This window comes from Lolium rigidum, chromosome 6 (assembly GCF_022539505.1).
Source record: "Lolium rigidum isolate FL_2022 chromosome 6, APGP_CSIRO_Lrig_0.1, whole genome shotgun sequence".
In the NCBI taxonomy this organism is placed as follows: Eukaryota; Viridiplantae; Streptophyta; class Magnoliopsida; order Poales; family Poaceae; genus Lolium; species Lolium rigidum.
This window is the reverse complement of record NC_061513.1, coordinates 5,155,183-5,299,361: the sequence shown is the minus strand read 5'-3', so window position 1 is coordinate 5,299,361 and position 144,179 is coordinate 5,155,183. Positions and strand designations below refer to the sequence as shown.

The window sequence follows — 144,179 nt, the reverse complement described above, 5'->3', positions numbered from 1 at the left end:
GGCTTAGTGAGCAGGGATGAAGGTTCTGAAGGAAAATTCGAGATGTTTACCAAATTGTACACGAAAAGTTGCATATGTAATTCTGTTCTGTATAGTAGGATTTGTTATGTGTATAAGAAAATGTGTGTACGTCTTGTACTACATAATTTGAGCTAGCTTAGGTGTGCCTTGGTTTAGCCCACCATAGACCAAGTTCATGTGGACTCTAAGCCAAGAAATAAAGAACGGAAATGGTCTCCTTATCATGAAAACCTTGCCTGCCAAGGAAGCTTACTTCTGGGCCGAGTCTCCTGTCAGCGATATCTGACTGTCACTATCACCAAGACTCCAAGAGTAAGAAAATTCAAAGCATCTGCCACGCAACACACTGCATGGACTAACAACACCTTCAGCCGGAAGTTTGGATCCTGCTCTCCAGCCCTATAAAAGAGGTCGCCATGAGCCTCTGCTTTTGCCAACAGAAACACAGACACGCACAAACGGAGAATAGTACTCCCCAAGAACAGCTGAGGTTCCCATAAGCTCTGAAGAACAGAGTCATAGAGAGCACGGAGAGAAAGGAACAAGGCAGAAACGATAGTGCAGAAGTAACCTAGCAGGGCAGGCATGGGATTCTGCTGTGGGCCTTCGGATGTCAAGGTGCTCCCCAAGAACACCGCCTCCTCGTATGTTAATTGTTCGGGCGATGGTGGCGAGAAAAGGAAGCAACCGGAGGTAAAGAGGAGGCAGGAGGGTATGAAGGAGGAGAAGAAGAAGAGGAGCAACCTTGACCGGGCTGCGCTGACCACACCCCATTTCCCCTTTCATTCTCGTCCCGGTCTCATGTAATAGCTGAGGAGCCTGAGGAGAATGGTACTAGATACAGTGTTGTAGGATTCTCCTTCTTGTGGTCCGTGTTAGGAATTGTTGGTTCTGTTGAAGTTTTGAGATATGTACGGTCACTATTATATTGTTCCATTCATTCATTGGCTTGGTTGCACTTGATGACGATCAAACTGAAGGTTATGCTGATTTGTTGCACTTGTTCATTGGGGCAGTGGATAGTTCTCGTCAAGTAATTAAGTATGTGCATTGAGATTCTTGGGTCCAGCTGATCCGCTTGGATTCAACCTCCATCAACCAAAAAGGTGAGGGAAGAATCATATGGTCAGAACTGAATTCTCCCACGCAGTTTCAGTCAGTCCAGGGAGAGATGATTGCCAGGCCTTCATTGTAATCCATACGGACAAATCGTTTTCCGTAGAGAACAGACAAAACAAACTCCCAGCTCGCAAAAAAACTGACGGCTGTGGAGCTCATCAAGATGGTTGCCTCCTTCAACCTGTTCAAAAATGCATGACACCTACCCATAATGTAGTCACACCCTAAAAATAGTCGCACGTCCTCCCCAAAAAAATCACTTTAGAGCTTGGACTACAGGTAGCCCTTTATTTCAAAGTTTTTAAAAAATCTAAACAAAAATCCCAGATGCAGATATTGATGTAATGTTCAACCATGCGAAATCTGGACCCTGAAATACCTTTCATTATAGGATTAATAAAAAAGATAAAAATCTGACATCTAAAGTCAGATTTTATCTTTTTTGTGCAGCCAAAAATACTGGGGTATTTCGATAAGATTTCAAAACATTGGTAGAGTACATTATTTCCTACATCTAAATTTTTTTCTCTGATTTTTTTAAAATTTCAAAGCGCAGTTTTTGAACTGTTCAAAAAATAAGCTACATGTAGCCTGAGACCCAACGTTCGCACTCCACATCCTCCCTTATTCTCCTCCTCTTTCTCATCTAAACGAGAGGCTGTGTTGCTGCCGTGCCTGGCACCGTCGCTGGCCCTCATGGAGTTCTGCCTCGAGGCCACGTGCTGCGGAAGAAGCCGTTGGGCGCCATCCTGCAGGCCACAATTTCAGGTGGAGCAAGGTGAGTTCCAAGTGGATCACTACGAGCAAGGATATTTCTTCTGAAGCAAATCGTTCAGTTCAACAATGCAAAGAACATGAACGTGAAGGTGTGCTGCATTTTCTTATCAATCCAGGTACATATAGGGATAATCCCATGAACATGAGAAGTTTGATGGCCCCAGTTATTGCGGTCAACGGTTAAGATGAAAACAAGTTAAATGTTTAGTACTACTTCCACTGATCTTGGAAATGTTTTCGAGAAAAGCCTATCAAACTGCAGAACTGATGTGCATGATATTGAAGTTTGAAAAGGCTATTATTTTCCCATTTTGAAGAAGTATCATAGATGGCAAACGGACAGTGTACGTATATGGTTATCATATTAAACTGGTAAATCAAACTGCTTACGAGTCAGGCAACCTAGAGATCATGATTTTACCATAATAGACACAAAATATGCTAGCAAAAGTTCAGAGAATGGTAAAATCATGCATATTGTACTAGCACTAGTTGTTTTTATCCACTCTTCAAAAATGGTACTCCCTCCAACCCATATTACTTCTTGCAGATTTAGTACAGCTTTGTACTAAATCCGCAACAATTAAAATGGGCCGGAGGGAATACAGACTTTGGAGTGGATTTGTTCTCACGCATGAAAATACCCTGGGTTAATTCTATCTGTATTTGGCACAATTACTTCTATATTATATTCAGTTGCAGTGTCAAACGTACATATCCTCTAGAGACAAGAGAGGACTCCATTTAACTTGCAGCACAGTGAAGTCAGCATGCCACAGTCAAGTTGCCAATCAAGTCTTTACACGCTACAAATCACCAACTACTTTGTTGCTAAAGACAGGGGTTAGTCTCTAGTATGATTATATAACCATTCATCTTCTCTGTGGAAAAAAACATCAGTCTTTACTCTTTTCTTTTCTTGCGCCCGTTGACATTGAATTAGTAATTTTCTTATCTTTGGCATTTACATGTGGCAAATGTTGTACAGTGGTATTTTGAAGCTGATTGACATGAAAATATCTTGGATTTACTTCCTATAAGAGTTTCTGAACTCATCAAAGGTATCATCTTAGGTGCAAATAAGCTGCCATTTTCCTCATGTTTTCCAAGTAATTTTTCTCATTTGAAATTTCACAGCCTTGAGAGAAGTAGAAGAAAAGAGAAGACATTAGTCCACTAGCTTATTATAAAGTAAAATGGAGTACAGTTGTTGCACTATGTAAAGCATAGCAAACATGAAAGAGCACACAGAGGGTGTTGCTAGATGATTTATAAGTTACAAACCTTGCTAGTGAAGAAAGTTCTCCATAATCTTCATTCACGTCCATTAGTTTTCCGAGAGTGAAAACTGCAAACAGTATTCAAATGAGAAATCTTAGGCTATAAAATTGGTTTATAAAATCAAGAACATGCCTAGAATGTTTATGAGCAAAATAATGCAAGTAATAGCAAACACTCATTTGTCTTGGATAGCACTATCAAACTAATGATAATGAAGTAGCCAACATTTCAAACAAAATAAGCATGCTGAACAGTGTTAGTCAATCTCAATCAGGCAAAGAAGACTCAGGTCCAGATCTTAGCAATACTATCATGGAACATGTTAAGATGAGCCATTTCTTCAAGCCTAGCAGAGTTATTGCAAAGAACAACCAGCAGTCCAGCACAGAGAAAAAATATTTTCTACCTATCATTTTCTGATGCCACTGGATATAACCAAATAAAAATACAAACTGCAGATAAGTAAAATGCCTTAACAATGGGATTCGGGCGTATTTTAGGTGACAGTTTAATGAACAGAATATTGCTCTTTTATTATATGTGGGAAATGAAGGTGTATGGGAACCAGCAAGCTATATGGTTATAATTTATACAAGATCTTGTGAATGTAATTAAATCTGGATTTTCTGGAGCTAGCAGAAGTTGTTTCTTGATTAACTAACACTAGTATTAAGTATCAACATGCAAGCCATGCCCTCGTCATAAAATTAATGAGTAAAAATACTAACACTACAATGTACACTGACTATATCCTTTCATGGCTAACTGTTCAGTTTTCCTGCAGTAGTAGTAGTCTGCAGATGCATGGTTACAACTTACTAGTATTTGAAATATGTTTCTGCCGAGACTTCAAATGAAATTGAAAAAGCCAATCAAAATGAAACAGGCATACCGTAATACTAAAATACATACAATAATCCTAGGGAAGTTGCAGATATTAGCTAATCGAGAAAAAAACATACTTACTATAGAAGTACTAATACGAATCTTCTTCAGATTCATCGTTGTCTTCATAATATCTGACAGTATTGCACAATGAAAGGCAGTCAACAAGAGTGTGTGGCTGCACCGCCAAGCCATCCAGGTTGCAGATGGCAGCAGGTGAGATAGTTTTATCTGCGAGATGGTAAGCCTCGATCTCGGTCCTCTCCTCGACGTCAAAGCTCGGGTAGATAGTGTCGCCGCTAATGGAGCCAGAGGGAAAACCCTCGATGGGCACCGAGAGAGAGCAATACATGCCCATGAACAATGCACATCCTCCGCCGAGGCTATTGGCAGGGAATAGGGTCTTGGTGCCCAAATCAACCCGATACACGTCATAGCCCCTCTTGTATCCAGTCAAGCGCTTGCGGTGAACCAGCATCAACTCCCCACCATTGTCCACGAGGTGCGCGCTACCGTCTAAGGAAATCCACATATGCCGCTTGGCAGCTAACACCAGCCGCGGTGGATCCATCTCTAGCACCATGACACCATCCAGGGTAATGCAGTAGAAGCGGCCAGCAAACATCACGGGTGCCGTTCTCAGCAGGTCATTGAACTTGAGCAACGTCCATGACTGATCGCTGGGCTTGGCCACGCCTAGCATGCGGAGGGTGTAGAAGCAGAGCACGACTGTTGAATCATCGTCAGCAATGCCCGAGCCATACGCTGTGAAGTCGGTGTCGAAATGGTCATTATGAGCCGAAAGCCAGTGGTGGTACATTCTGGGCAGCATTGTGGTGAGCGGCGGGAGCTCTACGAGCTGTCCGGTCAGTGGGTTGAGCAGGCGGACGTTCTTGCGGGCGTGGAGCAGGAGGAGCAGGCCCTCGGCGGTGGGGGCGAGCAGCTCGTGGTCACGGAGCTCCGGGATGTCCACCTGGACGCACTCGCCGGTGGAGGAGTTGAGGAAGCGATGGCGGTGGCAGTTGCAGTTGAGAGCGGCGACCGGTTCCCGCAGCATGACCCACCGCCGGGGATGGAACCGGCGGTCGAGGACGCCGTACGCGCCAGGTTCCGCGGAGCACCGCCGCCACGAACGGCACACGGCGCGGAAGCGGATGTATCCGGCGACGTCGTAGGCGAGGACGCGGTCGGCGATGAGCCCCGCCGGCCCGTCACCGAGATCCAACCAATTCCTCTTCACGGCACGAATGGAGCAGGGAGCCATGGAGCGAGCTGACCCGCTGAGAAAGAGACGTCGTCGTACAGGTGCCTTGGACCTCTGGCGTTCACCGGCCGGGAGGAGCGTTGATGGGACCCTCCGGCGGCGGCGGCGGCACGTTCTCCTCCTCGGTGGAACTGGAACTGGGAGTGATAGATGGAAGGGAACGATCAGTTGTTGGGCTTCAAGCTGTTTGAGCCCACAGTAACTGGCCCAGTTTGGCCTTCTTGTCTTTTTTATTTTATTTTCAATCGATGTGCTTTTCTCCAACCTATTACTAGTTGAAAACAAAAATAAAAAAATTCTGGCTGGTCTTGTTTTTGTTTGATTTTTTTTTGTTGAAGATGAAGCCATAATTAAATTCAGAATTGAATTATTTAACAAGTGATCATAATTGTATATCTTGTTTTTTTTTACTTCCACGCAATTGTCAACAATTTAATAGGCACCGCATTATATATTGGGCACCAAATGAAATACGCAACTGGTTTGATTCTGGTAAAATTGTTTTTAAAATATTATGGATTTCTCTCCAAAAAGGAGAAAAAGGTATCAGCAGGTAAATTTGCTGTCGAATGCGTTGATTTTATGCTACTAACTCTACGTAAATAAAAAAGGGGCGGAATATAGTTTAGATTTCTTTTTCTTTTACGAAAATGTGGTTGAAAGTCCGGCCTCTGCATAGGAAGTTCGTATATATTGTTTTTTCTTGTAAAATCAACTCCTAAACTTGAAGGAAGTTTTATTCTGGATGCCAAATTTGGTCCTTGGCATGCAGAAGCAAAAAAAGCATGTTGTGATAAGCTATTTGAACAAAAGCATTTTAAATTGGAACTGGATCCAACTAGTATAGTTAGTTAGCAAACAAGATTTATACTACTCTCCGGACATAAGAACCAACTAGGAATTCATCAGTTAGCTTGCTTGGTAAGATACGCAATAACAGATGATTTTGGTTCCAAATCAAATACAGCAAACCCAGCTGTTTTGAATTCAGAAAACAAAAGCTAACAAGGACCCTTCAAGCTGCTTAGAATTGAAAGATTCAGGGATGATGATCGATCTCAGTACATCAGTATCAGATCGTCTAGGAGCAGAGCATAGACAAATATTACGAGCACAATTTGGGTTCGCGTTCAGAAAAGGCGCTGAAATAAAACACAGCAAAGCTAGCAGTTCAGAATTAAGTAACACCACGACACTTGACATGCAGAAACAAAGAAGCACACCCTCGGTTGTGAGATAAGCAATTTGAACAAAAGCATTGTAGTGAGCAAACAAGTTTTTTTAGAAAGAAGTCCAAATAGCCCCCATAAGTTTGAGGATCCGGACGCTAACCCCCCCTAACTTTAAACTGGAGCAAATTACCCCCCTAACTACACAAAACCGGGCAAATTACCCCCCCAGACGCTAATTGGCTGTTTTGACTCTGGTTTTGGACACGTCGGACACTGGTTTTGGTCCACGTCGGATACTGGTCGAGCCGAACCAGGTCGAGGCGAACTCCCCTTCCAGACGCGCGCCTGGTCAAGCGATTGAATCGATCAGCACCTGATCGGCACCTTCACGCAGCCCTGCCCCGCGCAAAGATTGCGGAACTGCCATCGCGAAGCGCCGCCGCCGCGCGAGGTGGACGGCAAGGAGGTGAAGTCTGCGCCCAGCACGTTCGTCCGCCCTATCCTCTGTAGGCTGCATCTCTAACTCTGGCTGGTTTCGACAGCAGCTGCGCTTGGACGGCGGCGACGGTAACTTCTCGACGACGGCGACGGGGACGATCGGCGGCATGATCTGCTGATTACAGTGTGGCACCAAGGACAAGCAGGTATTCACTTCCCCAATCCTGTGGCACAAATGTTTCAGCATGCCAAACCATTGCATTAGGCGGGCACTTCTGGTTTGTGATTCGGTTTTTATTCTGTATACACGTATGGTTACAGCTTGTGTCTCCTAAACATAGGCAGGCCATACATCTTCACCAATTTTAATGGAGGATATGTAGTTCCCTAACGTGGAGATGAGATGAACAGCTAACTGAACTTTAATCTCTGTATAAACTTTGCATCTCTGAACCTGGTTGTCTTCGTCAGGAAAATCAAGGTCTAGCGAATCCGGTCCAGCAAGGAGAGTAAAGGTCCACCGGCCCACTCAGCCTTCTCCTACTTGTCGCAGAACAAAACCTCCGCCGCCGCTCCTCAACTCGCCGGCATAGTAGTAATACTGTCAGTAGATGTGCAAATTCATTAGAAGTGATATGTTGACAGTAAAAGTGAGTGTTTTTGAAGTGACAAAATTTGATCTTTTTGTAGGATGGGGACGCTTTCTGTTCGATTCCATTATCGTGGGAGAATGGAACATGATGGGAAGGAGTGGCAATACATAGGGGGAAGGACAGGCTGTTCAACCGTGCCCGTTTCAGGCCTGTCACTACGAGAGTTGAAGAGGCATTTGAGCGATCATATGAAAATTACAGTTGAAGAGTTGGAGAAGGTCAATCTATCTTGGAGGCTAATTGAGAAGAAGAAAAATTTGAAATTCATGTGCAGTATTGATGACAACACATCTGTCAACAGTATGGCTCGATATGTGATAAGAGAAGCAGATGGTTTTGTTGAAATATTTGCAAAAATGCCTGAGAAATCCATGTTTGATAGCTGTGACATATATTCACACCAAAAGGTGACAACATTACATTGCTTGTCCGATTACAGAGTACAACTTTGGTTCATTTACAAAAGAAAGATGAGCATTGCTACTAACTACACTACTGGTGGTCATCTGCTAATCTACTCCAACCATCTCCAAAAGCTGATCATTGGATAGTACCAACTGCACATAGCTACCAACTGCAGTACTCCTACTCACTCCAACCATCACCAAAAGCTGATCACTGGAAACTACTTTTCCTTGCCATTTACTTGTCCTTGCATCCAGGCAGTTGCTCTTGGACTACTGGAGACCATGCCTTCGGTACCCCAAGCATTGCAGCTGGGTACTCCAACGATTTCAGCAACAGCTGAGCCACTTCCACCTTTCAAAGGAACTTCACTCCCACCCAGCCACTCCAGCCACCTCGGTTCCCCTGCGCCTGGACTCCACACCGAAGGCATATCAAAAAGTTAAAAAAAAAACAGAACATCAGACTATGCAAAATATTGGTGTTGTGCAACTTGTATGGTGACATCGTGGAGATAAAACAGTAACTATGCCAAAAACAATAAGCACAACACCTAAAGAAACTGGCAGACTATTCAGAGAATTATAAACATCCCAACAAGTCACGAGGCTTCCTGGGAGGCTATGGTAAAGCAACATGAATTACCATGCTGCATACAACGATGTGCTATTGGCTAATATTTGTAGCCGGCATGTTCTTTTTCCAGAATTTGGGCTGATAACAGTTTCACGGATCAATGTTTATGTACGAAGATTTGGTTGCAAAAACTATACAGGCACTGCATTATTTCAACACGACACTGAATCTAGAACTGCATTCATCACTAATGAAGGCTTTAGTATTTGCAGGGCATAAATCTTTTAACCATTATGTATGGAGTATTCATTCAATTTGGCAACTTAGGAAGGAATAAAAGAGCAGGAAAGTGTGCCCCTACCTAAGTAAGAATTTAAGATTATGGAGTATGAATTCGCAACTGTGCATTTGTACTACTTATATATTTAAATGTCTAACACAATTCAGCACTGAATTTCCGATGAATCACTGGTTACATTTCAGCAGGTTACTCGCTATCATGAGGAGAAGAAAAGAAGGGGGGACAACTTACAGGCCCATCCCAGCGGCGAGCCAGTTGTCGAGGAACATGAGGAGCCGGATTTGGGGACGAGGGAGGGCGCTCGCGGCCGGACTTGGGGATGAGGTGGAGGACGGCGGCGGGATTTGGGGACGAGGGAGGGCGCTCGCGGCCAGACTTGGGGATGAGGTGGAGGACGGCGGCGGGATTTGAGGAGGAGGGAGGGCGCTCGCGGCCGGACTTGGGGATGAGGTGGAGGACGGCGGCGGGATTTGGGGACGAGGTCGACGACGGCGACGGGATTTGGGGACGAGGTGGAGGACGGTTTGGGGACGAACTCGACCAGGCGCGCGTCTGGAAGGGGAGTTCGCCTCGACCTGGTTCGGCTCGACCAGTATCCGACGTGGACCAAAACCAGTGTCCGACGTGTCCAAAACCAGAGTCAAAACAGCCAATTAGCGTCTGGGGGTAATTTGCCCGGTTTTGTGTAGTTAGGGGGGTAATTTGCTCCAGTTTAAAGTTAGGGGGGGTTAGCGTCCGGATCCTCAAACTTATGGGGGCTATTTGGACTTCTTTCGTTTTTTTACACGTATATTACTGAAACAACTAGAAATTTATTCATGTGATGATGCGTCATTGCGTCAACTCTGCTCAGTACATTGGATAAGCTAGCTTCAAGTTCTAACGACACTTCAAGCTGCTGAGAATTGCACAACCAACTAAGATATTCAGGGAGGTTGATCGATCTCAGTACATTCAGTATTAGATCGTCCAGAGCAGAGCAACTGATCAAGCTATAGTTTGGTAAAGACAATATTACGAGCACAATTTTGGTTCAAGTTCAGAAAGGCACTGAAATCAAACACAGCAAGCAAAACTAGCTGTTCAGAATTCAGAAAACAAGTAACACCACGAGACTTTTAGACGCAGCTGACAACTGAACAAAAGGACCGTGGATCTAATCGAAGATGGCCAGCTTCTGGTACTCGTCGCCGGCGATGGCCTCCTTCATGATGGCCTCCGGGCTCACCACGCCGTCGTTCTGCAGGAAGATCTTGAGGAAGTTCTTGGAGAAGCCACTCACCATGGCGCATCCCGGCTGGGTGGACGTGACCGGCGTTGACTTGGAGTCGCTCAGGTTCCAGAAGACGACCTGCGGCACGACGTCGCCGTAGCCGGCGTCGGTGAACTTGCGGCAGATGACCTTGTAGTCAGTGTCCCACGAGCCGGAGCCGTAGGCCTCGCCGTTGTAGTAGCCCCTCCCGGACGCCTGGTCGAACTCCATGTCGCTGTAGACGAACACGGTCCTGATCATCTTCTCCGGCGCCAGTTGGGCCTCAGTCGCCGTGCGGAGGATCTGGTCGAACACCCCCTGGAAGTTGGTGCTCCCGTGCCACTCGAGCTTCTCGACGAACTTGAACTTCTGGCGGAGGGTCGTGCCCTTGATCACGTGGATGGAGGGCCTCGAGTGGAAGGTGATCACCTTGCCCGCCCAGGGCTCGTCGCTGAGCTCCGAGGTGAGCACGCCCAGCGCGATGCACACCTCCATCGGAGTGCCCGCCATGCTCCCGGACACGTCGCAGACCGAGATGCAGTTGCGCAGCGACCCCTTGGCGCGGAGGTCGTCCACCATGCGGCGCCACTGCAGCTCCGAGACCTGGTCGTCCTCGCCGCGGTAGGCGGGCGCGGCGATCTCGTGCGGCAGCAGCGCGCCCGCCGAGATCTTGGCCTTGCCGGACTCCACGTCCTCCAGGTACTTGGCGAAGCGCTCCTCGTCGTGCTTCTCGAAGAGGGACTTGTAGCGCCTCATGGCGACCGAGGCGACGCGGGTGTAGGGGAGCTCGTCCCACTTGCCGGCGCTCATGTACACCTCGGGGAGCTCCAGGACCTTGCGCAGCGGCACGAGCACCTCGCGGCGGAGGCGGTAGAGGGCGCGGTAGGTGTAGTGCTCCTCGCTCAGGTCCTCCGCGAGCTCGGAGTCGGAGCCGCGCGGGAAGAGGCGGCGGGCGATGGCCTCGCAGAGCAGCGTGGTGCGGTCGAAGGACTTGCCCGGCGTGGGGCACCACTTGGCGGCGAGCCCGATCTTCCGCTTCTTCTTGTTGCCCAGCTGCTCCACGTCGGAGGCGAGGAGGTCGGCGAAGAACTCCGAGACGGCGTCGAACAGGAAGCGGTAGGCGCGGTCGCCGTAGTACGTCTCCAGCGACTGCACGGCGAGCTTGGCCACCTTCCGGGTCTTCTTCGACATGACCCTCGGCGGCTTCCTCTTAGGAGTCGCCGCCTTCTTCTGATCCACCTCCATCGCGTCTGGCTCCGCGGCAGGGAGGGTCTCGACCTCCATCGTAGTAACATGCTTGGTGGACTTGGACTTGGAGAGCGCGGCGGAGAGGTAGTCGCCGAAGGTGGCCTTGGCCGTCGGCACAGGAGTCGCAGCCACCACCTCGCGGGCGCGCTTCCTGCCAGCGAGCCTGGCGCGGAGGCCCTCCCTCTTCTTCCCGAACTCCTTCTCCTTCCTGCGGGCCTTGTCGGCGGCGGCGGCCTCCTTGGCGGCCTTGCGCACGTCGGGGCCGTGGATGAGGCGGAAGAGCAGCTCGGGGAAGTCCTTGAGGTACCCGAACTCGGCGAGCGCGGCGACGTTGCAGGCGAGCGTCCTGGGGTGCTCGGCGTGCATCCAGAGCGCGGCGGCGTAGAAGCCCTCCTTGTCGGACTTGCCGGTGCCGCGGACGCCGCGGAGGTTGCAGGCGAGCTTGAGGGCGGTGAGCGGGTCGTGCGCCCAGGCGACGGCGAGCAGCTCGCGCACGCGCTCGGGCGGCGTGCTGGGGACCACCTGGAAGAAGAAGTCCAGGCAGGGGTTGCCGGAGCCAGAGTACGTGGCGGAGCAGTTCGCCGTGAGCGCCCGCTGCGGCTTGAGCGCGGCCTTCATCGCCGCGGCGGAGGGCGCGTTGAAGGCGGCGTCGAGGAGGTCGAGGAACGGGTGCGACGCCGGGGCGGCGTCGGCGGCGGCGGCGGCCGACGACGGGCGCGCGCCGCGGATCACGGGAGGGCCGAGGAGGAGGCGCGCCGCGGCGGAGGATTCCGTGTCCATCGCCATGGCTGCCGCTGCGCTAGGGTTTTGGGTTTGGAAATCGAGGTGGGGATTTGGTTTCGGCTGGATGGGATTCGATCTGATTTGGAGAGGCTCGCGTGGTTCGTACGCTCGGTTATATTGGTTGGGAGGAAGGAGGAGCTGCGGCGTGGCGTGCGTTCATCGCGACCCTTGTTTGAACCGACATGGCAGATCGACGGCACAGATTCGTTTTCTTCTTCTCGTGTGGGCCTCCGATGATCTTTTTTTTGAACCGACATTGCTTCTTTCACATTAGTTTTTCTTAATTATTACTACTTCCATTGAAACGTTGCTTAATTGATTGACGTGTTTAATTCTCTCTAGTCGATTACATTCGAGTCGCCTTTAGTCAAAATTAACCGAAGTGATGAATCTCAGCATGAAAACAATAGAAGCAGAGATCTTCTGTCAAACAAGTTTCGTTACAATTACTCTGTTGAAAGTAAGTGTTGTTTAAATTTTACGAGTTTCATACGGAATAATTCTGAAACAATTTAAGAAATTTAAGACAACTCAAAATTTCCTCAATCCAAAATTCAAAATCAACAATAGTTTCTCTCCAGCTCCAAACTACAAGGTACATCACTTTTTGTTTCCCATGGCCACGTTGAGTGTCTCGGTGGAATCAAATCATCGATTCTCTGGGTCGTCAAGATAAAGCCGTCCGATACGACCAAACAAGGAGTCAATGCTCAATGACAAAAAAATGAAACCAAAAAAATCCCATCCTCTCGACTCACATTGCACGAGGGTGCTTGCTCCGACGTAACGCACCCTGGTGATTCTCTGCTTGCAGCACCACCATTTACACCTTCAGTCAGCCTTGTAGTACCACCGCCGACGCTTGCTGCACTGACATCTCATCCCTGGCAGCATCGGTTTCCTCTACTTGTAGCATTAGGATCAATGTTGTGAATAAGCTGTTGGTCCCAATTGCCGATGCCCCTGTGTAATAATGCATCAGAAGATATTCTTCATTTGATTTTTAAGTGTGATCTTGCTGCCAATATATGGTCGGAACTGGGAATTGCAGACTATATTCATGAAGCAATGGAGGATGGCCGTTCAGGGTCCCAAGTTCTTGAAGCCCTCCTCAAGATAGATTCAAGTTTGCTCCCAGGTTATAGTTCTATTAAAGTACATGAGGTGATTGCAATTTCTGCATGGTACATCTGGTGGTTGCGAAGGAAAATTTCTCACGGAGAACAGATACCCCCATCCATAAATGTGTTATTCCATCCAAGCTATAGCTTCAAATTCAGAAAGGTCTAGTCGTCCAATTTCTGAGATGAAAAAGGTATGGATGAAACCAAGTGCAAATTTTGTAAAGTTAAATGTGGATGCAGCCTTCTCTTTGGAAGACCAAGTTGGGGCTTCAGGAGCAATCATACGGGATTCACACGGAGGTTTTCTTGCGGCAAACTCAATTTTTATACCGCATGTTACATCCGCAGCTATGGCAGAGGCGCTAGCTATGCGTAATGGGCTTTTGCTTGCTAATACTAGGGGGTTCAGCGCTGTTGAAGCAGAATCAGATTCAAGTGAAGTTATACAATACTACTCAGGAAATGAAAGATTTTGGAATGAGGCAACGGCTATATACGCGGACATAGTCACACAGGCAGGGTATATTGGAAATGTCGAGTTCAAGAAGTGTGGGAGGGATATGAACAAAGTTGCACATGAAATTGCTAGGGAGTGTTTCTCTACTCGTTTATCTTGTAATTGGGTCGATGAGCCCCCTAGTTTCTTAGCTCAAACCCTCCTAGATGATGTAACAATTGTGTGATTTTTTGCAGCAGCAAGTTTCAGACGCACTCTTTTCCTTACCAGGGTACCTAAGGGGACTGGAAGGTTTTTAATGAGGCGGCTTGCTAGCTTAATATATTGTGTTTTTACCTCAAAAAAAAAGGATCAATGCCTCACGCCCGCAGGACTGCCCGTTGGCCCTTCAATTTGTAGCTCCAGGGCCTTGTAACTACAGCCCCAACCCTTTGCAGCTCCAGCGGCGGGGCTTGCACTACCGTCACGAGTTCGCAGCTCCAGCACCCAACCTTTCCAGCTTTGGTTGTGGAGGCGTGTGACAACACCTCCCGCCGCTGGTACCAACACCTCGTGCTGCTGGAAGCATCAACATGTGTCGCCTACAACAACGACGGTCTCGATTGAACGCAACATCGCCCGCCGCAGTTTCACTAGTAGCTCCGTCCTCGGCATCATGGAGGCGGATGACATCAGGAGAGAAGGGGACGTGAGGGATTTGGGCGACGACGTGTGGCTAGCGCGTGGTGGCGCTTGGCCGAAAAAGCGGCGGCACATGGTAGGAAGATTGTTGTGTCGGTGGGGTCTCCATCTCCATGACACCCGATGTGTTTGCTGAGAAGAAATGACGCGTACAAAGGAAGAAGATGGGGGGGAGAGATGCATGTGGAAGGGAGTGCCGATGAGGAGATAACAAAGTGGTGCGGCGGTGGTGAGTGAGTCCCTTGGAATACAGGAGTCAAGAGTTAGAGGCGGAGGACGAAGCCTGTTCCGTCCTCCGGTGTTATTGAATCGTTTTCCAAAAAGTAATGAAATAAAGATTGCATTATAACTCGAGTAACCGTTTAAATGTGCATGTATACATAGTACTCGCAAAATTGAAGATGCCATTCACTTTCGCTAGTAATTTTTTTTACAACTTCGAATATAATTTGTATTCATAGTATATTCATGAAAATTGTATAAATAAATGAAATAAAAGATACTGTGAATTAATACATTGTGAATTAATATAACTTGCTTCATATTAGTGATCAAAATTATGCATTACCGTGCAAAAAAAATCGGTGCGTTATATTTAGAATGGGGCAAGTAGAGGGGAACGTATTTTGTGTTTTGCTTTTCCAAACGGTAGGAGGAAATCGTAATTTTCCTCGCTATCGGTCTAACGGGCTCCGTTTCTCCTGCTCCGTTCCGCGCTTCTGTTCCCCTGAACAGCAGGAGACAGCTGGCTCCGTCGCTAAGATCGCGGTAGGTGGGCCCAACCGACGTGTCTTGGTCAATCGTCCGCCGTGCGTTTGAACCGACGTAAATACTGGACGGACGAGATGGAAGCCTGCAGCTGCGCGTCAGCCGTGCATGCGGGTACCGTGGAAACAGCTTTCGTCCTAGGATCGGTTGCGCATTGCTTGTTGAGCCACACTTTGCATGGTCAGGGCATCTCCAACGCTCCGACCCAAACGGACGCATTGAACCGTCCGTTTTTTGCTGTTTGGGTCGGCCTCTCGAGAGGCGGATAGACGAGGACATCCGCGATTTTTTTCGTTGCCCAACGCGCAGAGACCCAAATACTATTCCTCTTCTCCGCATGTAGTACTAGTTGAACCGGAGCACATATCGCCGCAGCACACATCGCTCGCCCTCGCCCCCGGTACTCGGCCGGCACGGCGGGCCCGAGCGGCTTCGGCTCGCGCACCACCGCCGAGGAGGCCACGGACGGCGCCGGCGACCCGAGCCACGTCGGGGATCCGGGCGGAGACGGCGCGGGTGCCGGCCAATCGCGGCGCCAGGCTGGTGCTCCCGGCAAGAAACCCAAGGCGGCCGAGGACGCCCGCGCGCGCCTCCTCGCCGAGCTCGGCCCCGCCACGGACGCCGGCCGCGTCGTGGTGCTGCCGCTCGACCTCTCCTCCCTCGGCTCCGCCCGTAGCGCGTCCCCGCCCGTGCCCGCCCGTGGTCGGGCCCACCTCCGCCCGTAGCGCGCCCCCGCCTGTGCAAGCTCTGCCGGCGCGAGCGCCTCGCGCACGCGATGCACGGCGAGCTCGGCCGAGACGAGCGCCTCGCGCGGGTGCACATCGCCGCGCGCACGACGACCAGGGGCGGCGGCTTCTCGGCGAGCGGCATGGTGGCCGGCATGCGCGACGCGGCGAGTCGTGGCGCGGGCACGAGCACGCCCGTGGCCGACGCGCGCCGCCCCCGCCCGTGCAAGCTCTATGGCCGATGCGGCCGGCGCCGCGCCGCCCGCCCGCCCGTGCCCGTCCCCGTCCGTGGCCGACGCGGCCGACCGGATGGAGGCGCGGCCCCGTGCCTCGCCGCGTGCACGGCCCCGTCCGCCGCCGCGGCCCCGTTCGACGCCGCCGGCGTCGCTGCAAGCTCGTAGCGGGCGCTGCCCCGTTCGACATCGCCGGCGCGGCTCCAAGCTCGCCGGGGGCACGGAGCTTGTTTGCGCCTCCGGCGACTTCCGACAGGTGTGAAAAAAAGGGAGGCGGCGGCGACGGGTGCCTCCATGAGTAGGCGACGGCGGCAGTCCACGAGGCGAGCCAAACTCCGACGGCTCCACCAACGATTTTCATGGAGAAAGGAGGACAGAGGAGAGAGAATGCTGCGGGGTCTATCGGCTTGCTTTTGTCTCCCCGTCAAATGGGCCGAACGCTTGTCCGGCCGGACAGAACGACCACGGATGGACGCGCGCTCGCGTCCGCCTCGACCCAAAGCGCTCCCAGCATTTGCGTCAGTTTTGGGTCAAACCGGACGCTGAGAGTATCCGCTTTTAAGATGGGTTGCCCCGCTGGGTGCAGTTTTGACCCATCCGGACCAATTCGGAGTCCGTTTTTGGGTTTGGGTACCCGCGTTGGAGATGCCCTCAGATCAGATCCTCAGGGTATGGTTCGCGGTTCGTTTAGCAAACCAGAACAAACAGGAACACGATGATAAATTTGAAGACTTGTTCATTTAAGAGCAACTTCGGTCAGGTACTTCCTGACTAAGGAAAACCTCAAGAGGGTTCTTCCTCATTCCCTCAAACAAAAAGAAAGGGTTCTTACTCCCTTGGTCTGGGAAAAAGCACTCTCAAAGGATTTCTAATTAGCAGAAAATTTTGTCATAGAACAACTTTAAGCAAACAAGCTTGTTTGCTACTAGTACCAAAAGAGGAGGTTCGTATTATTTTTTTTTTGTAGAAAAGACCTAAGGTTTGAGACCAGCCCTTACAAGAACAGGAAATAAAACATAGGTTCTTGAAAAGTTCGGCACCCCTCGACAGCGCACCATGAACAGACCTCGATGCCGCCTCTGGGCCTCTGGTGTACCAAAGTTCGTGCCGGAGAAACTGAGAAAGCTTGAAAAAACCTGGACACTTGTAGACGCAACAGCTGGGAAAATCGTCGACGTAGACTAGAAGATGCCAGCAACCACGATCTTGAGAAATCACAGTCCCGGTGAAGCTAGTATAAGGTGGGGCGGTAGATCCCTTCTATGGCTAGACAGAGATTGGAGACACAAAACTCGCAAGTTCCCTGATGGAGTCAATCCGGATTGAGCTTTATCAAGCGAATGCAGAACTTGAGGACACCAATATGATGTGACATCATCCCTTCCACGGAACACCACCGTCGTAGACAAACGTTTATCAACCTAGACATAATTTTCGACGATTGACTCCAAACTTCAGCTCGTTGATGCTCCTTCGGAGAAGAACACCGACCTAGGCAGGCTAAAGGACATTTATTCTCATCATCGCAGGAACCCCTACATTGGTAACGAAGAACTCGAATACCCTCCAAGGTCATTCGGTGCAAGGTTCCCCTACCCTCCAACCACTATAGCGGCCAACGGAGGGCAGGGGAACCAGCGGCGGTAGCACCGACGGCCAAGGGGTTAAACCAGATCGCCTCTAATTGCCCTTGTAAGGGAGTCGTGAAAAATCACTTCGCATTAGAGAAAGAGGAGGTTTATATAATTATATTGAATTGTGAAGAGAACAAGGAAATGATGAGAGCATGCACTAGATTTATGGTTAGATTGTTCTACTTGCCTTTGTCTATAAAAGAATGTCGTAAGTTTATTTAAATAAAGTTAAATATTCTTTTTATGGTTGGAGGGAGTATCGTGTGTGTTTACAAAGTAGAAGAAAAATCTTCAAAATTGTTTGCACTAAATTTAATCTCGAATGCCTCGTGTCATAAACCCATGATCAACACGAATATTTGTTGTCCATTGGCTAAACGTGACCGACATGGAGGATTAATCGATGAATGTTTTTTATTTGGGAGTGCCTGGGTCACAGTCGACTGAGAAACTCTTAAGTCTCAGTCGACGCCCAGAAACCGTCGATCTCTTGATCGTTTTCTTCTGTCTCGTGTCACCTGATAGCTTTCTGCTGTGTCACCTGATTGCTTTCTGGGCCCTGCTGTGCCTTTATGTGGGCTTTTGTCTGATTTTGACCAAGTCACAGCTGGACTCCTGCTGCTGTGCAATTATGTCGCTGGCTGGACTCCTGTGGGCTGACCAAGTCACAGCTGAACCCCTTGCGCAAGAAAAAGACAGAACAGGCAGAGATCAGATCGTAGCATCGTCTTCTTCCTCCCGTCGAGACGTTGCTGGCCATGGGGAGAAGAGATCCCAGTAAGGCTTAGCAAAATTCTTCCCCCAAAACCTCCAAATTGAAAAGGATCTCAAGTAGATGGAGAATGGATCAGGATCTTACCCAGGTATGATCTGCTCTAAATCCATCAATTTTTCCTCCTCAATTTCTGTCGAAAAATTTGTCCCAGATCTGTACTGTAACTTGTGCGTCAGAAAAGATCATGTCCTCTTCTCAATTCTTGATTCCTGTGTTGAAAAAATTGATTCCAGTTGAGTAGCAGTTCAAGATTACAAAAAATAGAAGTTACTATAGGTTGAATTCTTTGAACATCAACAGCATGTACAATGTACACAGGTAAGAATGCAGTATAAACACAAAAAGGAAAACTTCCGATTTGCATGAACAGTCTACACAGGTGGTTTGCACTTAAAAAAGTGAACAAATAGTCAGTATGGAAGAATTTTCATTTTATATGATTATAGGGACTACACTTCTATTCCTGTTGCAGTTCAAAGAAATAGACATATGACAGATTGAGAGTTATCAGTAAGAAATAACAATTGCATGGAAGATTATAAGACAATTGCTTAAACATATATAATGCTATGATGAAACAGCTAGCACAAGGCAAAAACAGCGATATCGGCATGCACCACAACCCTGAATTTAGTCTACAACTCTAACTTCTCTTGTGAGTGCTAGTGTAGTACAGTTAGCATAACATTTCTTATGACTATAAAGTGTACTTACTTAGCAGAGCAGCAGCTGCAAAAAAATTGACATGCTGCTGCATAAGAAGCTTGAGTTGCGGTAATTGGATGGCCATCGTGCCAGTGCTTGTGTGGGAAATGAATGCAGTTTGAATAGGCAAGAAATATATGCATCATATACAAACACGAAAAAAATTACAGATTTACACAAATTTTGAAGGAGCAAGTTCGGTTCTTACGATGACTTTGTAACTGTAGTTTGGTGTAATAATCTGATAATTATGGGTAATTAGCTATTGCTGAATTAACCTACTCCTAGAATATGTGTGACTAATTTAATCAGGTAGCTTTGATGTGATTATCTGATAGCTGTGACTAATTTAATCGGTAGCTCCCCTCGAATAACCTCGTTATTACAACTTATATAGCTACTGGTAAGATAACAGATTATTACACCAAACTCCTAGAAATAGCGGTAATTGGATGGTCATCAGGCCAGTGCTTGTGTGCGTAATGCTTGCAGTTTGAATAGGCAAGAATATATGCATCATATACAAACACGAAAAAAATAACAGATTTTCACAAATTTGCAGGAAATGCAAGAGCATTTAAAGAGGCAAGTATATATGCATCATATGGTTCATTCCTCAAAGGCAAAAGTCAGGTAATCCTTTGTTCACATATGGCAGAACTTGCAATTTTCTATAAGTATGCTGTACAAACAAATTGACAATTTAAAAATGATCTTCAAAATGTAGGTTTCATCTTACACACCTTTGCATGGGCAACCTCGAAATTTCGACCAATCATCGAGATATTCAGAGCAGCTTCTCTTTAGCAATTCTACTGTATCGTCTTCATCCGGTCCACGAGTAACAAGATAAGTCAAACTTTTAGTTCTCTCGACTAGTTTCGGTAACACTTTTACAATGTTGAATCTATTTGTCCGAATCTATTTCTTGAAACAATACAACATGTTTTGCTTTTTATTCAGGTTGAATTCTTTGAAGATCAACAAGCATGTAGAGTGCACACAGGTAAATGCACTATAAAAAACAAAAGGAAAACTTTCGATTTGCATGTACAAGTCTACACAGGTGGTTTGCACTTAAATAGTAAACACATAGGCAGTATTGAAGAATTTTCATTTCATATGATCATAGGGACTACACTATAGTTAACTTAACTTCTATTCCTGTAGCTGACATTTTAAATGACAAATGTTTGTCCTTTCTACAGGTTCCTCCGCCCTGCCACTTAGACCTACAGCCTGCAAGAATAGATATCCAAGAAAATGCAGTGAGTGTAGAACCTAAAAATATGAAGAAGTGAAAGTAGTATATATCTGATTGTATATATCTGATATTAACATGAAAAATGCAGCTGAACCTATCACAAGGCAGTGGTATGACATACTCTCAAATGATGCAGAGCATTGAATCGATGCAACTTTCTCAGGTTAAATGCACAAACAAAAAGTTCTATATGTTCTGCCATTATTGAAAAAAATAATGCAAAAATTGATTGAACTGATGTTTTCATATTTTCAGCAAGGTGAAGGTAGTTTCATGGATTTGCTTACTGGACCAATGGGTAGTGAGGTAATAAAAATGTTGATCAATTTTTGACAAGACCTACAAAAACATTTCATGTTTAACATGTATTATAATTCTCTAATTGTCCTTCACTGTTTAATTCCAGAATCAAATGTTCATGATAACTGGGCGAAGTGAATATGTTCATAACAGTGATGAAGATTATGCTCATGGAGGTAATGCCTGCAGTTTGAATGACACATACTTGAGAAATGGCCAACCAGATGAGTATTCAGATGCTCAAGGGGATAGTGCATACAAATACAATGATACATGGGTTAATCCCCCGCAGTCAGGTCAGAACTCGGACAACAGTGATGGTGCGGAACAAGAATGCTCTCAGCCTGACATTCCTGATAATCGAGAGGAACCGAATGTTGCTAGCACAGTTGATTTAGAAGGAGAAGAAAGTGATGGTGAAGTAAGGTCAGTGGGAGAAGATACTGTACAAGAATTGTCTCAAGAAGATATCGAAATATTTCTTGAGAATGAAAGTCTAAAGGCCGCTCAAACATGCAGTCAGGAAGTGCGGAGCCACCATGTACCACATATTGACCAGGTTTTTGATACACATGAGGCTGCTTTTGAGTTCTACAACACTTACTCAGAGATAATTGGGTTTTCAGCTAAAATAGCAGGAAACTATCATTGCAGAAAGAATAATAAAGAAACTAGGTATACTTTTAAATGCAACCGCTCTGGGAAAGTTTTGGATGAAGAAACAAAATCAGAAAGGAAGAGAAAAAGAGATCTGAAGAGGCAAGAAACTAGAAGGAAGAAAATGCAAGAGAAAGGAGAGACTGAACCTTTGAAGCCTTCACCACCGCCGTGCATTCCACCTAAAGATCAACCTAAGAAGAGAAAAAGAAACAATGTGGAAATTACAGGTTGTCTTGCTGAAATGATTGTGACTCTCAAAGGAGATAAATGGGTGATAACTAGTCTGAATATGGAACACAACCATGAGTTGAGCCCGTCCGAAGAATCTAGATTTTTGAGGTCACATAAACACATGACAAATGAAGAGAAGCTTTTCATAAGGACATTTAATTCAGTGAAGCTTCCGACTAGGAAAATCATGGCAATACTAACTTACTTGAGAGGTGGTTGTTCCAGTGGCTGTTCCATATACCAAAAAATTTGTGAGCAACTTAAGAACCGCAATGAGAAAAGAGAGCAGTGCTTAATGACATGATGCAATCTCTTGAATATTTTAAGAAGAAACAATCCGATGATCCAAGGTTCTACTATGATTTCAAAGTGGACAAGAAAACAAATACAGTGGAGAACATTTTCTGGTGTGATGCTACATCTAGAAGAATGTACGAGCTATATGGTGATTGTATCAGTTTTGACACCACATTCAAGACCAACAGATACAATATGCCGTTTGCTCCTTTTGTTGGAGTAACGGGACATGGCGACAACTGGCCTTTTCGGTTGTGCCATCCTTCGAATGAAAGTGCAGAGACATTTGAGTGGTTATTCATAACTTTCTTGAAATGCATGGGAGGAAAGTCTCCAAAGACAATTATAACAGATCAAGATGCAGCTATGGCAAAAGCAATTCCTGCGGTTTTCATACACACTGTATACGTAAATTGCCTTTTCCATGTTGTAAAGAAAGTCGAAGAGAAGCATCCAAGAAGTTTTGGAAAAATACCTAATCTACACAATGAATTCAAAGACACTATCCATTTCTCATTGACAAGTGGCAGAGTTTGAAGCATCATGGCAAGAAATGATACGAAATATGAAGTCGGCAACCTTAAGTACTTGAAAACAATGTGGGAGAATAGAAAGAAGTTTATACTCGTATACTTCAAGAATGACTTCTTCCCGTTCATTCACAAGTACAACAAGGAGCGAAGGCACCAATGCTCGTTTTCAAAGATAATGTTGGATCAACATACAGATGTCGCAGCTTTTCGACCGAATACGATAAGATAGCGAGAAAATATTGAACAAAATGAGATACATGAAGATTCCATCACAAGGACAACAACACCTACATATTGGTGTGGAAATGATATGGAAGTGCATGCTGGAAAGATATACAATAGGAAGATATTTTATAGGTTTCAGTAAGCAGCTGAAATTTACTTCCTATCTCGCATGTACAAGAGGTTGAGACAAACAAGAAATATGAAGTGTACAAATCTGGCCCGGCTGCAACAAGAGATTACAGGACAAGAAAATACCTTGTTATTGTTGATTTATCATGTGAAGATTTCAGTTGCATTTGTTCCAAGTTCAACAAGGATGGAATTTTGTGCTCTCATGTTCTTAAAGTTCTTATCCATCTAAACTTCGTATAAATTCCGTAAAAATATTTTATTGCTAGATGGAAGCCAAGAGAGAAGAAAGATATAAGAGATTTGAGGTACAATGTACCTTTGGAGATGACAGGAGATTGCAGCCAACTGAGATTTAATGTTCTATCCAAGGTTTGCATCAATGTAGCATCTGATGGCTCAAAAAGTAATGAGAAATACCTGTTTGTCACACAAGAAGTCAAGAAGATTGCAGAGAAATTAGATGCAATGACATTGGCTGAGGACAAAGCAAAAGAAGTAGATCCCAACGATAAAAGTAATGAGCAAGTTGGTGATCTTGCTGATATTCAAAGTGAATATGGTTACTTAAATGATCCCAAGGTTGTGAAGTCTAAGGGAAGGCCAACTATTTCAGCAAAGCAAAAGCCAGATGGGAGGTACAGGACATTTGCAGAGCAGTTTTTGGGGAAACAACAGATTACATGCAGCCACTGCGGGTCACATTACCATAATATTCAAACATGTCAAAGTTTACACTTGGATGCATCATTGTTTCCAAACAACAAGAAGTCGAAAACTAACCGTGGAGGTATAAACTACGTGCATAAAGAATCTGGTTTAATTTTATCATATTTATTTTTGTCATCTAACAAGTTTGGTATTAAATGTATTTCAGCGAAGAAAAATGATACAAATGCAAATAGCAAGAAGGCAAGAAAGACAAAAGAGAAGTAATACAAGACTTACAACATACGGACAGCATGATTCGTCTTCATGGTTGAGTGTGATGCTTCAGATTTAGAAAGTGACAAAAGGAACAGTTAGAAAGAACTGATATAAGTTGTAGTAAAAAAGAGATTCAAACTATGATTGAGTATGAATTGTAATTCTTAATATTTACCTTTGTGTGCATGAACTATTCTTTTTTTATTATAAGTGATGTCCGTATGAAAACATCAGTTCAATCAATTTTTGGCAGAAAACATTTATGTAGCAAAGATGACAGCCTTTTTGAAATCTCACTAGATAAGTACTCTAAGTGAGGAGCTAAGTATTTTTTGCAAGAAGCACAAGACAAACGACATGCATAAAAGGTGTTTCCTAGCGCGTACGTTATTTGCCTTAGAAAATAGCTTGCGTAAAACAGTATTTTGAACGCTTAAAATGTCTTTGACAAACAAGCTCCAACTACATGTAGCCATTTCCTCAAAGAAGTTATATCAAGAAATATCACCACAAAAGGAACAGATTTGCTAAAGATCACCATGTATTTGGGAATAAAAATGTGACAGTAAGTAGATAATGGAGGACAAAAACAAACCTGGAAGTTTTGACAGTAAGTACATAATGCAGCGTCCGATATGCTTAAAATGCGGCACAACGCTGGAACTCAGCGCTGAAACTGAGCATATCTTTTTTGAATAGTACAAAATCAAAAACTACATTGGCAAAAGTGCAAAGGAAAATGATTGCAGAAAAAATAAAAAATAAACTCTATAGTTTTTGAATAGTTACCAGATAAAAGATAGGAGATAATATGATGTGCCAAATTTACTTAGACTTATAGAAAAGATAACGGAACTCTATATATATATATTATGAACATATATGAACACACATAGATGTAGGTTGCAACAGATATAACTGAAAGAACGATTGTATGTTGCCCAAAACATAACATCAGCAGATGGGGGTGAATCAACTCATAAACCTTGAAACTATAGCACATAGTGGTTGTGCATTTAGCCAAAAACTATATCTTCGATTTGGCCCTCAAAATCTATCAGTGAGCTCTACACAAAAACTCTTTTTACATAAAAATAAAATAAACTTGGAACTACTAATGCCAAATACACATGAGAACTTGATTTCTTTTTACATCATCCTTGCATACGTTCCATGAACCTCGGAAAAAACAAACGAAAAAAGCAAGTCAGCTCATGCAAAGATGTGAGTTAACAATCCTAGTGAAGAAACATGACTCGGAAAAAGTAAATCTTGAATCACAAATTGCTACAGATAGTTATTTATTATTATCAACGAGTTTCAAAGAATGACAACCTTTCTTTCACTGAGTCACTCACAGATTGAATGCATCTAGTTGTTGAACCCAAACACAAGTCAATAGCTGTTTAAAAGTTAAACTAGGATTGTGTCTACAAGTCAGCAGAAGTACTTCATAACTGAAGTAAAGAATAGGTAGTAAAAAACAGAGAGGGTGTGAAAATAAGCTAGGAGCCATTCAGACAAGCACATACACGCTTAGCTGCAGTGGCGTATGGCTACTGAGTTTGTCATCAAAATGGGTAATATAGTTATCTCTTGCACATCAGCAGAACAAAATCCTTAGAGCTGCAGCACATTATTAAAATACTTTAACTAGCCTTAAATAACATCCAGTTATATCACAAAAATTCAACAATTTTTCATATTAGTGATTGCCAGGTTGAAAATATGGAAGGAGAGAGGTCACGGCATATACTTTGAACAAGAAAAATACCATCATCATCAAAATAATGAGGGTGTCACTCCATTTGATTAGGCGAGACTTAACAAGAGATACATAATTTGAAACACCTTCTGAAATTAATGACTACCAATAGGGTTCGTACTATGTGTGATTCTGATTATGTGAATACTGATCATACCAGAAGATTATGAACCTGGAGTGTAATAGAAGATAGTAGAAAGACTTATGACTTAACAGCTGACAGCTCATGATCATAATCTATCCACTTTATATTAATTATAGCCATTGTATGTACACATATGCATAAACTATTACAAGTTGAAAGCATGAACATGTCTACTGATCTTAAATTCATACTGGGAATCAGAAAATTAACAAAATTAGAAAATGCATGGACTCAAAAAGGCAGAGCCTGCCATACTACTAATAAATTAGTTGCATATTGGATTAATATTTAATTCAGATGATTAGGAAACAAAACAAATAATTACATACGTAAAAATCTTACATGAGGTTTAAATGTCATCACAGCCTTCCTGGATTCCATGCATCTCGTTGTGTTCGTGAACATCATCTCATTTGCCATCCGAATTCGAAAATCTGGAATATCTTTGTGTGAGAATTTTCCCATCAAACTAGTTCTTGGCTTAAATAGTTCGATACTTTTCATCAAGTGTATTCCACAGTCTTTCCCGATATTGATAAAATAGAGAAAGACCAGATTCCAGTCATATAAACAAAACAGTAATGAAGACAAGTAGAAATGGTTTAAGACTGTAAAAACATGAACATACCCATTTTTTTGCTTTGGAACAGGTGGGTAGATGACTTCAAATTCTTGGAAGTTAATGTCTTTCAAGTGGCATTCACTCCAAGTTCTTCCAAAGTTCATAATCTTCCACATAACACAAGGTAAATGTATTACACATAATCATTAGATATAAAATCATTTATGTTTACTGAAAAAAAGTAAGAAAGAAACCATGATAGAAAAAGTACCATTCGATTATCAACTTCTTGGTGTAAATCTGAATTCTTGTCAAAAAGGGAGTCCATAAAGATGAACTTTTTGTCCCTAATGTCAACAGTGAATAGGAACCAGTGGTAGTTGTACAGGGATGGGAAGTGCAACTGTCCAAAACAAGGAAAAGTGGTTTGGTTAAACTTATAAACGAAAAAGATTTATGAAAAAGCAAACGAAAACAATGAAAAGATTAAAATAAAAAATACCGAATCTGTCAAGTGTAGTTTCCTTGCTTTTCCAAAGACCTTCAAAAGCTTTTATTGCTTGATCTTTCATGTACAATCTTCTTGATTCATTCTCCCATTTTTCAAGAAAATATTCCTATTTCAGTCAATGTTAAGGAAATCGGTAATCGTTAACTGCTCGGCCGGCTTGGGAGTAGCGATTAATCGGAATTCGGACGATTAACTGATTTAATCGGTCGGCTATTAATCGGTGCAACCTACACAAATTAGCACTTAAAACAATTTATATAAGAAAAATAATAGTATATGAGCCTCTATATGTCTCTCCCTACTTCTCTAAAGCCTAAAATCCTAGAAAAACTTGTACGCTTCTCCTCCATGACCTAATCTTTAAGGTCAGGAGAGAATCAGGATCCACTAGCCGAAGCCGCGTTCCTTCCTTCCACTTCTTCTCCTCTCACCTCTGAAGTTTATATTCTCCCACCACCTACCTAGGGTACGCCCCCTCTTACACCTCAACCACCTAACCTATTGAAGGCGTTCTCTAGTTCCTGGACAAGCTCCTCATGGTGATCGAGCTCCTGTAATCTGAGGTCTGGGAAACTATGAGTAACTGGTCTGGGAGACAAGAAACTATTTGGCAACAGTGGAAATGAAGCTACTGGAGGCTACAATCAGGCGGGAGCTTCGCAAAATCTACTTTATTGGGGAGGGGTAGCGCCTGTATTAGCGATATGCATTGAAAATATTGTAACTTTTTTGACCATGTGTGGTAGTTAATCGGGAAAATACCTAGTAATCGGACTTTCGGATTGATTAATCGGGCTAAAGGATTAACACAAGAGATTAATGGTAATCAACACGGTCAAGCCCCTAGTAGCGATTAATCGTCCTAGTAATCGTTGAATCGGCCTAGTTTTTGAACAGTGATTTCAGTTAGTTATTGCAAGATGACAAAAAAAATCAGACAGTACTATATAGAAGATAAATTAGATTGCTATGCAGTAACTATTAAAGAGGACATAAATTAAATATATAGAGAGTAATAACTTACACTTGATGTATGGAAAAATGTGTGTCTGTTTGAGGACTTTGGGTGGTTAGACAAGAATAGGATACGACAATACAAGTTTATGACCCAAGCTTCAACAGTTCCTCCTGGTTTGAAAGAATTCCCAAAAGTATCTAGACTGACTTTACAGTTACCAATTTGTATAGCCATCTTACTGTTTTAGATAGTATAAGAAAAACATGTAAGGAAAAATAGAATGTTCAACAAAATAAATAATAAGTGAAAAAAAGACAGAAATGTTATATTGGTCTCTACTTACTGCTTGTAACCATCCATATTTGCGAGACGGATAATTGCTTGATAGTGCTTTTTTTGATCTTGATCTTGTTCATAACTAGATATGTTTTCATCGTAAGGAGATGAAACATATCTGCTTGGCATTACTATACGCCTTAGTGGCAATATTGATGAGGAGCTTGCTTGGGATTTCTGGTTAGATAGGTTTTCTTTGTCATACATTGCATCAATGGCCTCAGATGTATGCCTCCGGACTGGGCTTAGCCGATGTTTTCCGATGTAAACATCATCATAACTGTCATGCGAGTTGTCAATTTCGCTGCCTCTGATTTCCTTCAGAAAAACAACCTCTGGAGATTCTTGCGAGCTCTGGTTTTTTGAAAAAATCAATATTAGTACAGCATAAATATCTATAAATTTTAATTCTAAAGGAAGATAGCCATGCAGAATTAAAAAATATATGAAACCCAAATTTATCATAATATCTGTAGATGCATATATTACAAACTTAAGATACACCATATATATAAAAATTAAGATAAACAGAGAATTTGTTATATGCACACATACTATTGATATTATGTCATTTCCTCCGTTTCTTGCAGGTGAATTGGGGCTGGGAACTGAATTTGTCCTTTGTGGAGATGTTCTTGTTCCAAATGAATCAACCTTTCGAGCAGAAGGTACATGAACAGCGATGGAAAGTGGATTGAGGATTTTGGAATCCTTCTTCATTTATACTTACGAACTCGCCTTTGTGCTAACTTTCTCATATATTCATGTCTAAGCACCTAAAAAAACCAAAATACATGTTATGTAAGTGTGATATAAAGAGAAAAGAAAATCATACTTGATTGTATTAAAAACAAAAATTTAGAAAAACAAATCACCTGTCCTCTTGGACTTGCAAGCCAACTTTCCCTGAATGATAATGATGGTCTACCATCATCAATCTATTATGCAGAAATAGATAGTTCAGATTACCATATGTGAAAAAAATGTGAAAAGCACACACACCAAGCAAAGTCGAACCGCAAAAACTCATGTTCACAAACAAAAATATAGAAACCATATTTGAGTTGCATGCTTCTTGAAGAAATTTGCAACTCAAATATGTGCAACTCTTATCGGGTTGCACGTTTCTTCGAGAAACGTGCAACCCGGGGTTGAGTTGCATGTACCTCGATGAAAGGTGTAACTTGCAAAGCCACAAAAACAATGAAGAAAAAGTGCAAGCGAACCCGTGATTAGTTGCATATTTCTTGAAGAAATGTGCAAGTACACAACAATCCAATAATTATATAGGACAACAAATCTAGAAAACATATTTGAGTTGCATGCTTCTTGAAGAAATTTGCAACTCTAATATGTGCAACTCTTATTGGGTTGCACGTTTCTTTAAGAAACGTGCAACCCGGGGTTTAGTTACATGTACCTCAATGAAAGGTGTAACTTGCAAAACCACAAAAACAATGAAGAAAAAGTGCAAGCGAACCCGTGATTAGTTGCATATTTCTTGAAGAAATGTGCAAGTACACAACAATCCAATAATTATATAGGACAACAAATCTAGAAAACATATTTGAGTTGCATGCTTCTTGAAGAAATTTGCAACTCTAATATGTGCAACTCTTATTGGGTTGCACATTTCTTTAAGAAACGTGCAACCCGGGGGTTTAGTTACATGTACCTCAATGAAAGGTGTAACTTGCAAAACCACAAATACAATGAAGAAAAAGTGCAAGCGAACCCGTGATTAGTTGCATATTTCTTGAAGAAATGTGCAAGTACACAACAATCCAATAATTTAATAGGACAAGCAAGTCAAACTGCAAAAACTTATGTTGACAACAAATCTAGAAAACATATTTGAGTTGCATGCTTCTTGAAGAAATTTGCAACTCTAATATGTGCAATTCTTATTGGGTTGCACGTTTCTTTGAGAAACGTGCAACCCGGGGTTGAGTTGCATGTACCACGATGAAAGGTGTAACCGAAGACAGACACTACATCCATATATTTCTCGAAGATAGGTGCAACTTGCAAACCTCAAAAACAATTGTAGAAATCATATTTTAGTTGCATGCTTCTTGAAGAAAATTGCAACTCAAATATGTGCAACTCTTTATTGGGTTGCACGTTTCTTTGAGAAACGTGTAACCCGGGGTTTAGTTGCATGTACCTTGAAGAAATGTGCAAGTGCACAACAAAAACAATCCAAAAAATAGATAGGACAAGCAAGTCAAGTGCAAAAACTCATGTTCACAACAATTGTACAACCCATATTTGAGTTGCAAGCTTCTCGAAGAAATTTGCATCTAATAAATGTGCAACTCTTATTGTGTTGCGCGTTTCTTCGAGAGACGTGCAACCACATATTTCTCGACAAAAAGGTGTAACTTGCAAAACCAGAAGAGACAATGAAAAAGAAAGAGTGCAAGTGAACCAGGGATTAGATGCATATTTCTTGAAGAAATGTGCAAGTGCACAACTACAAATCCAAAAATAGATAGTACAATCCCACCCCACCCACTGCCACCTCCATGTTTAGTTTCATATTTCTTTGAGAAAACATGAAAACCAGGGTAGAGTTGCATATATGTTGACTAACCCGGGGTTGAGTTGCACATATCTCGATGAAAGGTGTAACCCCAAAAGATAATGTAGACAGTACTTTCACATATTTCAAAAAAAGGGAAAGTGAAACTAGATATAACTCTCTTCGAGAAATTGTTATGTCTTGATGCAATTTGCAAGTGAATCCGTGATTAGTTGCATATTTCTTGAAGAAATGTGCAAGTAGACATGACTTGCAAACAACAACAACAATAATCCAAAACAAAATAGATAGGACAACCCCCGTGTTTAGATACATATTTGTTTGAGAAATATCCAACCCCGAGTTGAGTTGCATGTATCTCGATGAAAAGGTGTAACCCAAAGATAAAAACATGTCATTTGTTAATGTAGGTACTACTAGCACATATTTGAAAACATACAAAACTTGGGTTGAGTTGCATGTATCTTGACGAAACGTGCAACTCAAACCCAGTGCTTCTTCAAGATAAGTGCAACCCGGGGTTGAGTTGCACGTATCTCGACAAAAGGTGCAAGTAGACATCAAATTGAAAAAAAGACAAAGCAAAAAGTCAAAAAATTGCACGATTCTCAAAGTAATATGTATATCAACGATTAGTGTAACCAGATAGAAGTTGCATGTTTATCAAAGAAAATATGCAGAAAAGTTCGTTTCAATATCACGTTGGTTGAGCAGATTGTAATAATAAATTAAATTAGACAGTAGTTACACATTTCATATGTTTAGTTACACAAAACTCTTGAAAAAAAAACTATAATTAAAGTAGATTCCTGTTAGGGTTGCACTTTTCTTCGATAAAAAAAGAAAGAGGAACTATACCCTGCATTAGCAAAACAGAAGCAAAAATAGAAAAAGAAAGTATAACATACCTCAATATCATCAATGCCGATATTCTCAAAACCATCATACTGATGACTCGAATAACTTTGAATTCTTGACTCGTAACTTAATTCTAGATTGCTGTTGGTTGCAGATAAATTGTTGTTTATGTTTCTGCCTGATAATAACTGGGCTTCATATAGTTGTGTGTTCTCTGACCACATTGGATGGAACTGCTCTTGCGACCAGATGAATTGTCTGTTGCTGAATTTTCTTTTCCTTCTTAGAAAACAGCAAATGAAATTATTAGATACAAAGTTTTTATGATAAATCTGGTCAAATACAAACCAAGTATTTAAATATTAGCAAAACCGAAAGACAAAAGTTATCTCTTACCCATGTTATTGATTCCTGTAAACATTGCATGAAGTTTGGCTGGAGTGGTAAACTCGAGTTGACAATTTCTTCCGTTTCGTCCTTCTTTTGCGATAAGTCATGATCTCGTGTCAACTCGGATAAAAGAAATATAAAAAAATAGAAGTTATGAGGTTAGTTCTAATAGTAGTGAAAATAAAGAAAGCGTGGTGGAAAAAATAGAAGGTTTGGCACATCAAAAATTACCTCTGGATGTGTGGGCATCACAATTCAAACCTACAGCATCTTTTCCATTGTTCAACATGTGGTCTAAGCTAGCGCTATTACCATATGATTGTTCAACAACCAATTTTTCTTTGCTTTCATCCTTGATATAATAAAGACAAAATAAACATGAGATATGAACATAAAAAGAATTATTCAGAAAGAAAATAAAAACATATGTTCTTCCAACCTTTTCGGTTTGATGTGGTAGCTCTGGGTCTTTTATTTGTAGGTTAAACAATGCACTATTGACATCGTGCATAGGTTCAACAAGTCGTGAAATTATATGTATTCATTTATTTAGAAGAAGGTAACAAAATTTTAAAAAGCTATTAGAATGTAGAACTATTTGAAAATCATACAGATAGTGGTATAGAAAGATAACTAACTCTGATCTCGTTGTTGCAATCATTGGATCTTTTTGAAGTTGCTTGGTCTCCGGTAGTTGTTCTTTGTGAACCAAATTAGTTGCATTTGCCGAATTGTTGGACTGTTGGCTGCCAGAACATCTAACTGAGTTCCCTGTGATGATTAAAAAAGAGAGAAGAAAAAATGTTTAGGCATAAAATAAACTGAAATGTGGTAGCTCTGGGTCTTTTATTGACAAAACCAACCTTGGTTTCCTTCCTGGTTTTTGCTTGTATCAGTTGAGGGAAGTTTCAAAGTGTCACCAGATTCCATATTAGTACTAACTGATATGTTTTCATCTTGTGAAGAGCAATTTATCTTCTCAGTGCTTTGTGAACATATGCATTTATTCTCTACCAGGCATTGTAGTACATTAATGAGAAGATCTTGAACTTTCGAACAATTTGAGTGTGTTTCATTTTGAGCAAAGTCCTCGAACAATGAGGAGATACTGGTTTTTACCTGCTTGAAATAGACACCAGAATAAATGTAAGTGCACGAAAACAATCAAGTAATGATATTATTTCAGAGAAAAGAAATGTGTTGTAACTATTAAAAAAGAGGGGGAAAAGAGTAACCTTATCACCCAAAGAGGACTGTTGGAAAGATTCAAGAGACAATCTAAAATGCTCGATAGAGAACCCACTGGAGGCAGCAGTGAACGAAGAAGCTTGTCCATAACATGTATCCTTAATATCATTGATCTTTTTCAAGAAAAGAAAAAGGTAATGACATATTAATTTCTCTTACATATATACCAGAAACACATTTGAATTGATAAGAAATTGATAAGCAAGCAGTAAGTCAAACAAAAATCATCTCATTTCATCTTATACTTACATGCAGCTTGCCATAAAAGTTGTCGTCATCCATGTCCCACTTGATGTATTCTTTAATCATATCTCCTTTCCACACTGATATTCTTGGCAGAGAAGATTGAATTTGGACCGATCCAAAGTCTAGAAAATCAAGATATCGCACCTGGTGTAGGCAGATTTACAAATGTTATACTTGAAATGAAGAACTAGAAATAAACGAATTAAGATAAAAAAAAAGTACATATAGAACATCTGAGAGGCTCACCGCGATATAGAAATTGCATACAGCTAAGGTTGAAGACAAGTTCTGGTATTTCTTGATATACCATAAATTCCACTCTTGAAAGTATTTTGCCCAATTGTAAGTCTTGATGTTCTCAACATCCATAAGGGCTGCGAGATAAGCTGTGCTCGGCTTTGTACTTGAAGTTGGACAGTAGAAAGATGAAAGGGCTACAATCATGAAGCACCTTATGAACTCAACCTTCTCTTGACCCTTTTTTATCTTATCGCGAAAGAACTTGATGGGTGGCATTTCTGATAATCCAAATAACTGAAGGAATTGAGCTGTCGTGAACTTGGATTCTGCAGGGACAGGAATACCTATGGCTGGAACACCAAGGACATGACCAAATGATTCTGGACTGATTGGAATAAATTTCTGCTGAAAAGCAAATCCTTCTTTCTTTGTATCAACATGATCAGCTAGCCATTGAACAAAGGACCATGGAACAGTACCACTAGTGAGATCAAGTATGGCTCCAAAATCTATTTCTCTTAGATACCCCTTCTTGTTTTCATCAAAATCTTGCATTATCTGAACCAGTGAAGTCACATTATATCTGCTTTTTGCAGATAAAACATCTTTGTCAACAACTTGTCTTCCTTGTCTTCTATCTCGAACAATTTTCTAATATATTAAAAAACAACAAAAAAAACTATGAGCTGCATGGTACAGATCATAAACAGAAAATCAAAAAAGAATAAAATGCAAACATTAGAAAATAAATTAAGTACAGATTGACAACTCACCGTCCTTTTCTGCTTGTGAATATTACTAGGTCTGCGCTTTCGTTTTAGACTTCTTTTTATCTGAACAAGATTATATTAACACGAATAAGATTATTCTGTTCATATATATACTTTGACCAATAGATGAACAATAAAAATTATAAAAAAACAAAAGTGGACTAGTCTTACAATTGAACTCACAGCCTCAAGTACAATTATTTCTTCTTCAGAGTCACATCCATCCTAGAGAAGTTCAGAGAAAAGTATAAATTGCATGAACAAAACCAATTGCAAAAAAATAATATAATGAATGGCAGAAACAAAATAAAGTAAATAATAAGCATAGTTATAAAAAATTTCTTACCTCATCACTACTATCAGAGTTACGGTTTCTCTGCACAAGATGTGTATCATTCTGATTGATCATAGAAATCCCTTGCTCTGTAGCTTTTTTCCATTGTTCTAGACCAATTCAAAAAATACAAACACAAATAAGGTCTTGTACATACTTTTCTGGATCACTAAACCACATGGTAATTAAAAAAGGAAAATACAAAAGCAAAAGAGATAACAAAAAAAGATGTAGGTCATGAGGAATCAGCTAGATATCGGTCATGAAAAAAATAACACATAGAAAACATGCCACAGACAAAGTCACCCCCATCATAAAACTCCGATTCTAAGTAGTTGGCTAGCCTCACAAACACATAAATCCTAAGGATTGCAGTTTAAGAACAAGTAAACAGTAGGAATCCAATATGCATGTTTCTTGAGAAGTTGGTGATCATATATGCATTCTCATATAAGCTATTGTTGTGTCCCTGTAATTCTAGTTACATGATGTGTACCAACTACTCAAGAGACAAACAAAATTGGTCACATAATATGTGCCAAAACAAAATCATGGTTACTGAGGCACATCAGAAAAACGTACTCTTATAGCATGCTATGGTACTGACAAGCAAACACTGTCACATGACAAGAGCAAAATACACAAAGGAAGACATAACACGATCAATTTTGGTATCAATTTTTCATGATGGAGAAGTAGTGAGGAATCCCACACACTCAAAAAGCAACAGTCAAATCACGACTACTGCCCCGGCCGTACACATCGGCACACCACACTGAGTGACCACATGCACCTCACCTGCCAACACGGGAAGAAACACGTCTATTTTGCCCCAAGACTGCAGTATGCTATCTGGTTATCTGTTTTTTTAGAAACACAATATATACTTAGACGGTCACAAACTCACAAATACACACTCATTTCTGTGATGGCACGTCACTGATAGGCTAAGTTATCACTACTCTTCTAACAATTCAACCACAAATGGGTTAGGTTACATGCTCCGGCTAGCGAAACATGTGTGAGAATAATCTCCTACGTGGTTTTACAATTGTTTTACTTTTTATATCTTGACATGTCCCTGTAATTCTAGTTACATGATGTGTACCAACTACTCAGGAGACAAACAAAATTGGTCACATAATATGTGCCAAAACAAAATCATGGTTATTGAGGCACATCAGAAAAACGTACTCTTATAGCATGCTATGGTACTGACAAGCAAACACTGTCACATGACAAGAGCAAAATACACAAAGGAAGACATAACATGATCAATTTTGGTATCAATTTTTCATGATGGAGAAGTAGTGAGGAATCCCACACACTCAAAAAGCAACAGTCAAATCACGACTACACAAACCCCTGCTATGGTGGACAAAATGGGACACATGCCACAGACAAATCGCCCCCATATCAGATCTCCGATGCTTCAAGCTAGGCTCAAATCATCAAGTTATGGAGCATCCACAGTCAAAATGCCTAGAGAATTCAAACGCGCGCTCGAATCGGGAACCCTAACACGCGGAGAAGCAAATCGACGCAAGCTAGGCGACACGTCCGTGCAGACGACGGCGTACCTGATTCGGCCGGACACGGACGGCGACGGCGACGGCGAGGGGGAGGCGATGGCGAGGGGGAGGCGACGACGACAGGGAAGGCGACTGCGACGGAGAAGGCGACGGGGAAGGCGACGACGACGGCGAGCTCGCCGACCGCCTTGAGACCGGAAGGGGAATGCTTATCTCCATCGCTCCGCCGAAGTGGAATCATCCACTGAAAATGAAACGACGAGAAAAAAACAGAGGCCCGGACAGGCAGACAGACAAAGCCCAACAGGCCGATGTGCGTAACGGACACTTTGACCAGCACGAATCTTAAAGCAGGATCCAACGGTGGAAAAAATCGACTGAGACATAAGATATTCTCAGTCACCTGAGACATAGCAAATCCGTTTTTATTTACAGAAGAAAGAATCAGTGAAAAAACAGTTTTAATCAAGCATAATTAATGGTGCGTCCATGTCGGTTTGAAACACAAGGGCCCACACTACGTGACCAAAAGCGATCTGAACCATCTACTGGCCATGTCGGTTCAAAGAAGGGCCCAGATTCGCGCACGCAACGCGGCCGCTCCTGCGTCCTTCCACCCATAAAACCAGGAAACGAACCAGGCCTCCTCCTCCAAATCAGATCGCGAATCCCCATCTCGCCCAAAACCAATCCATCCCCTAAACCTCCCTCCCGCCGCAGCCATGGCTCCCGGCGCCGCGCTCGTCGGCCCTCCCGTCGCCGTCGCTGTCGACACCGAGATGGCGGACGCCACCAACCCCAAGGCCACGACCCCGTCCAAGCCCAAGGCCAAGGCCAAGGGCCAGGTAGTGTTCCCCGTCGACGACTGCAGCGACTCCGAGATGGAGGAGGCCGCCCTCTACGGGGCGGAGACGAAGGCGCCTCCTCCGACGGGGCGCGCGCTCTCCTACACCTCGTCGGGCGACCCCTGCGTCGACTTCTTCTTCCAGGTCGTCCCCGGCGCCACCGCGGCCACCGACGTCGCCTCGTTCCTCAGCGTCGCCTGGGGCAACGACGCGCGCTCGGCGCGCACCGCGCTCCGGCTCGTCTGCCACCTCCGCGGCGTCCGCGGCCTCGGCAAGTCCGACAGGGACGGCTTCTACGCCGCCGCGCTCTGGATGCACGCCAACCACCCGCTCACCCTCGCCGCCAACCTCCGCGTCTTCGCCAAGTTCGGCTGCTTCAAGGACCTCCTCGAGATCGTCTACCGCGTCCTCCACGGCCCCCGCGACGAGCGCAAGGAGGAGACCCTGCCCGCCCCCGCCCGCAACGGCCACAAGCGGGGCCGCGGCGACGGCAAGGCGGCCGCCGAGGCGAAGCGGAAGAAGGAGGTGGAGCACGCGCAGGTCACCATGGCCCGCTACGCCACGGACGAGAAGTTCCGCCACCTCTACGACCGCGTCGCCGAGCTCTTCGCCGAGCAGCTCAAGGCCGACCTCGCGCACCTGCGCGCGGGCGACACCGCCAAGCTCACCCTCGCCGCCAAGTGGTGCCCGTCGCTCCGCTCCTCGTACGACCGCTCCACGCTCATCTGCGAGGCCATCGCGCGCCGCATGTTCCCGCGCGACTCCACCCCGGAGTACCTCGCCATGGCCGACAAGCACTACGCGTACCGCGTCCGCGACCGCCTCCGCCGCGAGGTGCAGGTGCCGCTGCGCAAGGCCCTGGAGCTCGCGGAGGTGTACATGAGCGCGCAAAAGTGGGAGGACCTCCCCTACGCGCGCGTGTCGTCCCTGGCGATGCGGCAGTACAAGGAGGCGTTCCAGAAGCACGACAAGTCGGGCGTCGCCGGCTTCTTCGACGAGGTGCGCGCCGGCCTGGCCAAGATCCCGGCGGACGCGCTGCTGCCGCACGAGATCGTGGCCGCCGCACTCAAGGGCGAGCACGACGAGGCCGCGGAGCTCCAGTGGCGCCACATGGTGTCGACCTTGGCGTCCGAGGGCCGCCTCTCCAACTGCATTGCCATGTGCGCCCTGTCCAGCTCGGCCGAGAAGCCGCCCGCGTCCGTGGCCATCGCGCTGGGGCTCCTCGTCTCGGAGCTCAGCCAGGAGCCGTGGAAGGGGCGGGTGATCACCTTCGACACCGCCGCCCACCAGCTGCACAAGGTGCGCGGCACGTCGCTGGTGGAGAAGCTGAGGCCGCTGGCCGCCGTGCGGGCCCAGAAGGGCGCCAACCTGCAGGCCGTCTTCAACAAGATCCTGAACGTGGCGGTGGCCGGTAAGCTGGACAAGGAGATGATGGTGAAGCGCGTCTTCGTCCTGAGCGACATGGAGTTCGACGGCTGGGTCGGCGGCGAGGCCTGGGTGTCGGAGCACGAGGCCATCAGGAAGAAGTTCGAGGCCGAGGGCTTCGCCGTGCCGGAGGTCGTCTTCTGGAACGTCGGCACGTCCAAGGCGTCTGTGCCCGTGGTGGCGGCGCAGGTCGGCGTGGCGCTGGTCAGCGGCTACTCGAAGAACCTGGTGCGGCTGTTCCTCGAGGCCGACGGCGTGCTCACTCCGGCAGCTATCATGGCCGACGCCATCTCCGGCCCCGAGTACGACGACCTCCAGGTGCTTGACTGAGTTCCACATAGATCGATCACTCAGCCATGGTCGTCGACCTGCTTTGCCTTTTATTTCCCTTCCGTTAGTTTCCTAGCTAGGCTATCTGAAGCTGTGAACCTAGAACAGAAGGTGTTCTGAACTCCGAAGGTGATGATGTTCCGAACTCTGAATGAGCTGCAGCATGTGATTTTATCTTTCTCAATGAATCGCTTATGTTTGATTGATGGATCAAACTGTTTGCATTGTTCATTGCTTGGTTATTCTTGAGCCTGTGTGCATGGTTATTATTCTTCCGTTAACAGTACTGAAGAATGACCTCTTTCTGAAACCAAGTGCATTGTTCTTGCATGACTGTTGCATCTGAAATCGTTCATCTATTCTCGAGGTTAACATGTACAAATCTTAAGTATTACCTGTTGATTACATCAATCCTGATTTCAACAGTAACTGACTAATTCAATTATGTCCGAACCTGACCTGTGAATTTGTTTGCATGTCCATTCTTCAGCTTCAGTGCATCGTTATTCTTAAGTTTGAGTGTCCAGGGATGCAGCAGTGAAGATTCAACTGCATAGTACTGTCCAAGAATAACCATTCAAACTGATCAATCTTCTATAGTTTCCTAGCTTCTGCAGTACTAGTACTACTTTTGATTTTGACAATTACCTGTGCATACAATGATTTGTGTCTGCGGTTCTTTCGTCTCAAAAATGATGCATGCTGATAATGTGAGTAGCACTGTTTATTTTTGTCTTAAACTTGGAATACTTTTCTTTTTTGCTTGTCTTCAGTTTTTGCCATATGGTATCATCTTGTCCGGAAGAATGTTCTAATCCAATGTGTGGTATCTCAAATCTCCCATGTTGGTAATCTAGCAAGCGCAATTCAAATCAGTTTAATTGTAGGTATTTTTACTAGATGTTAGAAGGGGTTTCATGAGATGCATTGTAGACTTAGAATAGAGGATTTGCTATTCCGTTTATTTCCTTGCTCAGCATCAGCCATCTGTTACTACTTACCAGGTGATTGAGCAACATGCTATTTCAGGTTGTTACTGGCAACCTATAGAGTTCACTAGTAGTAGTACTGTTTCGTGCGGTTGTTCCTGGAGCCGGACGGCGTGCTCATGCCCTCGTCCATCATGGTAGACGCCATGTCCGGCCCTGATTACGATGACCTCCAGGTGCTTAACTAAGTTCCACATAGATCCATCACCCAGTCATGGTCGTTCTAGCTAGGCAATATGAAGTTGTGAATCGAACGCAGATGGTAATTCTGAACTCTGAAGATGGTGTTGTGAACTCTGAATGAACTGCAGTACCGCTCTCGGGCGCATGATGGATCATGTATGTGTTTTGATCCTTCTAATGAATTGCTAATGGGATCTTACTGGATCAAACTATTTGAGTTGCTCATTGCATTGTTATTCTTGAGCTGGTGTGCCTGTTTGCTTGATCGATTTGGTTGTGGAAAATATGACATCCTATTTCTGAATCCAACTAGATGATTGTTGCATCTGAAATCTGTCATATGTTCTCCAGGTTTATTGGGACCTGTTGATTTCAGCAGTAACTTGGCCAATGCAATCATGTCTGAACCTGACCACTGAAATTGTTTGCATGTTCATTCTTCAGCTTCAATGCATGGTTATTCTCCAGTTTCAGTGCCCAGGGTTGCAGCTGTGAGATTCAACTGCATAGTACTCTGCAAAAGTAACCATTCAAACTGATCATTCTTCTACAGTTCAGTATTACCTCCGTTTCCAAATATAAGCCTTTTAGAAAGCTAAACGGAGGTCGTAGTAGCTTGCTTCTATTACTTTTGACAATTACCATCTTGTATGGCATGTGGGCATGTGTCTTTCATCTCAACAATGATGCTGACAGCCATTTTGTATGTCATACACGCTGATTTATTCATGTCTAAAACATGAAATTGCTCATACCATTACTTGTTTTTGCTTGTCTTCAGTTTTAGTAATCTAACATGCACAATGCAAATCAGTTAACTGTAGTTATTTTTCATAGCTCACCAAATGAAGTGTCGTTTTGCCTCCAAATGATCTAATATTCCTCCATAGCTCACCCTTTGCATATATTTTCGATAGCTCTAACTCGAGGTTTTGCTATTTCCTTGCTCAGCATCGGTCATTTCTTTCTACTTACCAGGCGGTGGTTAAGCAACATACTATTGCAGTTTGTCACTGGCAAACTATAGAGTTCACTAGCAGTACGAACATTTGTCCATGGGCCCCTCGATTCTTATCATGTTCATAAACAGTAGTGATACGCCTGTCAGACTTAATGTCTACTGAATGAACTAAGCATGGTTCAGTCCTGAGGTGTCGTGTGGTTGTCAAAACTGCTCAACCAAGGGAATAAAACTTGCGTGGGCTTACAAAGTGTTTGTAAACACCATGTTTTAGGTGCAGCTGTGGAGGTGTTAACCACACACGCCGTCCGCCAGCATGGCCAATGCCATCTCTGGCCCCGAATACGACTACCTCTAGGTGATCGACTGAGACCTAGCTACATCATGTTCTGAATGAAATCTGAAGGTGAAGTTCTGAATGCAGTACCACAGGTGCTTGAGTATCATGGATGTGTTTTAATCTTCTTGAGCCTCAGTGCATGGCGAATATTCTTCAATAGTTCAGCTGATATGCTTAATCGATTTGGTACTGAAAAATAACCTTCGGTTTTTTGAATCCAACTGGAGTGCATTGCATCAACTGTTGCATCTAAGATATGTAATATGTTCTCGAGGTGGAAGCAAGAACAGGTGCAACAGCTATAATTTTGTGTATCTCCAAAACTTGTAGATTTTTCTTCGTTCAGAGACGCCAAATGTCACGCCAACATTCACAAAAGATTCAAGTCATGTTCCACTTTAGGCCATGGTCAACTTATCTTGTAAATATATTCCTGCAAGAAAAGCAAAACAGCTCTTCAAGGTTAGATAGATCAAGCCGAAACAAACAGATACTATAGCCAGGTACTGTCATCCAACATCGAACTACATCACATCCTTAAATCTAAATAAATGTCAACTTTGGAGCTATTCTTCTCTATGTAGTTAATTAAGAAAAAAACATATACAAATTTTTTTATACTCCCTCTAAAGGAGAATAAGACAAATTGGGGGGAGGGTGTGGAGGCAGCCGCCCGAGCTTGCTAGTGGTGCCTTATGTCAAGCTTTTTTCATGGCGCGGTTTGTCCAAAAAATTGTGTCCACCTCTGATTTTCCTAGGATTCAATATATTTCTTGGTCCACCATTGGGTGGATGTGGTGTAGGTACATCCGTGAGATTATTAACACGTGCGCTACGACAATTGAAAGGAGATGTCAACTCCTGATGTACTTGCCCTCCTTTTCGAGAATAAGATCTTTCCTGCCATCATTGCTCTAACGTGTCAAATGCCATTAGAGAAAAAACATTTATGCTAGCCACGAATATGCTAAATGCTAGTCTAAGATGGTAGTCTAAGTGCCGGTCCTTGACGCCTCTAAAAGCAGTCAAGGGTACTGTTCTATCCTAACAGCCAATCCTTCACAAAGATCATATATGTGCTGCAGCCAGTCCTTCACAAGGACCATGTGCATCAGCATCTTCACACAGACAATAAATAATACAGAGACTTATCCAACACAAACTCCATTAGTTTATCACCATGGAGATGCTCGAAGAGCGTGTCGTTCGGAGCATACTCGAACACCATGCATCATCCTCGTGAAGGTACGGCTGCTCTTCCTGGCAGTAGCCGAGCAGGATCACCAAGTTCTTGTGGTTTACTCTGGACAGGCTTGTTATCTGAAAACACATTGGTCATTTCTTGCCACACATACTACGTATATTTTTAGAGTAGATCTCAATTTGTCAGTTTCATTCTAGCTTTGCATCCATCTTTTTCCTGAACCGTGTTTCGTAGTGCTTGGACCACTCCTTGGGGAGCTCTTGGTCCGCGATCTCGACGATGCCGCTGGACAGCGTCCCCATGTACATCATGTACTCCGACGGCAGGGAGCCGATGATGTTGCTGAAATCTTTGCAGGCTCCGACCTCTTGAGCGACGGCGCGCCTGCAGCCAGCTCCCAGTCACTCCCAAGAAACAGTAGGAAAACCATGTGGAAACTTGGCACGGTTTTCAGTGAGGAGTCGAACCTGTGGCGAACGCCTTCTGCAGCTGCCCGCAATATTACTAAATATATTTGGGAATTCGGTAAACGGAATTGATAAGAAAACTAAGGCTACAATTAAACATTCATTTTCAGGTATGTATGCTTATCTATTTGGTTGTTTAGAAATAATATTATTTTTAACAAGATTAGAAGTATAATTTTTTTTTGCAGGTTATCCTTTTGGCTAGATACTGGATTTACCTGTGGTCGTTCCTTCTGCCGTCGGATTAGCGGGAGGCTATGAGTACTGGAGGAAACTGGTTACTGACGATTGCTTAGGACATCTACATCAAGGCTGGTATGCGGCTTACTAGTAGATATGTTTCATATGCCATGTTTTATTTTGTCTCATTCCGATGGTTAATATATGTATCGACCCTCTGTGATTGTTCATTTGTAAATTGATTACTATTTGAACCTTGTAAGAAATCTGGATGTGTGCGTCGATTGATGCAGAGGGCACGTTACTTATCCCCCATTTCGAAAATAATCATCATAAGTTCTACTTCCAATTCTAAGACCATATTTATGTAATTCTGATGTCATGTTCCCTGTTTGTATAGTTGAAATATATATCTGAAATCGAAATGAGCACTCTCAAGTTTTACCATACATCGCTAACCAACAACATACTTTGACATCCTTTGTGGCAAAGCAGATACGTGGGTTTCTCTGAAAGTGATACCTATCGCAGTGAAGTTGATGATTTCTCTGATACATGGACGTCATCAAACATGACATGGTGTGATCTCTTGGGTTCTTGAAGATAAAGTAGTAGTGATAGTTGTCATTCACCTGTGAGCATAACGTGCCGGTAAACTAGTCGTGACCTGGATAAAACTTTGTAGCTCACACTTTTATGCAGATGTTGAAACAACCAATGACAATTTGCAAAAGTGACCCAATCAGTAACAAAAAGCAACATATAGTATTGCATGATAAAACCAAGAAAAATTTCCTTTCTATTTCTAAGTGAAATGAAAAGCATAGGGAAACTACCATCGACAAGGTACCTAGGTGAGCACGAAGGAGAGTATATATAAATATAAGAGTGGTGTTTAGTCTTAAAGAAAGAACGTTTCTATCTCAAAAAAAAAAAAACCATTTCAAACACTATATATAATGGAACCCTCTCTCCTTCCTTAGATTGTCCGTCTGGTAGCATGTCCACGTAGCAAGGTTGGTAGGTGAAGGAACCGGAACCGTTGACAGAACGACCGTGTTGAATGGTAGCAAAATTTCCTTTCTAATTCTAACTGAAATGAAAAGCATAGGGCAACTACCACCGACAAGCTACATAGGTGACCATGAAGGATAGTATATATAAATATAAGAGCGGTGTTTAGTTTTAAAGAAAGAACGTTTCAAAGGCTATATATAATGGAACCCTCTCTCCTTCCTACGATTGTCCGTCTGGTTGACGTCCACGTAGCAAGGTCGGTAGGTGAAGGAACCGTTGACAGAACGGCCGTGTTGAATGGGACATCTCTCGAGTTGGTTTTCGACACCGAGATATTGCATCCTTGACGTGTCGAGATGGTACACTACCACGGCAGAGCGAATCATGAGGATGAGTGCGTTCTTGTGAGGATGGAATCCCACGATCTTGCGGTTGTCACGCCACGATGGCGGGTCTAGGATTTCGGCGCCTTGGTCTATGTCGATGAAGTTGTCCTTGTCCTCGTCCCATGAATCTGCATCACCACCTTCATCCTCATCCTCGTAGTAGGAGTTCCAAGAATATCCACAACCATCTTCCTCCTCCTCCTCCTCCTCCTCCTCATCCTCCTCCTCCTCATCATCATCATCATCATCATCATCATCATCATCATCATCATCATCATCATCATCATCATCATCATCATCATCATCAACATCACTATGATCAGAATAGTCATCATCCTCGGTCAACTTGGTTGGTCCTCCCCTGCTGCCAACAATACGCCATGGTCCCCATCTCACCATCCCCGTGAGAGTCTTAATCGTATGGCAATGTGGAATGAGGCTAACGCCATATGCCAATGTCCACCATAGCTGACCACACGTGGATTCAGTTAGTATCCATACACGGAGCTGCAACTTTATTATTGCCGCGTAGTGTATCCCTCTCTCATAGCTTGCTAGTACGGATTTCCGAGGCAGCGAGATAAAGCATGATGGACTGCCTGGTTCTCCAGGTAGCTGCACCATATCATAAGTCCCACACGAGGGGCGTAGAACCATCAGGGTGTCATTGTGGCAGTGCATGTAGATCGACCCACGCCAATAGTCTGATGACCACACCGTTGGATCGTATGTGTCATATTTGGCGGGGGTTGCCACGGCATCGTAGAGGTGCCCAGGGGCACATCGCCCAGGCACGAATTCTCGGTTCTCCCACCGCCCGGTGCTCGATGAGTACACAAACGACCGCACCACCTGTGGTTTCTTGAGCTGCTGCTGTGGAACCTCGCCCTGGTTTGGTCTTGCTGCTAGCTTCTCAAGGAGGAAGACGTCGTAGTGCAGCGACACGGCCGGGTCGAAGGCGAGTGCCTCGGCGATGATGCGCGGCAGCGGCGTTAGGCTTGGTAGGCGAGAGCACCGTCCCGTCGCCGGGTTGAGCACACACGTACCATCCCGGTGGAGGAGGAGGAGGCCGTTGCATGACTGGTCCACCTTCTCCTCGTCTGGAAAGAAGAGGCGTCGGGAGCCCGGCGGGGCGAAGAAGCAAGTGTTGGACGCGAACCCGAGCTTGTTGAAGAAGATGCCTCCGAGAGGACGCCTTGGGAAGTAGGGTGGGAGCGGGAGCGGGAGCAGCGGGGGGTTGAGGTTATGGGCGCTGACAAGGTCGCGCCATGTGCGGCACACACAGCACGACCTGGCGACGGCGCATCTAGGGAGGCGGCCGAAGATGTCGACCAGGACGTCGTAGGGGAAGCAACTGCCGTCGCCGGTGTTCATCGTGATGTATCGACGACGGACGCGCCGAGATCGATCGATTTGAGTTTGCCTTTTCTACAGGGACCACTTAGCCGCCACGGCATGAATCGTCCATCCAATTTTACGCCTTCGTTCGTCAAGTATTGTAGGCCTATGCGTGCACGCCAGGTAGAAGCAATGGTCGCCGATTGGGATTTCGTCTACCGAACGAGAGCAGTCGCGCCTTGTCTTGTTTGCACAGAAGCATCACCTAATTAGGCCCCGTTTTCCTAGGTGGAATCTAATAACAACTATAAACGTACTAGTATTTCGGATGGATTACTACTAGTAGCTCTTGTGTTATTTTTGGGAATTATTACTAGCTACCTCTCGTGTTGGTTAGGCTAGAGTCCACATGAACTGCTTGTCTGCTTGGTCTAAACCAAGGCACACCTAAGCTAGCACAAATTATGTACGAGACGTACACACGTCGTCCTATACGCATTACCATTAACTAACAGTAATAATAACGTGTGGTCTCGTCTCACATTATAAACATCACAAATCCTACTATACAGAACAGAATTACATATGCAACTTTTCGTGTACAACATGGTAAACGTCTCAACTTTTTCTTCAGAACTTCATCCCTGGTCACCAAGCCCCGAAGGTGTGCTGTTGCTCAAGGATGGCCTGATGCCTGCTCGGCACCCAGTTCGATCGACTATCTTTTACTACAGTTTCCTACGGTTTATTTAACCTGGTAAATGCATTGAGTCCCTGAAGCAACACTAGCACCAGGTCTAAAACCAATGGTCTGCAATAGAGATACTACGACCGTGGTTTCAGTAGAAAGGGACACTATCAGTATGCAATATCTCCACCCAGGTGGGTTATTCAGCCAATGTTTTTGACTAGGGCTTGTGACCAACTGCATTATTCCTCGTAGTGGATACAGCAGGCAGCTCGGAAAGCTATCAGAAAGGGAGCGCCAGCAGCAGCGCAGGAGGTACAGAGTGAGTTTCCCACACGATTCCTGCCTGAGAGTTGAGACAATCTGCTTCCAAGTTCCAACCAGGTGGTACTCCATAGACAATGAAAATGGCTGGCAGTTACAGTTTTTGAAGACGAGCACAATCTGGACAGACCTCTTCTCCTTACCAGTACAAGCTCTAGTACCATAGCTTATGTTAAGATCGAATGTCACATGAAGCATTAGTGCAATAAAATGTTTGACAGCTGGGAAAACAATCAGAAAGTGGGCAGCAGGCCGCCTGAGCCTGGTGTCCAAAGAATGGGCCATAGACAGCAGCAGAACAGGAGGTCGAAGCAGTAGAAGCTGCAGAAGAACCATTTTATTCAGAGTCTAAAACAAAAGAGAGTTTCAGAGCTACACAACTAAATGACTAGTTTATGCTTCATTGCTTGTGACTGAATTTTGAGATAGCGCTGATTTCTTTTTAAGACTTGACCCCTGAGCCACTAGTCATCTACCAAGTGAAATGATCGATGTTGTAGACAGACGAAAGATTTTCAGAAAGGACGAGAAATGATACACAAAATAAATTGCTGACTTAATGGCACAATGCAAACGTAAAATTTCCATCAGTTGGCTGAGGAAGGAGTCAACTTACCAGGATGCGAAGAACCGATCCCGAGCCCCCAAGAACCACAGCTAACGAGAAACCCAGGGCCGCCAGGTGGAACCAGGCCCCACCCTCCGGGGCCCCATCTTGCAGGACCTCCCCAACCTGGTCCTCCTGGCCACACAGATCCATCCCGCAAAGCTAAACTGCTGCTAAACAAAATATTAAACTGCTGCTGAATAGTAACCTACAACTTCACAACTCAACCCCAAAGAACAAACGGATACTTATGCTGCGGTTCCAGGTTTAGAAGAATTTATACAGGTACGGTGAGAACTGGTGGCCGAGATGTACATGTTGTTCAATATCTCACCCACTGGTCTACCTTCCAATTACTGTTCTCTCCTTACTGGTGCATTATAAGGACATTCTAAGCTCTCCAGATTAGTCCAATTCTAAGATACTTTGTTTCACAGTATGATCCAATCAACACACTCTTAACAAAATACAGTCAATCTAAAAGTACAACACCTACAGGTAAAAATAGAAAAGCATCTGAATCCACCAAACCATCTAGAAACAGCAACTACAAACCGTGTGCCAAATTGTTTTATGCGAGGCACAACCTAAGTTTTCCACAGACCACCATTAAGCAAATCTAAAACCTGGTTCTTGCATAGAACAATGAGACATTGCAGAATTAACAGAAACTAAGAAGAACAAGGCAGAGTATATGTGCAAAGACTAAGTTGCTAGAATGAATCCAGAAATGGGCACAAAATAAGTAAACATGTTCTACCGCCAAAAGTAAGCACCATTTCGCATTGCTAAGTAATACAACGGTAGAACGAGTGCAGACACATACAAAACATAGCATCAAATACAATACATGGAGAACTAGGTTGATATGATATCATAATCAAAATAGCAAAGTCAATTGTTCCATTCAATAAAAATAAAGACATAAGACAAGCTTAGTTAGGACATATTTCAACTCTGCACCATGATGTCCTGGTAATTCGAACACTAATACATAACAGTAGTACCTTCAGCCATACACTGAATTCATGCAACCAGATAACAATGAGAGCTTCTTGACCATAACTCTATATGAACCAACAAAGAAGCCAGCGAGCTTGCTCTTGATGTTGCAGACCATGAGGATACTGACAGTTAAGCTGCTAAGAAGAAGCATGCCACTCAACAATCCTCACATGAAAGGTGAATCATTCACCACATAACCCTCCAGTGTTGGAAAGAAGGAATGCGGAACAAGACTTTGTTTGAGGCGAAGTTGGTCGGTACAGCGTAATGCACGCTGGAAACTGGCAACAACCTTGCTATCCATGTCAATCTGAATTAGCCAGTCGCCGAATTCGACCAGCACGAGCACATCACCATCCAAAGACGGGGCAACACTCCATCTACCGTCGAACCTTCCAATTCCAAACATCACGGTGACCTCTGCAGTAGCCAGCAACTCAACCCGGTATTTCAAGGCCCATGCCTCGCTCTCATAGTCCTGGGTCATCCAGATATCAATGGTTGTCGCTGCATCATTAAAGCTGGACATGCCGAGCGTTCCATCCATCTCAAACAGGTGAGCTTTGCCAGGAAGAGCTGGAGCACGCATCCGTCGGAACGACTCGGTTGTGGTGCTGAATACTTTGATCATGTTGCTTGCCGTGCCATGCTGCTCTACGTGCCAATGCAGGCTACCACGGAACAGGACAGCAGAGAGTTCCTGTATCATGTGCTCCGCATCATCAGGGCACCGCCTCGGCGGCTGGTCGGAGCCCAATGTGAAGACGTAGTATCCACCTTGAATGGCAGGTGCATAACTCGGCTTTTCGAGCAACAGCCGGTACTCGCCCGTAGGGCTGTGAGGGTACATCCCCAAGAAGGCGAAGCCATCGAGCTGAGGCAGGCGAGCATGCTGGCGAGTTGCTGGGTTGCAGATGGAGTAGTCCAAGTTCCTGTAGAGGCCGCAGAGGATGAGGAGCCCGTCGCAGGAGGCCCTGACACCGAAGTAAGATTTGCCGAGTCGCGCGATGGACTTGAGCTGGTCGACGGCGGCGAGGCCTGCCCGGTGGTCGAAGGGGATGACGTCCAGGGAAATGCCGTAGGCGCTGAGAAGCTCGTAGCCACACAGGAGCGGGAGGGAGGGCTGGCGGGCGTGGTGAGCGAGGAGGAAGTCGCGGGTGGAGGTGGGGTTGGGCCTGGAAGTTTGTGCTCGCTAGAGAAACAAAAAGGTCTCAACGACTTAATTTTGCCTCTTCCGTTTTGAGGGATGATAGTGTTTGCCTGGCCTGCTGTACAACATTTTTTGAAAGATAAAAGATTGTGGTGTCATTTCTGGAATACACGATAATTGGAGTGACATCTATCTAATTAACCCTTATAACACAACTCTAACATAGTGTTTGGATGCGGTGAATTGGCCCAGAATTAGGGAATTGGAATTAGGACCTCTAATTCTACCGTTTGTATGTATGTATGTTGAATTGCTGCGCGGAAACAAAGACCAAATTCCAGCAAATTTGTAACATTTAGGAAACATGTGATATGAAACTACAAAGCTGTGTATTTTGATGACTTGAAGGAAGCAAATATGTATGTTGTCTGAAATATGTCAAGTGAATGTATGAAGCACTAAATTTTTTTCCGGATATATGAAGCACTAAAAAAAAATTCCGGGTTGTTCACGGGAGGCGGCTAACCTAAGGAAAGGTTAGGGTCTCCTGCCGGCATGGAGTGCATGGCTGCTTCCATTCTTCTCCTTTTTTTCCACTCTCTCCTCCTCCAATCCAATGATACGAATCGGCAACATGCGGATGAGGTCCAGACACATTATTTGTGATTCCAGCAAGGCGGGAATACAAGTTAAGCATGATTTGTGAACCTGTGGTTGGGTGGTTAGGAGGATGGTTATATCCCCAGCCCACCAGAGTTCAAACCCCAGGTTTGACATCTGTGTGTCTCATAAAGGCGGAATATTCATTCAGTGGGAGGCGACGTTCCCGTCAACAGCGAGGTGCTTGTGGTGACTTCGTCAATTTCAAGATCCAATCCGCCGGCTCAGTCTTCCGGAGGTGCTCATAAGGGTAGGGTGTGCGTGTGTGCGTTCATAGAGGTGAGTGTATGCGCGTGTATGTGAGCGTCTGCGTTTGTACTGTGTTTCTCAAAAAAAAAAAAAAGCAATGCAAGGCAATGTCCAACAAAAATTGCGAGCATCGAGTTGGCTATGCTACGACATGATGGAAGCATCTACATAGTTGTAATTGTACTGGAAGCAACATTTCTCGTTCACGGAAACACGAGGTTGCCAAACTGGAAATAAATATATATTAGATCAATTTATTTTTTGTATTTCTACTTGAAGCAAATTACCAATATGAGGAAAATGTCTAGGTTGGTTCAGAAACAAACTATACGGCAATACATTGGAAATCAGCAAATGATAGTATATCGAAGCTAATTTGAGAACCAATAGAAGCAAAGTAGGGTATCATTGGAAACCATAATTACGATGCAAAACTTCCTTTATTTGATTGAAAAGAATTTTAGTTGCTTAGTAGCATTGGAAGTAAATTCTCTTATGGATCGAAGCACAATTTTTCTTCCATGGAAATAAAAAATTGTGAACATCATATCTTTGTTCGATGCGAGAATAGTTTCCCTGCTAAGCAATTTTCTGATTGAGGAAACTGTTTCTCTATGTGTTGGGATCTGGACCCCGAGTTTTTTTTTTTTGGATGAGAATAATTTTGAATCGGATTAGAAGCAAATTAGCTTTTGTAAAATATGAAGCAAAATTAAGTTGCAACGAAAATAAAGTGATCTTCAATTGGAAACTAAACTTCTTCACATGGAAGCAAATTGCATGGCGCCAGTAGTTCTGGCGTGAATCAAGGGAGTAGTTATTACGAAATAAATTGCCATCTGCTGCATGAAGAAAAAATAGAGGGCTTTTTGACTGGCTGATTCCACGCCCAGGATGAAAGCAATCATGTGGTGGGGAAGTAGTCCGATGGGAAGCTAGAGATCGGGCTCCGATCCCTAGTGGTAGAGTTGTAGACATGAATGCTCAAACCACCCACTTGGGTCATCCTCTTATAATGCCAGCCAGGAATAGATCTGAAGCATACTCTTTTGTCTTGAATAAGTTCAAATCTGGTCTGAATGGTTATAAGGCTAATAAGCTCTCTCATGCTGCGAGGCTAGTTTTAATTACATATGTTTTCTCTTCTCTACCTGTTTAGGAAGAGAACGCAGTTATTAGAGACTTCTGGTGGACTGGGGTTCAGGAAGAGAACCAAACTAAACCTCTTTATCTAAAAGCCTGGGCAGAAATTTGCAAGTCCAAAAAAGGAGGGTTGGGTATTAGGAATCTTGAGGCAGTTAACAAGGTAATGCTGGTGAATATAGCATGGAAAATAGTTAGTTCTCCAGAAAGTACCATGGCTAAGATTCTGAAATCCAAGTACTTCCCTTGCACATCATTTTGGAAGGCTTCAAATAAGGTTCCCAAATTAGCATTTTGGACCTCCATTCTCAAGGTAAGGGAGTCCCTTATTAGTGCCACTTCTATCCAAATTTCAAAAGGGAATACTTGTATTTGGTCCACTCCCTGGTGTCCCTTTTGGAAAGAATTTCATGAATGCCTTAATATTCAAGAAACAGGTTTTAAATATCCTGCCACTATTTCTGATCTTTGGTTTCCTAACTCTAAGAATTGGAACACTACCTTGCTTACCACTTTGTTTGGGGCGGATAAATCCAACATTATATCTAATCTTCCTGTGGGTCTTGATAATAACGATGACATGTTAATTTGGAAATTTACGCCTTCAGGAATTTGTGCTTCTAAAAGCTCTTATCATTTATTTCATCCTGCTTTCTATGGTTATAATGTTGGTACACAAACTTGTCTCAGTACTCAGATAAGAAACATGGCTCATGCTATTTGGACAAACAAGGATATGCCTCCTAGAGTGCAGGTTTTTGGCTGGAGGCTTCTAAGAAAAGCGATTCCTACACGAGTTAGAGCAGCGGCTAGATCAATTCACATTGATCACAAATGTTGTAGATGCGGTATGGATGAAACTGACTTTCACCTTTTCTTCTCTTGTCATTACGTCCATGCAATCTGGTTTGCGTCTCCTTTAGGTTTGAGAGTCGAAGGCTTAATCCAACAAGGGATCAACCAAGTAGAAGATGCCATCTATCACATGATGACTACATGTAGAAATGATAACTCAATTGCAATGATTTTTAACATACTTTGGTCTATCTGGAAAGCTAGGAATGACCTCCTTTTCAACAGGAAACATAAAGCTACATTCTAGGTTCTGCATGCTGCACAAGCTCTTCTTAATACAGGGGAAGTGGAGCTTCAGGAACATGGTGGTTCAGCTCTTGCTCTGGTTGCAGTTTCAGATCCAAACTCCCTTGTTGCTGTTGACAGAAATAGGATTACAAAGGGCCCTAACATTTTTACGGACACAGCTTGGAAAAATCCTTCTCCCTCTTCTTATGTCCTTGCAGGTACAAGAACTAAAGCTGGGATAGGAATTTTCATGCAGTGGCTCAATCAAGGAAACATACATGTTCTCGTGCAAGCTACTACCATGGTGGATTCTACTTTGATGGCTGAAGCAAAGGCTCTTGAACTTGCAGCTCAAATAGGACAGGCCATGAAGGTGCAACATCCAAACTTCCAACAGATAGTCAAGTCTTGGCGGAGGCAGCAACAAGGAATCCGGCAAGGTACCCAGGGCACTGGACAATTAGACCAAGTTTGCATCAGTTCGTATCATACACGCAAGGCATCGATGCTAGAGTATTCAAGATAAAAAGAGAGAGCAACATGATAGTTCACAAGCAAGCTCAAGATGCTTATCATCTGTCCAATTTAGAAACCTGTCAGTACACTTGCCTAGGTTCAAAGCATGATGCTTTTAGCTGCCCTGTTAAAGCTGTTATCAGCTCTCTTAATGTGCAATTTTGCACATTGATGTTAGTGACTTGTCTATGAAGTTAAATAAAGTTTTTATTTGCCAAAAAAAAAATATATATATATATATTCTCCACGCACTTTGTTGACACCAACAAAGAACTGAATGTAATCAACGTGGACTAAGAAATGGAACTATGACACCTGTCTCCAGCAGTGTTGTCAGAAGAAATTAGTAATCATGTTTGAACAATCTAACAAGTAAAAAACATGCCATGCAAAGAAAGATAAGAAAAACAGTACCGTCAGAACAACTAACCAGCCACTTCCCTAGACGGATCTCTCGTCCCCGAGTATCTGCATAAGATGAGAACTGAACATAGAAGAGCCGCCTACAGAACCAACAACCGGTGCCAGAAAATGATCAGGCACTGGAGCAACTGAAAAACAAACCACATAAGTGCGCAAACGTAAAGCAATAGTTTTGTGTTGATAGCACAGGAGGAACAACACCTCCCCTGCCACAACTTCCCCGGCCATGAACAGGAGACCTAGCACGCCTTCCATGCGTGACACCAGGAGGCCGGCCACGTCTGCGATGGACAGGAGATGTCCAACACAGCCCGAATGTACGGACCTACAATAAAGAAGCTGGTACGTGAGGTAAAGAAATGGAAGCTACAAATATCTGAAGAAAGCACGTGTAAATACAAACTAACTGACAATACAAACTACCTGATATAGGACCTGAACCTAAAGAACAACAATCTGGAAAAGGATAATAAACAGAGCTGGCTAGCACAACTGAAGATGATCCAGTAGAATTACCAAAACCACGACCACATGCAGTCATGCAGAGAAGAACAAAGACATCACTGACAGGAACAAAAAAAAGTAACCACAAAGCAAAAGAGAAAAGAAGAAACATGCCATCCTCATTGTCAGTTCCAACTGGGTACTAGCTAAGACGAATCAGACAACGTGTGTGAAGGTATATTATGCGGTCATTGGCCTTTTGAAGCAACAAAAGGGAAGCGGTAGTGTAGCGCGGCGGCAGGAGCATATCAGGTTTGAATTTCAAAACTTGAATGGACAACTATTAATAAAGATCGTACAGATACAGCAAATCTTCAAAATCTTTTTAGAATGGGAGGAAGAAGAACAAGCAAAAAAATCATGTCTTCATCGCAGATAAAAAACCCCAGAATAAATGTGAGGTGGAGATAGAAGCTTTGGGATTTCTATTGCTGTAATAATATGTAAACTACATGCTGCTCAGATGATTTTTTTTTTTTTTGATAGAAATGGATGTGAGTATATGAAAAATAATTAATAGTTGTAGTTTGATTAGTTCCAACAGAAAACAATCAATAGTTACCATGTTCTCCAAGATTCCAATACACAACTCAATAAAACATAGCAGCCGTTGGGTGAAAATGTAGTTTGAAACTGATAAATTAGCCCAAACATAGGTCAATCCACAAATAAATCAGAAATCCCTAGTGTATACCTAATACCTCAGAAATGCATTAATAGAACGATGTTTTCTTTGACACCACTTAAAAAGAAAGAAAGTGAAGTCTCTCTTTCAAAATAAGCAATGTGCAATATTAAGGGAATATATAAGAATGTTATACAAAAAAAGATGCTCTCTTTTTCAGATTATAGTTGAACCAGTTCAGAAATATAAGCAGGCAACATATACAACGTTCATGTACACCTCAGTATTAAGTGAATATATGGAAATAAAACAAAGCTGTGTATCGATACTAGACTTATTAAGTGGAAGCCATTGGGTTGGACTAAAAGACCAGATAGAAAAACAAATTAACACAGGAAGGCATTTGACAGAAGCTACAAAATGTAGATGCATGACTAATAAAGGAAACATATACTCTTTTACTGTATGCAAGATATTTATGGTTTCCCAGAGATATTTGGGTACTTTGAAGTTCAAATTGAAGGTGAACCTAAGTTTATGTGGATGGGTGTAACTGATACCGTCTTCCTCAACTGTTGGAATAAATTCATCCATAAATAGGCGAAGCTAAGCACCTGGTTTATCATGTTTTGCCAGCGAATTCCAAAGCGGTTTCTGGTCAGATGGATCAAACTTAATACCTTTTGGCAAACCAGAACCACTGGTGAACAACCTGTAGTACAACTGTAATACATCAGATGGTTGCAGCTACATATAATATGATAAACGAACAGGTGAACAATAGGATGGAAGCAAAAAACACAAGGGGAAAAGGCGAGGCAGTAATCAGCAGGTTCGATCGGCCGATTACCCAGCCAAATTGCACACCTCCATGCTTCATCACCAGCAAGTTGAAAATCCCGGAATGGAGGACGACCAAGCGGAAAGAGCAGATGAACCAACACCGGAAGCAACCAAAGGGGTAGACAGAGGGGCAACATGGGAGTAAGACGTCCCACGTGCTCTGGCGCGCCCAACCGAAGAAGCACTGATCAAAATAGTGGCCCGTGCAGAGCCAGCCGAGACCATACCAGGTGCAGCCGAAGAGGACTCACGCAAGCCAAGCCGGCCAGTGCACAAGCCGCAGACAGGTCCAGGAGACCCGCCTCCCGGTCGGAAGCCATGCAGAAGGAGCAAGCCAAACCAGCAGGAGAGGCTCCTCCATGCTCTGCTCCGCCTAGGTCTGCATCAGAACCTACAACACAATTAAGAAGTAAAATAATTATAATTAGCAGTATATCCTGAGTAATCACAAAAGGAATTACTTAAAATACATAATTCACCTTCATATCAATGAAGAGATGTCTGAAGAAATGCACAACTCGGGATCTAATTCTACCTCGTCAATATCCGCCTAGAAGCCTAGCAAAGAGCCAAAGACACAACCAATAAATAGAAATACAATGAACCTCCCAAATGTATAGATTGGTCTTTCCTTCAGCTGTTCTCTAAACTGGTCAATGTGGTTGTTTGGCACATAAATGAACTTCCATTGTGTTTCCCTGTGATTACAATTAAAGCTCAGCATAATTTTACGAAGAAGGCAAATGAAGTTCTGCATATCATTTCCTCCATATCATTTCCATGTAACGACAAGAAAATCAAATGAAAGCATTAAGACCACAGATATAAGAAGAGAAGGAGAGATTACAGCTCAGGAGGTAACTGTCGCTGCGGGTCACACCTGCCTACCGCCGGCATGGAACCTGCACCAACATGGACGAAAAGCATCAGGACCACCGGGTACGGGCGAATGCAGAGGCCACCCTCAGCACCAACACCGCCGCCCCCGTGACTCCAAGGAGTACTCAAGCGCGACATCGAACACCTCGGATGGCACGCGTGCCCCGTCGGCTCCGTCCTATCCATGTGCGCAGGATTCTCCCCAGCATGCTCTCGGGCTCTGCCGAAGTCAAACGCGTCGGCGCGTCCTCGCTGCTGCCTCCTCCTGCAGTGACTGGCGCGGCCAAGCAGGCAGCCAGATCAGGAGGGCGCCGGTGTTGAGAAGGGGAGGATAAGAAAATCAGAGGGCAGAGCAAGGAGAGGGAGAGCGCCGCCGCGGTTGCGCTCGCTCACGGCCGCCGCCTCTTTCGTCTTGCATAGAGAGGGGTACATGTGGCGTTGCGGGCGGTGTCCTGGAAGACGGCGACGCGGTCGGCGGACATCTAGGGGATGGCGATGGTGTCGACGCAGGTGGCCTGGCGGAGGCGTGCGGTGCTGGGAGAGGGAAATTGCTCAATCTGCTGAGGAGTGGGCTGGGCTGCCTCGATTGTTTCATGGTGGAGCCCACTTCATAGCATCACCGCTTTGAGCAAATGCTATCTGAAAATTGAGGAACCGCTCCAGCGCACAGGTCTTCATGGGCAGCCAAAAATGCGGAAAATACCCTAGGCGACTAGGGTTTTCTGCTCCGCCGGCGATCTTCACCGGCGTGAGACCTTGGTGTTGAGTTCTTCGAGCCCTACATCCGGATCCCTTCCCACCCGCGCGTTCGGACTGATCAAGGGGCGGCTGGTCCGCTTACCCGGTCTTGGCGCTGCGCTTAGGGTTAGGGTTTTGGAGGCGGGTTTCGGTTGATTGATCTGATGGCGAGGTTTGAAAGGGGATCGGGCTCCAGGAAGGAGGAGGGGGATGAAGCACTTGCAAGGGCATTGCAGAATCTGGAGCTGCGGGAGGGGGAGCTTGATGATGTTTTCATAGGTAAGGATGATCTCCTTGGGATGAAGAAGTCGCGCTGGTTGGCGGTGGCCAGAGTAAATACGAACAAGCCTTTCAGTTCGGAAGCTCTGTTTCAAACATTGAAACACGTCTGGGGTTTGGCAAATGATCCAGAACTACGTGAGGTAGATGATAATCTGTTTACCTTTAAATTTTTCTGCTTGGGTGATTGGAACAAAGTGATGAACCAGGGACCTTGGCTGTTCCGAAAGCTGGTTGTTGTGATATCTGAATATGATGGTTTGGTAGCACCGGCAGAGGTTACACTTGATCATACTGCTGTGTGGGCGCAGATTCACTCTATACCTGAACTTTATCGTGTTCAGGAAGTGGTTGATCAGCTGGCTAGAAGGATTGGGAAGATCAAGAGTGTTGAGATGAATCCACAACGCTGGTTTGAGGGAGATTATGTCAGAGTTAGGGCTATCATTGATGTGAGTAAACCACTGATTCGTTTTGTCCCTCTGAACGTTGATGGTGTTGGGAGAAAAATGCTGCTGGTCAAGTATGAAAAAATTGGGTATTTCTGTGATGTTTGTGGTGTTATGGGTCATGATATGGAGGAGTGCGGTGATGGTATTCACACACCTGAAGAGGCCCAATATGGCAAATGGATGATAGCGAAGAGGAGGGTCCAAGTGGGACAATTTGCTTACCGAGCTCCGATGAGTGGGCGTTTTGGTGGCCGAGGGAGGGGAGGCAGGGGGGAGTTTGGTGCTCCTCGCAAGCGCACGTCTGATGATGCATTCTCAGAAGATGATATAAGTGACACGGCGTCTAGTCCAGCGAAAAATCCGGCTACTGTAGAGATGGAGGAAGATGCGAGAGAGGACGCTGATGTAACGAGACAGGCGGCTAGACAGTTGGACTTTGGAGGAGAGGATGCTGGCAATATTAAGGTTGGCGATGGCTCTGCCACTGTCAACACAAAGGAAGTGAACTCAGTTGGTGGGCTGGGCGTGGGGGTGCCACCACCACCGCCAGCTTATACGGCACCAAGGGATAAAAAGAGACCTAAAAAAGTAAGTGAGAAGGATAGCACTGGAATAGAAGGAACAATTGTCGTGGCGACAGAGGCGGCCTCCGAGGAGGACCGCCAGGCCCAATGAGTACATTATTTTGGAACTGTCGGGGGCTGGGCGACCCGGCGACAGTTCATGAACTGCGTGACTTGGCGCAGGAGAATCGTCCCTCGATCCTTTGTGTAGCTGAAACTCAGATTGCGAAGTATCGAGTAGAGGGGTTAAGTAGAAGTTTGGGATTTGATCATGCATATGGAGTTGATAGTAGCGGTAGAAGTGGAGGCTTGTGCATCTATTGGAAGGATCCACTAGTTCTGGCACTACGAAATTTCTCTAAATATCATATTGATATGACAGTGGTAGAACCGGGCAAGGACCCATGGAGGCTCACGGTCTGGTATGGTGAAGCGAATCGTGCCTTACGTTTCCACACATGGGATATGATGAGGTTTCTCAAGGCTGACTGTGACTTGCCATGGATGAATATTGGTGACTTTAATGAAGTTCTGCGAAGAGAAGAACAAATGGGACCAAATGAGAGAGACATGGCACAAATCAATTTATTTCGTGAAGTTGTTGATACGTGCCAGCTGTGTGATATTGGTTATGTCGGTCTTGACTGGACTTTTGAGAGGAGAATAGCAGGAGGAGATTTTGTTCGTGTTAGACTGGATAGAGCGCTTGCATCGACTGATTGGTGTGTCAGGTTTCCTTTTGCTTCCTTAAGGCACCTACATGCAGTCAAGTCTGATCATTCTCCCATCTTGTTACTGAACGAGATGGAGGCTCAGAATCAAAGAATTGCAATTGGTAAACCATTCCGTTATGAATTGATGTGGGAACGCCATCAAGATTTTGGGTCGGTTCTGGAGGGTGTTTGGAAATGTAGTGAGGCTGCTAATGTAACTGAACTTTGTGCAAAGATTGAGGCTACTGCAGGTGCTTGCATGATGTGGGGTAGCTCTACATTTGGTGGGGTTAGGAGAGAACTGCGAGAGCTAAGGAAGAGGCTTGTGGAGTTGCGCAATACGGAGGGTCGGGTGGGGCCGACACATGAGGAGAGGAAGGTGGAAGAAAGAATTGCTGAACTGGGATATAGGGAGGAGATCATGTGGCGCCAGCGTGCACGTATACAGTGGTTAGCTGAGGGTGATAAGAATACCAAATTCTTTCACCAAAAAGCCAATATGAGGCGAAAGAAGAACAGAGTAGAAAAGTTGACACGTCCAAATGGCACAATATGTGATAATCCAATGGAGTTGGAAGAGATGTCGAAGGAGTTCTTTGAGGATTTATATAAATCTGAAGGGGTGATCGGGATGGAGGAGGTTTTATCTCACGTCCCTATGAAAGTGACCCATGATATGAACAGCGATTTGTTGGCACCATATACTGAATTGGAAGTTAAAAATGCACTGTTTCAGATGTGTCCAACCAAAGCGCCGGGGCCTGATGGTTTTCCGGCGCATTTCTTCCAAAAACATTGGAGTTTATGTGGCGAGGAAATTACAAGGATTGTTATTCGGCTTCTTAATGGAGAAGATTCACCTGAGGAGTTAAACGGCACGTTCATCGTTCTTATCCCTAAGGTAAAAAACCCATCGAATCTCTCTCAATTCAGACCAATTAGCTTGTGCAATGTGGTGTTTAAAATTGCATCCAAAGTGCTTGCTAACCGTTTGAAGAAGATTCTCCCTGAGATAGTTTCTGAAGAGCAGTCTGCATTTGTTCCTGGCCGTCTTATTACGGACAATGTGATCACAGCTTATGAGTGCTTACATTATATGAAGAATAATAGGAGTAAGAGGAATTCCCATTGTGCAGTGAAGTTGGATATGAAAAAGGCTTATGATAGGCTTGAGTGGGATTATATTGAAGCCATCATGAAGAAATTGGGGTTTGCACCGCGGTTTGTCCAGACAGTGATGAGGGGGGTGCGCTCGGTTTCTTTTTCAGTGCTCTTCAATGGCTCTAGAACACCTTGTTTTAAACCAACCAGGGGTATCCGACAGGGGGACCCAATATCACCGTACCTATTCTTATTAGCGGGTGAGGGGCTTTCATGTATGTTGAAGGAAGCTATGCGAACTGGAGTTTTGGAAGGGATCAAGATTGCTGATTCAGCTCCAAAGGTGAATCACTTGTTGTTCGCAGATGATTGTATTCTCTTTTGCAAGGCTGATGTTGCGGAGGCTACTAAGCTGAAAGGTGTGCTAGATAAATATTGTGACGCTTCGGGTCAGTGTGTAAGTCAGGAGAAATCTTCTGTGTATTTTGGGAAGGGATGCGCGGACAATTATAGGCAGGAGATTAAGCATGCTCTTCAGCTGCACAAGGAGACACTGAATGATAAATATTTGGGATTGCCAACTGATGTTGGTCGGTCAAAAAACGGCGCCTTTGGATATATAAAGGAAAGGATCTGGAAGCGTGTTCAAGGATGGATGGAGAAGTTTCTCTCAGGAGGTGGAAAGGAGATTTTAATAAAATCAGTACTACAAGCTATACCGACTTATTCTATGGCTCTCTTCAAATTGCCACGTGGTTTATGTGATCACATCACATCAGTGATCCGTAAATTTTGGTGGGGAAGCAAGAATGGAGAGAGGAAGGCGGCATGGGTCTCTTGGGACTCTATGACGATGCCAAAATATATGGGCGGAGTGGGATTCCGGGATACTGAACTTTTTAACCTGGCTCTTCTGGCTAGGCAGGTCTGGAGAATATTGGATGAGCCAAATTCTTTGAGCGCTCGAATTTTGAAAGCAGTTTACTTTCCAAACTGTGGGGTTTTGGAGGCAGAATTGGGCGCCAAACCGTCTCAGATTTGGCGATCGCTTTGTCAAGGTCGGGATGCTCTGAAATTGGGGCTAGTGAGGCGCATTGGTGATGGCAGGAGCACAAATATGTGGGAAGATAACTGGATTCCGAGGGATTTTTGTCTTCGGCCACTATGCTGCATCTCAACAGAGCCAGAACGCCCCCATCTAGTCTCTGACTTGATTTGTTCGGCCACAAGGAAATGGAGGGTAGCTGAGTTGGAGAAGCTGTTCACCCCAATGGATATGGAGGCAATATTGCAGATACCAATTAGCTTTATCCGACAACCAGATTTTTGGGCTTGGAACTATGAGAAAACAGGGGTTTTTTCAGTTAGATCTGCATATAAAATGTTGGCAGAAACAAAGAGAAGGAGAGAAAATTACCTGGAGGGTAATGCAAATTCTTCGAGCAATGTGGATGAGGAGAAGTCATGGTCTAAACTGTGGAAGATAAAGGTTCCGTCCAAAGTTCGTTTCTTTGCCTGGAGATTGGCTAGGTCCTCACTTCCTACAGGAGAGGTTCGTGCTCATAGACATATGGCGACTACGCCGGTATGCCCGATCTGCATGGCTACTAATGATACGTGGAGGCATTCCCTTCTTAACTGTAACATGGCTTATAGTGTATGGGCTCTTAAGGAAGATGACATTATGCTGCCATTATTCACTGATGAAACTGAAGATCCGAAGCTTTGGTTGTTTACTCTGTCGAGAACGCTATCACAGCAAAAATTTGTGGAAGTGCTGGTGACTCTGTGGGCCATATGGTGGGCGAGACGGAAGTTGATTCATGAGAATGAACAACAGTCCCCTTTGTCGACACATCTGTTTATTCAAAGATTTTTGCAAGAATTGGAACAGACAGAGAAGAACGGAGCTGGCCATATTCATAAAGCAACACATGCAATCAAGAAAAACGAGTCACGTTGGACTCCTCCGGCTCCTGGACTTGTGAAGATTAATGTTGATGGGGCAGTCGCCCGGGGAGAATCGAAGGGTGCAGCGGCATGTGTTTGTCGAGATAGTAATGGAGTTTTCTTGGGCGCTTCTGCCACGGTATATGTTGGGGTTTCCAATCCGGAAGTACTGGAGGCGATGGCGGTCTCGGAAGCACTGTATTTGGCTACAGATATGCATGAGAGGAAGCTGCACATTGTGTCAGATTGTTCAAATGTAGTCAAAGCAATTAACGAGGAAGGTACAAGGGGAGAACACTGCATGATCATAAGGGAGATCCTAGAGAAGAGGCGAGAATTTTCTGTGGCTACATTTAGCCATGAACGACGCGAAGCAAATGGGGAAGCACATCGACTGGCGCGATCATCGACTACTTTAGATAGTGGTAGGCATGTGTGGTTTGCTCCTCCGAGTCATCTCGGAATTTTTGTAAACGTTCCAATTATTTGAATAAAGCTTCGGTCGTTTGCTCAAAAAAAAAAAAAAAAAAAAAAAGGTCTTCATGGGCAGCCAGACCACTACATAAACGAATAACAATAAATATCCAAGGAAAGAAAAGAAAAATGAAACAGTACCAAATTGCCCTGGTTCAAGCAAAAGGGTTCAGCTTTGATATATAGTAGTAGTATTATAATATTAGTGCTCCCAACACTTGGATAGCATGCTACAGTTATCCAACTTGAATTGGATTGCAGTGAACTCTAGAACAATAGGAGGCTGAAACTTCAGTGGAATCAACAGGAATTTGATCACCATAAATCTTTTTTTTCGAGAAAACGCAAGAGATTTTGGTTTCGTTTCATTGAGAAGGAAGCCATCGGGGGTACAACATCCAGAAGGAGGAACACACACACACACGACCATCCTCACCAAGCGACTACAACTTGGTAAGGAGGTGCTCTCAACTACAGACCACAACGACATTAGGCCTCGCCTAGCCTTGCCTCCAACCAAGAATGGTGAGGCATTGAGACTTGAACAACTGGGCAGCAACGCCACGGTTGCCAGACACCTCGGGCAACCAAGAATGGTGACACAACGGCATTAGACCACCATAAATCTAGAATATGGAGTTGAAAAGCTAAGTTTAGAAAACATTTTCTTGATGCAGAGAATTTGCATAGGATATGGTTCTAAAAAATTATCCTAACCTAGTAATTACATCAGTATCAAAAAGCTTGGGAACAAGAAAGCTGATAAGAGTTCATCCTGATTATGAATTTACCTTTCCATTCAAGGCCATGATGGCAGACGAAGCATGCTCATCTGCTGCATATAAGTTATAAAGCCAAAACCTCTAAACCTTCCAGTGTCACGGTCTACGACGACCTTAGCTGGACAGAAACGAAGAAAAGGAAAAAAACGAAACATCGTTACAAAAACAACAGTCCAAGATGAGAGCAGAGAAATAAATGAGAAAACCATTACCATCAATAATTTCACCGTAATGGGAAAAGGCATCCGTCAGAGTGCTTTCGTTTGTGCTCCAGGAAAGCCCTACAACAATTATTCACGGCAATCAGATATAGTACCACAGCAGAACAACTTATTTTTAACAGATCAAAAAAGAGTATATATATTATAATAAGGCCAAACCTCCAACGAAGAGCTTTGAGGATAACCAGCCTACTCCATGAGAAAGGGCAATAGGAGCCCAAGGGAAAGAGGGAGAGATAGAAGGGTACTAGGAACCTAAGAAAGAATGTAGCACCAACTCTTGTTTAAGAGTAGCAAAGATACCTCAGCAGGTTCCACAAAAATTTCCACGAGAAGCAAAAAAAAAAAAAATTGCCACAAATCATAATTTACATCCATGAAAAGTACATAAATGCATTGCATACAACCAAACCAACCAGCATTCCTAGCTATAACCAGAACGCTACAGGAGAAAATGACATGAAATTCTTAGACACTTGATATGATTTGGTGGTTCGGTGGATGGTGGTTTGCAGCTCTCCCTCACGACTGTACTTAAGACCAAAAATGGTAATGTGGACCATAAAGCCACAGTCACCAACAAAGCTGTTTTCAAACTCCATTTCTTTGCGTACGACTCTCTCCACAAGGCAAAACCTGCTGTTCCCCATGTAAGTGAGGGTGGCACCTAGGCTCCCCGAGTGCTTGAGGAAAAGCTTCTCTTTGACCATCTTGCAGTCCGGCTGCATGATAACTAAACTGGTGGGGGAAGCAACTTGGCAGGAACAAATGTAGCCATCCTCATGAAGGCCGACCCACGCATCCAGCTCACTGTCGAAGTAGCCTTGTTCTTGGAAAGGCAAGGCCCATTCCCCATGAAACCTCCAGTTATGGTTCTTGGTGTCAAAGGAGAAGGTGGTACATACATTGCGGTTGTTGCTAGCAGACATGAAGATAGTGTGTCCATCCGGGTGCATGGCATAGGAGGTGATTCTGTCACCCTCAGTTAATGGCAGTGGGGAGGGCACACTTGTCCAAGACCAGTCCGTGCTTGGATTTGAAGAGTGGAGATCCCCCTGTTTTGCGGACATCACCTCGAAGGACTGTTGCATATCCATGTGGTTAAACTTGAACACATACAGTTGCTGCATGTCAGCAGCAGCCACAAGGATCTGAGTCCCGCGGAGCAGTGTATCCGGGAGATGAGGGCCGATGGCCAATCCATTTGTCTCTGTGTCGTAGACCATGGTGCCAGGGTGTCTGTTGCTCGCAATGAAGATATTGCTGCCCAGGGCAGCAAAGTTCATGCGATATTTAGGTTCAGGTGACACTAGCCGGACGTTTGGGAGCTCCAGGTCCATGTCGGAGCTGCTGTCCAAGTCCAAGGTGTCAATGTCAATCTTGCGGATGCTAAAGCCCTTGGCCCAGTCATCTAGCACCAGATAGAGGTGTTTCTGCTTCCGCGACCTTTTTTTGTCGGCACGGTCCCATAGCCCCTGCCGCCTCTTGGATATCCCTCCTCCCAAGATCAGCTCCTTTTTCTGATTCATCGTTGAGGTCTTGTTCCTCAGCCTAAAGACTCGATTTTCGTCGCAATCGAGAACACACAAAGACAGATCTGAAATCTGCAATCGCGATTTGACGGGGTCTTCTAATAATCTGCATATCCATGAGCTATTTATAGACCCTGTCTCTAACTAGCCGGAAGGAAAATCGGATTAAGAAACCGCCTTTGTTTGCAATCCAACACAAGAGGGGAACACATACCTCGGCGGAATCTGAGCCGGCCGCGTGGTTGAATCAGAGATATGGAGACGGCCAGACGGGGACCCAAGCAACACGGCCCTCCCTCAGTGTTCCGTCGGTCTGGGGACTGCGGTAGGGTCGTGTTCGGAAGTAGCCCCCCTTCTCCAAATCCTCAAATTCAGCTCCATCGACCCAGATCCGGCGTCGCATCTGGAGCTTAAAACGTTCGGCACGGCTCCTCCGATTTCAGTGGGCTGGCAGCCCAGTTATAGCCGATCCAGCCCATTTGGAAGCAAGTTGCAGCCCAAATCGATGGAATCAATACTGCCTGCCAGCTTCCAAACAGTACGTTACCTGAAAAAAAAAGGAAAGTGTACCTGAGCGGCAGAGCCCGCTCAACGGAGGATCTCGCCCGCGGCCACCAATTCGTGAAATTGGTACTGCCAATTGATTAGAGGGAGGGAGAGGGGATCCTTTGTAAAGGAATTGAACCTGAGCTCACAAAAGACGAAGACCGAGAATTTCACCGAGCAGGTCGGTCACTTCCATGCCATGGTCGCCTTGTGCTCGTGGGGCCGTGGCTAGGGTTGGGGTCGTCGGAAGACGGAAGAGGATGGGCGAACAGCGGCGAAAGGAGGAGGAAGAGCAAGCAGCGGCGGCGAGGTCACTGTGTCTAGCGGGCTCGTGCGGGACGGGTAAGGAGGACCAAGGAAATTCTAATCAAAGCTGTAAGCTCACTTGGCGGTGGCAAAATTTCGTAAATATACGCAGCTCCGGGTTCTGCTGTTCTGCGGATCTGGATCATACCTGGCCAACGGGCCGGGCTTTGGCGTGCCAGCCCGCAGCACGCGAAAAAAACCCGCTACGGGCCCATCCCGGCCCGCGAAAATCAGGTGCCGTGCCTGGGCCGCAGCCTCAAGCACGCGTGCCGGCCCGGCACGCATGCTACCAACAGCAATGAAGAACATAGCGGTAAAAATGCGAGAGCCGGTGGTCGAACGCGCAACCTCCTGATCCCTCTCCCGCAACTAGACCAACAGACCAAGGAACTACTTGTGGATTGGTAGCTATTTGGACTTAATTATAGGTTACTTTGACGGACCAACAGGAGTCAACTAAGAGGCCCGCGTGCTTGACGTGCCACGGGCCGGCCCGTTTAGCGCTGGTGCCGTGCCCAGGCCTGGAATGCAGGCCCCCGTGCCGGCACGGCCCGGCCCGCGAGCTTGACGGGCCATGGCGTGCCGTGCCGGGCCAGGCACGTGAAGCCTATGCCGGGCCAGGCCGGCCAGTTGGCCAGGTATTTCTGGATGCAGGTGGACAAGTCCACGGAGGAGCCCGCTTTAGCCGCGTGAGCCGCCAGTGCAAATTGCAGGATAAGCAGCTGCCTGCGGACGCACATACACGGACAGACGCAGGATTGGCAGGTTCCTGCCTCCGCGCGCGCGAGCTCGGGTCAATGCCCATGGCGCTCCTCTCTGCCGCGAAGACGCACCACTTCTACCACGAGGAACACCCGGCGCCGCAACAGAGCGGCCTACACCTTGCGGCCCCGCAGTGGCGACGGGCGCGCAACGCGAGGCTGGTGGCGCGAACGCTGCGGCCGTCGCGGATATCGCCCCGGCGCCGTCGGGAACGAGCCTCTGCGCGGCGACATGTGCTCGTCGGCGGCCTTGCGCGCCCGCATCCCGGGCATGGGCACGAAGAAGGACAGGTTCAGCGCGTTGAGCAGCCCGTGCCTGACGTTGAGCGGCTCCTCGTCGCGGCTCCCGGCCTGCGGCTCCTTGCTCGCCGCGTGGGCGTGGCTGCCCGTCGGCCTCGGCACCGTCGGCGGCTTCCCGAGGACGCGGTCAAGATTGGCGATATGAGTCCTCAGGCGGCGGCAGAGGACCCGCTGGCTTGGCCCGCTGCGCGGAGCGCCTGCGAGTTCGGGTTCAGAGGCGACTGCTCGCGCCTTGGCGCCGGAGAGGCGTGGCGCTGCGCGACGTGCACCGCCGCTGTGACGGCCGCCGACGAGGACATGTCGCCGCGCCAGATCCGGGCCTCCACGGCCCCCCGCCGCCCTCCGGGCTCCGCCAGTCAATCCTCTGTGCAGCAAAATTCCTGAGAGAAAACCCCGTAAACCCACCCAATTAGACGTTGAACCGCAGCTCCAGAGCGGCTAGTCGCTGCGGCGCCTCCAAGGTCGACCGAAATCGACAGAGGCCCTGGCGGATCGCGCGGCCCGGCGCCCCACGGAGCACGGCGGCAGCGCAGAGGCGGGGCCAGAACCAAGCGGAGCGGCAACGGCGGCGCTGGATAACAGGTGGGGAATGCGGTGCGGGTAGCGGGCCGAGAAGGCGAAGCAGGACTGGGCCACAAAGCCCACTTAGGGTAGCAGGTTGTTCGCGACACCACGAGGCGTTTTTTTCGCGGCGCGGCTTCGCGGGCCTGCGGAAGCCTGCAGCCACCCTCATCCGGATCCGCGGATCTTCAAAAAACCAGCTTCGCGTTTTGTACAAAAAACGACCCAGCTTCGCAAATCTGGGTCGTTTTTTAACACCTAGGGGCATGTTCGGAACCTCTCCAACAATCCTATAAACCCGACCTGGTCGGCGGGGTTGTTGGGCCGGCCCAATACCTCTTTTCTTGTTTCATTCTTCCTTTTCTATCGTTTCTTTTCTTTCTTTTTTTTGCACTTTTCAAAATTTAAACATTCTTTAGAAAGTAAATCTTAACTTTTTCAAATCTTAACAATTTCTGATTTTGAACTTTTTAAAATTTGAATTTTTAATTTGAATATTTATCAAATTTGAACATTTTCAAATTCATCAATTTTTGGGTGTGAACATTTTTCGAATCTAAACAAAAAACCGAATTTAAACTTTTTCAAAATTTGAACATTTTCTCAATATGAACAAAAAAGTTGAATTTGAACTTTTTAAAAATTTCAACTTTTTTTGAATTTGAAGTTTTCTCGAAAATTCTTTTTTTTTAAACCTGAAGAAAACTAGACAGGAAACCGAACAGCCAAAAAAAAAGACCAGACAGAAAAATGCAAATCTTGGACGGAAAAACCGAACCCGCGATCAATGGGCCAGGCCCATATACTCTACGGGGGTGTGCGGCGCCTCACAACTCGCTAACATGTGCGGCGTATAGGAATTGCCCCGCCCGCAGTGGTGAACCCTATACACCGACCAAGTCGGCGGCTACCGCTCGCCACACACACCCCGCGCGTGCTATGGGCATGCCTGGTCAGCCTAGTTTGCGTTATTTTCTTGTTTTCTTCTTCTTTTTTTGTTTCTTTCGTTTCTTATTTTCCTTTTTCTTTTCTATTTTTTCTTTCTTTTAGTTTTTTAGTTTTTTCTTTTTATTTTTTCATCAAAGGATCCTGGCCCGGCAACTGGGTGGCGCCTGATTCGATTGGGAATCGATGATGTTGGCTCAACCAAAGAAGTCCACTGATATCTTCGATCCGGGTTACGAATTGTAGTATGATAAGCTTTTTCCATAGGTTTAATCGAACCTTAGTAAGCACTGCTAAAATGGTGTAAAGGAAACGTCTACAAAACTTGCTAGTTAATTTGATTTTATGTTTACGAGATCTATCTACTCTACTTTTAAGGGGTTGTGTTCAATGGTGGAAAATATGTCAGGCTTAAGGTTTCTCCTACAGCTATGCATACATATATAATTAAAGTGCAAATGTGTAACAAATAAAATAGAGATAAGATATTTGTGAGAGCACATCCGTAAATACTCTTGCCCCTAAAGCTAGAGGTGACAAGAGCCTTTTGGTCCAACCACAGTTCTCACAGCAGCGAGCAACAACAGTTATTAAGCATATAAATACAGACCAAAGCATTAAGCTAGATGATTGTGTAATGATCCCGAATGAATCACTAAACATGTACCGTTATTTTCCCCTTTCTGTCAGTGAGGTTTCGCGGTAGCACACCGTTCTCCACTCATCTCACCTCTTCCCTTGATCGATCTGAATGATATGGGTACCTACAGATCATCGAAACGAGTCAAAGAGACAAGGATACAAGATTGCAAAACTCCTATTCAATTCTTACACATATAATAAGATTGGATGCACATAAACGCTGTGAAAATTCACCCCAACTCGTAGACCGTGAGGACTACACATAATATCAAGATCAATAACAAAGATAAAAATTATTGCGGAAAATACTTGGATTGAAATCACAATATTCTTACAATGGTCGCCAACTCTCAAGGAGATCTCTATTACAATGGTGATGGCTATGGCTATGGAGGATATTGGAGATGGAACGGATGAACTATGGTGGTGGATCTCCTTCAGTGTGGTGTAGATGGATCTGATGGATGGCGGCTCTGTTTGGCGACGAATGGCTCTCTTTTTGGCGTCGGGTCCTGTTGGAGATATGCCCAAGAGGCAATAATAAAATGGTTATTATTATATCTTTGTGTTATGACAAATGTTTACATCCCATGCTATAATAGTATTAACCGGAAACAATAATACTTGTGTGTTTTGTAAACATAAAAGAGTCCCTAGTAAGCCTCTTGTTAAACTAGCTTGTTGATTAATAAGATGATCGTGGTTTCCTGATCATGGACATTGGATGATATTAATAACAAGATCATATCATTAGGTCAATGATGTGATGGACACACACCCATAGTAAGCATAGCATTTAATCTAGTCATTAAGTTCGTTTTGCTACAAGCTTTAAGATACATAGTAACCTAATCCTTCGACCACGAGATCATGTTAATCACTTACACCGAATGGATACTTTGATGACATCAAACACCACTTCGTAATTGGGTGGTTATAAAGGTGGCATTAAGTGTTCTGAAAGTATGAGTTGAAGCACATGGATCAAGAGTGGGATTTATCCATCCAAATGACGGATAGATATACTCTGAGCCCTCTCAGTGGAATGCCATCCAATTAGCTTGCAAGCATGTGACTAGGTCACAAGGGATGTCATATCACGGTACGAGTAAATAGTACTTATCGGTAACGAGGTTGAACTAGGTATAGAGATACCGACGATCAAACCTCGGATAAGTAAAGTATCGCACGACAAAGGGAATCGATATCGTATGTTAATAGTTATTTTGATCACGAAGTCATCGTTGAATATGTGGAATCTATTATGGATCTCCAGGTCCCGCTATTGGTTATTGATCGGAGAAGTGTCTCGATCATGTCTACATAGTTTGCGAACCGTAGGGTGACACACTTAATGTTTGATATCGTTTTAAGTAGATATGGAATATGGAATGGAGTTCGAATATTGTTCGGAGTCTCGAATGGGATCCAGGACATCACGAGGATTTTCGGAATGGTCCGGAGAATAAGATTCATATATTGGAAGTCATATTCCAAGTTTGGGAATGGTCCGCTGAATTTATGGAAGGTTCTAGAAGGTTCTAGAATCATCCAGAATATTTCACTATGGCAGGTGGAGTGCTGGAGGGACTCCACCAGCATAGCCTCCACCTCCTTGGCCGGCCAACTCAAAAGGAATGGGGGAAAGCCCACCTTGACTAGGTTTTGACTTTTGCATATATGGTAGGTGACGAGGGTGCTCCTCGGCAATGCCCACCTTTTGGGGCTTAGGGTTGACGGAATCCTGCAGGCTGACACGAGACATCGGATACCAAACAAACGGGGAGAGAGATTTACCCAGGTTCGGGGCCCTCGATGAGGTAAAACCCTTACTTCCTGCTTGTCTGATCTTGATTGTCGAAATTATCGGGTTACAATGGGGTAGCCGAAGGCTTTGACTATGAACTCGTCAAGAGGCTAAGATTTCTAATGACCTAGCTCTAGACTTGCGGTGGTTTTGGTTGTGATGATTGTGTGTACCTCGGCAGACCCTCTCCTGGCCCTTATATTGCAGGCCAGGTCTCGAGAGTTCTGTCCGGGTTCGACTAGGTTACAAAGAGTTCTACATCTAAACTTTCCTTGTCTCTTCGTCTTCTTGCCTTGTTCGTCAAGAATCCTTCTTTGGAACCGACATAACGGCCCACCTTGGTCGGTGGATGATCTTCATGGGCCCCTGGTTGGGCCGTAGGAGGTAGCGTAATACTTGTTATCCGAAGGGTAATGCCCACATCAGTAGCCCCCGAGTGACTGACCGAAGTAAAGCTTCGGGCAGGGACTGAAATTGTCTTCTGTCGAACGTCCATAATTGCCGGAAGATCTTGACTTCTTTGAAACAGAAAGGTCATTTTTATCGGGTGCGCGTCCAGCGCTTCTGATGGGAGTAGCCCCCGAGTCCAGGCACGGATGCTTGCAACCGTGTGTAGACTCAAGTTGTACTACTCGAATGTTTTTAAGCTGCCGATGTTTTCTGCAAACTGTCGTGGTCATCCGACATCTTTTTTATATCGGGTCTTCAATATCTTCGAATAAGGTCATGCATGTTGATAGTACGTAAAGGATTTTGAGTAACGTGCCTAGTTTTACTCGATAAATCGATGTTGGTTAACTGCCGATGGCAAAACAACGTTACTCTACTCAGAATCAAGTCCCCGGGCATGATCCTGGATTGTTTGAAATCTTCAAGTCCGTAGTTTTTATCGGGTGCGTGTTCAGTGCTCCCGATGGGAGTAGCCCCCGAGTCTAAGCACGGATGCTCGCAACCGTGTGTAGAGTCAAGTCAAGCAACTCAATGTTTTAATTTCCTTCGGATGCTTCTTTGTGACATCATCGATGACGTCGTTACTGCGGCGGTTCGATTGACAGGACGTGACCTGACGGGCCCACCCTACTTCTGCGCGGTCAGTTAGGAAATGACTAGTCCTTGCGCGTTGACCGAGGCGCCTCCTCGATTTCCGCACGTAGTGGGAGCAATGGGCCGCCGGTTTTAACTCTCCTTCTTGACATGTGTACGACTGGATTCTCGCCCATCTTCCCACGATTGCCAAAGTAACGGCCATGTTCCCAGTCATTCCCTATTATAAATAGGAAACCTTTTCATGTTTTCACTTTTTACGTCTCCATACTGCTCATCTTCTTCCTTGCCTCCTCCTTGCCATTGCCCCTGCTTCTACGAGCTCAGCGACCATGGGCAAGACGAAGGGACCCGCCGGCTCCAGTGCTACTGCAAGCGCAGCCATGGTCGGCCTTGACTGGTCTGCGTCCACCATCACCAAACGTGAGGAGAACAAGATGAGGACGCTCGGCCTCATCTCATCTGCCGAATCTGACTTTGCTCATCCAGGTTCTGCCTCTCGCCCAAGGCCTCCGAAAGGTTTTACTGTTATGTTTGCTGCCTTTCTGTATCGCGGGCTTTCTCTTCTTGCCCACGAATTTCTCCATTCTCTCCTCTTCTTCTACGGGATTCAGCTTTGGCAGCTGACTCCCAATTCTATTCTCCATCTCTCAATCTTTATCACCTTGTGTGAGGCCTTCCTCGGCATTGACCCCCACTGGGGTTTGTGGAGGAAGATTTTCTATGTCAAGCGCCATATAGGCAATGACGGCCCTCCTGTTGTTGGCGGCGTCGGCTTCGTCGTCAGGAAGGAGGTTAACTACTTCAACTACCCGATGAAGGAGTCAGTCCAAGGCTGGCGACAGAAGTGGTTTTATCTTCCGGACATCCCAACATCAGGACGGCGCTCCAATCTGCCACCATTCGAAGATGTTCTTGCTGCCGTGCCGAAGAAATCCTGGCAAAACACTCTGACTGCCGAAGAAAGCGCAATAGCTGATCAACTGTATGAAAAGGTCTTGGACCTAAAGAATGCAGGAGGTCAGACGATGTGCGGCACTGAAGTGGTCTCAGTGTTTCTGAAGCGTCGGGTGCAACCAGTGATGTCAAGGGTTCATCAGCTATGGATGTACACTGGTGTAACGGACAAATCGAGGATCAGACCAACTGATTTATCTGAAGAGGATCTTCGAGATGAGGTGCGGTGTCTAACTTGCCTCAGCCAGAGGGACATCATAGTTATGACTTTGGCTAGCCCTCCTCTTGACCTTAAGCACCTTCCTTCTGTGGTAATCTCATTTGTCTTTGCATCCAACGTTGTTTTTATTTCTGAATCCAAGACTCATTGCTTTTCTTTAGACAGGCTTCCACTGTTGCTCAATGTTATCCACCTACACCCGAAAGCGGGGTAGCTCCAGAGGATGATGATGCTTCCGAAGAGACTGAGGATGACCAGAACATCTTTGAGGTTAGCGATGTGTTGTGGGTATACTTTATGGGTATATCAATGGCATGGCCTAGATCCGGCAAGCCCGGGTGGCCCATAGATGGTGGTGAGGCATGTGGCCCATCGGGCGGCCCAGTTGCTGTAGATCCTGAAGGATGAAGTCCAGCCCAGAACAGGAAGCCGGATCTCTACCAACCTACGAAGGAGGCCGGATCCGTGACGGCCCATGAAGCATCCGGATCCAAGCACGTACTTGGAGGAAGGCGGATCCTTGACGTACACGGCAAGACATTGTACCGTAGTTAGGCAACTTGTATTCCGGCTAGGACTCTCCGTGTAAACCCTAGATCCGTGCGCCTTTATAAGCCGGATCCCGGGAGCCCTAGAGGCACAACCACAACTCATTGTAACAACGCGAAAGCGCCCGGATAATTCCGGACAAGCAGCGAGTAGGCCCCGTCATCGTGCGGGTGTTCCGAAGCCGGGTAACTCGCGTACCACCGTCCCGTGTGCACTTCGCCCTATGGCCCCTACTTCTTCTCCCCCTCGTGAGGATCCCTCCTCCGAGGTACCGTCGACTAGGCAACGACAGTTGGCGCCCACCGTGGGGCCTGCGGCGTCTGGAGGCCGGAACCGGGAGGGTTCCGCCATGGGAAGCTACGACGACACCATCGGCTGTGGGGCGTGTTCTTTACGCCGGAAATCTCGCCGATCGTCCCTCCGGATGAGTGTTGGATTCCGGCTAAAACCGACCCTGTCAAGCTCTCCATCGTCCCGGCTTGGCGGCATACACATCTTCATCGGGGAAACCGTCGATTCCGACGGAAACCCACCGGTAAGTAGCGCCGACGCGACCGCCGCTGAGCAGGACGCTAGCCACGAAGATCCGATCTGAGACGCAGGAACTTCCTAGCGAAGATTCCGCCTTAGATCTGAAAAAATCAAATCCCACCCAATCCGCCCCTGCGCAGGAAACAATGGTGGAAGACCAATGCAGATCCGCCTGGGTCTCCCAGGTGTTAGAAAAGCAAAGGTGTCACTTTGTACACTTCTTGGCCCATACCGCCGGAACCGCCCCTCATGAAGCCGGAGCTGGTCCCGAGCGGTGTCGAGGCCCCGGAAAACAACGCTGCTCCGGATCGGCAAGAGGTCTGTCGGAGAAAGCAGAACTCCGGCTGAAGAGTCAATTTTGGGAAACCTAAGCCCAATTTCCGGAGACACCCAATCCATGGACACTGAAGAGTACGATCGCAAGCTGAGGGAATATGGATACGGTGATCAGCCTGAGGTTGATTCCGCCCAACCAAAGCAGGTACTTGCAACTGTTGCGGCACTGGGAGAACACGGATCGAAGAGGTAGGCACCCAATCCGACCCCCAACCATCCCACCAGGGATCTCCAATGTCGCAGGAGCGGCCCCGCAAGGATTCTTCCTCGGAAAGCCTCCTGTCGCCCGAAGAGATGGTCGCGCAAGCGTGCATGGATGCGGTTTATCGCTCGGATATTCTTAACAAACCCATCACTCCCGAAGACGTAGAAGCTTTAGAAGCTAAGAGAGTGGAGCTGCTGGCCACAGCCAAAAAGTTCAAGAACACCGCAGCCGCCATGCTGGAGGAAAGGAAGCACGCCGCAGTTTTTGTGGAAGACTTCATCCAGCGTGAGCAGGAGGTGGACGAAGGGCTGGCAAAAGTCAAGGAACTCCGAAAGCGTTGGGAGGACAAGATCGTTGAAGCTCACCAGGAGGTCGAAAAGGTCCGGCGTGAGTTGATAGTTCCCCGCAGGATCACTTTCGCAACTCCAAGAGAGCAACAGCCGTTCGCAACCCCAAAGGACAATATGACGAAGGCTGCAGAGATCTTGAAGAAAAACAACGAGGAGATTGACATCGACTACGTTCGCACGCTCGTTGCTTCAGCGGTGAAGCAACAGAGCAAGGCAGACACTTCGCGCAAGTTGGAATCTAACCCGGAGCATTGCGTCTCCACTGCGCAGAAGGACGCCCGCGACAATCGCCATCGAGACGACGAATCGCGAACCGGATCCTCGGAACGCAGAAGGAAAGCCAGGGAACACCCAAATCCGATCCCCGTACCATCAAAGACGCCACCGTCAGATCCGAGAAAGGGAAAGGATGCAATGTACTCTGGACGAGACAAATACCGCAACGCCTCTCCTCCGCCTAATGGTTACCCGCGTCCCCCTCGCCGCCGTAGTCCAGCCGGAAACACCAGGCCTCAGGGGCATGGTGGAATTGTTATCCGCGACAATGTGCTGCCCTCAAGAAACAGAAATAGGGAGCGCACGCCGGAACCTCGCCGGAATCAGAACAACGATCGTGAGCCCGAGCCTAGGAGGAGCCGAAATGAGGAGCGCGACCCGGAGCCCCGCCGGAGCCGGAACGACCAGGGCAGCCAGCGCCATGGTGAAGGCAGCCACAGAAGCCGGAGCCAGCACCGGGAGGGCCGGGGAGAATCTGAAGGCGGAAGCAAGAGGTCGGATCGGCCCCCTCGCAGATCTCCCTCACCACCACCTAGCGGTGGCGGCGGAGGTGGAGGTGGAGGCGGCGGCCGGAGATCTCGCTCTCGCTCACAATCCCCCCGCCACGGTTCGCGCGACGCGCGGAACGCCTCAGCGAATACCAGAACCGACTACATCGGACCGAAGTGCTTTGGCAGGATGATTCGAGAGGAACCAAAGCCAAGGAGCTCCCTCAAGTTACCCGGAAACCTGAAGCATTATGATGGCACCGAAAGGCCGGATACCTGGATCGAGGATTACTATAATGCAGTAACCTTTGCCGGAGGAACCCCTAATATCGCCTGCCGCATGCTCCAGTTGTACCTTGTAGGTCCAGCCCGGATCCGGCTCGGCGACCTCGAGAAGAACTCCATCTTTTGCTTGGTTTGACCTGAAGACCGCTTTCAAGAAACACTTCAGGGGCACCTACAAAAGACTCTGCCACGGCAAGCGACTTACAAGCTTGTATCCGAAGAAGGGAGAATCCTCAAGAAACTTCCTCACACGATGGTTGGCATGCAGGAACGAGTGCGAAAACGTCGACCACACCACTCGCCATGTACGCCTTCATTGGTGGACTGCGGAGAGGAGGATTGCTGAGGCATAAGCTCACTTGTTTGGCTAACGCAAATAAACTGACTTTGGATGAGATGATCTCCATTGCCAGCGGCCATACTGCCGCCGATGATGACGCAGGCGGTGATATCGCAGCTACAGCAATCCCCCTACACCAACAAAAGAAGAACCGTGATAATGGCAACAATAGCGGCCATAAACGCAAAAACCCTGATGACCAGAAGAGTGGCGGATCCGACATGGTCGCCATGGCGTTCCAACGCGGAGGTTCAGGAGGCGGAATAGGGCGCGGCCGTGGAGGCGGAGGCGGCGGGGGTCAGCAGGCATGGCACCGAGGTCACGACTGGCGGATCCCGCGCCCGCAAACCTACGAAGAGTATAGAGACATGCCTTGCCCAGCCCACCCGGATCCGGCTACAGGGAAGTCCACTCACACCAACCGCAACGCGCAAGTGGGTCAACGATCTAAAGAACGACCCGAAGCGAGGATACAAGCGAGCCCGGAAGCACCGCCCTCGTGGCAAAGGAGGCAAGGGCAAGAACAAAGACAAGGAGGAGGACGGTTCCGAGGCGATGGACGAGGATGATAACTCGCCGGATCCCAAAGCCGGATCCGCGGGTAAATCCAACCCCTTCGAGAAAAAGAGCGTGGGGGCTTACCACACCTTCCTCGGAACCCCAACAGTCCGCGCTACAAAGTCAGCTACCCGGATCCTGAACGCCACAGTTCCGGCTGTGCCGCAGTATGTCAGGTGGTCAGAATTTCCGTGCACATTTGACAGGGAGGATCATCCCGCCATTGTGCCAAAAGAATGCTACGCCTTGGTTGTAAGTCCCCGCATAGACGGGTATGACTTCTCCAAGTGCCTCATGGATGGTGGAGCCAGCTTGAACATCATGTACCTGGAGACTCTGGAGCGGATGAACGTCACCAAGGAACAGCTCAAACACAGTAACACTGAGTTTCACGGCGTGGTTCCGGGTAAGAAGGCGAACTCCCTCGGCAGCATCACACTTTCCGTGGCCTTCGGCGACGTTCACAATTTCCGCGAAGAAAAGATCACGTTTGAAGTTGTGCCCTTCAAGAGCTCCTACCATGTAATCTTCGGCAGGCCCACCTACCACAAGTTCCACGCAAGAGCGTGCTACATCTACAACAAGCTCAAAATTCCGGGTCCTAACGGTATGATCACCATAACCGGAGACTACAAAAAGGCTCACGAGTGCGAGTTGGGCGAAGCCGCCTTCGCAGAGTCTGTCATATCCGGAGAAGAGGCTGAAAGGCTACTGAGCCGCGGTGGATCCGACTGAGATGCAGACCACCAAGAAGCAGATCTCCGAACAGAAAAACTCCTTCAGGGCCGCGATAGAGACCAAGAAAGTCAACTTCAAGGAAGATGACGCTACCAAGCAAGTCTCAATCGGAGCCAACATGGACCCCAAATAGGAAGACGCGCTCGTTGAGTTCCTCCGCGCTAACATGGATATCTTCGCATGGCAACCTTCTGACATGTCCGGAGTACCAAGGGAACTCGCCGAGCACTACCTCAACATAAACACGGGGGCTAAACCGGTGAAGCAAGCTATGCGACGCTTTGGAGATAAGAAGCGCCGCGCCATAGGAATGGAATTAGCAAAGTTACTAGAGGCAGATTTTGTAATAGAAGTAATCCATACTGATTGGGTCGCAAATCCCGTCCTTGTACCCAAAAAGAACAACTGAAATACTAAGAATGTGCATCGATTACTCTGGCTTGAACAAACATTGCCCGAAAGATCCGTTTCCCTGCCGTGCATTGACCAAGTCATTGATTCGACTGCAGGGCGGAACTTCTGTGTTTTCTTGATGCGTATTCCGGGTATCACCAGATCCGGATGAAGGAGTTTGACCAAAAGGCGACCTCATTCATCACCCCGTTTGGCACTTACTGCTATGTTACTATGCCCTTTGGCTTGAAAAACGCAGGTGCCACCTACCAACGTACGATGCAGCGATGCTTGAAGGACCAGATCGGCCGGAACGTACACGCCTACGTCGACGACATCGCGGTCATGACCCGGAAAGGATCCGACTTGATCAGCGACCTCACAGAAACCTTTGAGAATCTCCGTCGGTACAAGATGATGTTGAATCCGCTGAAGTGCGTCTTCGGCATGCCAGCCGGAAAACTCCTTGGCTTCATTGTCTCTAACAGGGGCATCGAAGTAAACCCGGAAAAGATCAAGGCAATTTTGTGCATAAAAAGGCCAACTTGTCTCAAAGATGTGCAACGGCTCACTCGGTTGTGTCGCAGCAATCAGCAGGTTTGTTAGCCGTCTTGGCGAGAAGGCACTTCCCCGTACAAGCTATTGAAGAAAAACAGACAAGTTTGCCTGGGACGAGGCAGCAGATGCAGCACTACAAGGTTTGAAGGAGATACTTACCTCCCCACCTATCCTAGCAGCTCCAGGAGAGTCAGAGCCTATGCTCCTTTACCTGGCAGCCACCAACAGGGTCATCAGCCTCGTCATCGTGGTGGAACGACAGGAAGAAGGTCACGAATATGGAGTCCAAAGGCCGGTTTACTATATCAGCGAGGTCCTTACGGAATCCAAACAGCGCTACCCTCACTTTCAGAAGCTAGCCTACGGAGTATTCCTGGGCAGCAGGAAGCTGAGACATTACTTCCAAGAACATCCAGTAATGAGTCGTGAGCAAAGCTCCGCTGTCAACGATTCTCAACAACGCTGACGCAACAGGACGCACAGCAAAATGGGGCATTGAATTATCCGCCTTCGATATCGGCTACAAAGCCAGGACCGCGGTCAAATCACAGGTCTTGGCGGATTTCGTTGCGGATTGGACGAAGCTCCGGATGCTAGTCCGGAGCCGGAACCGGAGACATGGGTTATGCACTTCGATGGATCCAAGCAGCATCAAGGCTCAGGAGCCGGAGTCACCCTGAAGTCCCCTACCGGAGAAGAACTGCAGTACGTTCTGCAGATCCACTTCAAAGCTACAAACAACACGGCGGAGTACGAGGCTCTGCTACACGGATTGCGCATCGCTAAGGAAATAGGGATCAAGCACATCATCTGTTGTGGAGATTCCGACCTGGTGGCACAGCAAGTAGCCGGAACCTGGAACGCCAGAAATTCCGTCATGGCGGCTTACAGAGACGAAGATGACGAGATCGCCAAGTGCTTTCAAGGATATGAAGTCAAGTATGTCCGGAGAGACGACAACGCAGCGGCAGACATGCTATCCAAGCTCGGATCCGGCAGGAAGCCAATTCCGCCCGGAATTTTCCTGGAGCATCTCCGGATACCCTCGGTGAAGGGCGCTAACCCGGAAAACCCAGAGGTGGCAGTGTCTCCGGCCAGAGAGGTGATGGCTATCATTCTGGCTTGGACGCAGCCTTTCCTGGACTACCTCATCGATCGGAAGTTGCCGGAGGACGAGGTCCTCGCGCGCCAGATCATCAGACGAGCAAGATCCTACACAATTGTTGATGGACAGCTCTACAAACGAAGCGCAACGGGGTGTTTCTCAAATGCGTCTCTAATCAAGATGGCATTGAAATCCTCGGAGAGATCCACGCGAGGGACTCGCGGGCACCATGCCGCTCCCGGGTCACTCGTTGCAAAAGCTTTTCGGCTAGGCTTTTGCTGGCTCACAGCTAAAGAAGATGTCGACAAAATAGTCAAGACCTGCCGAGGTTGTCGGTGACTACGCTACTCAACCAAACGCTCCAGCCCAAGAGCTGAAGACCATACCTATCACCTGGCCATTTGCGGTGCGGGGGCTCGATATGGTTGGTAAGTTAAAAAGATCATCTCTGGCGGTTTTGAATACCTATTGGTCGCTGTTGACAAATTCAGCAAGTGGATCGAGGCAAAGCCGGTGAGAAAAGCCGACGGTGCTACGGCACTAAAATTTGTCTGCACAGCCTCGTGATGAGATTCGGCATCCCACACAGCATAATCACAGATAATGGCACAAACTTCGCTCAGGGAGAATTGAAGGATTATTGTGAGACAATGGGGATTCGATTGGACCTTGCATCTATGGCTCACCCACAATCCAATGGTCAAGTTGAAAGGGCTAACGGTCTAATATTATCAGGAATCAAGCCACGCCTCGAGGAACCGCTGCGACGAGCAGCCGGAGCTTGGGCTGACGAACTGGACGCTGTCTTGTGGAGTTTGTGAACTACCCCTAACGAGTCAACGGGGTTTACCCCATTCTTCCTGGTATACGGATCCGAAGCCGTGATTCCCTCCGACATCATCCACGATTCACCGCGAGTTTCCGCCTATAATGAAGAAACGAGCTGATGAGGCCGGACGGCTATCTGTGGACCCGATCGAAGAGGCTCGGAATTTAGCCGACCGGCGCTCCGCCATCTACCGGCGAAGCTTCGACGATATCACGGTCGTCGAGTCCGGAATCGCTCGTTCATGGCCGGAGACACGGTTCTCCGCCTTCGCCGGGTGAAAGATCACAAGTTGCAATCTCCATGGGAAGGACCCTTCGTCGTTAGCAAAGTGCTTCATAATGGATCGTACTACCTTGTTGATTTCCAAGAGCTGAGGGACGGACACGCTAGCCGGCGCCGGAAACGCAAGCGTGAGGATCCGGAGGACATCTACGACGAAACAGATCGCCCCTGGAACATCGCACAGCTACGTCCTTTCCACACTTAGCATAGAATTTCATACCTTGTAACAATATTATACATGATCAATGAAATAAAGCTTTTGGTTCACTCTATGAGTCATTTACCTCCTTTACTTGTTCATTCTTAGATCGTGTATGTTTTCCGACTAAAACCGCAGAGCTGGATATTTCCGCCTAGGCGTGTATGAAAGTTGTGATTTTTCGAAAATCGTCCCTCAGGACGTAAGCTTAAGTTTTCTGATTAAATTGTTATTTGTTGCGAACTCGTGGATTCCTAGTAGTGATTTCCGGCACTTATGCTTGGGGGCTTGTTTCCGCGGTTATTGACGGATTACCATTGGGTTTCGTCGCCGGCAGCGAGCATTTCCGGCTAAGGTCTTCCGGCTCGCGGAAGGTCAAGCGAGCAAGCCGGAAAACAACGACATCGATACTTGCTTTCCAACATAAAACGAAACATGCGAGAATAATATTAAGGGATAGCGGGATAAGTTGTTTCCGCCCACGCATAGTTGTTTCGTCCATAGCTACTTAAGAATGTAAAGTCTTATTACAAACCCTCGTCGGGGCCAAAATGATGCATTGTTTTTTCCGCGGGAAGAAAGTTTTCACTCCCCCTTAGCGAGGAGAAGCCTTGCCCTTTGGGTCACTTTTCTCGGCATCCTTTGCCGGAGACGACACGTCCTCGTCACTTTCTTCCGATGAAGACGCAGCGCCGTCCTTGGGTTCCTCTTGGGGAGCATCCTTGGAGCTGGTCCGGGTAAGGCGGGAGCCGGATTCCGCGGGACGTGCTTCCGCGTCACGCTTCTCTTGAAGTTACTGCTTCCGGGGGTTCGTCCGCGGGAAGCACGAACTTGTCGTAGAATTCTTCATGCCGGATCCTGCGCGCGATGCGGGTGTCGTAGCCGTTTACTGCATCTAAGAGCGCATTGACATCCGCGTCCGAAGGAACTCCGGCGGTCACCTGGTCAAGATCAAGCTTTGGGTTATGCGCCAAGCACATGGTCAAGGCCATCGCAGCTGCGCCTCGGGCTGATGATGCTTGAAGATCCGTCACCAGCTCCGGAAGAACGTCCATCTTTTGTATAAGCTTGCGCACTTTGCAAGTACGACTCCTTTTGATGGACAAGTTGTAGCATATCTTCGGGAGGCGGAAATGAGGTCTTTGCAATCATCGCTCGCAAGTTGAAGGAGATCGTCCGGGGAACAAATTCCGACGCTTTTCCGGATACCCAAGAGGTTACGCACGAGATAATCGGATATAAGTTAACGGTTTGAGCACACGAGAAAGGTCGGAGAAAAGGTCTTCGGCGGGTTCTAGAATAGTACCCAAAACGTTCTCACTAAGCACGTCCCAATGATGCTCCGCGGTTTCCATATATTTTTGGAGCCCGGTGAGTTCTTTTTGCTGCCTCTTGATGGTCTCGTTGTCGGCATTTCTCTTCAATACAAATTCGCCCTTCTCCCTGGCGTGCTCGGAATTTTTCTCCGCCGAAATTGTTTCTCGGCCTGCTCCCTTTTCGGTTCCGCCTCCTTTAGCTTCGTCTCCGAGTGCTTGGTACAAGGAGTGCGGGTTCTCAAGCTCCGAAGAGGCTGTAGCAAGGGACGAGGATGCACCTATAATAACACAAGTTAAAATCGCAATACGAATTCGGTGATAAGCACGGGCGGAAACCAACCTTGGGCCTCCGCCGGTTGTTTGGTCAGATCCGCATTCGCATCTTTCGAAGTCCGGATATTTTCCGCTTGACTCAAGGTAACGCGGCGCTCGAAGGGCAATGTTTTTGTGCAGCTCATAATGCAGCGCTGCTTGTTCTGTAAAGTTAGACAGAGACGGAGTAAGAATTCCGCTTTGCTTCGGTGGATTCCTTTAAAGCATTATTGCCGGAACTTTTCCGCCATAATGCTTGGGGGCTACTGCATCGACTTAAAATCTTTCCAGAAGTGATATTCGTCTAAGCATTTAAGCGCTAACGTACATCTACGTTTCCGCTTACATGCTTGGGGGCTACTGGGGAGTACCTTTTGCTTGCAGACGAGTTTGTCGAGGAAATGGCCGACATTCTTCTTGAAGTCCTGAATCTCCGCGGTGGCGACATCAGATTTCCCCCAGGCATTGTCCAACATGGCGTTGAGCAAGTCTTGTTCAAGATCCCATTTCTCCGCCTCAGTAAGTTTGTTGAAAAACTTAGTTGCGTATGCCTTGGGGGTGGAGGTGAGGTCAGTCGGATCTCCGAAATTCTTCGGAAACACGACAACGTCGCCAGTACCAGCTCCGGTTCTTTCGGAAGAAGTAACTTCAATTTCTCCTTGACCTTGTGCTCCGGTTTCATCTTGAGCAGGTCCTTTGTCTTTGGGATCTTCTCCGCCCACCTTTTCGCTGCTAATCGGAACTATTTCCGGTGGAGTGTTGGCGGCAGGAGGGGGAGAACGATCAGCTTGAGAAGGGGATGCTTGAGGAACAGTATGAGACGTGCTTGGTGGAGCTGGAGTGGGTGGACCTACGGCCGGAGACTTCTTCATGTACTTGGTGATGGGCTCTTGGTTGGTGGTCCGGGTGGCGGTGGTGTTTGGATTCCTACATGCAAGCGAAGGGGTTCATGTTATAAACAACTTTATCCAAATAGAGATGTACCGTACTCGGAAACTTACGGGGCGCCGGGGATGATGGGGCGCGAGCGCTTGCCAGCTGTTGCCAGCATTTTTAAGCGCGCTTGCTCCGCTCTCTTCGAACTTAGCGGAGGGGGCTTCACGGTCTTTGGCTTCTTGGCGGAGGCCTCGCCGCTGGCTCCGGCTTCTGAGCCGGAAGCTTTGGCGCGGGGACGCTTCGAAGGTCGAGAGGCTGCCTTGCGGGGTGCTCGTTCCTCTTCCTCTTCTTCGTCGTCCGGATCCTCCTCCGCCCGTCGTCGGCGACGGGAACACGAAGTATGGTGCGAAGGTTTTCCTCCGCCGGAGTATCGAGCTGGAGGAAATAAACATATAAGCATAAGATCAATATCTAAAAACTTGTGAAGATTGAAGTAACAAAGGAAACTAAGTTTACCGGAGGACACTGGTCGTTGGTGTAGATGTCCTTGATCAATTCCGGGACCGGCTGGCCCCGGCCTATCTTCACGAGCGTCTTGATTCTCCTTTTCAGAGAATCAGCCGGAAGGTCGTGGCGGGTAGCCCGGAGCAGGTCGTCCGCCCCGTGTATGCGCGGATCAATCGCGCGTTATGCCGCGAGGCTGGATCCGCCGGGTGAACCGGCTAAGTGTAAGCTGAGCTCCGGTTAGCCCATCATGGACTAGCCAAGATATTCTCCGCGCTGCCTTCTCCAAAATCGGAGTTTGGGCGAGTGAGGGAACGAAGCTCCAGCTTGCAAGTTCCTCCGGAGGCTCGTTGACGAACTTGGGCAGGCCGTCGTGGACGTTCGGAACTGAGATGTTCTTTTCATAGAACCATCCGGCGTTCCGATGCCGGACGGATTCGTGCTAGTCGTGAGGCGGATACACGCGTCCGGGTCGGAGCATGAACGTCATGCTCCCACGGTTCACCATTACTTTTTCCTTTGTTTCTTTCTTCACTCGGAAGAAGAAGCTGCCACAACTTGATATCCGGACGGATTCCGAGGTGCCCTTCGCAAAGTGTAACGAAGTTGGAGAGGAGGAGGTATGAGTTTGGGCAGATGTTGTGCGGCTGGAGCCCATATGTGCTGAGGACGGAGAGGAAAAACTTCGAACAGGGAAGCGACAATCCGCGCTCCACCCAAGCTTTGGTCATGACCACTTCATCAGCTCCGGGCTTGGGGACGTCGGTATCGCGTATGAAGCTCCAGTAGGCGGAGATCATGCCCTCGTTCGAAGCTCTCGAGCTCCACATCGGTGGTTTCACGGGGCCACCATTGACCCCGTTCTCCTTCGCGAGATCCGAGCTTTTGAAGCCCTCTTGTTTTCCGCTTCTGCACCTTGGTTGCCATCCTTGCTTGACCTTCAAGTTCTTCTTGAAGTTCTTTGAGGGAAGGGATCCGGCCTGGAGTGGTGCTGGAAGATGCGGAAAATGGTTGAGCAAGCCGGATGTCGGAAACATATGGTGGTAGGAACGCAATGGGATCCGGGCAAATCGGTTCCACGGCACTGGGATCCGGGTTACTCGGAGAACTACCAGTGCAGTGAGGAGAACCGTGAGGCATGTTTCCGGCTGCACCCATGCGAGCTAGTTTGAGTAACCGGAAAATCTATACTACAGTTACTTCTTCTTCTACAAGGCCGGCGCACGTACCGTCAATGGCGCGGTGGCTCGACGGAGCTCCGGTGGAGTCGAGGTCGCCGGACGTGCGGGGAATCGCCTCGCGAGACCACGAATCGGCGGCGGACGGGATTTCCCGTTCAACGGTGGGAATCTAGGCACGAGGCGAGGCCTGGTCCGGCGATGCGTGAAGCTCACCGTGGCAAGGCTCGCCGGAGAAGAGATCTAACGGGCGGCGCGGCGCGAGGAAGAAGACGAGGTGGTGAGATACGGTGAAAGAATGAGGAATTACCGAGTCGCGGGGCATTTATAGGCCACGCGCGGAGATTCGGGATTCGGATCCAACGGTGGAAACGGAACGGTCGCACCGTTGGATGAATGACACGTGTCTTAGGTCAAATGCGGTAAAACGACGTGAAGGTAACTTAACCATGCGCTCCCGAAATTTCCGGCTAAAGATTTGCATCTGCGAAAATTTCGCGCGGGAAAAAAGGAGGTTGTGCGCGGGAAAAACGGAATCTCCGTTGCGATACCTAATTTGAAGACGAAGGATTTCCGAGTGAATGGACCCGGAATCAAGTAGAAGTTTTTGAAGCTCTTCAAGATTCTCTTCGGATCCGAGCTGAATGAAGTCGGAGGAATGATGAATCTCGGAGAACTTCGGGGCTACTTGTTGTGGGTATACTTTATGGGTATATCAACGGCATGGCCTAGATCCGGCAAGTTCGGGTGGCCCATAGATGGTGGTGAGGCATGTGGCCCATCGGGCGGCCCAGTTGCTGTAGATCCTGAAGGATGAAGTCCAGCCCAGGAACAGGAAGCCGGATCTCTACCAACCTACGAAGGAGGCCGGATCCGTGACGGCCCATGAAGCATCCGGATCCAGCACGTACTTGGAGGAAGGTGGATCCTTGACGTACACGGCAAGACATTGTACTGTAGTTAGGCAACTTGTATTCCGGCTAGGACTCTCCGTGTAAACCCTAGATCCGTGCGCCTTTATAAGCCGGATCCCGGGAGCCCTAGAGGCACAACCACAACTCATTGTAACAACGCGAAAGCGCCCAGATAATTCCAGACAAGCAGCAGTAGGCCCTGTCATCATGCAGGTGTTCCGAAGCTGGGTAACTCGCGTACCACCGTCCCGTGTGCACTTCGCCCTATGGCCCCTACTTCTTCTTCCCCTCGTGAGGATCCCTCCTCCGAGGTACCGTCGATTAGGCAACGACACGATGCTTTGGGTGATGAAGCCCCCGAGGACGATGCTCTCGTCAAGTCTATGCGTCGCAGGAAGATCAACGAAGATTTGATGACGACGGCGGAGTCGAGTCCCAGCGGACAAGATGATGACGCTGACACAGCAGCTTCTCCTGCTCCTTCTCGAGAAATTTCGGCTCCTCAAGTCACAAAGGGATCATCAAGACTCTTTGCTGAAGAGGATGACTTGGAGTCGATTTTGTAAGTTTCTCCTTTTAACCTTTCTTTTTACTTGTACTTAGCTTCTTTAACCTTTCTTTTTACTTGTACTTAGCTTCTTTCAATTTGACTGAAATTCGTATCTACTCTGTCCAGCTCCGAGGATGATGACGATGTCCCTCTCTCAAAGAGGGCTAAAATATTATCTGACAAGGCAGAGTCTGCAAAGGAGTCAATGCCTTCGACTGCTGAAAATGATCGGATGGCCACTCTTCCGCCAAGAACAAGCGTGGCCAAAGTTCCCCTTTCAACAGTTAATCCTTTGGCAAGCGCCTCCGCTCCTCTAGCTTCTCGTGATCATGTAAGCATCTCTTTTTCAGTACATCATATCTGGCATAGTATTCGCTAGCCCCTGAGCCGATGTTTGGCTCTTTGAAAAAGACCAAGTATAGGCTAGGATACTTCTGCTGTATTTTTTGACATAATCATTTTAATTTTCTTGCTGTAGCCAATTTTTGCCACAGTTGACACTGTGGCAGATTTTGCTGATCAATTTACTCGACTGGAGTTAGAGAACGTCCAGCTTCGCAAGGCTGTTAAGACTTCGGCTAATCAAGTGCTAGAAGCTAACAGGCTTACAGCCGAAGCTCAAAACGAAAATATAATCCTGAAGGACGAGCTAAAGAAGTTGAGGAAGAAAATGAAGGACGAGCAGGAGGCAAGGCACAAGGCTTTCATTGAAACTGATGAAAAGGAAGGTGCCCTTCGAGAGTCTATCGCGAGTTTGCTAAGTAAGTTTCCTTCATACTTGTATGATATTTCTCCAGAGTATCTTCCTGATGCGATGAATTGCTTTTCCATAATTTTCTAGGTACTGCCGACATGCCTGTCGACCATACAAACAAGCTTCGGGTGGACTCGATGTCGGATGCTCTCTCATTTGCAACTGAATCCAGCAACCAGCTCCGAGATCTCTTGAAGAAGACCAAGGGGGCTTTGTCGAAACTATTTTCGATGATGTTCCCGAAGTTGGATCAAAACAAGACTCTTGGAGAAATGGCGGATACTTTCTTCGTGGACTCCTCGGAAGCCATAGAGGTATTGAAGCGACGCTCTCGTCTTTATGGAGCAGTCCTTACTTTCCAGCTTTTGATGGGGCACGGACTTGGTTCTGAGCTGGAGAAGCTATCCAAGGCACTGCCAGTGGATGCCGATAATTGTCTTGTCAACTTTGAACCTTTCAAGCAATCCTCAGTGATGTGCGCTAATTGACTCCTTAAATTGATCGAAGAGGACAAGAAGAAAACTGCATCTGACGCTGCACCAAGTTCATCAGCACAAGCTTGATTAAGCCTGGCCTACTAGTTTTTAGTTGTAACCCGGTGATACGCCTCCGACGTATCGATAATTTCTTATGTTCCATGCCATATTATTGATGATACCTACATGTTTTATGCACACTTTATGTCATATTCGTGCATTTTACGGAACTAACCTATTAACAAGATGCTTGAAGTGCCGATTCTTGTTTTCTGCTGTTTTTGGTTTCGAAATCCTAGTAACGAAATATTCTCGGAATTGGACGAAATCAAGACCCGGGGTCCTATTTTGCCACGAACCTTCCAGAAGACCGAAAGGGATACGAAGTGGGGCGACGAGGCGCCGCCACCATAGGGCCGCGCGGCCGGAGGGGGGCCGCGCCGCCCTATGGTGTGGGCCCCTCGTCAGCCCTCCGACTCCGCCCTTCCGCCTACTTAAAGCCTCCGTCGCGAAACCCACGATGCGAAAAACCACGATACGGAAAACCTTCCCGGAGACGCCGCCACCGCCAATCCCATCTCGGGGGATTACGGAGATCTCCTCCGGCACCCTGCCGGAGAGGGGATTCATCTCCGGAGGACTCTACACCGCCATGGTCGCCTCCGGAGTGATGAGTGAGTAGTTCACCCCTGGACTATGGGTCCATAGCGGTAGCTAGATGGTTGTCTTCTCCTCATTGTGCTTCATTGTTGGATCTTGTGAGCTGCCTAACATGATCAAGATCATCTATCTGTAATACTCTATGTTGTGTTTGTCGGGATCCGATGGATAGAGAATACCATGTTATGTTAATTATCAAGTTATTACATATGTGTTGTTTATGATCTTGCATGCTCTCCGTTATTAGTAGAGGCTCACGGCCAAGTTTTGCTCTTAACTCCAAGAGGGAGTATTTATGCTCGATAGTGGGTTCATGCACTGCATTGACACCGGGACGGTGACGAAAGTTCTAAGGTTGTGTTGTGCTTTGTTGCCACTAGGGATAAAACATTGATGCTATGTCCGAGGATGTAGTTGTTGATTACATTACGCACCATACTTAATGCAATTGTACTGTTGCTTTGCAACTTAATGCTGGAAGGGGTTCGGATGATAACTTTGAAGGTGGACTTTTTAGGCATAGATGCGGTTGGATGGCGGTCTATGTACTTTGTCGTAATGCCCAATTAAATCTCACTATACTTATCATGACATGTATGTGCATTGTTATGCTCTCTCTATTTGTCAATTGCCCGACTGTAATTTGTTCACCCAACATGCTTTTATCTTATGGGAGAGACACCTCTAGTGAGCTGTGGACCCCGGTCCATTCTTTAATACTTGAAATACAAATCTGCTTGCAATACTTGTTTTCTTGTTTTCTCTGCAAACAATCATCTTCCACACAATACGGTTAATCCTTTGTTACAGCAAGCCGGTGAGATTGACAACCTCACTTTGTTTCGTTGGGGCAAAGTACTTTGGTTGTGTTGTGCAGGTTCCACGTTGGCGCCGGGATCTGCGGTGTTGCGCCGCACTACATCCCGCCGCCATCAACCTTCAACGTGCTTCTTGGCTCCTCCTGGTTCGATAAACCTTGGTTTCTTTACGAGGGAAAACTTGCTGCTTGTGCGCATCATACCTTCCTCTTGGGGTTCCCAACGAACGTGTGAGTTACACGCCATCAAGCTCTTTTTACGGCGCCGTTGCGGGGAGATCAAGACACGCTGCAAGGGGAGTCTCCACTTCTCAATCTCTTTACTTTGTTTTTGTCTTGCTTTATTTTATTTACTACTTTGTTTGCTGCACTTATATCAAAACACAAAAAAAATTAGTTGCTAGTTTTACTTTATTTACTGTCTTGCACGCTATATCAAAAACACAAAAAAAAATTAGTTACTTGCATTTACTTTATCTAGTTTGCTTTATTTACTACTGCTAAAATGAGTAATCCTGAAGTTGAAGTTCGTTCATTTAAGCAACAAGGAGGAGAATGTTTAAAAGATGCTTGGTATAGAATTAGTGATGCCCATAATAGGTGCACTAAGAAACACTCCACCACTATCCTACTCGGGAATTTTTATGTTGGTATCTCTAGGCTGGAATAGATATGTTCTTGATTGTCTCGCGGGAGGTAACTTCCTAGGTGCTCCCGCTTTAGAAGCTAGTTGCATTATTGAGAGTTTATTTGGAACACCGCTTGTTAATGAAATTAAAATTGAAACCTCCCTTGAGGATGTTATGAAAAAATTGGAAACCATAGAGAAAATTTTTAGTGTTGAAACTAAGTTGGAGATGTTACTTGTTAAAAGCTGATAAACTTGATAAATCCTTAGGAGGAATTGATGAAAGAATTAGTGTCCTAGGAACTTGTGTTGACCATGATAATCAAATTAATAGGATTGGTGAACTTGAAAAAGCTATGGGAACCTTGGGTTCAACCTTTTCATCTTTACGACTTAGAGAGAAAGCTTATGTGGGAAAGGAGCAAAAGTTTATGTATGCCTCTAAAGTGCCTAAACCAAAGAAATATTATTATAGGCCTAAAATTGACAAAGCCCCTAGTACCACTGCAAATGGGGGAGCTTATGATGTCAATGCTCCATCTTTTGATAACACTTGAGTTACACTTTCTGCGCCTAGCTGAAAGGCGTTAAGAAAGCGCTTATGGGAGACAACCCATGTTTTTACTACAGTATTTTTGTTTTATATTTGTGTCTTGGAAGTTGTTTACTACTGTAGCAACCTCTCCTTATCTTAGTTTTATGTTTTGTTGTGCCAAGTAAAGTCTTTGATAGTAAAGTAAGTACTAGATTTGGATTACTGCGCAGTTCCAGATTTCTTTGCTGTCACGAATCTGGGTCTACCTCCCTGTAGGTAGCTCAGAAAATTAAGTCAATTTACGTGCATGATCCTCAGATATGTACGCAACTTTCATTCAATTTGGGCATTTTCATTTGAGCAAGTCTGGTGGCCTAATAAAATCCATCTTTACAGACTGTTCTGTTTTGACAGATTCTGCCTTTTATTTCGCATTGCCTCTTTTGCTATGTTGGATGAATTTCATTGATCCATTAATGTCCAGTAGCTTTATGCAATGTCCAGAAGTGTTAAGAATGATTGTGTCACCTCTGAACATGTTAATTTTTATTGTCCACTAACCCTCTAATGAGTTGTTTCGAGTTTCTTGTGGAGGAAGTTTTCAAGGATCAAGAGAGGAGTATGATACAATATGATCAAGGAGAGTGAAAGCTCTAAGCTTGGGGATGCCCCGGTGGTTCACCCCTGCATATTATGAGAAGACTCAAGCGTCTAAGCTTGGGGATGCCCAAGGCATCCCCTTCTTCATCGACAACATTATCAGGTTCCTCCCACGAAACTATATTTTTATTCCGTCACATCTTATGCACTTTGCTTGGAGCGTCGGTTTGTTTTTGTTTTTGTTTTGTTTGAATAAAATGGATCCTAGCATTCACTTTGTGGGAGAGAGACACGCTCCGCTGTAGCATATGGACAAGTATGCCCTTAGGCTCTACTCATAGTATTCATGGCGAAGTTTCTTCTTCGTTAAATTGTTATATGGTTGGAATTGGAAAATGCTACATGTAGTAACTCTAAAATGTCTTGAATAATTTGATACTTGGCAATTGTTGTGCTCATGTTTAAGCTCTTGCATCATATACTTTGCACCCATTAATGAAGAAACACTTAGAGCTTGCTAATTTGGTTTGCATATTTGGTTTCTCTAGAGTCTAGATAATATCTAGTATTGAGTTTTGAACAACAAGGAAGACGGTGTAGAGTCTTATAATGTTTACAATATGTCTTTTATGTGAGTTTTGCTGCACTTGTTCATCCTTGTGTTTGTTTCAAATAACCTTGCTAGCCTAAACCTTGTATCGAGAGGGAATACTTCTCATGCATCCAAAATCCTTGAGCCAACCACTATGCCATTTCGTCCACCATACCTACCTACTACATGGTATTTATCCGCCATTCCAAAGTAAATTGCTTGAGTGCTACCTTTAAAATTCCATCATTCGCCTTTGCAATATATAGCTCATGGGACAAATAGCTTAAAAACTATTGTGGTATTGAATATGTACTTATGCACTTTATCTCTTATTAAGTTGCTTGTTGTGCGATAACCATGTTTACGGGGACGCCATCAATTACCCTTTGTTGAATATCATGTGAGTTGCTATGCATGTCCGTCTTGTCGAAGTAAGAGAGATCTACCACCTTAATGGTTGGAGCATGCATATTGTTAGAGAAGAACATTGGGCCGCTAACTAAAGCCATGAATCATGGTGGAAGTTTCGAGTTTTGGACATATATCCTCAATCTCATATGAGAACACTAATTGTTGCCACATGCTTATGCATTAAAGAGGAGTCCATTATCTGTTGTCTATGTTGTCCCGGTATGGGTGTCTAAGTTGAAGAATGATCAAAAGCGAGAAATCCAAATGCGAACTTTCTCCTTAGACCTTTGTACGAGGCGGCATAGAGGTACCCCTTTGTGACACTTGGTTGAAACATATGTTATGCAATGATAATCCGTGTTAATCCAAGCTAATTAGGACAAGGTGCGGGCACTATTAGTATACTATGCATGAGACTTGCAACTTGTAAGATATAATTTACATAACTCATATGCTTTATTACTACCGTTGACAAAATTGTTTCATGTTTTCAAAATAAAAGCTCTAGCACAAATATAGCAATCGATGCTTTCCTCTTTGAAGGACATTTCTTTTACTTTTATGTTGAGTCAGTTCACCTATTTCTCTCCACCTCAAGAAGCAAACACTTGTGTGAACTGTGCATTGATTCCTACATACTTGCATATTGTACTTGTTATATTACTCTATGTTGACAATTATCCATGAGATATACATGTTACAAGTTGAAAGCAACCGCTGAAACTTAATCTTCCTTTGTGTTGCTTCAATACCTTTACTTTGATTTATTGCTTTATGAGTTAACTCTTATGCAAGACTTATTGATGCTTGTCTTGAAGTACTATTCATGAAAAGTCTTTGCTTTATGATTCACTTGTTTACTCATGTCATTACCATTGTTTTGATCGCTGCATTCATTACATATGTTTACAAATAGTATGATCAAGGTTATGATGGCATGTCACTTCAGAAATTATCTTTGTTATCGTTTTACCTGCTCGGGACGAGCAGAACTAAGCTTGGGGATGCTGATACGCCTCAGACGTATCGATAATTTCTTATGTTCCATGCCATATTATTGATGATACCTACATGTTTTATGCACACTTTATGTCATATTCGTGCATTTTCGGAACTAACCTATTAACAAGATGCCGAAGTGCCGATTCTTTGTTTTACTGCTGTTTTTGGTTTCGAAATCCTAGTAACGAAATATTCTCGGAATTGGACGAAATCAAGACCCAGGGTCCTATTTTGCCACGAACCTTCCAGAAGACCGAAAGGGATACGAAGTGGGGCGACGAGGCGCCGCCACCATAGGGCCGCGCGGCCAGAGGGGGGGCCCGCGCCGCCCTATGGTGTGGGCCCCTCGTCAGCCCTCCGACTCCGCCCTTCCGCCTACTTAAAGCCTCCGTCGCGAAACCCCTGATGCGAAAAACCACGATACGGAAAACCTTCCAGAGACGCCGCCGCCGCCAATCCCATCTCGGGGGATTCCGGAGATCTCCTCCGGCACCCTGCCGGAGAGGGGATTCATCTCCCGGAGGACTCTACACCGCCATGGTCGCCTCCGGAGTGATGAGTGAGTAGTTCACCCCTGGACTATGGGTCCATAGCAGTATCTAGATGGTTGTCTTCTTTTCATTGTGCTTCATTGTTGGATCTTGTGAGCTGCCTAACATGATCAAGATCATCTATCTGTAATACTCTATGTTGTGTTTGTCGGGATCCGATGGATAGAGAATACCATGTTATGTTAATTATCAAGTTATTACATATGTGTTGTTTATGATCTTGCATGCTCTCCGTTATTAGTAGAGGCTGCGGCCAAGTTTTTGCTCTTAACTCCAAGAGGGAGTATTTATGCTCGATAGTGGGTTCATGCACGCATTGACACACAGGACAGTGACGAGAAAGTTCTAAGGTTGTGTTGTGCTTGTTGCCACTAGGGATAAAACATTGATGCTATGTCCGAGGATGTAGTTGTTGATTACATTACGCACCATACTTAATGCAATTGTCCGTTGCTTTGCAACTTAATACTGGAAGGGGTTCGGATGATAACCTGAAGGTGGACTTTTTAGGCATAGATGCGGTTGGATGGCGGTCTATGTACTTTGTCGTAATGCCCAATTAAATCTCACTATACTTATCATGACATGTATGTGCATTGTTATGCTCTCTCTATTTGTCAATTGCCCGACTGTAATTTGTTCACCCAACATGCTTTTATCTTATGGGAGAGACACCTCTAGTGAACTGTGGACCCCGGTCCATTCTTTAATCTTGAAATACAAATCTGCTGCAATACTTGTTTTACTTGTTTTCTCTCGCAAACAATCATCTTCCACACAATACGGTTAATCCTTTGTTACGAGCAAGCCGGTGAGATTGACAACCTCACTTGTTTCGTTGGGGCAAAGTACTTTGGTTGTGTTGTGCGGGTTCCACGTTGGCGCCGGGATCTCCGGTGTTGCGCCGCACTACATCCCGCCGCCATCAACCTTCAACGTGCTTCTTGGCTCCTCCTGGTTCGATAAACCTTGGTTTCTTTCTGAGGGAAAACTTGCTGCTGTGCGCATCATACCTTCCTCTTGGGGTTCCCAACAAACGTGTGAGTTACACGCCATCACCCGGATACATTCAAGTTCTAACCTGTACTGAATTAAGTTGGCTCTGTTGTCAGCATTTAACAGTCTTTTGAATGAAATATTTTGTGCGCTCCCGATGGGAGTTTTCCGCCTTTTATCGATGTCCTTCTGAGAATGTATATTAAATGTTTTGTTGCAGATTCCTTTGACTTCTTTTCGTGTCGAAAGTTCTTTGAATTCTTCTGCTGTTGAAGAATCGGAGCTTGTACGCCGCTTGCGCGATCAAATTTCTCGACTGAATAAAGACATAACTAGCCTTCATACTATGGCAGCTTTGGTGAAGAAGAAGAGCGAAATTGCTGCTGCGGTCGAACAACATGCTTTAGACCGTCTTCGTGTGGCTACCGAGAGCTTAAGCTGTAAGCAGTCAGCCATTTTTACTTGATATTTCTGTGAATAATCCTCTGCTAACTTGTTCTTTCTCTTCAAAAGTCGTTGCTTCCGATGAATCAGAAGAGAATAGGCGAATCCATGAGAAGATTGCATCAATGACCGACATTACTCACCCGAAGTGTGAACTGTGGTCCAGTCAGTCGAAGGCCGTAATCATGGCAAAATTCGAGTACCGAGCTGAGAAAGTTCACTATTATTTTGACAAGTACCATGCTCATCTAATCATGGTATGGAAAACCATGTTTCCATTGGATCCAGCACCCGAAACTTTGACTGCTTTATTCAATCGATTCAAGACTCCGACTAGAATTCGATCGTTGGTGCGCAAAGAACTTCTTGCTGTAGCCGAGCTTGCACTTGCTTCAGTTTTAGCATGCCATCAGACCATGGATCTAGAAGATTAGATCAATATTATCCCATAGCTAGGCATCCTGCTTATATTATTGTCTCTAGGATGGAAGCAGGTACTGAAAGAGATTTGAAGAATCAGGAAGATCAAGGGACCTTGCCATGATATAAATTTTAAGTATTCTTGTACATAGTAAAGTTTTGTAAGGAACTTCTCCCTTTTATGATAACCTTGCGTTGCAAGAAGTAATACTGTATGTATTTGATGTTCTTTTTAAACATCATTATGATTTGTTGAACTGTAAGTCCAGCTGAAATATTTTGTCGAAGGCAACTAAGTGATCAGGTCAGTTTGCTCACTCGACGACCCCGTTGTAATTGCAATTTTTGCAGAGTCGCTTTGTATGTTTTGTAAGAGCGACACCCTTCGAATAAACGAGGGATTTAGGCGCTTTTTTAATTTGGCTTCGTAACACGGTGCACCGGTATGAGCCTTTTGTAAGTTGTATTGTTTCCATCAACTGCAGCACTCGTAAATTTATTTGAGGCTTGGATGGAATTTATTTTTTGATAAATATTTATGATTTCCGAGTATTCCCGGAAAAACCACAATGTGTCGATAACCATAGCTCCCGATGGGAGTATTAATTAATTATCGACATTGTAATAATTCTTTGCAGTCCCCGAGTATTGCCGGATAGGCTTATGACGTGTAATTTAGCCGAAGCTCTCGATGGGAGTAGTAGTCGATAAAAGAGGCCCGAACATTTGTTCGAGTGAAGAGATTTCATAATATGTAACAGGCTAAGAAGCCTTCATGTAATAAAGAAAAAGGTCGATTTCTATGCATAAAATCATCGCAAGTGTGCAACGTTCCATGGGTTCCCAACATCTTTTCCCGAAGTAGGATTCTTGAGGCGATAAGCTCCTCCTGGTATGACTTCAGTGACGATGAACGGTCTGAAAGAACATTTCATGATCTCTAGGGTTTTGCGTGTTTGTTAACAACACCGGTGACAATCTAACTATGTACTAAGTGTGTGACAGATAAAGAAAAGGTACCACGATTGATAATCTCGATCCCCTCAAAAAGGAGAAAAAGTGCTGCAGAAATCATCCAGTGGCCGGCACTGCCGGTGGATGCACCCCGGCACTGCCGGTGGTTGCACCCTGGCACTGCCGGCCACCTCTGTCGACTAGCTGTGACCTAATGTCAGGGGCCGGCACTGCCGCCGTCTTAGGGCCGGCACTGCCGCTGAAGACGTCCCAACGGGCAGATTTGGTGGAGGGGTATATAAGGGACCCTTCCCCTACCTTGAAAAGTTGCTCAAACCCTCAAGACTTGTTCCACCATTGCTGAGCCACCAAGAACACCAAAATCGTCAGATCTCCTCCGTCAACCACCCAAATCTCTTGAGCTTTGGAGAATCGAAGGAGAAGACCCCGATCTACATCTTCACCAAAGCGATTTGCATTTCCCCCTCATTTTGTTGAGGGCCCCCTTGCTAGTGTTCCTCTTTGGAATCCCTAGTTGTTTGTGGTTGATATGTTCTTGTTGATTGTTGTGTTGTTACAGATTTTGGGAGCCTCCAATTTAGTTGTGGATATGTGCCCCAAGAACCTTGTAAAGGCCCGGTTTTCGCCTCGAGGAAATCCCTTAGTGGAAGTGGGCTAGGCCTTCGTGGCATTGCTCACAGGAGACCTGAGTGAAGCCTTCGTGGCGTTGGTCTGGCTTTCGTAGTGACCACACTCCTCCAAACGTAGACGTACCTTCTTGCAAAGGAAGGGAACTACGGGAATCATCTATGTGTCCCCGCGTGCTTCACTCTCGGTTACCTCTATCCTATTATCTCCCCTATATATTGTCTTGCTATATATTGCTCAGTAGTTGACCTTGTCATATAGGTAAATTTACATAGTTGCATATCTAGAGAATTTACCTTTGTGTCAAGCCTAAATTGAAAAAGAACTAAAAATTGGTTAGCACTTATTCACCCCCTCTAGGTGCGGCATACGATCCTTTCAATTGGTATCAGAGCCTCGGCTCTTATTTCGGGCTTAACCGCCTAAGAGTATGCCAGACGAGGAAGGTGCGGAAGGGGCCGCTAAGCAGGTCTCCATGGATGATCTCAAGTCGATGGAAACATCCTTGAGGTCCTCCATGGAAGCTCAAATGGAAAGTCTAAGGATAATGATTTCCGGGCTTATGTCGCCGGTTCCCCCCGCCATCCCCGTCATAGAGGAAAGGGACAAGGGTGCGTTAGAAGAGGGAGATGCTTTGGTCTTACCCTCCTCTAGCAAGCCCTTGGATGGTGATCACTTAGACAAAAATAAAAACCCCAATGCTTCTCCTAGGGCAACAAGTGCGGGTGCGAGCTACAATGCCGTGGCTCCACCTTTCCGCTCTCCCGATATTCCGGTTCCCCATCCTCATATAAACACTAGGGGTGATCCACCCAAGTTTAATGATCAAGATTTTAGTACATGGCAATTTGAGTTTTGCTCTCATGTTTGCAGTGCCTCCAATGAACTTTGGAGAATCATCTTGGAAGGTTACAAGCCTTACAACCCCGACAGGTTGACTAGAAGAGAAGAGGTTGATAACCAACTCAACTCCATTGCCTTGCACATGATTCAAACTAGTGTGGGGACAAAGGACTTGGCCCTTGTTCGGAAATTCACAACCGCTAAGGAAGCTTGGGAGGGCTTGGCCATAAGCTTCATGGGAAGTGAAAGCATGAAGAGAAACAAGTATAGTGCTCTTCGGAACCAAGCCAAAGGATTCATGAGGTTGCCGGATGAAGATCATCAAGAGATGTATAGAAGGCTTATCACCGTTGCCGATGCTTTTCAGAATGTGGGTGCCCAACATATTGATGACTTTTGGATCAAGGACAAGTATATTGATTGCATGATGCCTTTTGAACCCATTGATGTCAAGAGTCTCTTTGGGAGAGAAAGCTATCCTTCTCTCACCTCCCAACAAGTGGTGCACGAGTTGCAAGCTCTCAAGGTGGCCGAACAAAACTGTCAAGATTCTCGCAATCGTGCTATTGGAATGGCAAGAGGTACAAACCTTGCCTTGACGGTCAATACCATGGAAGAAGTGAACACTCAAGAACCATATAGGACATCTTGGAGCATGTCCTATCCGGAAGATTTGGAATACCACTATAATGACCACATGGCATTCCATGCAAAAACCTTTTGGGTTGATCCATCCAAGGCAAAGGAAGATAACATCAAGAGAAACAACTCAAGTGGGTTCAAGAGCTCGGGCCCAAGATCAAGATCTTGCTACAATTGTGGTGACAAGAACCATTTCATCGCCCAATGTCCCTATGAGCATAGAGAAACTCGTGGTGGAAGGCTCATTCCTAAGGACAAGAGCAAAGATTCAAAGGGCCCCAACAAGAAATTCTACAACAAGAATAAGAAGGACAAGAGGCCTTCAAGATTGTGCTAATGACTAAGGAAGAGTATTCTTCCGATGACAATGATAGTAGTAGTGATGAAGAAGAGACCTCAAAGGAAGTGGCCGCCATTGCCACCACCAATATTCCCTCTTCATCTCTCTTTGAATCCCCCAATGAGAAACCTCACATCAAAAATGCACATTGCTTCATGGCAAGGTCCTCCTTGGATACATCTATTGTGCTATCAACTCTAGAAGAATACACATCCGGGAATGATGATGATGAAGAAGAAGATGAAACTTCCAATGGGTTGGTTGCTCTTGCTTCCCTCTCCACCAACTCTTCATCACCAATTGAATCCCCCAATGAGGTTATTCACTTGAAGGAAGAAAGTTGCCTCATGGCCAAATCTTCCGAGGTATCATCCCCTAACTCCTCTATGCCTAACATTTCAAATGCTCTAGGGGTTGATCATGCTAGCTTAAAAATGAAACAAGAAATGCTTGATTTCGATGAGTTCATTCTTAACTTGAAAGGTGACACTAAAAAGCATGTTTCGGCTCTCATGATTCGTCTAGCACAACTAGATGATACTCTTGATAAAAAAATGTCAAATAGAAAGAGAGGATTCTCTTGAAATAGCCGCTCTAAAAAATGCCCTTGAGGAAGGACAAGAAACTATAGCTTCTCTTGAAGAGAGGCTAGAAACTCTTGAAGAGCCTCAAGATGAAATTGCTAAGCTTACTAAAGAAAGAGAGCTTGCTAGGGCTAAAGAAAAAGTGCTTAAAAAGGAAAAGGGCAAATTTGGTGTTGATCATGAGAAACTTGTGAAAGATCTAGATGAACTAGACAAGGCTCACAAAGCTTTGAAGAGTGAATACTCTCTCCTCTCCAAGTCTAATGAGCAACTTCAAATTAGGCTTACTAAATATGATGTGCCTAGCTCCTCTACCTCTTCTTGTGATCATGCAAATATTGTTGAGGAAAATGCTAGGTTGAAGGATGAACTTGCTAAGGCCTCCTCTTCCCAAAGTAAATTGTATTTGGATGACTTCTTGAGTAAGCAAAGGTAAAACAATGGGAAGGAGGGCCTTGGCTTTAATGCCAAGGCAAAGAAGGCAAACAAGAAGAAGGCCAAGCCCGTACAAGAAAGGAAGAAAGTTATCACTAATGGTGATGCCCCAAAGGCCAAATCCATTAATGATGATAACGCGGGAATTGCTAACCCTCACTATGTTTTATTTAAAGATTATTATGGTGATATGTATGCAAAATATGTTGGCCCTTATGATGGTTATATTGCTTGGTCTATTTGGGTCCCAAAGACCCTTGTTGCTAACAAAAGAGGACCCATTGAAAAATGGGTACCTAAATCCAAGAATTGATCTCATGTAGGACTATGCCGTCGGAGGTTCAAAATGGGTGCTTGATAGTGGATGCACAAGTCATATGACCGGCGGCAAGAATCTCGTCAAGGAGTTGAGGCGTAACCTTCTTGATATCACCGTCTCCTTTGGCGATAATTCAACATCCGAGGTATTGGGTTTTGGCAAGGTTGTGGTTGCACACAACATTACTCTTGTGGATGTCATGCTTGTCAAAACCCTTGGTTACAATTTATTGTCCATTTCCGCCCTTGGCAAGATGGGTTTCGCCGTCTTTATTGATAATGATATTGTGGTCCTCTTGTGGAGCAAGACTCTAAAAGTTGCTTTCGTTGGGTATCACGAACACAACTTGTATGTGGTGGACTTCTCGGGGGCCACCACGTCAAGTGTGATGTGCCTATTCGGAAAGGCGAATGTGGGTTGGTTGTGGCATCGCCACTTGGCCCATGTCAACATGAGAACTTTGCAAAGTCTTCACAAGGGGAACCATATTGTGGGACTAATGGACAATGTTTCTTTTGCCAAAGATCATGTTTGTAGGGCTTTTGTTGAAGGCAAAATGCATGACTCTCCGCACCCAAGCAAGACTATTATCTCTTCCAAGAGGATCTTGGAGCTCCTTCATGTGGATCTCTTTGGTCCTACCACTCATGCAAGTCTTGGTGCGAAGAAACATTGCTTGGTGATTGTTGATGACTATTCAAGATATACTTGGGTCTACTTTCTCAAGAAGAAAGATGAGACTCAACAAATCTTCATTGACTTTGCCACCGAGGTGCAACGTCAACACAACCTCCTTATATTGGCAATAAGAAGTGACAACGGCTCCGAGTTCAAGAACTACACACTCAATGATTTTCTTAGTGATGAGGGGATAAGACATCAATATTCCGTTGCATACACCCCTCAACAAAATGGTGTTGCGGAGAGGAAGAACCGAACTCTTATGGATATGGCAAGATCTATGATGGCGGAGTACAAATCTCGCTATAATTTTTGGGGCGAAGCCATGTCCACCGCTTGTCATTCTTCTAACCGGCTCTATCTCCGTAAGGGCTTGAACAAGACTCCATATGAAATACTCACCGGGAACAAGCCTAATATCTCATACTTCAAGGTGTTCGGGTGTAAGTGTTTCTATAAAATCAAAGGAGTTCGTTTATCTAAATTTTCTCCTAAAGCTTTGTAGGGTATATTTGTTGGTTACGGTGCCGAATCTCACACTTATAGAGTCTTTGATATATCTTCCAAGATTATCATCGAATCTTGTAGTGTGAAGTTCGAGGAAAATGATGTCTCCCAAGTGGGGCAAGTTGATGTTTGTGCAGGTGATGAAATACCTCAAGATGCCATAGTAAGAATGGGTGTGGGATTTTTCCGCCCCATTGAGGGACACGGTGTGGCGTCTCGGGAAGGACTATGCTCTACCATGGTGGAGCCCTCATCTTCACAACATCAACAAACTCCATCTCTTGAAGCTAATGATGCACCAACCCAAGAACAAGAACAAAACCCTCCCTCTAGTGTGCAAGATCAAGGACAAGATCAATCTAGGATTCATGATGGATCCGATGAGTATCCATTCAATATTCTCCTCTCACCGAATAATGTCCAAGATCAAGCACATGATGATGAGCACTCTCAAGAAATTGAGGAAGCTCAAGTTGAAGGTCAAGACGGGGACCCAAACGATCAAGTTGATCAAGTGAAACCTCCAAGGCCTAGAAGAACCAAGGAGGAGATCGAGGCCCGTCGTCTTGCAAGAAGAGATAGGAACCTGGAAATTCTTGAACACACTCATGAGAAGGTCCTAAGTGATGTTAGAGGAAGAGTTTCCACAAGAAGGCAATTGGCTAACTTTAGCAATCATCATGCTTATATCTCCTTAGTGGAACCCAAGAAAGTATTTGAAGCTCTTGAAGATCCGGATTGGTTGGAAGCTATGCACGATGAACTCAATAACTTCAAGCGCAACAAAGTATGGACTTTAGTAGAGAAGCCAAAGGAGTGCCGCAATGTTATAGGCACTAAATGTATATTCAAGAACAAGCAAGATGAGTTTGGAATTGTTGTAAGGAACAAGGCAAGATTGGTAGCTCAAGGTATCTCTCAAATTGAAGGAATTGACTTTGGAGAAACTTATGCTCTCGTGGCTCGCCTTGAGTCCATCCGTATCCTTCTTGCATATGCATCACATCATAATTTTAAGTTACAACAAATGGATGTGAAAAGTGCATTTCTTAATGGTCCTTTGCATGAAGAGGTTTATGTTAAGCAACCCCCGGGTTTTGAGGATCCCGACTTTCCTAACCACATCTATAAGCTTGATAAAGCACTTTATGGTCTCAGACAAGCTCCTAGAGCTTGGTACGAGCACCTTAAGGAATTGTTGATAGACCGTGGGTTTGATGTTGGGCTAATCGATCCCACTCTTTTTACTAAGAGGGTCAATGGGGAGCTTTTCATTTGCCAATTATATGTTGATGATATTATCTTTGGCTCTACTAACAAAGCTTTCAATGATGAATTTTCAAAGCTTATGACAGATAGGTTTGAGATGTCTATGATGGGAGAGATGAGGTTCTTTCTTGGTTTTGAGATCAAGCAATTGAGAGAAGGGACTTTTATCAATCAAGCAAAATATCTCCAAGACATGCTCAAGAGGTTCAAGATGACGGACATGAAGGGTGTAGCCACTCCAATGGTTACCAAATGTCATCTTGCACTAGATCCCAATGGTAAAGAGGTGGATCAAAAGGTATATCGCTCCATGATTGGATCCTTGCTTTACCTTTGCGCATCTAGACCGGACATAGTGTTGAGTGTTGGTGTGTGTGCAAGGTATCAGGCTTCTCCTAAAGAGAGCCACATGATGGCTCTCAAAAGAATCTTTCGATATTTGGTTGATACCCCAAGATATGGTCTTTGGTATCCTAAAGGCTCAAGTTTCTTTCTTAATGGATACACGGATGCGGATTGGGCGGGAGACAAGGATGATAGGAAATCAACTTCCGGGGCTTGCCAATTTCTTGGTAGGTCCTTGGTATGTTGGTCTTCTAAGAAGCAAAATTGTATATCTCTCTCCACCGCCGAAGCCGAATATGTTGCCGCCACAAGTGGATGCACTCAATTGTTATGGATGAGGCAAACTTTAAGGGAATACGGTGTCACTTGTGACAAAGTGCCTCTTTTATGTGACAATGAAAGTGCCATCAAAATTGCCTATAATCCGGTGCAACATTCAAGAACGAAGCATATTGAGATCCGGAATCATTTCATTAGGGATCATGTTGCCCGTGGTGATATTGAGCTATGCTATGTTCCAACCAAAGATCAACTCGCCGATATATTCACGAAGCTTCTTGATGAAGCAAGATTTTGCTATTTGAGGAATGAGCTAAATATCATTGATTCAAGGAGTATAGCTTGACCATCTTGCAAACACACCTTCCTCTCAAAACTTTATTTGGTTTAGATGTGGGCATGAAAATAGGGGGAGTGCGGTTTAAACTATTGAGCTATCCCTCCCCCCATAATGCCGATAATAAGAAATCATTCTCTTTATATCATATGTTGATATGTGAGCTTCAATGACGAGTATTGGTTTTGGGCCCAAGATATATCTTCGCGGTGCCATACCATAACACTCATACATGGTGGCCTAGGCCACCACACTCTTCTTTGTGAAGAGTTGGAGTTATTTGGATCTTTCATGGATTTGATTTGACTTTTATATGTTCTTATGGGAAATCACTCATGTTTGGTCTTTATTTGCAATGTTTGCAAATATGGGTGATAATGTACCATCAACAGTGTGATCATTCTATCCTAAGCCCCACCTTACCTAAGAAAACATTCCACTCTTAATACACTAAATCTCTGAAATTTTTTCAAGGGTTTTGGGCTTGGGGCGGGTTTGCTGGCACTGCCGGTGGTGGCACCCCGGCACTGCCGGTAACGGTTGGGCGGCACTGCCGCTGTCGGGTGGGGTCAAAGTGACGGGCCCTGGGGGAGTTAGGGCAACTGCCCCATTCCTCCCCCGTGCCCCTCTCCTCCCACACGACGCCCCAGCCCCAGCCGCCGCCGACGCCGCCCCAGCCCTCAAGCCGCCGTCCCGAGTCCTCCCTCGACCCCTGGTCGGCTGGGCTTGGGCAGGCCACCCTCCTCCATGGCTTCCTCCTCCGGTAAGCTTCTCCTCCTTCTCTCTCCCTCTCTAGGCTGGGTTGACTTGCCTAGAAGATAGATGGCTGGAGGATTTGCTCCGAAAACTTTACCATGGAGGTAGATAGTCCCTTGCATTGCTCTGATGAATTTTTGAGACACAATGTGTGAGTCTTCAGCGGATCTGGCGTGTTTCAGGCTTGACCGGCACCGCCGGCCATTACTTAGCGGCACTACCGCTGGGCCGGCACTGCCGCCCTCTGCAACCCGGCACTGCCGGTTGGGCCGGCACTGCCGCCCATATCACCTCGGCACTGCCGGCGATGATGCTGCCAGATCCACCCTAGCCTCTACAATTGTATCTTGAACAATTCATTCGTAATGCACTGACTGTCAGTTTTTCATTCATTTAGTGTACTCTATCTTCATTTCCCTCTGTCCATTGCTGTCTCGGGTGCAGGTGGTTCACACTGTCAGAACTCAGGGAAACGGGCTATTCCTGGAGACTTTGAAGCTGAAATCCTACCGGTGAAGAAGGCATCTCGTCGGGAGAAGGGAATGGCTGAAACTGAACCTCGCCACCTCATCATCAAAAGGCTGCAAGGCACACCTATTGGGAAGTGGCCTGATCATGAGTATGCTCGACTGCGTCAGACAAATGTCTATATCACACCTAAGGCCACCAACTGTTCTGAGTTATTCTGGACTAAATATCAAGAGAAGATCTATTTGGATATCTATGCTGAGGCCACCTACCGTGTTGCTCCTATGCATCACATCAACTTTGCTCACATGGACAAGCATGCTCAGTATTTTGCAGAAGCCCGGGAGATTTGTGAGTACCTTGGTCTCTTCCCCCTGATGAAGTTTCATCACCCGTACAGTGTTGATGTTATTGGACAATTCTTTGCCACTGTGTATGTTGATAATGATGAGGCCAAGACTATGACTTGGATGACCGAGGGTCGCATATTGCATGGCACCTGGGGTCAGTTTGCAGAGTGTCTTGGCTATCCAGTGCTTTCTGACAACACGGAAGGATACTTCCGGGGCCACAACTCTCCAAAGCCCATTGATAAGTCTCTTCTGGCTGATCTCTATCTTGAAGGCGAAGTGGTGTATGGCTCTCAGAAGTTTCTTCGCCCAGTGTATGACATTCTTCTTCGCATTTACAGAGAGGTCCTCAATCCCAAGGTTGGCTGCGTTGATCAGATATATGGCTATCTTGGAAATCTTCTGTGTTTCACTCACCAGCACCGTGGCACCGGCCTTCAGCTTGATGTGATGGATTATCTGTGGGAGGAGTTTTGGTCTTGCATCATGTCTCGCAAGTCTCCGGTGTTTTCACCCTACTTCATGTATTTCATTTGCTCTCGCTGGGATAATGCTGGGTATGGTAATCTCCTTGATGATGTTAACTATTTGCCTCACAAACACAAGGATCTCAAGGTCAAGAATCATCCCCTTCCTGCTCGTCTTCCTGCTGACGAAGAATCCGCTGAAGAAGACTCTAATATGGAGTATGTCCCCCCTGCTGACAGTGGATGGTTTGCTCGTATTGAGGCCAATCTTGCCAAGATGTTTTGTCTCAAGTCTGACATCAACAGGCGTCAATACCAAGCTCATAGGGAAAGAAAGATGGAGAGGAGGAACACCAAGCTCATTATACGCAAATTGGAGATTCCTGTTGAGAGCGGATCAGAAGAGGTCATTACTCCTAAGGAAGAGTGGCTGTCAAAGCATGGCAATGTGACTGAGTTTGAGCAGCTTGGGCTACCCGGTCCTTCTCGCCGACAGCGTCTTGCTAGTGATGATGAAGACAGTGAGCCTGAGCCCGCCGAGTCCGAAGACGACGACAAGACGGAAGAATCCTCCGACCGTTCCGAAGATATCTGAGCTTCCATGGGACGTTGTAGCATCGCTTCTTTTCTCCTTTTTGGTGTTTTAATGCCAAAGGGGGAGAAGAAGGTCTATTAGGACTTGCACGGGATTTGCTCGGGTTGAGGCACAAGCATATGCGTTTACCATGTCTTTAAAGCTTGTGTCCTCCTTTTATCATTTGTGCTTATGTTGAACTTTATCATTTGTTTCTTGGTTTTTAAAACTCTGTTCTATGTGTGGTGGCAAGACATATTGTTATGGATTTCAGAATTCGATATGGTTGAGATTGTCGTTATGAAATGGTATGATCAGTATATATCTCAACCTGACTATGGATATATCTCAAATTGACGCATGGTATGATCATGAGACTCGGAGTTTGAGATTCTACATAGTTGAGTATATCTTTATGAAAGGGTATGATCACTACATCTCAACTTTTATATCCATCTGTCTATTATCTATCATATATGTTTTGTTAGCATTGTGTTGCCTATACCCTGATGGTTATAGTTGCTCTGTACCTAATATGTGCATATGTATTCAAACACAAAATTCCTGTATGCACACATTTAGGGGGAGCTTCTCTCTTATTGAAACACTATGCTATTCTTGCTCTCTATTTGCTAAATCCCGGTATTGTCATCAAACACCAAAAAGGGGGAGATTGAAAGAACATTTCATGATCTCTAGGGTTTTGCGTGTTTGTTAACAACACCGGTGACAATCTAACTATGTGCTAAGTGTGTGACAGATAAAGAAAAGGTACCACGACTGATAATCTCGATCCCCTCAAAAAGGAGAAAAGAGTGTTGCAGAAATCATCCAGTGGCCGGCACTGCCGGTGGTTAAGGGCCGGCACTGCCGGTGGATGCACCCCGGCACTGCCGGTGGTTGCACCTCGGCACTGCCGGCCACCTCTGTCGACTAGCTGTGACCTAATGTCAGGGGCCGGCACTGCTGCCGTCTCAGGGCCGGCACTGCCGCTGAAGATGTCCCAACGGGCAGATTTGGTGGAGGGGTATATAAGGGACCCTTCCCCTACCTTGAAAAGTTGCTCAAACCCTCAAGACTTGTTCCACCATTGCTGAGCCACCAAGAACACCAAAATCGTCAGATCTCCTCCCTTAACCACCCAAATCTCTTGAGCTTGGGAGAATCGAAGGAGAAGACCCCGATCTACATCTTCACCAAAGCGATTTGCATTTCCCCCTCATTTTGTTCAGGGCCCCCTTGCTAGTGTTCCTCTTTGGAATCCCTAGTTGTTTGTGGTTAATGTGTTCTTGTTGATTGTTGTGTTGTTACAGATTTTGGGAGCCTCCAATTTGGTTGTGGATGTGTGCCCCAACAACCTTGTAAAGGCCCGGTTTACGCCTCGAGGAAATCCCTTAGTGGAAGTGGGCTAGGCCTTCGTGGCGTTGCTCACAGGAGACCTGAGTGAAGCCTTCGTGGCGTTGGTCTGGCTTTCGTAGCGACCACACTCCTCCAAACGTAGACGTACCTTCTTGCAAAGGAAGGGAACTACGGGAATCATCTCTGTGTCTCCGCGTGCTCCACTCTCGGTTACCTCTATCCTATTATCTCCCCTATATATTGTCTTGCTATATATTGCTCAGTAGTTGACCTTGTCATATAGGTAAATTCACATAGTTGCATATCTGGAGAATTTACCTTTGTGTCAAGCCTAAATTGAAAAAGAACTAAAAATTGGTTAGCACCTATTCGCCCCCCCTCTAGGTGCGGCATACGATCCTTTCACGGTCCTTCCCATGGAGATTCAAGTTTCAAGGATCTTTCTTGCTTCAGCCGTAGTACTAGGTCGCCAATGCTAAAGCTTCGAGTGCGAACTCTTCGACTGTGGTAATTCCATATTGCCTGCTGATATAATGCTGTGCTGGGTAAGGCGATGTCTCGAGCCTCATCAAGAAGATCCACAACATCTTGTAGTGCGTGAACAGAGGTTGCCTCTGTATATGCAGCCACCCAAGGTGCTTCAAAACGAACGTCGGCTGGCAGAACTGCTTCGGCTCCGTAAACAAGGAAGAATGGAGTATATTGCGTTGACCTATTTGGTGTAGTCCGTAAACTCCAGAGTACTGACGATAACTCTTCGACCCAAGCTCCGGCTGCACCCGTAAGGCGCTTTTTAATGCCATCGCATATTAGGCCATTGATCCTTTCTACTTGCCCGTTGGTCCGAGGATGCGCAACCGAAGCAAATTTGAGCTTGATACCATTGCTGTCGCAGAAGTGATGGAATTCCTTAGAATCAAAATTAGTTCCATTGTCTGTAATGATGCTATGAGGCACACCAAAACGACAAGTTATTCCTTTGAAAAATTTGACAGTTGTTTTGGCTGTCTGATTAGTGACTGGTATGGCCTCGATCCATTTGGTGAATTTATCAACTGCTACCAATAGATGAGTATGACCACCAGGCGTTGATTTCGGTAGTGGACCAACTTGATGAAGCCCCCATTGTGCAAAGGGCCAGGCCAAAGGTATTGTCATTAGATCCGTGGCAGGTGCATGTGGTTTTGGTGCAAAACGTTGACAAGGGTCGCACTTCCGAACTAAGTCTCTTGCATCAGCTGCTGCTGTTGGCCAATAAAACCCAGCTCTGAAAGCTTTGGCCACAAGTGCTCTGCTGCTTGCATGATGACCATAGGTTCCTTCGTGTATTTCTCGTAACAGAGTTTTTCCATCGTCGATGGCGATACACCGTTGGAAGATGCCGGAGATGCTCCGCTTGTAAAGGTCACCATCCACTATGACAAAGGCCTTAGACCAACGCACGATGCGTTTAGCTTCCATCGGATCATCTGGTAATCGCTGTTCCATCAAATATGCCACAAAAGGTTCAGTCCATAAAGGCTCGAGAAGAAGAACTTGCTTTTTAGATTTATCAGTAATATCTTCGACAGCTTCCTGGAGCATAGCCCCTGAGTCAGTAGTCGACACTTCTGGAGGTGCCGAAGTTTTTACTTTGATGGACCTTTGAGTAATTACTTCATAGAAGTCTCCATCTGGAATAGAGGAGCATGTGGAGCCTATATTAGCCAAAGTGTCGGCTTCCTCGTTGCTGGCTCTGCCGATGTGTTTTAGCTCGCAGCCTTCAAACTTGGCCTCCATCGATTGATACAACTGATGATAAGCAATCATGTTGTCGCTGATAGCGTCGCATAAATTCATCGACTACTGAACCACGAGATTTGAATCTCCATAGATATCCAGACGAGTGGCTCCACATGCTTTGGCCATACGCATCCCGTGTAATAGTGCTTCGTATTCTGCTTCATTATTTGTTGGCAATGAAAAATTCATCCTTAGAACATATCTCATTTTGTCTCCTTGCGGCGAGACTAGTACTACTCCGGCCCCTGCACCTGTGCTTCGCTTAGATCTGTCGAAATACATTGTCCATGAACCCGACATGTCGGGTGCTGCCGAGATTTGTGATTGGATCAAATCAACCAAGAAATCGGGAAGGACCTGGGGTTTGATTGCTGTTCGGTTAACATAAGAAATATCATGCGGTGCCAACTCGATAGCCCATTGAGATACTCTGCCTGTAGCCTCTGGGTTGGTAAGTACGTTCTTCAATGGGGCTTCGGTGACAATGATGATCGGATGCTCTGCGAAATAATGCTATAATTTGCGCGCTGTCCTCCATACGGCATATGCCAACTTCTGGTGATGAGGATATCGCTGTTTTGCCGGTGTAAGTACCTCGCTAAGGTAGTAAACGGGACGTTGCATGCCATGGACTTTCCCTTCTTCTGCGCGTTTGACGATAAGCACAGTGCTGATAAGTTGTACGGTTGCAGCTATATAGAGCAGCATTGGCTCATTGTCCTGTGGAGTCACGAGGACTGGAGAGGTTGACAAGACCTTCTTTAAATTGTCGAAAGCATCCCGTGCCTCTGCTGTCCACTCGAACTTCTCAGATTTCTTCATCAGCTGGTAAAATGGTAAGGCCTTTTCTCCCAGTTTTGCAATGAGTCTACTAAGTTCTGCTAATCGTCCTGCCAACTGCTGCACCTGCTGTAGACTCTTGGGCGGTTCCATGTCAAGAACAGCTTTGATTTTCAAAGGGTTAGCTTCTATCCCTCTGGCTGAAATGAAGTACCCGAGTACTTGGCCTCCTGGTACCTCGAAGAAGCATTTCTTTGGATTCAACTTGATTTTGTATCTGTCGAGGTTGTCGAAAGTTTCTCTCAAATCATCGATGAGAGTGGCCGCGTTTCTGGTTTTGACGACGATGTCGTCGATGTAAACCTCAATATTTTGGCCAATTTGTTCTCCAAGGCAGGCTTGCATGCACCGCTGATAGGTTGCACCTACGTTTTTCAATCCAAAGGTCATGACATTGTAACAGTAAACTCCATGCGGAGTTATGAATGCAGTTAACTCCTGGTCTTCCTTTTTTAGCTTGATCTGATTATATCCTGAGTAAGCATCGAGAAAGGAGAGACGATCGCAACATGCTGTGGAGTCGACTATTTGATCGATGCGAGGCAACGGGAAATGGTCCTTTGGGCAATGCTTATTGAGGCTTGTGTAATCGATACACATACGAAGAACTGTCGTATCTTTCATTGGCACCATGACTGGGTTAGCTACCCATTTGGCTTCCTTGAGCTCCCAAATAAAACCAGCCTTGCGGAGCCGACTAACTTCTTCGCCAATAGCTTTTCTTTTTGGTTCTGAGAAACGACGTAACGTCTGCTGTACAGGTTTAGCTTTGGGGTCAACATTGAGGGCGTGCTCAGTGAGTTCCCTGGGAATACCTGGCATGTCGGATGGTTCCCATGCAAATATTTCCCAGCGCTCACGGAGGAACTCGATGAGCGCGCTTTCCTATGCGGTAGCAAGATCTGCCGATGTGTTGACCATTTTGTTCGGATCAGAGGGATGCACTTGATGCTTCTTGGCTTCCTTGGCAACGTCAAATTCATCGGAATTTGCGTTCCGATTGTCGACAGGTGGTTGTGTATGATCAGTGACAACGTCGAGTGCATTAAGTTCTTCCCTGACTCCAAACTTTGAAGCGATCTTCTGGAAATCTCTGTCGCAGTTATTAGAACGAGAAAAACTCCCGTGAACAGTTATTGTTGTCCCATTATTGCCTGGTATCTTCAACTTCAAGTATGCGTAATGAGGTACCGCCATGAATTTGGCGAACGCTGGCCTGCCGAGGATGGCGTGGTACTGTGATTCCCAATCGACCACCTCGAACTCAAGTTTCTCCTTCCTGAAATTGCTAGGTGTGCCGAAGACTACATCCAATGAAATTTTGCCAAGGGGATAAGTGGGTCAGGTTGGGATGATGCCATGGAAGCCTGTATCAGATTCATTTAGCATATCGACCATTAATCCCATTGCCTTCATTGTGCTTGCAAATAACATGTTCAGACCACTTCCTCCATCCATGAACACCTTGCTCATGTTGTATCCTCCAATCTGTGCTTCAAGAACTAAGGCGGCGTGACCGGGCCTTGGAACGACTATCGGGTGATCTGCTCTGCTGAACAGGATGTTTTGATCCGACCAGTCGATATAATTGGGTACTTCTGTCATAGCCACTTCTGCGAATTTTATTTCTCGCGAAAACTTCTTGGCTTCTCTCTTCGAAAAGCTAGTCTTATGAATCATGTTGACTTGACCTTGAGACGCAGGGTAAACTTCGGTTGGTATGTAGATATCTTCTTCTGGCAAATATTGCTGCTGCTTCGGGTAACTGTAAGCTACTGCCCTTTTCTGTTGCCGAACAGGCTTTTGCCTCTGTCTCGGACCTTAGCTCGTCGCAGAACTTCTGAATGTCGAGGAACTGCCGAATTTTTTTGAGTAGATGAGTGGCCTTCTCGATGTTATCCTTTGGGTCGACATAAGAATGCAAATAACATGGTGCGTCAAGCTATTCCGTGGCCGATAAATAAGGTGTACGGAGGCGGTTCTTGCTTGATTGCGTGTTATAGCATCCTCTTTCACACTGACGAAGGCGACTTGCGGCTCGTTCTTCTTCTTCACGGCATAGATCCCTTCGCCTCTTCCGTTGCTCCTCTCTGCTACCAAAGCGACTTCGGCTGCTCTCGCTGCCAGGCAAGATTACCGAAGCTGTTGGTGGAACAATGTTTTCTGGAGCCGAAGTCCTTAGGCTTGACGCGTTTGAACTGGGAAGTCGAAGAAATCCTCTGGAGTCGATGATGAAGTGGACACCACCGAAGGTTGCATCCATACTGCCGCGTAACTCCGAAGAGATCGGACGCGAGGCCTCGGCGCGTGGTGTGAACTTGAAGGAACTGCAACGAACTGAGTTTCTTGGACTAGAAGGTGTTGGTGAAGCCAGCACGAACGCTGCTGATGTGACCGGAGCTGCCGATGACATGCCTTGTATCGACAGGTTTCCCACAGACGGCGCCAATTGACGAGGGTGCTCCTCGGCAATGCCCACCTTTTGGGGCTTAGGGTTGACGGAATCCTGCAGGCTGACACAAGACATCGGATACCAAACAAATGGGGAGAGAGATTTACCCAGGTTCGGGGCCCTCGATGAGGTAAAACCCTTACTTCCTGCTTGTCTGATCTTGATTATCGAAATTATCGGGTTACAATGGGGTAGCCGAAGGCTTTGACTATGAACTCGTCGAGAGGCTAAGATTTCTAATGACCTAGCTCTAGACTTGCGGTGGTTTTGGCTGTGATGATTGTGGGCAAATCCCAACAGCCCGGTGGTCGAAGGGGATGACGTCCAGGGAAACGCCGTAGGCGCTGAGAAGCTCGTAGCCACATAGGAGAGGGAGGGAGGGCTGGCGATCGTGATGAGCGAGGAGGAAGTCGCGGGTGGAGGTGACGCGGCGCCAGGCGGGGCACACGGCACGGCAGCGGAGGAGGGATTTGGGAGGCAGTCGCACGAGGACCTCCCATACCACGATCTCGTCTGGGAGGCCGCCGTGGAGAGGAGCCACTTCTGCTGCACCTGCGGCCTCCGCCATGGTCGCCGGCTGGCTGGGAGCTCTCGATTCCGTCCCAGGAGCAGAGCAAGAGGAGTGGTGTGTAGTGACGGCGGCGGCGGAGCAGCGGAGTGTATGTAGGTCAGGTCTCTTTCAGGGAACGCGTTTGGGCTGCGCTTAGCAGTTAGCTTCATCTACTTGAACGGGTTGGGCCTGGAAGTTTGTGCTCGCTAGAGAAATAAGAAGATCTCAACGAGTTAGGGCATCTCCAACGGCGCCTACCCATCCCGGGTCCGCGCGTTCGGATGGATCAACACGGACAAAACCGCGGCCCAGCGCGCGGACTCATCCCTAAAACGGATGGTCGCTGCGTTTGGAATGACCCAAACCCGGCCCAAATCTGGGGCGCGTTTGCGTGCCCGCGGACGCCGATCGCTGGCCGCTCGCGTCCACCCCTTATCCTCTCCTGGCCCGCGTGTCATAGAGACATAATTTCATTTTTCATTAAAATTAAACATATTACATTTTTCTTAATAGTACATACTACTAGTCTAGCTAGGTAGGGCCTCGCCGCCGACTCGCCGCCGGGGCCGTGGATTTCACTCGACGCGGGCGGCTTGTACGCGTGAGGATTCCACTCCAACTTTATCAGCTAGGTGGCCCAGTGGCGGCCGCCCGCCGGCGTTCCTTTGCGTCCTTCACGTCCGCCCTCCTGCGCCGTCACGGGCCGCTTCCCCCACGAGTCGAGCTCCCAAACAACGCGCTCGGCGAGTTCGACCATGTCCCGTGCCTCCAGGCGGACGCGGCCGGCGTCCCGGGCCTCGTGGTTCTCCTGTTGACGACGCCGGCGCTCTTTGCGGCCAAGCTCCGCCTCCGCAGCCTCCTCGTGGGCGCGCCGGTCGGGCGAGGGCAGCTGTAGGAGGCGGCGGGCTGCTTGCCGAGCGACGAGCTCGTTCTTCCGGCCGATGAGGTCGCCTAAACGCCGGGGACCGGCCCGGACGCAGGCCTCGTGCTCCCTCGTCTCGCGCGTGAGCTCGGCGAGATGCTCCTTCATGGCGACGTTGAGCTTCGCCATCTCGCGGTTGTGGGCGGCATCCTCCCCGTCGGTGGCCGCGACAGCATCCGACTCCTCCTCGGCGGCGGGGTCCGGTGCCTCCTCCGCGGCCTCGTACCAGCCGTCGAAGGCCTCGTGCCAGCCGCCCGCGGCCGCCTCCACTAGCTCTGCGTCCTCTGCCTTCTTCGCCACCCCCTCTACCGCGACGCGGATCGCCTCGTCATCAGCGACCCACCGCGCGTCCTGCCGCTCATCCTCCTCCGTCCGCGGGAACCTGGCGCGGGCAGCGAGGGAGAGCTTGGCCCACGTGGTCTGCAGGGTGCGTGGCATGGCGATGGAGGAGGAGAGGGCGCCGGTGAAGGTAGAAGGGGAGAGGACGGCGGAGCGGGTGAGGTCTACGAGGCCGCGCGCGCCATCTTTTAAAGCCGGTGGCCTTGGCGGGAAACTTGGGCGCGAGCGCGCGCCCTTGGCCCTTTCGCGCGCGCGGGAACCCTGGTGCGTGCAGGAAGTTTCCCGCGCGTTCTCCCGCCCGCCATTGCTGTCCCGTCGAGGCCTGCCATGGCGCAGCACCGGCCAGGGAAGACAAACCACGTGGCGGGTTTATTGGTCGCCGCGTTGGGCGCAGCGTGCGACCCAAACGGACACGCGGACGCGGGGCGCTGTCTGCGTGTCCGCGCGGCCACCCAAACGGTCCAAAACGGATGGCCCAACGCGTTCGTTTGGGTAGCCGCGTTGGAGATGCCCTTAGGGGCGTCGACCCAAATCGGCGACCCAAACGGTTAGTTTCTGTACGTTTGGGTTGGCCCGTGGACTAGATGCGTCGTGCTGTCCAGTCTGTTCGGATAGAGCGCCCAGCGGCGTGACCCATTCGGTCCGCTGGCTAGTTGGCCCATGTGAGGAGAGAAAAAATGGCATGAAGTTTAAAAAGTGCGCAAAATTTGCTAGAAATTTCAATGATTCAAACATAATTTATATAGTTTAAAAGTAAAATCTAAACTAATCAGGCGCCGCCGTCTTCGTCGTCGTCGGAGGCGAGGTCTATGAAGGGCGGCGGCTGAAAGAGCATGGAGCCCCCATGTGTGGTTTTGGTAATTAATGACAATTCCTATGAAATAAAGTTTGCATTGAGTTATATTTGTAGGAGTTATCCATAGGCAATGCTTGATCCATATGTTGGCTTTAAGGTTGCAATAAGAAGAAATAAGGTGCAAGTTCAAGATGAGCTAATTCGGAGAGATCATATGCTTGAAGCTTGCCATCCATATGGTGTTCATGGATATGTGAAGATGCACTGAAGAAGAAGCTCTCCCATAGTGGAGCGGGGCAGCAATCCGCAAGACTTCATCAAGCAAGCACAATCAAGAAAGACGTTCCATCTTGTTGCGGTCATGATCGTCATCATCGAGGTCAAGTGAAATGCGCAAGGTTAAGGTTTGCTTTTGATAGGGTTCCTTTCTTACCGGTCTCATGGTTTAGTTGGGAGACCGGTTTATAGGCTAGACGTTGTTCTATCAAGAGGCTCTCGAGTGAGTAACTCGATCGTATCGTTCGAAGTACGGTCAAACCTTTGCATCCTTGCATCATCTTTTTTGATTATTATTTGGATGTTATCCATGTGGTGTTTAGAGCTCGTGGTTATTCCATGACAAGCTCTAGTTCTTCGAAAACGGATTTCGCATAGATTACTTGTTGCGTTTTCGAGTTTGGTTATTTTCTCGGTTTCTCGTATCGAGGGGTTGCACCTCTAAAATTCATAGAAAACCATCTCCCACTAGTTTCCATATTTTCATCCCTGATTCATCCTGTGGTGAAAATATGAGCTCACAACCGGTTTAGTAGACCCTCGGCGAGCATATTTTGACTTTTTTGTTGGGTAGCTCTTGGCGTCCTCTTTCCAACAAAATTGGTTTCATGTCGATCAGAGTTTCAAAACTCTAGATATTGCATTTTTTTATTTTGGCTCTATTTAAAAGAAAAGGTTGGGCCGGTACCACCGCATTTGGTACCGCATGCGGTACCGCGGTGCGCTCCTAACTCGCAGAACACCCTGGACGCACGCGCGCCAAAAATCAGAACCCAGACCGGTACCAGTACTGGTGGTACCGGCCAACTCTCCCCGGTGGTACCGATCCGTTACACCGCTCAAATCCTTCGTGTTTCTTAGAGTGTTCTTTGTGAGGTCACCATGGATCTATTTCTTTGTTTAAAGCTTCGAGCGCATCATTTGGGAGCTTCTACTCTGGTTGTGGATGTGTGCCCCATACTTGGTCTAAAAGTTTCGGTTGCCACCTTCAAGGCTACCACTTAGTGGAGCATGAGTCAACCTTCGTGCTTTGCTCATCGGGAGAATAGGGTGAGGCCTTTTGTGGCGTTGCTAGGCCTTCGTGGCACCACACCCCTCCAACATATACGTACTTCCTCTCAAAAGGAATAAACTACGGAAATCAGCCCTTTTGTCTAGCATATTACAAATTGCATAGCTCAAGGCTAGCATAACAAAGACAACAATCTTCTTAGAGTTCCATCAACACCACAGTCGAACATGTTGAGTGGAAACTTGCGACTTATGAAACTCACTGAATATTTTTTTTTACTCTCTTACATTCCAAAATGCTTTTTGTAGAATATCATTGTTACCACTAGTGAAATTGCACCAAACACCGTACCACATGTACCAACACATGTTGTAGTTGCTGCAATCCCTCTATACCAAGTACCCAAATAAGAGTACCTTGGGGTTTCCACTACTAGAAAATAGCCTATAGCTGTTAGCGGTACTGCCGGCGCACCACAAAAGGTGCCAGCCAGTGATAAATACTACCGACGCACCATGTTTTGACTGCGTCGGTGATGGTCCAATACCGACGGCGCAGCAAAAATTTAGTGCGATGAGGATAAATTTGGAATAGGTCCGGACCAAATAAAAAATCTGGGCTCCCCTTACCCCTGGTGCGCCTCTATGGTGGTGCGCCGGTGGTAAACAATGTGCATGTGTTATGCCATATAGTTTTGAAAAAAATAAAATAAAATGATAGAAATTTCAAAAAAAAAAATCCTTCGAGATGCATATGTGTTATACCATATAGTTTTATTGAAAATTTGAAAACATGAATTTTGATACATTATGCAAAATGGCGTCATATTTCGGTAAAACGGGGTTTCTGGTTGCATACGAACTCCGATGAAAAACTTTTTTATATCAAAATCTATCTACGTGAATTTTCCTATCCGAATTCAACCACCTACGGTCGCTTAGGCCAAAATTGGATTCGGAAAATTCAAAACAGAAACAGAACTTTTTTCAGGTTTTAGATTTCGATGAAAATATAGGAAAAATTATTGCCGGCGCAGGTGCGCCGACGGTAACCTATGCTATATATAATGCAAACCATCCCATTGTCCTCACTTTCCCATCTTCCTTCTCTTTTCCTCCTCCTCCTCCTCCTCCTCCTCTTCTACATCGACGGTCTCCTCCGGCTGCTGCTCCATCAACCTCCTCCTCCTCTTCTACACCGACGGATGTCTCGAGCTGCTGCACCGTTGACCTATCCGCATGGCCTCCTCCTGCAACGACGAGCACGACCTCCTCCGGCCTCCTCCACCTCCATCCTACACATCCCCCACTCCTCCTCCTCCTACACCGGCGCGGCGACGAGACCAAGAACTCTGGATCTTCCGACCTCCTCATGCACCTACTACACCGGCGCAGAGACGACACCACAAACAGCTCACGAGCTAGATCTAGATTTGATTTTTTTGTTTTGTTTTCTGGCATAATTTACCGCCGGCGCACTAGGCAGGTGCGCCGGGGATACCTCGCGTTACTGCCGGCGCACCAGCTGGTGCACCGGCGGTAAGCCATTACCACCGGCATGTTTTCACCGGCGGGCGCAGGTGCGACGGCAGTAGCCATTTTTGGTGCGCCGGCAATAAGGCTTTTCCTAGTAGTGTTCGTAATCGCAACCGTAAAATCTGCGGACGGTGTGTACCCTCAAATAAGACGAGTTTGCGTAAGAATCTGTTGTAATTACATCTTTTTTCTAGTGATAAGTGAGGGACACTATTATAGTATTGCGACACTACGTCGATCTAATCTGAAAACTACCGAGTTATGTTCGTGGCACCAAAATAGCAACATGACATCAAGAAGAGAAACCCCAAAATCGAGACAAGACGAAAATAAGTTTCATGTGTCCATCCCACGAGACATCATTAGCCGGTCTTCATACTAGTCCACATGACCAAATCACTTTTGCTAGAAACAGGGAAACACGTGAAAGAAAGAAATGGTCTTTTCAACACGAGGTGGTGTTTTGGCTCATAGGTATATATGAACCTATTATTGAAAATGCATAAATATTACATCTCAAAAATATCAAAAAAAAAAAGTGAAATAAAATTTCACGTAGACATATGGACATTCTATGTTCTCACACAAACTTTCAGGATAAACGGACATTTTACGTTGCTTGCATAAAAAAACAAAAAAAATGTTCAGTAAATAGTGATGTTGAAGCATCAGAATTTGTCTTTTCTACATGGGACACAAAAAAATGTTACATTTTTTCGAAAATTTGTGTGCCAACATTAAATGTCTAGATATACATGGGAAATTTTATTTCATATTTTTTTGACATTTTGAATTGTTTTTTCACATAATAGGTTCATATGCAACCTATGACCCGAAATGCATTTCCCTTTTCAACACGACTACACGAGCACCTTGCCTGCCAAGGAAGTTCGCTTGTGCGTCGAGTGACGGGTCAACGATGAAGTAGTATTCGCCAACAGGGGCGAAGCTCCCCTTTGGGCAAGGTATGGCAGCTGCCCTACCTTGATTTTTGGCAAAAAAATCGCATATATATATATGCATATGTGAATATACAAACAGTATTGAACATTTTCTCTGCGTTTCTGAAGAAAAACGAAGGAAAAAGAGGAAATGGGCCCTTCTGGAAGGACTTCCTGCCGAAATGGTCCTGCTGCTTCCCGCGTGGGCCAGCTTCATTTTGTCAAAAAAGAAAAGAAGGGGAGTGGGCCGTGCGTGGTGGACCGTGGACAGGAACGTCGTGGCCGGTCGCCTGTTTCGATCGATCGATACCATGTTTGATCGATCGTGCGAGTCGCCTCTGGCTGTTCGTCCTTGACAGGACACAGCGAGTTTCGTTGCCGCTGCCCGCCGCCCTGGCTACCTCCTGACACGGCGAGTCTGACTGCACGTCGTTTCCACTCGGCCACTCCTCCCGCTGGTCCGCCCGCACTACGAGTCTGACACAGCCGGACAGTTTATTTTGGTATGTTTTTTGTGGTTGAGAAGAAGTAAGATGGACAGGAAAGGGAAGAAAGCTGCAGCGAAGGGGGAGGTACAATTCTAGGAGTTTTTGTTAATTGAGTGAAGTTTAAATTTGTGAACTGTGAGCTCCATGACATGGCAGACTACTAACGTGTTCAATATTTTCAATTGCAGATTTGAAAAGATATTTTCTAGCCCTTGCTAGTGGCAGTCAATCTAAACCGAGCACCCATGATGAGACTGCAAACATTACAACAAATCAAGATGAAGAGCAAGTGGAACTAGGGAGCAGCAATAGCTCTAAACCGAGCACCCATTTTGTTGAAACTGAAGTGGAAGAGAATCAGCGGACTTTGGAACATGTGATTCTAGAAGCTGGAGGTATAACTGATTTCATAGATTATATTAAACTTGATCCTGGACTTCGCATTCAAGTTGATGAATTTGCTTCCAATGTTAGAGAAGATGTTAGGTTTGCTTACCTAAAGAATGGTCCAACACAACCATCTCAGCATAATTTCCCCCTAAATAGAGATAACAGACCATTTCTACCAAAATGGTATAAGCAGTACGATTATAGTGTGGACAAGGATAAATATTATTGCTTCTATTGCTAACTTTTCAAATATATTGGGCATGAAGAATTTGGGCATGATGTCTTCAACAAATGTGTGTCAATCTTTTTTATGTTTAAAGTTTGCCCGACCTTAAATTTTTTCCGTCCTTCGCCACTGTTCGCCAACACAAAGAAAATTCAATGGCCACAACACACTCGTGCGTCACTGCCGATAGATAACGAGATCGTTGTCGTCGCGACGTTGCAGCTGCAGGGGCCACCATCAGAACATGTGCTAGAACGAAGCGAAGCAGTGTAGGTACCTTCCGATGGCCTATAAGAAGGTCGTCATGAACCCATGCTCTTTCAACAGAAACAGATACACACAACAGCAGAGTTTTTCATAAGCTGAAACATTGAGCAGAGTCAGCTGAGGAAGGAAAGGAGTGCACAAGTAGCTAGCTGAGCAGCCATGGGATTCTGCTGTGGACCTTCGGATGTCAGGGTGCTTCCCAAGAACACCTCCTCCTCACCGTCGCCGCCGTCGTCGATTAACGGTGCGGGCAGCGACGGCAAGAAGAAGCAGCCGCAGAGGCAGATGAAGCAGCAAGGTGTTAAGAGCGAGCAGGTAAAGGAGAAGAAGAAGGGGAGCAACCTTGACCGTGCTGCGCTGACGACGCCCCAATTCCCATTCCACTCACGGCCTGGTCTCATGTAATGAGCCTGGGAAGAACAAATACGTACGAGCGTGTACATTCTTAGGAATTTATTAGGATGCTCCGGTTGTTCCGTTGCACTTTGTGGAGTTGTATTGTCACTGTGTGTGTTCTATTCATTTTTTTAAATCATATTCACGGGGTTTGTTGCAAATTGGAGGTGTTTCCTGATAATCTAGTAGAAAATACGTTTATTGTCATCAGCAAAATATTTGTTTCACAGCTTCTTTTGTTGGACTACTATTTTCCTGGCTCGACTTAATTTATCTGGGCAGGTGAACGCAGCTTAAACAGCTTCTTTTGTTGCACTACTATTAAGAAGACTCTTTTTTTTTTTAACAAAATTAAGAAGACTCTTGAGTCTTGACATGGTCTTAGCTTCAACGGCAGGAAAGACTAAGTCTATTTCTTTCAGTTATAGAGTAGGTGCTGAAGACCAAGAACAGTACTTGTGCTAGTAATGGTTTTGTTGATTCTAATGCAGAATGAACATTCTGTACTTGTGCTAGTAATGGTTTTGTTGATTCTAATGCAGAATGAATCACCAATACCACACAAGAAGTCATTACAGAAAAGAGAGGAGGTAATGGTTGTATGTGCCTCTCGATAGGCTGAGAATATCAGAACATTGTTTACCTAACAGCTCTGAAAGTTCACACCTCATTAAAAACAATTTCCATTACCCGCAAAAAAACTTAATTTTTATGGTTTTGCTAAATTCGTAAGTCTAAGTCACTCGAGAAAAGTGCAGTTTAGAATAGTGCAACTCCATCTGGTTCCACTTTTTAGAAACGAGTTCCATTTTTCCGAAAAGTGCAACTCTTTGACGTCTGGTTGCACTTTTATGAAATGATTTGTATTCTTTCTGAAAAGTGCAACTCTGTGATAGAAAAGTGCAATAGTTGCACTTATCTCTAAACCGCAGTTGCCCTTTTCTCGGGTGATTGGGACTTAAGAAAATTTCAGTCACATGAGACTTAGACAAACCCTATTTTTCATGATGTGTATGACTCGTGAAGTTTCATGCAATGGGCGAAAGACACGACACGATAGGACACCAGATGCGTTTTTCTAGGGTGTGTTTGGTAGATCGGGTTACCCCAACTTGTGTTCCCCGCTTTAGACATGCTGGCCTTGGCCTTAGCTATGCTGGATTTAGAATTTGTGCCTTGTTTGGTGAGAGATTCTCCAGTCGAGATGTTGTTTGGTGGGTGATATAACTTGAGATGCTGCTGAGTCCATATTTTATACAGAAGTCCCTAGATAGAAAAAAAACAATTAGGTCCTTGGTTCATCCGACCACCGCATGGCTACTCCGACCATGGCAGCGCGTGGAGGCAGCTCGTGTTGGAGGAGCGTCGGGGTGGCCATGGATGGCTGCTATGGCGGCGCAAGGAGGCAGTGGTTGGTGACGGTCATGGAGGCGATGGCTTGCTGTCATGGCGGCGCAAGGAGGCCACGTCGGGTGGCCACGCCGAGGCGTGATCGGCACGCAAATAGAGAGACGGCCTAGGGAAAATGGTTCGCTGGGAGGTTTGGGGTTCTCATCCGTGCAAGTTCAAGCGAAATTTCAGGCGGATGCGACATGGCTAAGCAGTGAAGCTTGATTCAAACTTTTTTTTTTATCAGGAAGGGTTTAGTGCCCTTTTTCGTATGAGGTGGGCAGTGCCCAGACAGGAAACCCGGGCTACCAAACACCTAAATTCTCATAAATCTCGATTGAGATGGGAATTTCTGGGTTAATCTGGGCTACCAAACACACCTCTAGAGTAAATATGTGTGGGGAGATTCTCGGGTTAATCAATTTGCGTTTCCTTTTCAAGAAAACTTTGCAGTGCATGGTTTCGATGCAGAGGCCGATGCTACCTCCCTTTTTCAAAATAAAAACAAAAATTAACTTGCATTCGGTGGAGCATTTTTGTGTAAATAACAGCATCTCCAGTCGCGTCCCCCAAAGCGCCCCCAAAGCGATTTGGGGCGCGCCGGATAAAAAAACGTTCCCAGCCGCGTCCCCCAAAGCCGCTTTTTGTCCGGCGCGCCCCGATACGGTGTCCGGCGCCCCGAGCCCGTCCCCGCTACATAGGGGACGCTCCGGGCACGCCGGACACAACGAAAAGCGAGGCGAAGCGACGGGGGCCCGACGCGTCAGCGGCACAGGAAAAATTCGTCTCCCACTCCCGCCAAATCGCGCCCCTCCCGGCACATCGCGCCTATCCCGCCGCGCATTTCTGGCCTCCCAACACATTTCACCTCCTATCCCGCCGATTCATTTCTCCCTCCCGCCATCCACCCGCCGCCGCTACCCTCTCGCCGACAGCCCCCAAAAAGATGGCCAAGAAAGCGGCCAAGAAGCCGCCGGGCAATGAGACGAAAGGGGCGAAGGCGCCCTTCGCGAAGCCGCAGAAGGCGCCGGCTCCGAAGAAGAAGCCGGAAGGCTGGACCGATGATCAATGGCATCAAGATTGTCTGCGCCGAAAGATGTCGACGGCGGAGCGGAAAGGACGGAGGGCTGCGCAGCAGGAGAAGAAGGCGCTGGCGGCGCGCGAGCACCAGCACTTGATAGCCGGGTGTATCGCCGCCACCAACGCGAGCCCATGGAGTACGTCGGTGCCGGCGTACATTCCGGGAGTGGTCTCTCCGTCGACATCCGCCTTCTACAACGACGACTGTTGAAGATATGCCCAAGAGGCAATAATAAAATGGTTATTATAATATATCTTTGTGTTTATGATAATGTTTGCATACCATGCTATAATTGTATTAACCGAAACATTGATACATGTGTGTTATGTAAACAACAAGGAGTCCCTAGTAAGTCTCTTGTATAACTAGCTTGTTGATTAATAGATGATCATGGTTTCGTGATCATGAACATTGGATGTTATTAATAACAAGGTTATGTCATTGATGAATGATGTAATGGACACACCCAACTAAGCGTAGCATAAGATCACGTCATTAAGTTCATTTGCTATAAGCTTTCGATACATAGTTACCTAGTCCTTCGACCATGAGATCATGTAAATCACTTATGTCGGAAGGGTACTTTGATTGCATCAAACGCCACTGCGTAAATGGGTGGTTATAAAGGTGGGATTAAGTATTCGGAAAGTATGAGTTGAGGCATATGGATCAAGAGTGGGATATTGTCCATCCCGATGACGGATAGATATACTCTGGGCCCTCTCGGTGGAATGTCGTCTAATTAGCTTGCAAGCATATGAATGGTTCATAAGAGACCACATACCGCGGTACGAGTAAAGAGTACTTGTCGAAGACGAGGTTGAACGAGGTATAGAGATACCGATGATCAAACCTCGGACAAGTAAAATATCGCGTGACAAAGGGAATCGGTATCGTATGTAAATGGTTCATTCGATCACTAAGTCATCGTTGAATATGTGGGAGCCATTATGGATCTCCAGATCCTGCTATTGGTTATTGGTCGGAGAGAAGTCTCAACCATGTCTGCATAGTTCGCGAACCGTAGGGTGACACACTTAAGGTTTGATGTCGTTTAAGTAGATATGGAATATGGAATGGAGTTCGAAGTTTTGTTCGGAGTCTCGGATGGGATCCAGGACATCACGAGGAGTCCCGGAATGGTCCGGAGAATAAGATTCATATATAGGAAGTCACTTTCCAAGTTTGGAAATGATCCGGTGCATTTATGGAAGGTTCTAGAAGGTTCTAGAAAAGTCTGGAAGAAATCACCATGGAAAGTGGAGTCCCGGCCTTGCATGGCCGGCCAACCCTAAGGGGGAGGAGTCCCAGGTGGACTCCCCAATGGTGGCCGGCCAACCCCACCTCATGGAAAGGTGGGAGTCCCACCTTGAGTAGGACTCCCCCCTTAAGTAGGTTTCCCACCTTTGGGAAGTTTTGGTGTTGGGGTCTTATTCGAAGACTTGGACTACAACTCTTGGGGCTTCCACCTATATAATGAGGGGCATAGGGGAGGGGCCGGCCACACCTTGCCACCCTTGGCCGCAGCCCCTAGTTGGCCGGCGCCCAAGCCCCCTCTCCCCAAACCCTAGCTACCTCTCCTCCACATAGAACTCCCGCATACGCTTAGGCGAAGCCCTGCCGGAGTTCTCCACCACCACCGCCACCACGCCGTCGTGCTGCCGGGATTCCGAGGAGGATCTACTACTTCCGCTGCCCGCTGGAACGGGGAGGAGGACGTCGTCTTCATCAACACCGTACGTGTGACCGAGTACGGAGGTGCTGCCCAATTGTGGCACCGTCAAGTTCTTCTACGCGCTTTTGCAAGCGGTCAAGATCTTCTACGCGCTTTTGCAAGCGGCAAGTGATCGACTACATCCACCACGAGATCTAATCTCGTTAGGCTTTGGAAATCTTCGAGGGTTAGTCTCATGATCTTCTCGTTGCTACCATCTACTAGATTAGATCTTGGCTTATGTTTCGTTCTTGCGGTAGGAAATTTTTTGTTTTCTATGCTACGAATCCCATCAGTGGTATCAAAGCCGTGTCTATGCATAGATTGGTTGCACGAGTAGAACACAATGGTTTTGTGGGCGTTGATGCTTTTGTTGTCTTTAGTTCGTGTACTTTGCATCTTGCGGGATGGTGGGATGAAGCGGCCCGGGCTAACTTTACATGACCGCGTTCATGAGACTTGCTCCACGCTCGACATGCAAATTGTATTGCATAAGTGGCTTTGCGGGTGTCTGTCTCTCTCACCATAGTGAAGATTCAATCTACTCTTTCTATTGACAACACTAGTATCACTGTTGTGGTTCATGTTCGTAGGTAGATTGGATCTTACTCGAAAACCCTAAACCACGTAAAATATGCAAACCAAATTAGAGGCGTCTAACTTGTTTTTGCAGGGTTTGGTGATGTGATATGGCCATGATGTGATGATGAATATGTATGAGATGATCATTATTGTATTGTGGCAACCGGCAGGAGCCTTATGGTTGTCTTTATATTTCATGTTGTAGTATTATTTCAAAGTAGTTGTAATAGTTGCTACACACGGTGAACAACCATGAAGACGGCGCCATGGACCTTGACGCTACACCGACGATGATGGAGATCATGCCCGTTGATGATGGAGATCATGTCCGTGCTTTGGAGATGAAGATCAAAGGCGCAAAGACTAAAGGGCCATATCATATCACATATGAATTGCATGTGATGTTAATCCTTTATGCATCTTATCTTGCTTAGATCACGACGGTAGCATTATAAGATGATCCCTCATATTAATATCAAGATAATAAAGTGTTCTCCCCTCGTATGCACCGTTGCTACAGTTCGTCGTTTCGAAGCATCTCGTGATGATCGGATGTGATAGACTCTACGTTCACATACAACGGGTGTAAGCCATGTTTGCACACGCGGAATACTTGGGTTTGCTTGACGAGCCTAGCATGTACAGACATGGCCTCGGGACAACGGAAACCGAAAGGTTGAACACGAGTCATATGGATGATATGATCAACATGTTGATGTTCACCATTGAAGCTACATCATCTCACGTGATGATCGGTTTTGGTGTAGTGGATGTGGATCGTGTACCACTTAACAACTATGAGGGATGTTGTATTAAGTGGGAGTTCATTAGTAATTAGATTAAAACTTGAACTAATTATCATGAACATAGTCTGGATAGTATTTTGAATTAAATTTTAGAATTGGCATCCGTTTTCTACCATGCGCTAGTCTTGTAATTGAGATAGAAATACTGTTAAGTCTGACAAGTAACTTTACGGACTGGTACCGTATTGTTAAAGAATCAAGAAATAATTAAGTCCTATTGCAAACTTTTAGTAAACCTCACATTGCTGATTCAAAGAACAATGGTTTCAATTAGTACCTAGAATCATCTTGTCTCCGTGAAACTTGAAGTTCAAATCTGTTTGAAAAGTAAGGAGCTAAAAATTTAGTTTTCAGAAATAAGCAAGGTATGAGATATATGTGATATCTAAGACCTTATTGCAAGGTGATAGAATATAATTTGGTGAGACTACATAAACTCATAAGTTTTATGAGAATGTACGAAGGTTGAAGACGCTAGGCGTCTCAATCCTCCAACTATTGGGGCACTAACGATATTCGCATATCCATGAAGTGGTCGTCCTTAGTATGCACCGTTGCTAAGACTCGTCGTTTCGAAGCATCTCGTGATGATCGGGTGTTATAGATTCTACGTGTGTATACAACGGGTGCAAGCCAGATTTGCACATGCGAATACTGAGGTTAAACTTTACGAGCCTAGCATGTACAGACATGGTCTCGAAAAGTCGTCATGATATGATGGATAAAATTATAAGTGAAATTGTTCATCATATTACAAAGCTACTAATAGTGAAATCTGGAACACTTGTCATATGATGATCAACTTCAAAGTAAGAACCTCAAGGTTATTGGTATTTAACCAACAAACCTAGAAGTTATTGAAGGTAAAGTGTTTTCTGAGAATGAGGAAAGCTAAAAGAGAAACTACAAAAGATATTTTGGCAGAAAGAAAGAAAAGACTAGAAAGTCTAGCTCAGGTGTATATAGATGATATACATGATATGGATGTATTCCTTGTTTGGTCACATAATGAAATTCTTGGGTATTTGTAGCAGATTGGTTGGTATGAGATGTCATACAACACAACGCAATACAAGAATACGATGGCCTAAGTGACTAATAAGGAATATGGTAATAATGCACGTCTGAAACATAATAAAGTGTTATTATGTTCATCGTTGGCATTCTACCTAGCCCTTAGAATTTATAATAAAGAACTTAATAATTGTTATTTTGCTCTGGTCAAATAAAAACAATGAGTTGTTCAAATTATGACATTACTCCATGTACGATGGATAAGTTATTATAAATCTTAATGGTGAAATACACATGCATAACACTGACGCTAAAATGCCATAAGGCAAATGGTTTGAATTCCACTTATTTGTGGAACCGCCATTTAGGTCATGTTAGAAAGGAACGCATGAAGAAACTCCATGCAAATGGATTTTTGGAGTCATTCGATTTTTGAATCGTCTGGCGCTTGCAAATCTTTTCTAAAAGAAAATGACTGAAATACCGTTCATAGGCCAAGAGTTGAACGGGCAACTAAACTTAGTGGAAATATACATGATGATGTATGTGTTTTATTGGGCATAGTTGTGTGCGGGAGATTCTTCTACTTCATGAAAACTTCCAACAATGAATTGAGTATATATATGTGGATATATTCGATAAGGAAGAAGTTTGAAACATTTGAATAGATTCAAATAAATTTCAACATGAAGTGGAAATCATCGTAATAGAAAAGTCAAATATCTATGATTGGATCATGGTGGAAATATTTGAATTACGAGTTTTAGCGAACATCTAAGAGAGTTATGAAATTGTTCTACAACTCACATTTCTTGGAGTATCATAGTGATGACGTAGTATCCGAGAGATGTATCCAAACCTTGTTGGATTAATGATGAGATAAAATAAAATAAAGCCATTATATTTTTATGGATTATGCTTTAGAGACTACCGCTTTTACACTGAATAGAGCATCATCATGATCCGTTGAAATGACACCATACGAGTTATGGCATGGGTATGAACCCTAATAGTCCTTTCTTAAATTTTGGTATGCATAGCATAAGTAAATATGTTTACAACCAAAATTGGATGAATGTCTTTGTTGGTTATACCAGAGATTTGATTGGGGAATTCTTTCCACTACGGAGACAAAGACAAAAGTGTTTGTCAATGTTTCTTATTTCCAAGAAATTGTCTCTAGCAAAGTATTTGAGTGGGAGGACAATAGAACTTGATAAGGTTTATGAACCTGAGCATAATGATCAGAGTAGCGCAGCATCGGAAATGGTTCCGGAAGCGGCCACGACGATCATGGCTCCCATGTCTACAAAAATGTTATAGCCATGGAGATCGAAGTACCTATTGAACATTGTAGGTATGGTTTACTTTGTGATCAAATAAATGATTTGTGGACAAAGGATTGATTTTGAACAATGATAAACCAACTACAAACAAAGAAGTTATGATGGGCCCTGACTCCGTTAAAATAGCTATACGCCATGAAATCCAAGATAGATAAATACTTTTTGAAAGTAAATGGATCTATAAAATTGATGGACTTGGATGGAATATCCTTGAAGAAGCTTGACTTGTTGAAAAGTTGTTTACGATAAAGTTCAAAGAGTTGACTACAATAAGATTAGATCTTCCATAGCAATGCTTATAATCTATGTGGATTATTCTAGTAATCGCTACATATTTCTTTTATGAGATATGCTAGTAGGATGGCAAAATACATTACTTAACAGAAGTGTGTATTAAAGGTGTATACAAGATACAACCGAGAGTTTTGCTAGTCCGTGGAATACTAGATAGGTATACGAACTTCAATTGGATGAAGTAAGTATCACGGAGTTGGAATCTTCACCGAATGAAATAGTCAAAGAGTTTTTGATTTCATCAGAAACGATGAAGATGCTTGCATTTGCAAGAAATTAAGTGGGAGCGCTGAGACATATTTATAATACTTTATGTAGATGACATATAGTTGGTTATAAATGATGTAATTATATACTTGATTATAAAAGGTTTCATTGAGAATTAACTTCAATGAAAGGATATGGACTGGAAACATATTTAGTGTCAAGATCTATGAAGATAGATTGGAACACATAATAAGTTTAAGTCAAAGTACATATAATGAATATTGAAGAAGTTCAATATAGAAATTAAGAAGGTGTTCTTTTCATGTGAAGGTTTAACAAGACTTGAGTGTATTTGACACTCGATGAGTAAAAACACATGAGTGATTTTAGATCACGAATAATATGTACAAAATCAGATGTCCTGTGCTCTAAAAAGTTAGGAGCATATACCAGAATGATTCATGTGATGATCATTGGACAACAGTAAGAATATCCCTGGGAGCTTTAGAAGAACCAAGGATATATATATAGTTTTGTATGGGGTAATGACAAACAAATCGCTGTAATGTGTTGCACCGATGTTAGTTTGGTCACATATAAAAATCAATTTCAAATCTCAATTAGGCTAAGTGTTGTTTAAAAGGTAGCACAATGATAGATTTAGAAGAGTTCTAAATATTGTGACGGATTCTACAAAAGAAGGCAGAGTATGTCATTGTTTTGACAATGACTGAGGATGTTAAGTCAAGAAGTTCTTTGAGAACTTGGTGTAGTTCCGATAGTGTCAGAACTCTGAAGCTATATTGTGTGTGACAATATTAGTGACATATTTCAGACCGCGGAATTAAGGTTCCACCAGATAACTGAACATATATGCCGACTCATTTGGAAAATGAGTGATGCGTTGAGACGCAAATGAATTGCAAAATACATGCGTATCCGAGCGTGTCGAATCCGTTGACTAAAACCTCTCCCGTGAGCAAAACATGATAAAGCACCTGAAGGCCAAGGTGTTATATCTTTACAAATGTAAACTAGATTATTGACTCTAGTGCAAGTGGGAGACTCGTTGAAGATATGCCCAAGAGGCAATAATAAAATGGTTATTATAATATATCTTTGTGTTTATGATAATGTTTGCATACCATGCTATAATTGTATTAACCGAAACATTGATACATGTGTGTTATGTAAACAATAAGGAGTCCCTAGTAAGCCTCTTGTATAACTAGCTTGTTGATTAATAGATGATCATGGTTTCGTGATCATGAACATTGGATGTTATTAATAACAAGGTTATGTCATTGATGAATGATGTAATGGACACACCCAACTAAGCGTAGCATAAGATCACGTCATTAAGTTCATTTGCTATAAGTTTTCGATACATAGTTACCTAGTCCTTCTACCATGAGATCATGTAAATCACTTATGTCGGAAGGGTACTTTGATTGCATCAAACGCCACTGCGTAAATGAGTGGTTATAAAGGTGGGATTAAGTATTCGGAAAGTATGAGTTGAGGCATATGGATCAAGAGTGGGATATTGTCCATCCCGATGACGGATAGATATACTCTGGGCCCTCTCGGTGGAATGTCGTCTAATTAACTTGCAATCATATGAATGGTTCATAGGAGACCACATACCGCGGTACGAGTAAAGAGTACTTGTCGGAGACGAGGTTGAACGAGGTATAGAGATACCGATGATCAAACCTCGGACAAGTAAAATATCGCGTGACAAAGGGAATCGGTATCGTATGTAAATGGTTCATTCGATCACTAAGTCATCGTTGAATATGTGGGAGCCATTATGGATCTCCGGATCCCGCTATTGGTTATTGGTCGGAGAGAAGTCTCAACCATGTCCGCATAGTTCGCGAACCGTAGGGTGACACACTTAAGGTTTGATGTCGTTTAAGTAGATATGGAATATGGAATGGAGTTCGAAGTTTTGTTCGGAGTCTCGGATGGGATCCAGGACATCACGAGGAGTTACGGAATGGTCCGGAGAATAAGATTCATATATAGGAAGTCACTTTCCAAGTTTGGAAATGATCCGGTGCATTTATGGAAGGTTCTAGAAGGTTCTAGAAAAGTCTGGAAGAAATCACCATGGAAAGTGGAGTCCCGGCCTTGCATGGCCGGCCAACCCTAAGGGGGAGGAGTCCCAGGTGGACTCCCCAATGGTGGCTGGCCAACCCCACCTCATGGAAAGGTGGGAGTCCCACCTTGAGTAGGACTCCCCCCTTGAGTAGGTTTCCCACCTTTGGAAAGTTTTGGTGTTGGGGTCTTATTCGAAGACTTGGACTACAACTCTTGGGGCTTCCACCTATATAATGAGGGGCATAGGGGAGGGGCCGGCCACACCTTGCCACCCTTGGCCGCAGCCCCTAGTTGGCCGGCGCCCAAGCCGCCTCTCCCCAAACCCTAGCTACCTCTCCTCCACATAGAACTCCCGCATACGCTTAGGCGAAGCCCTGCCGGAGTTCTCCACCACCACCGCCACCACGCCGTCGTGCTACCGGGATTCCGAGGAGGATCTACTACTTCCGCTGCCCGCTGGAACGGGGAGGAGGACGTCGTCTTCATCAACACCGTACGTGTGACCGAGTACGGAGGTGCTGCCCGATTGTGGCACCGTCAAGTTCTTCTACGCGCTTTTGCAAGCGGTCAAGATCTTCTACGCGCTTTTGCAAGCGGCAAGTGATCGACTACATCCACCACGAGATCTAATCTCGTTAGGCTTTGGAAATCTTCGAGGGTTAGTCTCATGATCTTCTCGTTGCTACCATCTACTAGATTAGATCTTGGCTTGTGTTTCGTTCTTGCGGCAGGAAATTTTTTGTTTTCTATGCTACGAATCCCATCAACGACCCCTCCGCCACTCCCGGGTGCGTGACGCCTAACTTGTCGCCCCACTACCAGGATGCGCTGCCGCATGGCGGCTTCAACCCCAACAACCTCTTCTACTCTCCGGCGTACGAGCAAGCGCCCCAGCGCGAGCCATGACCCGGTCCGGACGGCGCCCCGTTCATTGGCCGTAGGGGGCCGCTCGAATTCGACGGCGCCGATGCTGAGGAGGAGGAGGAGGGGGAGGAGGACGAGGAGGAGGAGGAGGAGGAGGAGGAGGGAGTGAAGGAGGACGACGACGACGAGGACGAAGAGGGCGGCGAGGAAGAGGACGAGGAGGGTGCCGGTGAGGATGATCTCGTGGAGGTAGACACGGACGGCGTGAGGAAGAAGAAGAAGAAGAAGGCATCGGGCACACGAGGCCCCAAGTGGATGCCTCTGGAGGATCAATGTCTGTGCGAGTCGTGGGCGACGGTGAGCCATGACTCCATCATCGGCGCCAACCAAAAGTACGGGAAGTATTGGGCGAGAATCAAGGCCGAGTTCGATGAGGGCAAGTTGATCAACTGCGACTACAACAAAGTGACAATGAAGAGGAGCCAAAAGGCAATGTCGACGCGATGGGCCATCATCCAGGTGTCGGTGAACATGTTCCATGGGTTCTATCACGAGATCGAGACCAGAGGCGGCAGCGGCAGCAACCCCAACCCCGGAGCAAGAGCAGGCAGACGCGTGTACGGCAGCATCTGCTGCTACACCTGCGTCGGCCTCTGCCTCGGCGTCGGCGATGGAGCATGCACACCACCGGGCAGATCGCGACGAGTTCATCGTGATCGACGGGCCTACGTCGACTCAGGATGCGTCGCCGTCGCCCAACCCCTTCTTCTAATTTAGCATGCACCACCGGTCTGTAATATGATCGCGCGCCCAGTACTTTGATCGCCGCTACTCTGATCGCGACGATTTGGCGTGAACGATCTCTTTTGAATGCAAACTATTTGAATTTCTGATTGGGGACGGCGTTTGGGGGACGCGGCTGGGGAGCGACATCCCCCAAACGCGACACGAACAAAACATGTCCCCCAAACATTCGATCCGGCGTCGTTTGGGAACGGTTTAGAGGACGCGACTGGAGATGCTCTGAGGGCGAGGTAAACGAGACTGCGTATATAGGACCGGGCGGCATGTCAGCGCTGATATCTGCCGGGTCTCTGTCCCTCGCGATCCGCGCGTAGTTCTTTGCACAGGAAAATTGTAATACGTAGCACATACGCTGACAGGTTGTGGGGACGTTTGGAGCGATTCCAGGTAAAGTTCTGGTTGCACGGACGGCCGGCGGGTGGGACGACGTGGTAAAAAGAAATGGATTTACTGGGTGCCGAAGACATTAAGTAGTCTTGTCTCTCCCCTTCATCCCCCTCCCTACCCAAATTCTCTTGCCCTCCTAGCCCAGCAGCCGGCCACCGTCGCAAACAGCCTACCGGCTCCTGGCCACCACACAGTTGCAAGCAGAAAACAGATCCAGTAGCCGCCGCAGCGACGGATTGATGGAAAGTCAGCTATCCTCGCCGGCGCCTGCAGTTGCGAAGGATCTATCGCAGGCGGCGTGCCGCCCCAGGATCCTGGTGTCTATACTCGCATCAGCCCCACTGAGCCTGGACGCGCAACCGCTGCGGGCTAGAAACGCAGGTGATTTTTATAAGGCTGGAGCGATCTGTCCTCCAACACTGGCGCTTATTTCTGTCGCTAACCATAAGGCTGGAGCGCTAGTCAAACGGGCTCAAATGGCACAAAAGAGGCTTAGCGCTCGGCGTCTATCTTTGCGTCCACGCAACAAGAAATTTCAGGATTGGATGGGAATTAGGCTGGCTGGCCAAGAAACTAAGCCTGGCGTCTGCTATTAGCGCCCGCGTTGTAGTCTTGTAGATGTACTTAGTGGCCACCTAGTGGAAAGGACATTGCATGAGAGAAACAAATCTTGGTACGTATTGCTAAACTGAGGTTGGTGTGTTAAAAACTGTGTTCATAACAGGCAGATAAGATGGTTGCATCATCCATGCATGACATTCGAGCTCACATTCATATATCCTTTTGAACACTGTTGGTTGAACAAAAAATAAGGGGCAGGGAAATTTTAGAACTAGGTTAGATAAAGTTGAGCGCCAAAAATGAAGTAGTGCCTAGCTGCCGAAGAAATGATCCTAGACCTAGTGTTCTAGCCTTAGTGTTCTAGGCCTAGCTGCCGAAGAAATGATCCTTTGCGTGAGGTGTGCCTTGTGATCTCTTGTCCACTCCTTAGAGCATCTTCCGTGCCTGCGCTATTAAACCGCTAGTATGCAGCGTGCGGAGACGAAATCGGTCCTCTAGCAGGCGCGCTATCCGCGCCGGCGCTGCAAAAAAATTAGTGCGTGCGGCGTTTTGCACTATCCGGGGCATCATATGTGACGCGTCGGCTGCAGCGTGCGGCATCTTTTCGGACGCGCGCGAATATACAATGGCTGGAAATTTCACCCCGCGCCTTCCATTCTCCACCTGCGCTGCCGTCGCACGATTTCGCCGGCGCCGGTCGATTTCGTCGCCGGCCCCGCTCTAGTTCGCCGCCGCGTCGTAGATCCGCCTCGCCCGCGCTTCCTCCCGGCAGTTTTGACCGCTCCGCCGCGCTGTACCGAGCCACCGCCGCCACCGACGGGCACAAGGCCGGCGCTTCCGACGGCACTTCGCCTCCCCTCCCGCCACCGACGGGCAAATGGCCACAAGTACAACTATGGCTACTTCCTCGCCGACGGCAATATATCCAAGGTGGCAAACATTTGTGAAGCCGGTTATTCAACCACGAGGTAAGAAAAAAACCCAATTTCACAATGCACAACCGGCAGCTAGGAAAGATGTAGAGAGAGCATTTGGGATTTTGCAAGCCCAATTTGCCATTGTGAGGGGGCCGGCTAGATTTTGGGACTAAGAGTGCCTTTGGTATATCATGACCGCTTGTGTCATCATGCATAACATGATTATAGAGGATGATCGTGGGAAAAATATGGATCATACCCACTACGAGTTGATGGGGGTTCCCGTGCAAGTGAGGATGTCCGCACATAGAATTGCCCGGTTTATTGCCTTGTACCGTTCCATTCGCTCCAACAAAGCACATGACGAGCTCCAAAAAGATCTCATGGAAGAATAGTGGAATTGGCATGGACAACAATAGTTGCATATTTGTTGTATTGTTTGAAAATTATGTTGTATTGTTTCAGAACTATGTTGTATTGTTGTATGTTGATCCGTAAACATGTTGTATTTGTTGTGAACAATTTGATGTACTTGTTGTATTCTTGTGTTTTAATAATAAATGGTGCATTTATTTGTGAATTTGTGAAGTTTGTTTGATCTTGTTTGATGCATAGTTGTGTGTGATTGTTGTTTCCGCCGGCGCTGCGTGCTGTATTTTGGAGCGTCCGACAAAGGAATTTTTTTGCGCCCACGCTCGCGCTCTAGTTTAGCGCTTCCGGTGGGAGAAAACTCAGTGCAACGCGCGGTAAACTTTTGCAGCGCAGTCGAAGCGACATATAGCACGCCTGTTGGAGATGCTGTTAAGAACGGGGCTGCGGTAAAAATCTCAAGAATCCGAACGTTATATGGTGCAAAACATTATGTACAACGATCAACGGTCGACTGGCTCTTCCGTGCTGTCACTGTCAGTGCATTCCTGCCATTATCCGTCCCCGCGCCCTGTTCGTTTTCACAGATACGAACTTCCATCTTCATTTCCGTGTGCGAATTCCGCTGTAACCTGCTACTCACTGCACGAATCTCACATCTCTGACAGCCATCGATGTGGCCGGTTCACGTGCCGCTAGGTTCATCACGGACTTTTCGCGAGGTAAACATCATACTCCTAGCTTCCAGCGAGTTTCCATCCTAGCTAGTCAACATGAACAAATCATTTTCCCAGAAAACACAGGAAAGAACTGGTCTCTTTCTTTAGCCTGAGAAGCTTGCCTGCCAAGGAAGCTCGCCTCTGTGGTGAGTCACCGGGTCAATGATGCATTGCTCGCCACGCCAGTACCTGCCACGACCATGAAAATTTCAACAGGCCAAGTGTACCCGCCCGCCAGGGCAGGTGTGCTGCGAAAAGTGGGCCACGGGTGTTGCGGCCCCCACATGTCAGTCACCTCCAGCCTTCCGGCGCGCGCGTACGCTGCCGATGGAGGGCGAGATCGTTGTCTGTTTGCCACGGGCGCAAGTGCAGGGGTGGCCACGTGCTTGGATGGAGACAAATACTGGTGTAATTATGCAATGATCAGAGTAAAGAAATGGAGGTCGGGTGACGAGCTTCGAGCGGCCAACCTTCCGCTGGAAGTTTTGGGGCCCTATAAAACGGCCGCCATGAGCACCTGCTTTTCCAACAGAAAAGAGTACACAGCAACCAAGCTTTTCAAATCAGAGAGAGCTGAGAAAGAAAGAAAGAAAAAAAAAGAATTCAGTAATTGCAAGTTAAGATTAGCTGCAGCCATGGGATTCTGCTGCGGGCCTTCGGATGTCCAGGTGCTCCCCAAGAACGCCTCCTCCTCGTCATCCTCCTCCTCCTCCTCGTCACCTGCTAACAGCTCTGGGAAGAAGAAGCAACCAGAGCAGGGGAAGCGTCAAGCTGTGAAGCAGGGCGAGGTGAAGGAGAAGAAGATGAGCAACCTCGACCGAGCTGCCCTGACCACGCCCCACTTCCCCTTCCATTCTCGCCCCGGCCTCATGTAATGACCTGAGGAGTTCAGCCTCTGGTCGGTGTTAGGAAATAGGAACTAGGATGACTTCGGTTCTTCCGTTGAATTTCTGATATCTGTTGGTGTTGTGTTCTATTCATTCATGGGGTTTGGTTGTACTGGATGAGCCAATTGGTGGTGTTTCTTGTTAATTTACTAGTACTGCTAAAGATAATGTTTGTTCACTGTCACTAAGAGTCTAAGATGCATGTGCTTCCCCGCTTCTTTTGTTGGATTACTATCCCCATGCCTTGACTTAATTCGCAAGACCAGGTGGCCAAGGCTTATGGAATCGGCTCCTGATCTGAGCTTTGCTTCAATAGCTGCGAAGACAAAGTCTAATTCCTGCTGAAGACCAGGTAGGACACAACAGTAAGCAAAAACAAAAGTCAATGTAGAAACAAAAACAATTTAAACTTATGCAGGCGCACTGACACAACAAGTAGGCAACGGCTGTTGCTTTATTTATTTTTATTTTTATTTTGAAACGGGGCAGAAGGTTTGCCCTGATCTATCAATTAAGTGGAGATATACCCGGTTAATTAACAAAAAATCAGGCGAAAACCGTTACAACAAAACCACAAGCGAACAATATCCAATGATGCAACTTTCCGACTGACTAACGTAAAAGAACAAACTCACTCAACCTACTTCAACCGTAAATTGACGAGTGCAACAACCCAAAAATAGGTCTATCAAGCAACTGCATAAATTTTCCTTGTGATGGGCATTTTCCTTTTTTGAGGGAATTATTCGCATCTTCTTTATTTTGTTCCTCCTGAGAGATTTCTTCACCTTCCTAATTATGTCATCTGGTGTTTCTTATTAATCTTTCTATTCTTAATAGGTGATCCCATTTCTCTTCACATGCAGCCTATCCACCTCATCAAACATCCTTGACCAATCCTAACTTGCCAAGTCATGCAAGCCTTACACATCAGTCACCACGTCATCCACCACATCATAAAGAAATTATGTTTATAGCATTATTATCTCTACTTTTCAACAACAAGTAACGTCACCCCCACCATTATGCAGCCATTGATCATCCGGGCGCTGAGGGAGCTCAAACATTTTGCCTTCAGTTCTCCTTCTAGCGAAGCTAACGTTCCATGTTCTTTAATGCGAATGGAATTGTTTCTCTGCATGTTGCGATCCTTAACTCTCTACTAATCCTCTCCTCTTTTGCGGTGAGTCCACGTCATCAGTTTTGTTGAGCGTATTGCCCATTTTGTTCTGCATGTTCCGTTTCCGTAGTTTTTTTGAAGAGGAGTTTCTGTCAATCTGACGCTAAAACAAAACTGCTAGGAGTTACTCTACCATCCGACCCACTTCAGCTTCAGGCCGGAAGTAATAAAGTCCTGCAAAATTATAGGAGGCCGCCCATTAACATGTTTTTCTCCATTGACATGTGTAGCCACTCCATTGCCGATTCCTCTCCCCCGCGATCAAAATCTCCACCAGAATTAAGTGGACAAAGAAACTGATGCAACAATTAAGTGCGCAAACAAGGAAACTGATGAACGCATACTATATATAGCAGGCCGATCTTGCGCTGTCGTCTCCCCTTCTCCCATTCTAATTTCACATCTCTTCTCCATCACTGGATCTTTTTTTCTCATCCTATATATACCAGGCCGTCATAACTCTGTATGATTTTTTTTTTCCATTTGTGAAGATATCTCCTTTCACATGCTGCTTTATTTTATTTTAGTGTGGAAACGGAGAGTTCTCAAGATTGGTTCCGAACCTGCAGAACAGTACAAGAAGTATATTTTTCTCCATGTTGCTTTAATTATTCTGTTTCATTGTGGAAACGGAGAGTTCTTGAGATAGGCTCCAAAACTGCAAGGAAATCAGATCATCAGATCTGCCATATATTTGTGCAACCCCTCCTAGATAGCTCACTTTTCTACTATTTTTGTCTCCTCAAATCCTTGGCAATCAACTTTGTTAATACGAGGTAAGTGGATTCCTAAACTCATTTTTTGGTGATTGTAATCTTAATTATCGCTCCTAATTGGATAAGGAGTAGGTTGAATGATTCGTACTGCTGCATTTTAGGTTGTTTGATTTTGGACGTAGATTGTTGCTCAACATGTATTATTAATTTGATTCTGTTTGAGCAGCTATACCAACGTCTTGGGGCTGCATTACTCTGCTAAAGTTCACTCTCGCATGTTGTTCCTGCAGATTTTTTCTATTTTTCATGTCGACTGTATGATGAAAATTCAAGCCAGCTGCATGTGATCGAGGTACTCTTTTTCATGTACTGAAAGATAATCCTTCACATGTTGTTTTTTGCTTATATGATTTTGAGTCATGTACCTATAAAGCTCGGATTTGAAGACTAATCTTGAACATGTAAGAAAGCTTAAATTTATTTGAGTACGTCCCTATGTGATAAATTGCATCTCAGTCATCTGTGCCTTTTAACCCTGTTCTGATTTTTCTACCACTTCGGGAGGAAAGGCAAAGGAAAATACGCACACACACATTTGCGGCATGGTAACAAACTTTTATTACAGAATATGTGGAAGATTGCACAAAACGGGATTTGCAAGGCAAAAAAGATGTACGGAGGTAACTTCGCAGATCAGCCCACGTTCAAGTAATCCGTTAGCGAGGAGACTTATGTAGGTGTAATTAAGTGTTGTCGCAAGTTTTGTACATAGCAATCTATCATACTTATCTTATTTTATTTTCATGCTTATTTTATTGGCTAGAATTATTGAAGCAACGCATGCATTGTCCTATTTCCTTTTAATATTTCGTGTTGTTTATCATACGTTTCTGCACTCAAGGTTCTTATGTAAATTCAGCAATCCCATTGTTTGATTGTTATTTAATATTCATATATTGTTCTACATATATAATGTGCAGTTATTATTAAAATATACTCGATACTCTCGCATTTGCTATGAACGAGTGTATTGCTTTATGCATTAATATATTCTGAATTTATTGCACATGTTATTAGCAACGAATATTATGGTTTCAAGTATTGCAGTAGTATATCAGGTTTGATAACTTTTGCAGAAGACAAAAAAGCATTTTACTTAATTTTGACAACATGCATGTGTTTTACATTAAGAATGAACCTTCACTCCAGCTTATTATCGGTATTGTCATGTCCTGCATACTACCAGCCGTAGATCGAATACAAGTAAGATCTTCACATCTTGAATATGATTATCAGTCCAACATGTATTTGTTGATTTTCTTAATAATATAATGTGGTTCAGGGGAAATAGAACATCAGAAATTAAATGTGGGAATTACATATCAGATTCGTTTTTTTACCAAATATAGCTTTCAAATGCAATCCTACAAAACTTACCAATTTGTTTCCATCAGTTTCACCCCGATGATTAAATGATTAATAAAATTTTGTTGTTTAGCATTGATTCCCGCAGCAACGTGCGGGGAATCATCTAGTTTACTAGTACTACTACTAAAGATAATGTTTGTTCGTGAGATGCATGTGCTTGCCCGCTTCTTTTCTTGGATTACTATTCCCCTTCCTTGACTTAATTTGCAAGACCAGGTAGGCAAAGCTTGCTTCTGATCCGATCTTAGCTTCAATGGCTAGGAATACAACGGGAAAGTTCAAACGGGGGCCGAGCTACATGTAGATTCTACAGATAGAATGATGTATACTGCAATGGTTAAAATCTCAATACAAACTACTTCATATTCTAGGCTACACAAAAATAACAAATTCTGATGGGAGTGGTGTTTTGAACATGGGAGCATATGCTCCCTCTATTTTGAATTTCATCTTACACATATTTTGAATTTTTTAAAAATTGAAACGAAAAATTCGAAGGTACATCTTCACGTGCTACCCGCTCACAAAGTTGTTTCATAAAAAATGGACTTTTCATGTGACGTGTGTAAAAAAGAGAAAACTCACTCCTAAAAATAATGCTTTTTACAAGAGAAAATTTTCTCGTTTTTACATAGACCACAAAAAATATTGGTTTTTCGTGAAACTTGACGAATGCACATATATTATGGAGATGTACATGTAGAATTTTTTATCAAAAATTTTCGACAACTCGAAATATAACTTTTTGGTATAGGGAACATACGCACCCGGAAGCCGAATTGAATTTCCGAATTCTGATAAATTTTATAGTGAATAGTGCACATTACAAGATTATAAAATTTGTTAGATTTTATCAATTTCGTGTAGCCTAGAATAGAAATTACTTTGCATTCACCATTGTAGCATACATCATTGGCTATCACCAGAATTTTGTTTTGTAATTTTTTGAAACTTCAAAATACAAATAACTTCAAAATACAAATTCTGAGTGTTTGAAAATAAAGAGCTACATGTAGCTCGGTCTCCAAAACGCCACACCCGGAATACAAGAGTCTACTTCCTGTTGAAGACCAGGTAGGACACGGTCACACAGACGTAAGCAAAAGCAAAGTCCAAACAATTTAACTTAGGGCATCTCCAGCGGGGCGACGCATATTCATGTCCGTTTGCGTCGGACACGGACATAAAAAACGTCCGCATGCGTCTGCCCCTTCTCCAGCGATAGAGACGTATTTATTTGACCGCATGCGTGATTAGAGAGGAGAGAGAGGGAAAGATTCTATTTGTGTGGCTAGGAATAAGCGCATGCGTGATTAAAGGAGGAGAGAGAGGGCTGCATGCAGCCCAACCGGACACAAACGGACGAGACGCATTCCTAGCGCATATTTGGTCCACGTTTGTGTCAGGACGGACACTGCGGACGTTTTGCGTCGCCCCGCTGGAGGGCGTTTTTTGTCCGTGCAGACGCAAACGGACGAACGTTTGCGTCGCCCCGCTAGAGATGCCCTTATGCAGACACACAGGCACAACAAACATGGTCAAACCCAGCAAAGAATTGGTCGATTGTCAGGTACATTCATGGCTCAAATCGTTCAGCTTAATTTCATTAGAAAATATATCAAATGTGATTTGCGAGAATGGTTTGCTCCAGCAACATGGATCTATTTTCACGCGATACACAGGCAAGATCCAACTATGAAGGTTAACCTACGGAAACAGTAACAACACAAATGGACCCGGAGATAAAACGTGACACTATCAGGATATACTCCACTAATTCCTACAGGTACTTTACAGATCTGTACCGTGCTGCCTTGCACTCCCTAACTTCTATCATTTGACTGAACACTTCTGTAGCTCTGGAACCTGTAGCTCTCTGTTCCGTTTGGAGGTGCCCAACGTCGTGCCAACCTCGACAAGGGTTTCCAGTGACCTTTCGCTGTTCGCCACAAGATCAGCATCGAATTGTATTGCGTCCTGTCACCAAAAAAACAGAGGTTAACTTGGGCACTTGGAGCAAAATATATATTGGATTGCAGTATCTAAAACAAGAAAGGAAACGAAAAGGAGAGATGGAAAATAAACGAACCTTCTCAAAGACACAGATTACCGTGCTCCCTCCAAAGGAGAAATACCCAAACTAGGAGAGAAGAGGACAAATCAGATAACTGAAAAACCAGAACAAGCAGCAGAATAGTTGCAAGAAGGGAAGAGAACAAAAGAAACCTCATCTCCCTTGTGGACGTAGTCCCCCTCTTTTTTCAGGAATGTGATGCTTCCTACCATAGTTGCTCCAATGGCAACAAATGCCACCTGAACGTTATTAGCAAAACAATGCATGGTCAGTGAAGCCAAAATTCAGAAAGCTACTGCATTACTGTACTTGGTGCCAGCCTGTTGTGCAAATAAGAACAGCCAACTAATAAGGAGCCTATAGGAGTAAATATGGCAAGGCCCGGGGCCGTTCTCAATGCATCAGGTGATCTCAAGGAAATATGGAGCACATACCATTGTTACGAATAAAACGAACTGTTCAGGCAAAAGTAATCCAAATTTTTAACACTGGAAATAGCAATAAGCTGCAGATTGGTAATATACATGGAAAAGGAACAAAATGCAAACCTTTCCAAATTCTGAAGTTGAGATTATTGAGACAACTCTTTTATTCTCGGTAAATACATTACAGTACTTACTGTTCACGGCAATAGGATTGACCTATCATATAAAAAGATACGAGCCAGTCATTTAATGCTAGGAAATGATGGAAAGAGCACACAACAGATCTACTTCCTGCCACACAGATAATTCATGTCAAGATAAGTGTTATATACCGTGTACAAGCATCCAGGAATTTCCACAAATTTCTCTACAGTTCCTGACACAGGTACATGAAACCTATGGTAGTCCTGCATTGTGAAATGTAAATTGCAGAATTCCAATATGTCCCATACAAGCATGGATCCTTAGTAAATGAGGTTCAAGCTGTACCTGAGGTGCAAGCCGAAAAATTACCAACGATCCATTGATAAAAGCATCAGAGTGCGCATCCGCCCCTAGGAGACCTTCAATTGAAAATTTGCGTCCCTAGGAGCAGAAGATAGAGCACAATGAGACTTGAACCAACCAATATCAGAAAACGTATCAAATTGTCCTTACAAGAAGAAATTCCCGTTTTAGTTAGTGAAAGTTACTCGACTAAAACACTTGAGAATAAATTAATAATATAAATATAAATGTATGTCACCCTAACATATAAGTTATAACTGTATTATTTTTCTTTAAATCACACCCAAATGTGCCATTTTTAAAATCATAACTGGCATTTGTGAATCACATTAAG

General features: G+C 45.8%; 5 protein-coding genes and 1 long non-coding RNA gene across 6 annotated transcripts in view; 2 read left to right on the top strand and 4 right to left on the bottom strand.

The window, feature by feature from the left end:
- Positions 1 to 8,173: 8,173 nt before the first annotated feature.
- LOC124663660 lies at positions 8,174 to 8,440 on the bottom strand. Its single transcript, XR_006990416.1, has 3 exons — positions 8,411 to 8,440; positions 8,353 to 8,354; positions 8,174 to 8,281 (listed from the first exon to the last, which is right to left on the bottom strand). It is a non-coding gene; the product is annotated as an uncharacterized LOC124663660 (long non-coding RNA).
- A 1,608-nt stretch (positions 8,441 to 10,048) lies between these two features.
- LOC124662095 lies at positions 10,049 to 12,178 on the bottom strand. The gene is made up of 2 exons (XM_047199986.1): positions 11,644 to 12,178; positions 10,049 to 11,601 (listed from the first exon to the last, which is right to left on the bottom strand). Exons 1-2 carry the CDS (start codon positions 12,176 to 12,178, stop codon positions 10,049 to 10,051), a joined length of 2,088 nt encoding a protein of 695 aa, XP_047055942.1.
- Positions 12,179 to 48,738: 36,560 nt separating this feature from the next.
- Positions 48,739 to 113,898, bottom strand: LOC124658925 (F-box protein At5g49610-like). Its single transcript, XM_047196909.1, has 3 exons — positions 113,691 to 113,898; positions 111,272 to 111,285; positions 48,739 to 49,665 (listed from the first exon to the last, which is right to left on the bottom strand). Exons 1-3 carry the CDS (start codon positions 113,896 to 113,898, stop codon positions 48,739 to 48,741), a joined length of 1,149 nt encoding a protein of 382 aa, XP_047052865.1.
- A 7,265-nt stretch (positions 113,899 to 121,163) lies between these two features.
- Positions 121,164 to 121,675, top strand: LOC124659579. Its single transcript, XM_047197425.1, has one exon. It carries the CDS (start codon positions 121,232 to 121,234, stop codon positions 121,475 to 121,477), a length of 246 nt encoding a protein of 81 aa, XP_047053381.1. The 5' UTR covers positions 121,164 to 121,231; the 3' UTR covers positions 121,478 to 121,675.
- A 15,499-nt stretch (positions 121,676 to 137,174) lies between these two features.
- LOC124668050 lies at positions 137,175 to 137,664 on the top strand. The gene has a single exon (XM_047205254.1). The coding sequence runs from the start codon at positions 137,264 to 137,266 to the stop codon at positions 137,501 to 137,503; it is 240 nt and encodes a 79-aa protein (XP_047061210.1). The 5' UTR covers positions 137,175 to 137,263; the 3' UTR covers positions 137,504 to 137,664.
- Positions 137,665 to 142,402: 4,738 nt separating this feature from the next.
- The window catches only part of LOC124662685 (phosphatidylserine decarboxylase proenzyme 2-like), a 9,421-nt gene continuing 7,644 nt past the window's right edge, over positions 142,403 to 144,179 (bottom strand). The window contains exons 16-21 of the mRNA XM_047200491.1: positions 143,828 to 143,923; positions 143,671 to 143,745; positions 143,462 to 143,554; positions 143,066 to 143,152; positions 142,929 to 142,979; positions 142,403 to 142,816 (exon numbers count right to left, since the gene is read on the bottom strand). Of these exons, the coding sequence (XP_047056447.1) occupies positions 142,673 to 142,816; positions 142,929 to 142,979; positions 143,066 to 143,152; positions 143,462 to 143,554; positions 143,671 to 143,745; positions 143,828 to 143,923 (546 nt within the window). The 3' untranslated portion in view covers positions 142,403 to 142,672. The remainder of the gene's footprint in view (positions 142,817 to 142,928; positions 142,980 to 143,065; positions 143,153 to 143,461; positions 143,555 to 143,670; positions 143,746 to 143,827; positions 143,924 to 144,179) is intronic.

What these genes read in the sequence shown, in the direction of transcription:
- LOC124662095 (XM_047199986.1), bottom strand. Translation starts at nt 12,178, where the DNA reads ATGGCGATGGACACGGAATCCTCCGCCGCGGCGCGCCTCCTCCTCGGC. An exon ending in CATCCACGGCCCCGACGTGC is followed by an intron (nt 11,602 to 11,643) that starts GCAAGGCCGCCA and finishes ACAAGGCCCGCA; the next exon opens with GGAAGGAGAAGGAGTTCGGG.
- LOC124658925 (XM_047196909.1), bottom strand. Translation starts at nt 113,898, where the DNA reads ATGGCGGAGGCCGCAGGTGCAGCAGAAGTGGCTCCTCTCCACGGCGGC.
- LOC124659579 (XM_047197425.1), top strand. Translation starts at nt 121,232, where the DNA reads ATGGGATTCTGCTGTGGACCTTCGGATGTCAGGGTGCTTCCCAAGAAC.
- LOC124668050 (XM_047205254.1), top strand. Translation starts at nt 137,264, where the DNA reads ATGGGATTCTGCTGCGGGCCTTCGGATGTCCAGGTGCTCCCCAAGAAC.